The sequence below is a fragment of the Bemisia tabaci genome, chromosome 4 (genome assembly GCF_918797505.1).
Source record: "Bemisia tabaci chromosome 4, PGI_BMITA_v3".
Taxonomy (NCBI): Eukaryota; Metazoa; Arthropoda; class Insecta; order Hemiptera; family Aleyrodidae; genus Bemisia; species Bemisia tabaci.
The window spans coordinates 52,321,431-52,465,609 of record NC_092796.1 but is presented as its reverse complement, the minus strand read 5'-3'; the positions used below and the strand labels follow the sequence as shown (position 1 = coordinate 52,465,609).

General features: G+C 41.0%; 4 protein-coding genes across 4 annotated transcripts in view; all 4 read right to left on the bottom strand.

The window, feature by feature from the left end:
- LOC109042506 (zinc finger FYVE domain-containing protein 21) overlaps positions 1 to 1,529 on the bottom strand; it is a 9,076-nt gene extending 7,547 nt beyond the window's left edge. The window contains exon 1 of the mRNA XM_019059292.2: positions 1,222 to 1,529. Within this exon, the coding sequence (XP_018914837.1) occupies positions 1,222 to 1,350 (129 nt within the window). The 5' untranslated portion in view covers positions 1,351 to 1,529. The remainder of the gene's footprint in view (positions 1 to 1,221) is intronic.
- Positions 1,530 to 4,769: 3,240 nt separating this feature from the next.
- LOC109042540 (uncharacterized) lies at positions 4,770 to 8,912 on the bottom strand. The gene is made up of 3 exons (XM_019059347.2): positions 8,780 to 8,912; positions 6,147 to 6,358; positions 4,770 to 5,036 (listed from the first exon to the last, which is right to left on the bottom strand). Exons 2-3 carry the CDS (start codon positions 6,351 to 6,353, stop codon positions 4,848 to 4,850), a joined length of 396 nt encoding a protein of 131 aa, XP_018914892.2. The 5' UTR covers positions 6,354 to 6,358; positions 8,780 to 8,912; the 3' UTR covers positions 4,770 to 4,847.
- Positions 8,913 to 23,313: 14,401 nt separating this feature from the next.
- On the bottom strand, positions 23,314 to 101,151 carry Reph (Regulator of eph expression). The gene is made up of 5 exons (XM_019059253.2): positions 100,762 to 101,151; positions 82,871 to 82,943; positions 54,545 to 55,002; positions 53,592 to 53,927; positions 23,314 to 29,317 (listed from the first exon to the last, which is right to left on the bottom strand). The coding sequence occupies exons 1-5, from the start codon at positions 100,825 to 100,827 to the stop codon at positions 29,243 to 29,245; spliced, it is 1,008 nt and encodes a 335-aa protein (XP_018914798.2). The 5' UTR covers positions 100,828 to 101,151; the 3' UTR covers positions 23,314 to 29,242.
- A 30,585-nt stretch (positions 101,152 to 131,736) lies between these two features.
- LOC109042407 (uncharacterized) lies at positions 131,737 to 143,809 on the bottom strand. Its single transcript, XM_072300039.1, has 5 exons — positions 142,589 to 143,809; positions 139,243 to 139,438; positions 138,258 to 138,488; positions 137,322 to 137,734; positions 131,737 to 134,945 (listed from the first exon to the last, which is right to left on the bottom strand). Exons 2-5 carry the CDS (start codon positions 139,388 to 139,390, stop codon positions 134,526 to 134,528), a joined length of 1,212 nt encoding a protein of 403 aa, XP_072156140.1. The 5' UTR covers positions 139,391 to 139,438; positions 142,589 to 143,809; the 3' UTR covers positions 131,737 to 134,525.
- Positions 143,810 to 144,179: the final 370 nt, after the last annotated feature.

Genomic DNA, 144,179 nt, shown 5'->3' with positions numbered 1-144,179 from the left:
GTATTCAAAATTGAAAAATCTTGTTCTAAAGAAGCAAATCGACGGTGAAACTACCAGACCACGTATCTCGTTTACGGTGCTTAAAAATCTCCGCTCTCATTTTATTTTTTTTAAGAAGACGATTCAATATTATTACTTGAAATTTTCACAGAATTTTCTTCGCACTGAGAGGAAAAATTACAGAAGTTTTCAAGAATCAACATTGAGAAGTTTCCACTTTAAAAAATAAAGTATGACAGGAAGTTTGTGACGCCGCAAACCGAGATACGTGGTTTGGTAGTTTCACCGTTGAAATGTAATTTTCAGATGGATGTAGACATCAATCAATGCAGTAGCTAATCAGCAACTTTGTTTCAAGAGGTTTTACAACATTAAATCTAATTAAATGGAAAATTGCTGAACTTGCATTAAATACATTGGCAGTTGTTTACTTTTCATTTACAAGCTACTGCTCTGTATTCATCCAAAAGACATCAAGGATTGACCAAAAGCAACAATGCCGCAGTGCTACTATTATGCATAGATATCTGAAATCTATACCTTCCTGTGAGGGGATTTTACTGTAATGTCTGCAGCGCATGACAGTCAAAAGTAAGCAACTGCCACCTACATAATCTTCCGTGAGTTCTATCAAATTTTTAATATTGTCAAGACTTTGCGCAGTGCACCCCGAGAAAAACAACCTGGTATACAGTTGGCAACAAACTGATTTACACTCACGGTCTAATTCACTTGACAGAAAATGAGGAAAAAATAAAAGGTGTATTTGGCGCAATCAAGTGAAAGGTATTCGTGGCTGTGTTATTGGATGGATCAGTGAGATGGAGCAGAGACTGTGTACCAAGTCCCTCAATCTCAAAATCATAGCAAGGCTTACCTATCCTTCTAGAGAGTAGATCATCAATTTTCTATCAACTTAAATGTAGAGAGGGGCCCAAGGAGACTGAGCTTGCAATTCATTCTTGCGCTAACTACCCAGTGGTTCGGGTAAATCATCGACTGATTATATCTAAAGACCAAACGAGGCAATTTACTTGTAGTAACTGTCTGGACTGGCCATTTTGATGTAGCCACAGATAAAAGAACACGATGACAACCGTAAAGCAGCTAATCATCTGACAGAATGCGAGCACGACCTATTTTCCACTCAAGCTGTTCTCGAGCAAGTCTGAACTGCACAGGAATGATAAAAAACATAGATGAATGGCTGTGAATTCTTACCTCGCAATCAGGAATCCATTCTGGCTCCTGCTGCACAAATGGACTCTTATCTTCATCATTAGCAGTGACAATTTTTAGTCCTGATTTTGATCTGATTAATTTCTTGAGAGGTTTCCCAGAAATATTCATTTTGGCACAGATGGACAACTAACAAAACAGCCTACTTGATCATCACAATACTTCGAAATTAATGAAAATAATACTGACGATTTTTTCCGAACTTTTGGTTTGGGCTTGGTAAACTTTGGAACACGAACTTTTTGATGAAGTTGTTGTTATTAGTTCCAAATATGGTGGCTGCTGAGTGGGAGGGGCGGAGGGAGCGTGGGCGGGCTGTTGCCAAGTTGTTGCCAACCTTCACCTACTAAACATGTTGCCAATACCTCCTTAAAAAGTTCCCAAAATGTTTGTATTTTCCTCATGAATACAACTCTTAAAATCGGCTGCCACACAAGCCATCCATGTAAAAACAAATGAAACTGGCAATGAAATAAACTACATTTTCAGTCCTATTAACATTCAGCCGTCATGACCTACAGTTCTGTGTATGTTAGTTTGCGTGCATAAAAATTGAAGGAGAATGTTGCGGCGAGTCCCAGTAGCGTCGCGTCACTGAAACCTGATTCAAACTGCCCGCATCGCCCTCATTTTAACCAGTTCGCCTTCAAAAACCTGACAAAGTGAACGGCTTGGAAGTTGCAATAATTACTTTTAGCTGTTATATGGACACATTTAAATCAGAAAGTACTATCTCCATTGCGATCTGAGCCTTGGATCCATGAGAATATGCGCGTGACAGGGCCTGGGCCCATGATGCGTGATGATCCCGATGGAGATAGCTCTTTTATGATTTGAATGCGTTCAAATATCTATGACTTGAGTCGAAAAATGCGTAACTACGTTCGCAGCGTTGTAAATCTCCGCTGTGTTTCTCTTATTTAAAGAAAACTAACGGAAAGCTTACATCTGTGAATTTTATCAATTCAATCACCTGAAATGTTCACGGACAATTTCAAGAAAGTGTTATTAGGTACCTATTGAAAGTTAGCAAAAAGTGCTGAAAAGAAGAAAAACCTCCAAAAACCCTTAATTGTTTTTTTTTTTTTTCTTTCTTTCTTTTTTTTTTAACAAACTTTCAACATTTATGGTTTAGGAAACCTTCGTGGGATATTTTTTATGGTAAAATTTACAAAGGGTAAAATTTAAAATGAAAGGAGGTTACAAACCTTTTTCACTGTAGTGCACACACTAACACCTGTAATGTTTGAATTAATTTTAAAAAAAGAAAAACTCTTACAAAGGACAGTTTGCCGACAAAACTTTTTTAAGGCGACTTTCACCAGACGAAAATATTTGATTAAAAAATATCTAAAAAGGGTTAATTTCTAAAGCATCATCTTTAACAGTCTCTCTAATAATATTCGATAAATAATTTTTTAACGGTCGCAGTGTGAGGGATGGTTAGTTTTCTATGAAGAATAATAAAATCAAACATACATATTATAAGTCATCGAAGATTTTGAAACGTTGCAATGAAGATCTGCAGTTTTGGAACTAAGCCATCGCTATAGGTACTCTCACGGTTCCGTGCGTTTCATAAAAAAAGAGAAACAAAGGTTTCTGCAGTACTGCCGTACTAAGGAAAAACGCCGTATGGACCTTTAGGCATTGCCAAATTTTCTTTGGTAAAACTTGAATTTCCTGGTAAGACGTTTATTTCTTCTATCAATAGACGTGCGTCCTTCAGGGCGCGTTTTAGCGAAACCTCTAAATATGTTTTTGCTTTTTTCCTCTTCTTTTTTTAAAATGATTATCGATTTGGACACATCAGAGTTTATTTTGAGCTAACTTATCAGTAAATTTTCTCAAATCTCAAAAATATGAGACACAACCAAACACATCAACTCGGGTTAATGACATGAGTCAGGAGGGTTGATAAAAAACGAGGCCCGATTACTTCTCTCCTATTTTCGGCTGTGTTGCTTGCGTAGCCCCTAGAGCACCACTACAAATAAGACAGACAGTGACAATGCAATATATCGACGGTGTAAGTCGGCAATCACATAACTCGGTTTGCGACGTCGCAGACTTCCTGCCATACTTAATTTTTTAAATAAAAAACTACTCAACGGCAATTCTTTAAAACTGTCATAATTTTTCTTCTCAATGCGAAGAAAATTCTGCAAAAACTTCAAGAAATAATGTCAATTTGTTCTTTTTTAATAAAATGACGTAGAGGCGGAGATTTTCAGACACCGCAAACGAGTTATGTGATTGCCGACTTTCACCGTCGATATGGGAAAAGAGCAAAGGAACGGACGCGCGTTGATGACGGCGCAAAGATACAACTATTCGTACTCGATGGATGTCCGTGTTGCGTCTGCAAAATTGAAAGCGCGATGCCTCGAGGCGTGAATTCTCAATACTCCGCTGCATGCCGCCGATTAGGCGTCGCTCTGATACGGGACTGAAGTTAAAAAACGAGGCCGGATTGAGTCTTTCCTATCCTTGGCTGTGCTGCTAGTTGCCTTTGGAACAGCACTACGAATAGGTAAGGCATGCATGAAACGATGACAATATGGGAGTAGAGCTAGGAAAAGGATGCGCATTGATGACGGCGCAAAGATACAACTATTCGTACTCTATGGATGCCCGTGTTGCGTTTGCAAAACTGAAGGCGCCATGGCGTGAGGCGTAAACTCGCAATGCTCCGCTCTATTGCTAATGACGTGTCGGATGTCGCGCTTAGACCTCAGACACGGGAGTAAAGTGAAAAATAATAGAGACCCGAATCCTACTTTTCTATTCGCGGCTGCTTCAAAACTCGGTTTTTTCTTATTTTTATCAATTTGATGTCAGATTCCTGTATAGGATGTATTTGTAAACCTACACTGGAAAAAAAAGACATTGGATCTAGAGTCCAGACTCTTAAAAACATCGACAAGAAAAAACACTCTTGATTCAATCAGATTTAAGCTTAAATCAAAAGCCCAGCCTCTTAAATTGAGCGGATTTCCTTTTGATTTAAGCTTAAATCTGATTGAATCAAGAGTATTTTTTCTTGTCAATGTTTTCAAGAGTCTGGTGGTTCTCATTCAAGTACAAATAAAATGGTGTTGTTCAAATCAAGCCTTATTGTTAAACCTTGTTGATATTGATAAAAGCTCTAATGTATAAGCCCTTCGAGACCGGAATTATGGGATTCCAGGATTCAGAGAAAAAAGCGTGGTTTGTCTTGTACTGCGGCGTTTATTAAAATTATAAGGGAAGTACCAACGTGAACTGGTGTTATCTTCACTCTGGCTTGAAATTTTGACCCATGTTCTAGAAAATATTATAAAACATTTCGTTCGTACAAAAAATTGGAAATATATATCCTGATCCCAGATCGGTTTTGTCGTTGAATTGGAAAAAGTATTTCCGTTTCCTCTTTCAGCGCCTATTCGCCTGACTCCAACACATTTCATCCCCTTGTAATAATTGAACTATAGAATAATTTGGGGGAGGGGGTGGCTAATCTTCGTGGTTAAATAAAGTTGCGCTTGACATCGATTTTCTATTTTTATTTTCATACCCATAGGTAATCCGCTTTGTATTCTTTTAATTTTTACTATTTAAATCGGGTGTTAAAATGAGGCGTTTGGTCCAAGATCGTAGTCGTCGATTTTGTTGGGGAGCTGGGTCACATCCACCTGTTCTTCCTTCTCCAGGTCGCTCATGGTAAAGTTTTCAGTGGCCACGCCATTCGGTTTGACCACCGTCACGTCCATGTTGATATCCGGAATTGCTTCGACAACTCGCTTAGCGTTTGCCATCTGTAAAAAATCAAAGGTTGTTTACAGAGCGGGATTGAGGATGGCGCAAGAGGACTGCACCAGGCGCCATCACGACAAAAAGTGCTAAAACGGAAGGAAAGAGAAAAAAGATCAACACTATGAATCTCGCTCCATAAACTATTTTACCAGATCCAATAGAAAGTGCGTAAACCTATCTGCAGGTATTGTCCACTTGAGGTTCGCCTTCAATTTCCCCGAATAGGCAACAAACATACCAAAAAACGCAAATATCTATTCGAAAAATACACATCTGTTACGCCCTTTGATTAAATCGACGCACGATGTTGTTTACCATTGGTAGTTTCATCTGATGTGCGCTTTCAATTTTGCCGTATAGGCAAAGAACCAACAGGGAAGCGCGAATAGTTATCCATCCGAAAAACTCGAGCTGGATTCTTCCTTGCCCTGAACGATTTGAGTTTCCACTCTAAAGGCCATATAGTGCCTGCCTCTACAACAAGTAGACAGATTTAACTAGAATCAGACCAAATGCATTTCACGATGCCTACATTATCTCTCATATTGCAGTTCCTTACTAGAAAACGAAGCAAAGACGACTCCTCATTGGAACTTGTACTTTCTATAAAATTTCCCTTTTTCTCATTTTCCTTCTCCTCTTCTCTTCTTTCTCCAGTTTGCTCTCATTCTTCTTCTCCCTCCGTTTCTGCTTCGCGTTCCCCTGAAAACGTCTTTATCTGGAATGTCGACGGCAAAACTACAAAAACACGTATAATAAATTTGTGACTCTTTCGGTTGAAAGCGTCACAAAGGAGGTTTCCTATCATAATTTATCTCCTAGATGAAAAAATCCTTAACGTCATGTTTTGGTAATTTTTGGGCCATTTTTTTGTGCTGATGATATTCACAAAAATTTTTTAGCAACAGCATCATCTCGGGTCTCCCTGATACCTGAAATGAAATGCCAGCGGAAATTTTGAAAAGCCGTAAAGGAGTTACGCTTTTTTGTTGTATCACCGGCGATGTGTTAGAGGTCCTACGATCTAGATCTGTTGTTGGAATAATCGTTTTGTGAAGGAAGGACAGTGGGTTTTACTATCAATTAAAATAATAAGTTGTAACGGTACTTACCGAGGCTTCGACGGGAGTTAATTTGGCTGCTGCTTCCTCTTCGGTGAGTTTAGGATTATGGTCGTCAGGTTTTGACTCGGAAACGAAGGTGCGATCGTGAGGGGTAGGTTTACCCGCGAGGGTCGCCGCGTCTCCTTTCTCGGGACAACCCGCAAAAATTCCCCCGGCCACGGCCAGTAATGAGAGTGCCAAGAGTACGTGCTTCATGACTCCTGCGAAAATGTATTGGTCCGCAGCGGGTCGATTATTGAAATTTATAGACAAAGCTATAGACAAAGAAGACATAAGGAGTATAGGCGATCCCATTGGTTGAAATGGGTGGTTCTTATAGACTAAGGGGGTAAATGATGGACTAACTATCGGGTCTCTCGTGGGTTGCCGTTAATTAGTCTGTTACCTACGTCCTTTATCCTTTGCAGCCAACCACCCGCTTCCACCAATAGGATCCCTCCACATCCTTTTTGTCCTCTTTGTTTATTGCTTTGTCTATCAATTTCAATAATCAGCCCGCTGAACGGGCGTCTGTTGCAAGCTTCAGTCAATGCGAAGACAAGGAATGAAGAGAAACTCATTCAGTCATAAATTACATGACACCTTAATCCGGGGAAAGGCTGCTGCAAAATACAGAGGATGAAAGACAAAAAACTAAGGAAAAAAACACACGGGACGTTTCGAAGAACGTAACAATTTTATTTTGAACCGGAAAATTTGGGACAATGAGTTGTCGATCCAATGCTATTGCAAGACCGGGACCTTTTCTCTGTATTTCATATAGGTACCCCTCATATAGGTAGGCCTTTGCCATGAAAAAAACGAAATAAGAGCGGAGTTCCTGAAACACCCTGGTAAAAATTGGCAGTAGAATCTGTGTCCCAAAATACCATAGACCTACGGCCGGCTGTAAGATTTCCAATAGCTTCTATAGCCGGCTACACAATTTCTTATAGCCTTTTATAGCCGATGGCGATCAAGCAACCCACAGCCAGGCGATAAAGTGTATGCTAAACGTCACTAATTACGGATGTTAGGACTTAGTGAGTTTTTGGACCACTGCTCTCTTTTTGGGCCGTAGAATCTTGATTTAATTTGCGAGGAAAGCTCCGTACTTTTGAAGGATGCCTGACATTCCTAATATGTTGGAGCGCCTTCAGTTTCGTATGACACTGTGCAATACCTCTGGTGTGAAATAGTTGCTTCAAGCGCCGTGGTACGCTGCGGCGCGGCGCGGCGCGGCGCAGCGCGGCGGGCGGGCAGCCAGCGCGCCCCAGCGCCAACAGCGCCAGCCCGCGCGTTGCGCAATGCGTGAAGTATCCCTGTTAGGTTTGTAGGCGCCAGTGCGTCGCCGCTCCGCTTTGTGTTAGGCTCTAATATTTAATCTGGCGGAGTCAGCGTTATTCAACTCATGATTTTGAAATGTTTGCACATCCTGTATGGATTATTCTCGTTTTAATTGATGAAAAAAAAAAAAATATGTATTAAAGGAAAATACAACGTGTGTTTTGTAAATATTAAGGTGGTTCCGTATCAAACTTAATGATTTGCAAAGCACACGAATTTCTACACAATATCTTATAGCCTTTTATAATCGATGGCGATAAAGTGTAAAGCCCGGCGATAGGAACTATAGCCCGGCTGCATAATTTTTTATCGCTTCGTATAGTCCGGCCGTATGATTTTCTTCGCATTCTACAGCCAGCTATATGATTTTCTATCGCCCTCTTCAGTCGGTTATAAGAATTACTATGGTATTTTGAAACGCAGCTCTTATCCCCAATTTTTACCAGGGCACCTTATGCACAACTATGATACATACGTCTCTTTGAAGTGTGACCGTCGCGTCGATAGGACTTTCTAGCACATATTTTGAAGTGCGGAGGAACGGCCTTTGCAAAAAAATTATGAGTTAATGATATAAACTTATAAAAATCACGAAAAATGAAGTTTTTCTGTGAAAATTTTCCAGCAAGGCTGATAGAGAGAGGCCCAAACCCTGTGGCGGGCGCAGGCCCTCGCCAGCTACACGTCTGGTGAGGTGAGGACATTTCATACTTTGTCAATGCGTTTCGTCGTATATTTGAGCCATATTTCATGAAAAACAACTCTGGTTTTCGTTCAAACTGCAGTTAACATCAGACCTATCGTAAATCTGCCACAAGACTGGGTTCGGAGAATCACGATAAAAGCGTGGAAAACAAATGGCACATACTTAGTAAAATCGGGGAAATAATATCGGGAGACAGCAAGCGCGAGACATTACCTACATTTCACGAGGTAAGGATGCGTGGAAAGGTGAAGACATTTTAAACGATCGTTGTTAAAACCTATTACTTAATAAGTCCATTTTTTTATGAGCTCCGAACTCCTTAAGAATATCTGTACCCTAAAGTTCTTCAGATAGGGAACGTTCGTAAATACAACGTAAACTCACTTCTTCGGCATTTTTGACCCCCCTCTTCCTTGTAACGTATTAGCAACGTAGGTTCCTATCTTTTAATACGTACAAAAATGGCGTAACGCTCTACTTCCCTATCCCTCCCTCCCTAGAGTATTATACGTATGATGTTATGTTACGTTCACGTGTTAAGTACGTATTATGAACGCTCCCATAAAGAACATGTACGATTGATTTTTACCTGCCACGAGAAGGGTCCACCACTATCACTAAAAATGGGATCAAAACTGAGGTCTGCACTCGGTTTCGAGAAGGGCGCAACAGATATCGCATGATGGAGTCCGCCAAATGTTGGAGTCCTGTCATGAGAACAGCGTGACGCACGGAAAGCTACGCCAAAAGCCGGGTAAAAAAGCGCATTCTCTTCATTTTCCCCGAGTTTTTCGCTGAAATTACGAGAGCCTGCCTGCACATTGACATCGAGATGCGAGCGTCTACTTATTTCGTTCGTCATTTACCTGAAGAGTGGAAGTTCAAAACCTGGGTGGCGCCATCAGGTTTGCTGTCAAGTGGCTTTTTCAACGCGGAGGAACCGCAAAACGCTTAACTCGTTTGTCATTTGTGATATTTCTACAACTCTATTTTCATCCTATTTTATCAAAGGAGTACAAACCAATCCTATTGCTTAAAACACTCACGGCGAGTATTCTTTCTTTATTAGGGCAGAAAAATCAGGGAAGTTGTCGAGAAATGATATTGAATATTTTTCTCATAGAAAAATAAATTACCTAATACAAGAAGTCTTCAGTGTCGCAAACAGATAGGCTTGCGTTTTTTCCAATTTTACGGTCGATGTAAGGAACTCAGCCGCCTATAAGAACAACAATTCTTGTGCTGGAAATAAAGAAAAGCTTTGGAGAAGAAATCCAAAAAAAAATCCCCAAAAAAAAACTTTTAGAGCAAGGGCGTTTAGGTTTTTTTAAAGTGAGGAACACCTTATGGTACCTTCGACGTTTTGAATTTCCGCTCGCCATTTGGGCAGTGCTTTTCGAAATGAAACCAAATGACTTCAGCTGTTTTCAAAATGTATTGAACCATTTTTAAACTGTTCAGGTTCTTTTGAAAATTTCGGAGAATTTTATACACAGGGGATACTCAAAACCCCGCACAGTGGTTTTGAAGTGAAAAAAAAAAATGCGGTAAAATTGTACCCAAAAACAGTTTGCGGGTGGGAGGTGAGTCTATGGTACGCGCGGACTTAAAATCGCGAAAAATCAAAATTTTGGCTGATCCTAATTTCGAGATATCGCAATTTGAAATTTTTATGGAAAATGCAAGTTTTCTACTGATTTTGATACGCTCTCATATTTATTTGTCCATTGAATCGGTGTTGATCGGTTCACGTTTTTATTATTCGTGCGATTCATGTCGATCGAATACATACCCTCACGTTACTTGCAGACTACCGATCATTCTCTTTTTTTTAACTTAACAGTTCGCCTTCTGTTGCGTCTGCAGCAATTGTTGTCACGAATATGTTGTGCGTGCTGATCTCAGCTCATTACATACTTGACTCTCTGAAGGCGTTTAATGTGCGAAAGTAGAGCATCCTGTCGGAAAACAACAGAAGTGAGTGGAATGAATCGCTCAATCCCTACTTCGTTCGTTCTCCGAAAGATTGCACTACTTGCGCACATGAAACGCCTTCAGAGAGTCGAGTATGTAATCAGCTAAAATCAGTACGCACAACATATTCGTAACAACAATTGCTGCAGACACAGTTGAAGGCGAATTGATCTCGCACGTAAGGAACGCGAGAAAATTTCCTGAGACTTTTGGTAAAATCAGCGCTAACCGTTCTCTCTTAAACTGATTAAATGAGCTAATTGTTTGGTAATTTTGAAGCCCTCTATTAATCGAGGAAAAAAGAGAAGTGCACAAAGTCCATAGAATTTCAATAGATTTTTTTTTGGACAATATAACCAACGAAAAACGAGCTCAAATTCGCACACGTATTTTGAGCTTCTATTTCAACGCGCGTCGCCAAGAAAGTCAAAATGGCGTCAAAAAATATTCCTCTCTACCCAGCGGTACCTCTGCCGCGATCCATGGTCCGTTTCGCCGTGCATTGAAAAACGAAGATAAATGGAAGTTCAATTTGTTCACAAACGACTTCATAGCAGTTTTGTCATAAAAATAAATAAAGAAAAAACTCCACTTGAAGAAAGAATATACGAGGACTTATCTGTAACAATAGCGGATGTGAAAAATTACCTTTTCGAAACACATTAAAAAAACTGTTTTGGCATCGAGAAAATTTTGAGAGAATACTTGAAATGTGATCTTCGAGATCTGTGAATCATGCCAGAGCCAAGTATATTAAATTTTTGTGTGAAAAAAAAAAACAGTTTCTTAAGCGTGTTTCGAAACGGTAATTTTTCACATCCGCCATTGTTACATATAAGGCCTCATATGTATATTTCATTCCAAAAAAAACTTTCTTTGCGTAAAATTAATTTGTTTTAAATCTGAACAAATTGTTTTGATCCAAATACATTTGCTTTGAACTGAAGACAAGTTGTTTTAATTTTTTTTTTTTTTTTTTTTTTTTTTTCAAGAAGTTTTTTGACCATTTCCTCCGGTGCGGCCACTGAGGCGCACACTTTTCGCGTGACTCACTGAGTGACTCAGCCGGGTCACGGAATGTTCAGACTTTGAGCTGCTGTCGCGGAAGCCGGTTGGTCGGTGTTTGTGTGTTTTTCCTTCGTGTTCGGCTCCGGAATTATTTATCACCGATCGACCATTTTGCACGGACCTTTGCATGGCTTTCATCTGATAACTCTCCCAAGAAAAGAGGGAACGCTCGCCTTTGAAGAGCGCTTCGATCCTCGTTCAAACGGAATTGAAGAATGAAGACATGTGGTTTTCACCCTTATCGCGATTTCCAGCTCTCCTATTAGCACAAAAATGAAGTGCACCGATCGAACGTATTCTTCAAGACTCTATCGAGAGGTCTCCTGTTGGAAAATCAAAATCCGAATTTTCGACCCAACTCGAGGAATAAAAACAGATGAAAATTTTGGGGATTGAAGGTTCCTTCTCCGGTGACTGATCACAATTGGATTTCTCAATAATTGAATATATGAGGGGCTTCGATGGCAAGGCGCATATAAATGCAGCTTTTGCTATTTCAAGAGATACGTGTTTGAAGTCTCGAAATCGCATGGATCCTTTTGGCAGAAAGAAAGTTCCGACTGACTTTTTGATGCTTAAAAATTGGAATTTGGGAGCGAATTTTTTTACAGATTATGCATCACGACTAGTTTTACTTGGAAAAATTAATAGTTCAATCATTTCAAAACCTGCACTTATGCGCCTTGTCCTCCAAGCCCTTCATACATCCTTGCGTCAAAGCTGTGAGGAGTGGAGCGAATGCAAGAAGTGGGAAAACGACATGAAAGTGCTTAGTCCCTTCTTTCCAGGAAACTATACTTTTTTCGCATTCAGCACATGTAAGCCATTTTAGCTGACTTTATGACCCTCCCCCCTTTACTACTTTTAAGTCAACCGTAAGTCTATCTCTCATCCCTGATCCCCTCTCTTGAATTACGTAGCCTGGCTTGAACCTCTCCTCCCTCGAACTTTTGAAAAATTAACAGAACAAACTTGAAAAATTACCCTGGTAAAAATTGGCGATAGGAGCTGCGTTTCAAAATACCATAGGAGTTCTTATAGCCGACTGAAGAGGGCGATAGAAAATCATACATAAATCTGGCTGTAGAAAGTGGAAAAAATCATACGGTCGGGCTACACGAAGCGATAAAAAATTATACGGCCGGGCTGTAGTTCCTATCGCCGGGCTTTACACTTTATCGTCTGGCTGTTGCTTTTTCGTCATCGGCTATAAAAGGCTATAAGAAATTGAGTAGAAATTCTAGTGCTTTCTAAATCCTTAAGTTTGTACGGAATCACCTTAATATTTACAAAACGCACATTATATTTTCCTTTACTACATATTTTTTTTCATCAATTAAAATGAGAATAATCCATACAGAGTGTGCAAACATTTCAAAGTCATGAGTTGAAAAACGCTGACTCCGCGAGATTAAATATTAGAGCCTAACACAAAGCGGAGCGGCGGGGCACCGGCGCCTACAAACCTAACAGGGATACTTCACGCATTGCGCAATGCGTGAAGTATCTCTGTTTTAGGTTTGCAGGCGCCAATGCGCGTTCAGCGCTGGCTGCCCGCCCGCCGCGCCGCTCCGCAGCGTACCGCGGCGCTTGAAGCAAATATTTTACACCAGAGGTATTGCACAGTATCATACGAAATTGAGGGCGCTCCAACATATTAGGAATGTCAGGCATCCTTCAAAAGAACGGAGCTTTCCTCGCAAATTAAATCAAGATACTACGGCCCAAAAAGAGAGCAGTAGTCCAAAACCTTACTAAGTCCTAGCGTCCGTAATTAGTAACGTTTAGCATACACTTTATCGCCAGGCTGTTGCTCAATCGCCATCGGCTATAAAAGGCTAAAAGAAATTGTGTTGCCGGCTATAGAAGCTATTGGAAATCTTACAGCCGGCTGTAGGTCTATGGTATTTTGGAACACAGATTCTACTGCCAATTTTTACCAGGGTATTGAGTTATACTTTTTTATTTTTTAAGGGGGGAGACTTTCGCAAGCCTTGACCTTCCCTCTTCCCCTCAATATAAGACCCTGTATGTCAAGCTCAAACCTTTCCTCATTCCCAAGTCGCTCAAGTGTACGTCATGCCTGAACGACCGTAATCCGTTAATACCGTATCTGAAACTATAATATCAATTTTTAAGCGGGTTATGAGATTTTGCTTATGGGAAAGTAAACCCACGCAAGTTACCTCTACAACTTATATTTAATTTTGAAAAAATGAGAATCATTTTTAAGACAAGTTTACCTACGACTTGCATTTCCAACAAGAAAAAATTAAAACTCCTACGCTTAATATTATAAAATTTTTGAGACGATCGCGTTTTTTTATGATAAATAAGAGGGGAATTTTATAAGGAGCAGATTTAGCAGACCAAGACCCCTTATTTTCCAATAAAAACCTTGTTCTCCCCCATCTAAACACACTCCAGTTCCTCAACTAAACAACGTCGCCCCTCTCATACAAAGGCGTACCTCCAATTTTATATGAGCCGCGGTGAGCATGGAGTTATATGGACAACAGAGTTCAAGTGAAAATAAAGCTACGCCCTTGTGTCAGAGAAGCAACAAAAACATGGAAAAAATGCAGGATTGTGGCTGAAAAACAAGAATTAATATCGAATACAGGACGATAGTTATAGATTTTCGGTTTTTGATGCAATCGATTGTTTTCATTTCTTTGATATTCTACTGCTACTATTTTTTCGCGCGATTGGGTAGTTATCGTTAGGTACTCGACAAAATTTTTTGTAATCCCTCTTTACTTTTTCAAAGATATTCTCTGAATATCCCGCGCAAAGCTTCACAATGAAGTTCTTTGAAAAAAGTGAAGAAGGAGCGAAAATTTTAAAACACCGCAAAGCTGCCGTGCTAAGGAAGAACGCCGTATGAGCATTTGAAAGTTGCCAAATTTCCTTCGATAAAATGTTTATTCGTACGGAAAGTTATGAATATTCTTCCGCGAAATTTCCAGGAGCGTTAGGTAAAATTGCGAACAAATATTATCTGGAAAATTGAAAGAAAAATATTTACAAAATTTCCCGAAAATTTGTGATTTACCAAAGGAAATTCGTCGTTTCCATCACGAAAAAACGTAGCCACATCTCAATGTTGCCTTTCCCCTCGCAAAAGAAATTTTTACGCGGAGACTATTCGGAATTTCTAACTGAAAATTTCACTGATATCCTGATTTCGCTGACCTCCTACAAAAATCAGAAAAATTTTGGACAATATTTGCACAAGTACACTGTAGTGAATTATTCAATTGTTTGAGTCAATTTTGCAACCTTGGAATGGAGTTACGTTCCTCTGTCCGGGAAACGACGAATTTGGCAACGCCTGAAGGTTCATACGGCGTTGTTCCTTAGCACGGCAGAATGGAAGTCCGTATTTTTGTAGCTTCGCCGTCGATGTGTCTCTGGGATGAATCCACAAGTTATTAGCTTCCATTGTATTGATCCATCCCTTTGTAACCTAACTGAAATCTGTGGGCACCCAGCTCCCAGATCACTTAAAAATGCAAGGAGAGGAGGGGGAGGCTCCTCTTAACTCCTCTCATTTACGACTGCGTTGCCAAACCAGTCGTAAGTCTCGACGCGCCCTTTTTGCCGGCACAATTATTCGTGCGCCAGGAGGCACCTGCGGATCATTTTGTTTATGCTGCCTCAAGCTTTGGCATGCCATTAGCCTGGGCTCATATTAATAAGTAATTCCGTCCTTCCAGACATGCACGCGCATATCGGTGTTGCATGCCGTGCTTTACGTCATCAACGCATCGTGAATAACCAACGTCGTCCGCCGAACAGAAAAGCGCAAACTGGAAAAATCCGAGCTCATGCAGTAATATATCGTCACCTTCCAGGCGAAGTATCACAAGCGCCATGCGACGTTTAAAAATTTCCGCCGCCATTTTATTTTTTTACTCAGAAATTGTTGGTTGAATCTGTTTGGAAATTTCACTAAATTTTATCAGCAGCACAAAGAAAATCCAGTGAAATTTTCGGACAGCTTCGTTGAACAATTTCTCTGTAAAAAAATAAAATGGCGGCGGAAAATTTTTAACGTCGCATGGCGCTTGTGATACTTTGCCTGGAAGGTGACGATATTATGTTTGACTCCCTTTTTTTTAAGCGTTCCGTGCGAAATAACTGGATTGATTCCAGCAAAAGCAAATAAACTCTAAAGCCCGATTCACACTATCAAACTTCTTATCCGACCTGATTGAACGGAAAGTTGGATGGAAAGTTGCACGCAAAAAAATTCGATTCAATTACCGTTGCATAGTGTGATATCGTCATTGGCCTGCGGTTCGCGAAGATACAGCTTCGGCTCAGGTCGATCGGAAGATTTTGTTCCAACTTTTCGTTCAACTTTCCATCCAATTGGCGGCGCCATTTGATGCAAAGTTGAACGAAAAGTTGAATGTGACGTCACATTCAAGTTTCCGTCCAATTTTTCATCAAATTGTCGTTTTCTCTCGTCAGTATCACACTATCCAACTTTACATTCGACAAGTTGCATCCAAGAGTTGGATGAAGTGTTTGATAGTGTGAATTGGGCTTAAAAACAAACGTAAACAACGGCGGTTACGAGGCTTAAAATCCAAAAATTAAAATAGGTATGCAAGGGGCGCGCCGGTTTCCTGAGTAATGCTAACCGTGCGAAATCAGAAAAAAAGACAAAAAACTGAAATAATACCCGGCCCCCGTTGCGATGGAATTTTGTTCGACAAATCCGCGTTTTTCGCTCTCCTAAAGGATTTATCGACACACCGAAGGGTTTTGTCAACATGGGCGCGGTTCGAGGAACTTCGGGCGAACAAGTCCCAGGAACTTGTTACAACTCACCCGTAACTTGTTCCTGGAATCCCAGTTCGCGGAACTAATTCGTCCAAACTGCGCTCGTGTGGAGGAGGCCTTTAAGGGTCCCTAATAGATGTGGGACATTGTGACGTCACTCTGATGGCATAATGACATCTACTATGCTACTATGTGTTTGATATAGCAGCGATGTCACTATGATGTCCGTTGAACACTCTGTCATCATAGTGACATAATATCGGCGTCTGAATATTCAGAAATGATGTCAGAGTGAAGTCAGAGTGATGTCAGAGTGGCAGCACGATAGTTTGTTCTATACATGTGATGTCACAATGACGAGGCCACTAAGTTCCATTTTACCAGGATTTCTCAGGTGCATCACAAATCTCTCTCTTGGGTGCTGTGACGAGAATGTTTAATATTTTTTATGTAACCTGCATAAAATTGTTTCATGAAAAAAATATCCTGCAGCCTGTAGTTATTAAATTATTAATCTGCCCACACAGTGGTTCGTCTCCCAACATGGTTCTCAGTGAATCAAAATCACGTATATCCAGCTGAAATCCACTATGTTCTAGCGATTTAAACCTTGATTCGAGGGGAAATTTTCTTGACGGCAAACTCAAGGTCCCCATCAACATGTACTAAATACTAATATGAATAGTAAAAATGAAAGAAAAGAACAAAAAAAAAAATCTCATAACCTTTAATTTTTCTCTAGCTTCAAGAGCTCAATTTGTCGGTCTAATCGTACAATGCTGTGGTTTTTCCTGAATCCCACATTTTCAGCAAGCGGGCAACGAGCTTTGTATAGAGGCTGAAATCTTGAGAACAGCACTACCAATCATTAATTGGACGATGGACGTATCATGGGGGCGGTGAATTATTTAAAAGACTTCGATCGGGGTCTGGGTGCTTGACTGTTTGCCTCTGAAGATAGCCGGCCGCGAGGGAAACAGCTAGCCTGCTACGAAATTCTGGGAAAGTCAGGTACGAAGTATTCTTAGGACTTGACTTACCATAGACAAGACATTCACGCGGAGGAAAAAAATTCGTTTCAGATTGAAAAGTTTTTGGTTCAGTTACCCGAAGTTCGCAGTCTCAGAAACTGAACTTCGGTTCACCCATCCGAAATTTGGTTCCTATGGCTGAGAATTTCGGGCACCTGAACCAAAAAAAAATTGGTGTTTAATTTGAGTGAAGTTCTCTCCATGTAACCGAAGTTGACCCCTTAGTGCGGGGTGTGATTTCACTTGAGTTTTCAAGGCGCGAAAATAGCTTCAATTCGCGTACTTCGCACTCAGTGACGAATGAGGAGGCGGGGACGTGTGTGAAACGAATGGCTAGACTTTGATAAGATGAAATGCTAGGCATTGATCAGAGGAAATGCGACGTTGCAAAGTTCCTCTCTTGCATTATTTTGAAAGAGAAAAACGACTTATTATTATCTCTTGATTGATTTTTCTTTACTTTGTCACGACTTTTCAAGCCGTAGATTGGTCGGATTTTCATTGAAAATAGACTATGAACGAAGATTTAGCAACTCTGGAATTGAGTTGCGTGTCTTCAGAATTTAGGAATCGAGATGTTTCCTCCTTTTCTAACAAGAGCTCTATCAGCCCAAATTATTTAACCTAAAATTTCCTCTTTCAATGATACAAGACAGCTCAACGCGCCTTGATGACGGCGCAGGGATACAACTATTCGTGCTTGATCGACGTCTGTGATGTATCTGTAAAATTGAAGGCGCGAGGCGTGAACGTTACTCTCAATACTCCGCTCTATGCTGCCAATTATGTTTCGTTCTGATTCGGGAGAAAAGTTTAGAAACGCGGCCGGATGGTGTCTTTCTTATCCTTGGCTGTAGTGTTCACGTAGCCCTGGGAGCACCACTACAAATAAGAGAAACGGAAACAATCACAATACGTAAATCGAGCGAGGAAAAGGACGCGCGTGGTTGACGGCGCAGAGATACAACTATTCGTACTCGATGGATGTCCGTGATGCGTCTGTAAAATTGAAGGCGCGATGGCGTGAGGAGTTAACTCGCTATGCTCCGCTCTGTGCTGTCAATGAAGCGTCGCTCAGATTCGGGAGAGAAGCTTAAAAAAGAGGCCCGAATACGTCTCTTCAATATTCGGCCGTGATGACACTCGATTTTTTCTTTTCAATTTGATGTCTGATTCTTTCCTCATAATCTATTTGTAGACCTACAAATAATAAAGCTCCTATGTACCGGCCCTGTATCACCCGCGGCCGGCTAGTACGTGACAAATACCCCTGCGCGACAGGAGTACCCGACATGTTTTTAGCAAGACTCGTGTCCATTTGACCAGGCTTGGGTAGGTAAGTGAAAAAAAATGAAACATAATCGGAAATTTTTAAACTTTGCAAATGGATTTTACTATAAACATCGTATATTTACCATTGGTATTCTGAGCTTCAAGCAGTTTTCGTGAATTGTAAAATGCATCCCTGGTAAAAATTGGCAGTAGAATCTGTGTGCGAAAATACCATAGATATACAGCCGGCTGTAAAATTTCCAATAGCTTCTATAGCCGGCAACACAATTTCTTATAGCATTTTATAGCCGATGGCGATTAAGCAATAGTCTGGCGATAAAGTGTATGCTAAACGTTACTAATTACGGATGCTAGGACTTAGTGAGTTTTTGGACTACGCGCTCTCTTTTTGGGCCGCATTATCTTGATTTAATTTGCGAGGAAAGCTCCGTTCTTTTGAAGGATGCCTGACATTCCTGATATGCTGGAGCGCCTTCAATTTCGTATGATACGGTGCAATACCTCTGGTGTGAAATAGTTGCTTCAAGCGCCGCGGTACGCTGCGGCGCGGCACGGCGGGCTGGCAGCCAGCGCTGAACGCGCATTGGCGCCTGCAAACCTAACAGGGATACTTCACGCATTGCGCAATGCGTGAAGTATCCCTGTTAGGTTTGTAGGCGCCGGTGCGCCGCCGCTCCGCTTCGTGTCAGGCTCTAATATTTAATCTCGCGGAGTCAGCGTTTTTCAACTCATGACTGTGAAATGTTTGCACACTGTATGGATTATTCTCATCTTAATTGATGAAAAAAAAAATATCTAGTACAGGAAAATATAATGTGCGTTTTGTAAATATTAAGGTGATTCCGTACAAACTTAAGGATTTAGAAAGCACTAGAATTTCTACTCAATTTCTTATAGCCTTTTATAGCCGATGACGAAAAAGCAACAGCCAGACGATAAAGTGTAAAGCCCGGCGATAGGAACTATAGCCCGGCTGTATAATTTTTTATCGCTTCGTGTAGCCCGGCCGTATGATTTTTTCCACTTTCTACAGCCAGCTGTATGATTTTCTATCGCCCTCTTCAGTCGGTTATAAGAACTCCAATGGTATTTTGAAACGCAGCTCCTATCGCCAATTTTTACCAGGGACTGACAAAAAACATTTTGTACCTACTCTCCGCTTCTCTGGTAAAATTGGATTATAAGTAGTCTTTTTACGCTCTGCTTTAGAATATCTCTTTTTTCTCATACCCTGGCAATAGAGGCAATAAGAAATTATACACACAGCCAGCCATATAGGGACAATTTCGAAATCCCATCGTCGCAGCAGTTTTTTCAACGGAAAAATCGCGATATTTTAAAATTAAGTTGCGATTACCTTGCAATTTTTCGGCGGTGAAATCGCTGGGATCATCAACATTTGAGTGATTATCCGCAATCTTGCCGTAATTTCATCTCTATAGAATCGCGCTCTATAAAATCGAAATTTTATCTCAATTTTTCACGAAATATTGTTCGATAATCTTGCGATAGATCGCCGTCGATAAAATCGCGATTTTATTGCAAAATGCGATGAAATCACAATTTTTCATCCGATAATATTGCGATAGATCGACGTCGAAACAATTGCGATACATTCTCCGATCAAATCGCGACTTATCGCGATCAATGCTACTTGAGAGCCGGGCTGTGTTTCACAATGCTATATTTTAACAGCCTTTTGCCAAGGTTCTCTCTTTAACGAAAGATGATTTTTTCTTTTTCTTTACGAACACCTCTGTTGAAAAGGCCTTCCGTTTTTTCGGCTGAAGACTTTTTGACAAGATTTTAGAAGTTATGCGTGCCGATGGCGGAACATGACCGAAAATACCCTCTCACGAACGTCGAGACGTTAACGTTAGACGGAAAAAGGCACGTCTGTCTCCCGGCCGCTCCGGGCCCGGTCACAGTAACCAGGTTAGAGCGAAATTCCACATTTTCTCCTTCATATTGCCTGCGCGAACAAAATTGTCATGTGCGGTCCGGCAACGTGTTGCTCCTTTCAAAACGCCTCCCTGCCTTCATTCCATATTTGTCCCGCCATTATTTTCAATTTTTAACGTTCCTCCATCTTTCCGAGAACCTGTTTAAGCAAAGCGCGTTCGGCGCCACGGTCGTTTTCAATCATTTGAAATGTCCATCACTCAAGTGCATGTATTTTTACCGAAGATCCGTTTTACGTGTATCAGTTTTGAGCCCGTGGCAGAGAAGGAGTCAAAGGAACTCGATTGGAATGCGTGAAATTGTAACTTTTGCCAGGAGTACAATCATTCTCAGAAGTGGGAATACTTAATGCAGTGAATTATTTGATAAAATTTAGGGATCATCTTGGAATTGATAACATTCTTAAAGTACCTTTTTTTTGGGGGGGGGGGGGGGGGGGCCTCCACGAGTGGCTCAAAAATAAGGTAGCTAATGCCATTTCATCTGAAGTTATGAGCTGCTTGAAAAAGATAGATTGAGGGGCTTGGAGGACAAGGCGCGCATTAGTGCAGTTTTTGCTTAGGTATTCGCAAAATACGTGTTTGAAGTTTCGAAATTACATCGATACTTATGGCGGACGGAAAGCAAGTTTAAATTGACTTTTCGATGCTTAGAAAATGGAATTTGGGTGTGAATTTTTCACTGAACAAGCATTTAAACTAGTTTTTCTTGAAATCGTTGATACCTCGATTTTTTCGAACTCTGCATCTTACGCGCGTTATCCTCCAAGCCCCTCAATCATACCTGTGCATTCAGCATCATAGAGAAAAAAAAGGAGGTGTTTGCATTTCGGGCATCTTGGAATTTTTTGATGACTTGATGACGTAGGTGGGTACAGCGTGAAGGGGACGTCGCTGTACCCAGCTGTACCCACCTACGTCATCAAGTCATCAAAAAATTCCAAGATGCCCGAAATGCAAACATTCCTTTTTTTTCTCTATGATTCAGCATATATTGAAGGAACGGAGCAACTGACGCGAGCAACTTTTGCGGCTTTCAAGCCATTCTCTTTGCTTACGCAATTTTATAGCGGGCGAACTGGTTGAGGCAACAGCTAGTAAGATATCTTACCGGATACGTTTCACCGGTATTTTAAGGGTGGTTTGGCAATAGTCGTTGGTGCCAACAAGCGCAATGCTTGAAGTATCCCTGTAGGTTTGTAGGCGCCAATGCGCGTTTCACGTCGGCAGCATGCCGCGCCGCGCCGCGCGCCGCTCTGTGTTATTAGGCTAGTACATTAAGTAAACACCGTGCGTTCCGCTCAGACGTTGCCAATTTTTTTTGGTTAAAGTCGAATTTTCGGACGAACTAGGGAACATTTTCTTTTAAACTCTTCCGTTTCTTCCGCACTTTGATCTATTGTGGATACTGAAAATGTCGGAGGAATAAAAGGCCCATAATTATTCTTTAAGGGAATAAATATTTCATGAGATAATAATTGGAAATATTTGAACGCTCATACGGGGTCCGGCAAAGTAGGTGACTGTTTTGTTCGCGTTGGCTCGCAGTGTTCGGTATGTCAAACAGATTTGACTGAACAACTCGGAGATTTTGCATCCGTCGAGAGGAGACTGGGAGAAAGGGTGGTTACGTAGGTACCTCCATTCAAAAGAAATATGGACTTTTCTCTTTTCTGTTCATTGAGAATGGTCTATAAACATCCGAAAAATAATTAAGGGTAGGATCGTTGAAATGGAAAATTATTCCATTTCGTAGCTCTGTTTGCCGAATATACCAAGATTACTCATTGACTATTAACCTTTTTTAGGGGGAGAATTCCGTCTCTCCCTCTACTCTCAGGTCTGAGTGAAATGATGCCTTTGCCATTTCTTTGATCTAGTTTTTGATATCCCAAATTCGTTGAACAAGAGCGAGTTTAACTTTTATTTCTAAAAAAACTAAGATATCTTTGGCGAACCCAACCAAATTTTGGTGTCCTCTCTTTACTAAAAAAAAAAAAAAAAAAAAAAAAAAAAGGATATGGAATGAATCGTATGGAAATATGAAAATTCTTTGAGAAAAATAGGATTTAGATAAGAAGGTGAGCATGACTCGGGAGTAAAAATTTTTCTAAAATAATTAATAAAGTTTCTCAAACATCCCTAGCATTTTGGTATGCCCGTCCTTTTGATCTATCTCATTTATAGTTTCTTTCTCTCTGATTTTGCACTTTTATTGAAGTCAAGTTCGGTTTCAGGACATTACATCTGTGAGAATTCAAAGTAAGCAACTACATATAAATATTTCTAAAATAGGAGTATAACTGTGGTCTAAAATAGTTACTAGATGAACAGTATTCTCAATCTTTTTTGGCAGCAGACCATCTGCCTGGGTTGCACTGGAGCTGCAAATCACCAATGAAAACTGACAACCTTTTACTACTTTCTGTCTTACTTTTTCTATTTTCTTTGCTACACGTAAAATTTGAGAAAAGTATAAAAATATACAAAAAAATAAAATAAAAAATTTAAATTTTGAGGGTGAAAATAAAATTTTAATCTCATTCATTCATTGAGGGTTAGGTATGATTAATCATTTCTCTGTTCGATAGCAATAATTAAAAAAAAAAACGATGTATTTTCCAATCGAACATAAAATATTGTTGGGATGAAAAATTGGAAAATACAAACCAAGGCAGATAAAGAATGGTGGTCGCATTTCGATTTTGGCTGCCATCTTGAAGCACTGTGACGTCAGGAGGGTACGGCTTTTGCCATGCAATTCGAGGTTGAGCCGACTCCCCCGGCCTCGGCCGGCCCATGTACCCGATGTACCCGATACTGTGTGACGTCCAAAGGGTACGAAATGCGACCACCATTCTTTATCCGCCTTGAATACAAACAATTTTCTTAAAGGGCTTCACAAACTATCATAAAAGAGCTCCTAGACCACCGGTTAAGAGCTACTGCACTACTTCCATGTTGGGAACTTGCCAATTGGCAGAAAGAAAAAGTCTTTGAAATGTACTGTTAGAACATGTATTTCTGACACATTCAGCCTATACAAAAAATAGTATAAACAAAACATCAAATTAGTTCAGTTAAGTGTGTTTAATTTACACAGTTCAATAACAACGATTACTACCATTCGGACAATAAACCAAAAACATTAAGGGTTTACACTGTTTTTTTAAACACGAGCATGAAGGAAATAAAGTGGACAGCTTAATAATCGAAATTGAAAATAGTTTTACTTTTATACAAGTCGGCCCTATACAACTGGAATACTGGAGTCCCAGTACATAATTAGACTCATTCAGATCACTTACGAAACAAACCTTGACTGCAGAGTTCGAAAATAGAATACAGACCTCAAAGTATTTAAGTACCCACATAAGTAGACCTTCAGTAGCTGAAATTCACAGAGGTTCTAGTGCACTTCCTTCTTATTTGGTCCAGCTCGTTATTTATGACCAACTTTGAAACGGGAGGGGGTCGGGGACTACCTATTGCGGCAAGAAACAGAAGTGCACTCAAAGGAAGGGGGAAAATTATAACGCTCAATTAAACCATGAAAATACCTATTAAATATATTCCAGATTACTTTTTAATCCATGTGAAGTGCAGTTGTATACCCAGGCGGAGGGGAGAGAAGGGAGAAAGGGATTGAGCCCATTATTTGCACTGGGTGTAACATTTTAGGTAAAAAGATTTAAAAACCTATTGACGGTTTCATGATGTAATGATTGTTTTGTAAGTGCATTGCAGAGAAAACAAGAAGTGTAGTCAAATGACATGAAGAAAGGTCTTGTGACACAAAGTTTCTAAAGACTCTTAAAGCGGCAAAATGTAATCAATAGATCCAATTACAAAATTTCTTGACACATTAATTGAAATTGTGCTATGATAATAGATGATAAATCACTTGGATTTTTGAAGGGGGGGGGGGGGTTCTAATACTTGGAATAACAACATGCAAGTAGGATCCTGACACATCTCAGCATTTATTTTGGTAATTTTCCATTGGTCAAACCAGGTACTTCACATCAATTATTCCTAGAGAAGGTTTCATTGCCGATCAGTAATTTAAATTAAGAGAATGTACTGTTCCTTATACACAACTGGCAACATGAAAAATAATACGAGCTAGATGGAAATGATGGAATACGTAACAATAGGTTTCAGCAAATAGCAAGGTACAAATAGGTATCACAAAATAGAGAATGTGTGCCCAAATGAAGAGTTTGTATCAATATGAGACCATCACATCACTAATTTTCTTGGACACGATATAGCCCTTAGACAAACCTCAAAAATGTCAAAACATTTGTCGAGAGGAAGAAGGCATTTAATTTATGAGTAAAACACAAAAAAACAATGGCGGAAAGTTGTTTGCTGCTCTTGAATAAGATTTATTCTATTGAAACAGGGTTGGTTTTGAGGTCACTAAATTGACACTTTTGACTCAAGGACTACAGGATTCGAAATCGCTTATTTTTTAAAGAATAATTGTGACGGTTGAAATGATCACTCGAGTAGGACAGAATCAGTCCAACTGCATTAGACTTAGCCTAATTTTCTCTGATGTTTTATTTATAAACCAAAAAAACTAAGCAACACCAGAACTAGAAATTTTGTGAGTATATTTCTCTTAATCTAGAGAAAATTCACAATCAGTTTGAAGGGATTAAGTAGTTAAGTTCTATGTTCAAAAAAGAAAACAAGAGAGAATATTAGGCGAGGTGAAATGCTGTTAGAATCCTTCCAATTAAATTGTCCAATTGGTGTTGTCATCATTTACTTTAAAAACCAAAATGTTATCATTTGTCACATTGTCATTTGGTCACATAGATGTTCAAACATGTGACAATCTAAGAACACCTCAAAGAAAGTTTTGATTGGCCAAAAAGCCGAGATTCAGACCATTTAGAGGACTGAAAAAAGAAGGATTAGATGTAGTCCCTACGACAAAAGAGGAAAACAAAATTCGAAAAATATACCTGATCCTTACAGATACATACATCTGTGGATTCAAACATTTTACTGACCACATTTAATGATTTTTTCTGAACTAATCCATCCATTGCCTGACTGGGATATTTCTTTTTTTGACATTATTCCGACATGATTTCAACTTCTGACCACCAGAATAATTATATAGACACTTCATCCGCCCCAAAGACTGATGTGGATAGATTTTTTAATTTCATTTCTAGAAAACTTAAATGAAAATGTAAGCAAGCGCACTTTCATGGTGAACTGAAAGGGGGGGGGGGGGAGGACCCAACAAAACCGAGATTGCAATGTCTCTGAATCTTTATTCGAGCCTTATTTTGTTACATGAAGGCATCAATCGACATTTTTTCTTGAAAAATTTGGAAATTCTTCATAAGGTGAATGAAGAATTACTCAACACCTCCTCGGGCAAAATTAACGGCTCTCCTTCAAAAAAAGTATAAAATGCAATTGAAAAAGTGAAATATGCTGCAATAGCTTACATGGTTTTCAGCTTCACCATCGAAGTAATGTCAAACAAACTGGTCTTCAGAAAAGCAAGGTCTGAGCTCACAGAATATCTTACACAGTTCCTTGACAAAATTTCCTATGGAATGGAATTCTTAAATCAACTCCTAAGTGAGATACGTACACGTTCCGTATCCTTTAATCTGAAAATTTACTAAGAATGCTCATAAAATCAAACACAATAACTACCTACTTGAGTCAACTTAATGCTGAACAAAAGAATGTTGATGCTCTACATAATCAATAGTTTATTTAGTACGCTAAATGCAAAGAGCAAAACAGCAGATTTTCTGCTTCATCCTAGAGATGTTCAAATTTCAGTAACATGGACTCTTGGAGTTGCTCAATGAAATTGCCATGGCATGAATTAATTTATGGGAAAAAATTTGGTGAGAGAGCATGAGACACAAAAGCTTTGATTCGACTAAGATCTCCAATGATCAATAAAGGTTACTTTCCTAGGAAGCAATGAACTCAGAGCCCTACTTTAAAGAAGAGTGGAAATTCCAGTTGTTAAGAATTGACCTAACCTTGGATCATCTGAGGATAACTCATCATGAACTGATCGAATCTGAACTCTGAAGAACAGGTAGGTAGTATGAAAAGTAAAAGATTAAAGAGAACAAGAGAACTTAAATCAGTCAATTAAAAGAAAAAAAATGAACAAATAAATAAAGTAGAAGATAAATTAGTAAAGAAATAAACAATGCATAAATAAATTAATAAATAAATAGATCCATAGTTACAAAAATCATTGAAATAAATATATCTTGATAAATTTAACGAAAGAGACACTTTTGACCATTGAAGAATAAAGTGAAAAGAAAAAAAACGTTTCTTTGTAAGAATAATTTCTTATGTATAAAATACACCAACTATAATAAGTACATATGACACACATACAAATAAATTTAGAAATTTTATAATAAATAATACATTTTTATCAGAGGAAGAAAATGAAAGTCGTTGAATCAAAATGATTTTGGACAATGATCATTTATGGAAGAATTTATCGAAGAAAATTTGACTAGATTAACGAGGATAATTAAGTAAACAAAAATATCCTCTTACATGTTGGATGCCTTAATTTCTCCCTTTCTTTCCTCAAAAAAATAATTAGATTGTCCATTTCTCTGCTTAAAACTCTTTGTTTTACTACATATTTCGAAAGTTTCTCCATGCATGTTACAAAAGCTTTTATTCTAATAATAACATTATGCTGTTCAATATAACAACACAAGTAAGATAACTTATATACAACTTTTCAAGGCAATGTCCTATTCTTTATCCCATGTTGGCGTCTAAAATTAAGTAACAAAAGACACCTGGGTGTGAGCTCGTAACTATAAAAATTGAAATTAAGAAAACAGAGGAGATGAAAGAACGAAATTAAGGACAACCTTAAAACTTCACTTCCCAGTCCAGACTCGACACTGATCTGGAAGGAAGAGATGCAGTATTCAGAAAACGTTTCAAAGTTGAGAAATCACTTTACTTCTGGAGTTAGAATCTCAACAAGTTTCAAATCTTAACTTTTTGATTCGAAGATTTCAGGGAAAAATTTTACAAACATCATACGACAGCACACTTTTGAAATATCAGTCTTGTTAGTTAAGAGTATCATTCTTCATATCATTCTTCATTCTTTTACCACGGACGCACTTCTATTCGAACCTCAGACACCTCCGAATCAATGTCAACAAATATATATTTGAGAAAAAAAATTATAAATAAAAAAGAAAATAAAACATAATAGATAAATGAAAAAAATCGAGATAAGCGAATCATAGCTGATGATGATTTAAAAGAACACTAAAACATTACTCGATAAATTTGACAGCACCTGATACAAAGGAAAATTTAACTGTGAACAGAAAAATCCACACTTTTTTTTCGATTCTCCTCTAATCTGTTTTAAGTTGCTTTGATAGTTTTAAAAAACAAAAAGTTTCATCTGATATAACCAGCGTTTTCCTATGTTAATTGATATTTAGAAATGAGTTGTTTCCTTCCGCCATAGTGCGTTGACCTCCTTCTTTTGCCTCATCATTTTTCCTCTTCAATTCTTGGTTCAAAATCAGAACCAGAAATGTTCCAATTTTTTGGATGAATTGAAACACTGTTCGCATATTAAAGAAAAAAATTAAATAAAAAAGAACAAGTAAGGAAAGTACATAAAAACTGCATTTGATGGTTGTCTTACTTCATCTGACGCTTTCACACTGACTTACCCCATCATAAGCATACTGTTTGAGGCTCATAAGAAAATATCAGTCAGCTTTAACACTATATTGGGAGTCCTAAAAAAAGAATACCTAGGTACCTGAGAAAAAAGAGCAACTTGAATTTTTATGCAAGCTATATACCATTAAATAACCATGTACCCTTTCCATATTTGCTGGAAAATAGAGCGTTTTGGTCAGAGTGTCTGTGCCCAGGGCGTTGAGAAGAACATCATATTCGGGAAAGTGAAATCCCATTCATTTACTCTCATAATAAGTAAAATTTTTACAGGTGGTTTTGTTTCGCAGAAAACTCCTTCTTTCCACTAATTTCTTGAAAATTTCTATGAGACTTTTTCGGATGAGGTTAAAAATACACGAGAATCACATCATTTATCACTCTTTGATGGCTTGAAGCGATGCGAACCAGCCGAACGGAGGGCTGAGAGATTTGAGAGGAAAAAGGTAAATAAAAATATAATTTGACTAGGTGGTACTTACTCTAGGATTAAAAATTGACGGCTTAAAAAAGTACATTTACAAATAGAAAAGAGGAGGCTATGTAGGAGTGTACGTTAATAGTATGTACAATAAATGGCAAACATTGGTACCGCACTGGATGAGAAGCCAATTGATTTTGTGGAAACTTATCCCTGGTTGGAGTGAGCCAGACTGACCTCGTCACACAGACCGAATCAAAGAACTTGCTTCATATATTCCTAGCAGCGAGTCGCATTGACTTTTTTAAAAAATAAAAGTTACAAGCCTCTTAAATTTTACGCTGGAAAAACTCTTGAATTACTAGAATTAGAGATACTACCGCACACTTAATGAGTATTTCATAACTTCATCGATGTTAATTTTTGAAGAGGTTTCATGCAAATTCATTATTACGCAGATTCTGCATACAGTTTTCATGAGAAAGAATGGAAACATCTTCCAAATCCAATCACCACAACAGTTTTTTCAAATTTCAATTCCACGCAACTAGTCAATGCCAACTGGGTCAGACCAATCAGTCGGACTCACTTTCAAAAGGGATGGGTAAGTTGATGGCAAATGATCATGAGGCGCTTAATCGTCAATGGTAGAAACGAAGCGAATGATTGACAGTAACATCCCTCAAAAAATTAACATATTCACAAAAGAGGCGTCCCTTGGACCTTGGAGCACTCCACACCCAGAGGCGAAATCCTTCCCTCCAATTTCACCAACAGAAAACGGAGAGTTCTCCGCCGTGCTCCGTGCTTGGTCGCCATGTCGTCACAGATCTCGCCTTCAGCTGAAACAGACAAGCACGTTCCTTCAAAAACCGTCCTTCAGAAAGACACTTTCTAGAATCTACACTGGAAAAAAAACACATTGGATCTAGAGTCCAGACTCATAAAAAAATCAACAAGAAAAAGTACTCTTGGTACAATCAGAATCTAGCTTAAATCAAGAACCAAGCCTCTTAATTTAAGCGGATTTCGTTTTGATTCAAGCAAAAATCCGATTGAATCGAGAGTATTTTTTCTTGTCAATGTTTTCAAGAGTCTGGACTCTAGATCCAATGTGTTTTTTTTTCCCAGTGTAGATAGACGATGATTTCATCAGAAAGAGACCAAGTCCCTGAAAACATTTAAATTACATACGATTTCATCCCGAGACTCGTTCAAAAGCGAACTCGTCGGGAAGAGAAATATAAAGAACGATAGGCCCTGATGTGGGCACATTTTTCAATGGAGATATTACAGGTTCAGTTTAAAATAACCGCAATTTAATCTCCTTTTGAAAGAGTACCGCATAAATACCCAGAATATCAACGGTTTCTAAGTTACCGGCCAAAGACCGTGAGAAAATAGTCAACTTCCTGCCGTTTTCCGATTTTGGGGGTAATTTACAGGAAGGCAAATTTGGATTCTCGTTTAGGATCCTTAATTGGTGAGAAATCCGGTAATAAAAAGAAGTTTCGCTCTCAAAACCACTTAAAAATACCAAAAAGTTCCCTCTCAAAACCGCTTAAAAAGACCTAAGGATGGGATTAAGTGTCTGTCACGGTTAGTCATCTTTCGGGAAATCAAAATACGACAGGAAACCTGCAACGTCGCAAAGTGGGTTACGTGGTTGTGCAGTTTTGCCGCAGACATGCTCGGTCGGAGATAGTTCTTTCGTTTTGATGGAGAATGTCAAGACCAAGTGTCTTATTTCGCCTTCAATTTTGATGATACTTCAAGCACTTATCCACAAGGCGCGAATAGTGGTATCAAGGTGGGCTCAATTTGAGAGTCTTGTTTTGTTGTCACTTTGTAATTTTTCACACCTCCGCGGTATCTTTTACGCAATTTTTTCGGTTCAATAGTGTCGCGAAAATGAGAAAAAGTAAGATGAAGTTTGCCCAGATATCGGGGATACTTGATTTGTTTTGATAGAGGTCGTCCCTGATGCCGGCGTTTTTAGAAGCTTCAGAAATGATTCATTTCAAACGTTTTTTTACAAGTGCACATAATGCGAAGTGTAGTTTGGAATTGAGAAGCGGTATTTTGCAAAGTATTAAAGAACGCTCGGCATGAAAGACTAAAAATGTTTCGTTTAGACCTCAAATCGATCTTTCAGCAGCGCTGAACAACTCTAGTCTCTAATTCACCGTAAATTTGACCCGACACTCATAAAATCACGAATATCTTTGGTTAATTCCAAATGCATTGTATGTACGCATCTTATAAATAATGCATTAGCATCAAAACTCACAGAGAAATAGTCACGAAAAAAACAAGTTTATGAAATCACTTCTCTTGGATGACAGTTGCCTTCGGCTTTAGTTTTCGCATTAAAATAAGATTCTTTTTTACAAGAGGAAATCATTCAGTTTTACTAACTTTTCCACATCTATAACAATATTCCTTCACTTGTGTGTAGTTCCTAAGGATAGGTTCTTTTTTCTTGCCTTGCTCTGCTTCATACATTTAATGAATGTTTCAATTGAATATTATTCAAATTTTCTATGCTTATGTCGAGTTTGGAATGGTGGCGGTTGTAAAATGCACTCCGAATTAACTCCGAGAATTTCATGAGTACGTGCAAAACCAGCTACCTATTCTATAAAGGTCGTCACCTTCCGGCCAAAGTATCACAACACAAGCACCATGCGACGTTTAATTTCCGCCGCCATTTTACTTTTGGGCAGCGGAATTGTTCGACGAAGCTGTCCGAAAATTTCACCGAATTTCCATTGTGCTGCCGATAAAATTCAGTGAAATTTTCAAACAGATTCAACCAACAATGGAGATGTTGCATGTGTGAGGAATTTGCGATTTGACTGTTGATTCTTGTGTAAAAGTTCGCGAGAAACACGATGTGGCCACTGGTTTTCTCTTAAATTAACTCCCAAGCTCAAAAAAAAGCTCTCAAGTTGAGGCCAAAATGGAGGGGATATCCCACGCTATTCTGAGAGTCCACCTCTACATCAAGACAAACTCTCCATGCAAAGATCGGGAGTAAACACATTGACAGGGCTGCCACTTTATTTGGGGACTCTAAAACTGCAAACAAGGCATCACTGCTAATGTATTTGCTCCCTATCTTTGCATGGAGAGTTTGTTTTGATGTAGAAGTGGACTCTCAGGATAGCGTGGTACATCCCTTCCATTTTGGCCTCAACTTGCGAGCTGTTTTTAAGCTTGGAAGATGATTTCAGAGAAAACCAGAAACACCATCGTGTTTCTCGCAAACTTTTACATACGAATCAACAGTCAAATTGCAAATTCCTCACACATGCAACATCTCCATTTCTCTGCAAAATATAAAAATGGCAGCGGAAATTTTGAAACGTCGTATGGCGCTCTGGATACTTTGGCCGGAAGGTGACGAGGTACAGTTCGTTGTCGGTTGAGAGTTTCGGCGGCGAGACCGGGGAGCCGAGTCGGTGAGCGCGATGGGAAGGAAAGTTGAAGGACCCGCAGCGCACGCTTGGCCGGCCCTCGAAATCGGGCCGACCGTCCCCGTCCGTGCGACTCCGACTCGGGGCCTTACGGAAAGAGCCTCGTCTTTAATTAAAGGGACGCTTTGATCTGCTGATCGCGGCCGACGCCTGTAATTAATGACACGCGGAGCCCTCCACTTGGACGATTCCTGTAAGGCTCCCGATACCGAGCCGCACTCATTTGAACCTACGCGAGACAATCGAAATATAATCGACGTGAGCTGCCTCATTTAGAATGCATTGGTTACAATATATTTATAAGGAACCAAGTGTACACTAGCGATATTACAGGGCTCTGCTCCTTTATACTTATGTAAACCAATCGACAAATGGACGTATTTATTCTAAATGGAACTATGTGCAAGTGGAAAGATGGGGTGTGCTCCTTAGTTGAGGACCATAAGAATGAATGGGGATTTTAAAGCGCCAGTGACGTCAGCGGTGACGACTGGGCTCGACGAGCTCGTCGCTTGTTTTCGGGACGCTTTAACTCATGAGCCCTGTCTACAACGCTCTTGCCACATGCCCACGGCTCACGAGTTAGCCCTCAGTTCCTTTTGATTTAATTTGGAATCCCGCTTTTCCATTTTCTCAAAAGGAACTATCTTCACTTTTAAATTGTTTCTTAGCCAGCTTCCACGAGCACACCCCATCTTTCCACTTGCACATAGTTCCTTTTAGCATAAATACGTCCGAATGGATTGCATTTTGCAAAAAGGAACCACTAGCATTGCAATGATGCCAAGATTGTGCAACTTCATCTTTTGCAATAAAATTGCGGAAATTGTGAAAAATTATGAAATTTATACGGTAATTTTCGTCTTAAATTTACAGTTTTTAGCGAGTAAAATTGAAACTATTAATGGATAATCGGGTTTTTCCTCCAAGACAAATAAGTTGCACAATCTTAGCAACATTGCAATGCTAGTGGTTCCTTTTTGCAAAATGCAATCCAAATATCGATTCAATTATTTACCATGGATTCCGAGGCGACTAGCAGTTTCCGGAAAGTGGATTTGCAAGGGTGCGGTTTGAGAATCCCCTCCCCCCCTTTCAAAAAATGAAACAATGCTCTAAAATCGACAATTTTTAGAGAAGAAATTCCATGCTTCCTGGAGTCGCACGACGATGATCACGACAGGTCGCAGGGCCGCATTTACCTACTTGCCGCCCATGGGCCGCCTGCATTTTGCCGCCCCCTTCTCATTCGTTTTGAAACATCAATGAAAACCATCAAGTGAACGTGCCGGAGGGGGAGGGGTGCATAAGACGCGTTTCTTTACTCGTGTTGAATACATTTTTTTGCGAAAGCCCTGTCAACACAACTAACAAAAGTTCACGGAACTTTGCGCGGAAGTCAAGTTCCGTAAACATATCTCTGTGTGAACAAGGTCCTCCAATTATAAGAAATCAACCAAAAAATTGAAAGAACTAACATAAATGTGGTTTAATACTTTTAACGTCCGCCGCTACACCGCGCCGCGCCGGGCTGATCGCACTGTGTTTGGCGCAATGGGTGAAGTATTCATGCAGTCTTGTAGGCGCTAATATGTGTTACATGTCGACCGCCGCGCCGTGCTGAGGGCTTGTCCTTTTCATCTCAAGTCCTCAGCTGAATTCCCTAAAGTTTCCCATTTTATCAGGGTTGGGCAGCCTTCCTAGATTATGAGGCGTATACTCAGAAAATTTCAAGTCCGAATTTCGTTTAGAAAATAAAGCATGAGAAGGAATTGGGTCAAACTTTGAGTATTTAGGCTGATTCTGTGCTTATCCATCCACATACATTCAACCAGAATCAGCCTATCTACATAAGATGTCACTCAAGCTCCTCTCCTGTTTTATTTTTTAAACAGAAATCCAAACGAAATTCGGACTTGGAAAGTGAGATCGTTACCTAAAATCTGCTGAAAATTCATAGGAAGTTTCGAGGCGTTTACTAGAGGTGCAGATCCCTGTTAATAGAACAGAACACGAGATTGAATTATGTAAGCAGCGTGAAATGCATTTAAGCTTATTTTAATTAATTTGGAATACATAGAGATAGCCATGTTCCGTTTTCGAAATATACGTTCACTTAAGCGTTGACTCCGGGGGTCCTTCCGGCGCGGCGGAGCGATCGATAGCAGCGGCGTGATTCCTTGAAATCGTGATCGCTTCTCGGCCGGCCACCCTCGAACCTTTTCCCCATTCAGGGAACGACCTTTTTAGTCATTCGGGGAACGAATGGACGTATTTACGCTCAATGGAACGATGTGCCGAAGAATTAAATCAAACGAGATTTGATTTTATTATTTAGGCATCGTTCCTTTTAGCAAAGATACGGTCAATTCGTCACCTTCCAGGCAAAGTATCACAAGCGCCATGCGACATTTAAAAATTTCCGCTGCCATTTTATTTTCTTACAGAGAAATTTTTCAACGAAGCTGTCCGAAAATTTCACTGAATTTTCTTTGTGCTGCCGATAAAATTTAGTGAAATTTCCAAACAGATTCAACCAACAATTTCTCAGTAAAGAAATAAAATGGTGGCGGAAATTTTTAAACGTCGCATGGCGCTTGTGATACTTTGCCTGGAAGGTGACGAATTATTGTTTTATCAATCCTCGCTCTGGATAGAGATTCAAAATGCCTCCAGTTTAAGTCGATATGTAAGGTGGTATTCTAGGTGAGTCGACTTGCACGAATTGTGGTGCAAATCATGGCCCCACAATTCTGCGTATGTATTTTTCGTCAGCGTCTGTACTCTAATCACGACCGTTTCGTTCCCATTCACTGATGGATTCGCTCCGATATATCGAGGTGATTATTGAAATTGATGGAAAAAGCGATAGACAAAGCGAGAACGGAATGATCCTATTGGTTGAAACTCGAGGTTCTTAAAGACAAGGGGGAAAAATAGAGGACATAAGGTCTATCATGGGTTGCCCTTAGTTAGTCTATTACTTAACTCCTTTGTGCACTGCACGCGTCCTCCTCTACCGATAGGATCGCTCCACAGTCTCTTCATACTCTTTGCAGGGTTGCCATAGAATTTGGAAAATGAAATTCCCTGACATTTCCCAGATACATTTTGGTGAAATTTCCTGACAATTGAGGACATGACAGCAGGTCGAGAGGACATAATTGAAAATAGTTTTTAGGCAACATTTGTTGTTTGAAACCTCAAACCCATTCTAGAAAGCAATTAAAGGCGATTTAACAAATTTTCCCTGACATTTTCGTCATTTTTCCTGACATTCCCCGGTTTCTCTGACTCTTTAGAATTCCCTGGCATTTCCCGGTTTTCCCTGACTGTGGCAACCCTGCTATACTAACACTGGAAAAAAAACACATTGGATCTAGAGTCCAGACTCTTAAAAACACCGACAAGAAAAAATACTCTTGATTCAATCAGATTTAAGCTTAAATCAAGAACCAAGCCTCTTAATTTGAGCGGATTTCCTTTTGCTTTCAGCTTAAATCTGATTGAATCAAGAGTATTTTTTCTTGTAATTGTTTTCAAGAGTCTGGAATCTAGATCCAATGTGTTTTTTTTCCAGTGTATGTATTGAACCAATCGATATGGATACAATCTCACCCATTCGATGGATTTCCTTTTGCTTTCAGCTTAAATCTGATTGAATCAAGAGTATTTTTCTTGTACGAGGGTCATCCAAAAAGTAAGGTTCCCTACCTTGTATCTTTCGAACGAAAAGAGATAAATCAAATCGGTAAAAGAGACATTATTAGGCATACTCTAAGCTTTAAAACAAGCTCAAGTTTTTGAAAATCGGTTGAAGGGTTTCCGAGAAAACTTAATTTTACTGAGACAACCTCCTGTCGCCGCGTGCCCACCTCCGGGGTCAGGATGCGCGGAAAGTCGATTATCTCAGACTCGGGTTATCGCCTCTAAACATCAAATCAAAAAGGACTTTGAAAGTTTTCATTGAGTAGACTGTACCTTACTTTTTAATGTAGTCTCCGCATCTTTTTTGACATTTCTGTTATCATTACAGTAGCTTTTTGACGCCTTCCGCGTAGAAGCTCTCGTCTTGGCTACGAAACCAGTCATTGACAGCGAGCTGCACCTCTTAATCAGCTAGAAATCGCTTTCTACCGTGGAAGTTTTTCAGCTCGGGAACAGAGAAGTCACCTGAGGCTAAATTGGAAGAGTTCGGAGGATTGGGGGAAAATTTCCCCACACAAAGCAACTGATTTGTATGTGCGGATCGCTGTCAATAACTGGTTTCGTAGCCAAGACGAGAGCGCTTCTACGCGGAAGGCGTCAAAAAGCTACTGTAATGATAACAGAAATGTCAAAAAAGATGCGGAGACTACATTAAAAAGTAAGGTACAGTCTACTCAATGAAAACTTTCAAAGTCCTTTTTGATTTGATGTTTAGAGGCGATAACCCGAGTCTGAGATAATCGACTTTCCGCGCATCCTGACCCCGGAGGTGGGCACGCGGCGACAGGAGGTTGTCTCAGTAAAATTAAGTTTTCTCGGAAACCCTTCAACCGATTTTCAAAAACTTGAGCTTGTTTTAAAGCTTAGAGTATGCCTAATAATGTCTCTTTTACCGATTTGATTTATCTCTTTTCGTTTGAAAGATACAAGGTAGGGAACCTTACTTTTTGGATGACCCTCGTAATTGTTTTCAAGAGTCTGGAATCTAGATCCAATGTGTTTTTTTTTCCAGTGCATGTATTGAAATTGAACCAATCGATATTGATACAATCTCACCCGTTGAATGTATCGAATGGGATCTATCGGCATGGATGAGCGGGATCCGTCGGTTGGGATGACGCACGAGCGAGAGGCCCTGAATCGGTGCGGTGGGAATCCAGGGCACAGGGGAGCGCGCGTCGGGCGCCACGAGTACGGTCACCAGCGAGGGAAGGAGCCTCCACCAGCGAGCGGAGGCGGACGGCTGGGGGTGCGCGCGCAACTTTCATTCAATAAAATGGGGTTCGGCTCCCAACGTTCTTTCTCCCCCCCTCCCCTCCCCCCGGGGGTGCCCTCGCTGCTCCCGCACGCTCCGTGGTCAACGCGTACGCTGCCGCTGCCGTTCTACTCTCTCAAGGAGCGCGCACTCGATAACGTTTGCCCCGACCTCGACCAGATCCAATACATCGTCACCTTCCGGCCAAAGTATCGCAAGCCCCATGCGAAGTTTCAAAATTTCCGCCGCCATTTTATTTTTTTACAGAGAGAATGTTGGTTGACTTTGTTTGAAATAGAGTACCTTAAGGCCTTGTCTCCACGGGACGTTTCCATGGGATTTGTCCCAAGTTTGAATCGCAGGAATGAAACTTCTGGGATTTTCCCCAGTTACCGTCTCCACGGGACGGGGCTCTTTGCAGTCCTGCGACTAATTTGCGCGGGAAGATAAATTAGTTAAAGTCGAGTATTTGACCGGGATTAAAATAATAATTGCACTCAATTGACAATTAGACACATTATTTTGACTAAACAAACATTAACAATGTAGTAATGAATAAAATATCGCACAGTTCGTTTTCACTTCTTCTTCTTCTTCTTCTCTCAGTGGGTCCTAGGGGTACAAGTACCATACTTGGTACTGGGAAAAATATTGATTAACTCAATATTTTTCCCAACTTCGTAAGTGGGATTTTTCCCTGGGACTAATCTCGTGAAACGGCTCGTGGAGACAAGGCCTAATAGACAGAGTATTGGCATTCGTGTCTTTTTACTGCAGGAAAACTGTGAGGCTTTTTGATTGGTCAACGAGTTTAAAGGCTTCACGATGCTCTTACGGCCGTGAATAAACAAACAAGATGACGACTCACCGTAACATCGATAAGAAGCTACCAAGTTGTTGGCGAAGAGATATTGTGGTGTCAGTCGCCCGATAACTTATGGGAAGATAGACATATGTGGCGTTTGTGTGTCGCAAAACGTCAGAGTGCGCTGTAGGAACGACTTCATGAATATATACCTGTTTGAAAATTTCACTGATTTCATCGGCAGCACGAAGAAACTTCGGTGACATTTGCGGACACCTTCGTTGAACAATTTCTTTTTAAAAAAATGAAATGGCAGCGAAAATTTTTGAACGTCGCAAGGCCGACGGGTGGCCGGAGGGGGACGTAATCGAATTGGGGAAAAGTTGAATTTTGAAGTCGACGTTATTTTTCGCGTAATGATGATTGATGAGCAACCCGTGGAGAAAAAAATCAAGTAAAATTCGCCTGATGATGACAGGTGAATTTCAGGATGAGCAGGGTGGTGAGCGCGAAAGTAGGCAAGTTGGGTTAGAATTGCTAACCTAATTGCTCGTCCTCTTCTTACGCCCTCAACCGAGATCGGTCTCAAATGAACTTCAAGAAATCCGATTCTTAAAATCAGCTCCGGTTTTTGTCATCAGTCGTGGTGAACAAGAGAAACCAAAATTCAAATGCGAATACGGCCCGGGCCTTTTCGGAACTAAACGGTTCGATCTGTGCTGGTCGGGCTGGTTCAAAACAAGAGCGCTTCTCGCCGATTGGCGACATCCATTACAAATAATCGATTCTGAGTGAATAGCCGATTGTATCGATAAAATAGCGATTGTTTTACATGCATTTAAATGAACGAGGCCAAGTAACCAACTTACGAGAATCGCCACTAGTTCGAAAATTAAAGACTCCGTGATTTGATTTTTTCAAGTCGGGTGGAATTCCGCAATTGTCCGCTCTTTGCGGGTGAAGGGTGGACGGTGGAGGAGGGGAGAGAAAGAGGAGTCGACCGCAGGACGTTCGAGAAAACGGCGCGGCAAGTACTTTTAATTTATAATTAATTTTTTCCATCGCTTCGGAGGGAATCCTTTTTTTCCCCCGTTACGAAGGGTTGAATTTAATTTCGCGAATTGCGGATCGCAAATTCTAACGACGGGTGCGATAGGTGGTACCGCCCTCGACGTGAAACGTTGCCATTTTTCGAGTGGAAGTCGCCTACTCTACACCATAGAGAAAAAAAGGAGGTGTTTGCATTTCGGGCATCTTGGAATTTTTCATAGAGTATCTATAGCTTTGATGACGTCATTGGGTACAGCGACGTTTTTATCCTGTCGATTTTCTTGGAAATGGTGTAATTTAAGGGAAAAAGTCATTCTATAAAAACTGCTTGAAATTATATAAAGAGTTGATTTAAGTAAAAAAATCGGACATTATGGTCCGTTTTTACAGCGTCAACATAACCCTCAACGAGCGTCTTGTTTACATTGATGACGTAGGTGGGTACAAATCCTCAAGATGCAAACACCTCCTTTTTTTTCTCTATGACTCTACACGACACTGAAAAAAGGTGGTGTTGTGCGCACGACTGCTAATTCTGAGGCCGCTTTTTAGTGTTGCACTTTAAAGAAATTGGTGTCGTACACACACAACTACAGTCAGTGCTCCCATTCCAAAAGTTCCGGGATTCGGAACTTTTTTGTTCCAACCTCTCCCACTCCATGACCGTCAAAAGTTCCGAGATTCCTTGTAGATTTTTTCATAAGTTCCTAGAAAGTTCCGGAAAATGCAAAAGATCCGGGATATTTCGGGATTATAAAAGTTCCAGGAAAAATTCAGAAAAATCTCAAAAGTTCCGGAAAAATTGTGACCGGATCTTGAAAAGTGGTCGCACTTTCCGGGTAATGTTATTTTTTCGACTTCTTGCAAAAACTTAAACCACGTTTTTCTTCGGCCTAAGAATTTCCGTTTCGGAACTTCAGCGTTCGAGATCTTTGGCAATATCAGAGCTCCCAGGGTCAAAATTGCGGCAAATCTCCAAATTTCCAAGTTTCCTTCCTCACCTCCATGCACTTGCAAAAGGTTAAGGCAAATTTTCTCGAAATCAAGGATAATAAGGTCCCTTTTTACAGATCCAGTCAAAACTCCATTAAGAAATACATTTCAAACTTTCAAGTAAATTTTACCCTTCTCAACAGCCCCTCTCGCCTAAAATGGCAATGTCGCGTTGCAATCGAATAAGAAAGCCGTTAAAGGCGCCGGACTTGCTCATCGCGGGTCACGTCAAGAGGAAGGGGGAGGGGGCCCTGGAGCCGGCGAAGTGCTGGGAGGGGGGGGGGGCGGTTGAAAGGGATGATCTGATTAGGAGATCAAGCGAGAAATAATTGGCGTTTCGATGAGTGGTCTCGCCGAAGCAGAACCAGTATACGTGTAAGAATATAAATCCAATTAATAAATCTCTGAAATGCTTTGACTGGGTGCCCCGTCCCTTGCCCGCGCCCCGGGCCGTAGTTATCTCAACTATTCAAAGGGATAGCACGTAACGCGGAGTGCGGCGCGGTGGTGAATCGTACGCGACTTCTTTTGAGGAGCGGCATTTGAATCCCCCCCGAAGAAACTTTCCGAGGCGGCTACGCTTCTGATTCAGGGCTCACTATCATAATCAATAGAGTGCCGTCCTTCATTCGCGGAATATTATTACCACGTCTGTACTTTAATCATGACCGTTTCGTCTTCTTCTGCTGATGGATTCGCTGTTGTACATCGAGCTGATTATTGATATTGATAGACGAAGCAATAGAATAAGCGAAAGTAGACCGATCCTATCCGTCGACACGCGAGGTTCTTAAACATTACGGGGGGGAATAATATAGGCTATTTGTAAAGGGGTCTCGCGTAGGTTGCACTAGAAAAAAAAAACACATTGGATCTAGAGTCCAGACTCTTAAAAACATCGACAAGAAAAAGTACTCTTGATTCAATCCGATTTTTGCTTAAATCAAAAGGAAATCCACTCAAATTAAGAGGCTTGATTCTTGATTTAAGCAAAAATCCGATTGAATCAAGAGTACTTTTTCTTATCGATGTTTTTAAGAGTCTGGACTATAGATCCAATGTGTGTTTTTTTTCCAGTGAATAAGCGAAAGTAGACCGATCCTATTAGTTGAAATGCGTGGTTCTTAAAAACTACGGGGGGAAATAATAAAGGCTATTTGTAAAGGGACCCCGCGTAGGTTGCCATCAGTTAGTTTATTACTTTTTGTACCTTCTTTGTCCACTGCAACCACCCGCTTCTACACATGCTGCCATGCTAAGAAAAAACACCGTATGAGCCTTTAGACGTTGCCAGATTCCCTTTACTAACAACCGAATTTACTGGAAAAATTTTGAATATTTATTTTCGAATTTTTCAGATAATTTTGTTCGCAATTTGATGTAAAATATTTGAAAATATCACGGAAAAATATGCATATTTTCCCTGAATAATACATGTTTTACCCGGAAAAATTTGGCAACTTTCGAATGTTCATACGGCGGTTTTCCTTAGCACGGCAACATAAAATCGCTTCTATTTTCTCTTTATCTAGTTTTTTTAGAGAATATTATCGAAAGACCAGGGTGTCTACTAAAACAGGCTGGTCAAAAATAAGTACTTTTACAGTACTTTTTCTATACATTCTCGAGAAATTCAGTACTTCTTCCAACAGAAAAATTCCGTACTTTTATAGTACCTCCATTTGACGAAATTGGAAAAAATTGAAAACTTTGAAATTGCGACAAAAATGACAAAAAATTTAAAAAAATTCCGGACCTTTTCGCGGAATTTCCGCACTTTTTCAGTTTTTCCGGACCTCCCTTAAAATATCAGAACTATTTCCGGACTTGTAGGCACCCTGAAGACAGATGAGAAACCAGACGAACTTTTATACAGAAACGATGATCATGTCTCCTTCGAAAAAGTGAAATACATGAGGAAAATTGCAACGTCGCAAGTTGTGATAGTTGGTTTAGTGCTTTTGCCCTGCATGCTCTTTACAGAGACCAAACCCTCTCCGCCGTTCGATAGGGTTACACTCCTTCCCAAAGCCACGCTACGGAGTGTAAAAGCGACACCGCGTGAATGGGGAACAGCTTGAAAAAATGATTCTGTCATATTTGCACTGAGGTGTTTTGTTTACAATGCGCTTAGCGAGCGTGTTTGCGGTGCGTGCTGCTCGCGCCGTAACAATTACCGCAGTGCAAACTTACGCTTCCGCCGAAACCGTCCCAGGTGAGAGAAAGGGGCGAATCTTCTGTGACTTACAGTTTAAAGCTATAAGTCACCGAGGGTATCCCACAACCCCCCCCCCCCCCCTTGCGGGTGGTTCATTTCCGCATCTGCCCCTTACGCCTGTGCATTACTGCCGTGTGCTAAGGAAGAACGCCGTATAAGCCTTTAGACGTTGCCAGATTTCCTTAAATAAAAACAGATTTTACTGAGAAAATTGGGAATATTTTCTTCCAGAATGGAAATGTTGCATGTGTGAGGAATTTGCGATTTGACTGTTGATTCTTATGTAAAAGTTCGCGAGAAACACGATGGTGCCACTGGTTTTCTCTGAAATTAACTCCCAAGCTCAAAAAAAGCTCTCAAGTTGAGGCAAAAATGGGGGGGATATCCCACGCTATCCTGAGAGTCCACGTCCACATCAAGACAAACTCTCCATGCAAAGATAGGGAGCAAATACATTAGTAGGGCTGCCACCTTATTTGGGGACTCATAGACTGAAATCACGGCAACCCTGTCAATGTATTTGCTCCCTATCTTTGTATGGAGAGTTTGTCTTGATGTGGACGTGGACTCTCAGGATAGCGTGAGATATCCCCTCCATTTTTGCCTTAACTTGAGAGCTTTTTTTGAGCTTGGGAGTTAATTTCAGAGAAAACCAGTGGCACCATCGTGTTTCTCGTGAACTTTTACATAAGAATCAATAGTCAAACCGCAAATTCCTTACACATGCAGCATCTCCATTAGATCAACTTAATATATCATTTCAAATACATTATAAGGAAATGACTTTTTCAGTAAACGACGCCATTTCAAAGAAAATCTATGAAGAAACTGCCCGTGCCGACCAATACGTCATCGACAACGGCCAAGATGCCCGAAATGTGACCGCCCTCTTTTCTTCCTCCATACGCCTCACATGCACCAGGTTGACGCTTCACAATGGATCGATTCAATCAGAGAGGTCGGACAAAAAATTTCTGACTGAAACTGCAAATTTTGATGTTTATATCGTCACATTTTATATTTAAGGAGTGCTTCTAGAAGACTATTTCACGAGGAAACTAATGCAACCACTTTTAAAACCTTAAAATTTTTTGAAACGGAGTTATAAGCTTTAAAAGTTTCCAAATTTTGTCCTACCTCTCCCACTGACTCGATCCACTGTGCGCCGCTGCATTCGACTCACAGTTTCATCCCCTAGACTCCGACCCGCATACCGGAACGAAGAGCGATGTATGTGCCACGACTTGGTCGTCCTTGTCGACGGCAACGACTTCATCGCTGAACTTTTTCACGCACGACCCCATTCTAAATTCCCCCGTGGGAGGGGCAGCGAGAGGGAGGTGCAGGCTTGGTTGGCGCGAGTGAATTACTCGAATCGGTCGCTCTTGAAACCTGACGACTCCATTCTACGACGAGACCTGAAGTCCACAAGAACACCCACATATTGGGGTTCACGAAAGAACGGACACGTGAGGTTTTGATCACGAAGACGGGCTCCTGCCTTGTCATTAATTACTACGACCACGAGAGCTGCGTGAAGCCACGGTTCCATTGGGCGCGGGCTACGCCGAGTAAACCGCGCGACTGGGTGCAATGATTTCGACTGTATGTTCAAAAACGAAACTAACATTCCAGGCTCATCCATAAAATTGCCTATCTGTGCGGGAAATCTGATAGCACATATGTTGTTTCTAAAGCGAGCCAGAAAAGTAGTTCCTTATTGCAAATCCGCGGACCTCCTTTTCAGCGACAAAAGACAGGCCAAAAAAGCAATGACGTTCGGTTCTTCTCTCGGGTTTTTCAGGTCCTACGCTGAAAAAAAATTGGTAAAACCGAACAGTTCCGGTGATATGCTATGGAATCTACGCACAACCAAGTTATTCCGGTCTGTAAAACTGAACAATTTCGTTGAGGTGACCGAATTCCTGAAATTCGGTTCGGCAGACGTGGATACGAACAAAATTAGGTTCCTGATCACGTTAACTGTTCGGTTTTACCAAAATGCTTTTTTTTATTATTTATTTTACTTTTTAATTGATTTATTATATTTTTTATTTATTTGTAATTATTTTTTTTATTTTTAGTTATTTTTCACTATTTTTTATTTTTATTTTTTATATTTTATTAATTGTTTTATATTTTATTTTAATTTTATATTTTATTAAGTATTCTACTTTTTATTTTTTTAATTTTTTTTTAGTGTAGACACCATGCATTTAGGCGCTCAGTTGGGTTGTCGCGGCGAACGGCGCGTCGCGTACTGCCCATAGAAGCGTAGCTTAATAATTTCTTTATGAACGACCGATCAGCGGTGGCCGGACTCGCACGAGCCTGGGAACGTGGGCTTGGGGTGCGCGTCGGGGCTCACGAGCTAGCGAGCACGGTTCGCCGGCCCGGCGCATGTTAACATTGTAGAGCCGCGAGTTGAGGGAAATCGCATGATGCGCTTACATTTTATTTGATTACGGCGCTGCTCGACGCCGCGCCACGCCACGCTTTCATTAAAGCTCGGAATTATAGATATCCAGATATCCCGGGCTGTAATTTTAACCGCGCGGGTTTGACAAACCCGAGCGGGAACTCGTGACTCCATGCTCATAGACTTAAGACAATACTACTTTGCTAAGGCAAAACGCCGTATGAGCATTCAAATGTTGCAAAATTTTCTCTCGGAAAATAGCTTTTTTTGAAGAAAGTTGAGAATATTTTTCCTTCAAATTTTCGGAATTTTTAGATGAAATTTCGAAAAAAATCCTCCGAAAAATTGGAGGAGAAATAGTCGCAAATTTTTCTGAAAATGTGTTGTTTTTCGAGGGAAATTTGGCAATGTCTGATGGCTCATATACCTACGGCGTTCTTCCTTAGCATGATAGAATAATAAATAGAATGCTCCAAAGTTAAACGCGAATACTTTCGGAATCGAGTTTTGGGATCTATAAATAATAATTTTTTGATTCTAAAACATTTGACCCCCCCCCCCCCTCCCGCAGTCTCTTCAAAGGTACAGCCCCTGCCCAAAAAACCCTCTCAATGCGTTACAATATTAAATAAAAGACGAAGTTCAACGCCTATACTATTTTCACCTCTGGGAATAACATTCGTAGATTACGTCACGCGTTCGTTCGGCATTTTTCAATTAGGAACAAGAATTTCTGGCTCATTTTAGAAACAACATATTGATTCCCACAGTGAGAAACAAAGTTTCTTGATTGCGATGTTTCTAAATTTCTAATCATATTTCATTTTTTTGAGGAAAGACAAGCCAACTTCATAGTTTGAAATCCATACAGAGTATTCTGCCAACAGAGAAGAAAAATCCAGGAAGTTTTCAAGGAATGATGTTGACTGGTTTTGGACTAGATGGATTAGATGAATATGCGGAGGAGGTAATTACCTAAGAGCAAGTTGCTTACTTTGCTATTAAAAAATTATACAATCTTAGCAGCATCGGGTGGTATGAATGATTTTTTTCTCTTTTCAATTACATAAACCCATATCCTTTATTTAGTATTCAAGGTTAAAGCTATACATATGCTCATTACATTTCCGGGCATGAAATCATTTCAATCATAACCTGATATTTAATCATGAAGAGTTAAAGAAAGATTTGCTTTTGTTATTCTTCACTGGAACTGCACTAATAAAAAATGCAAGTTATTCTCTTCTTTTTATCCAAATGTTTGATTCACTTGAACTTTTAAGAAGCTCGAGGTTATTCATACATTTCTCTAACAATCGGCGTTGGTTTATGATAGTGTTTTATCCTACAAATGAATTTATAATTTAAATTAACGGCAACTGGTGGGACTGAATTCGAAAGGGAGACTACCAAAAGGTTCCTGACCGAGTAGTTGCAGGGGCATGCACAAAATACTGTCATAGACGAGAACACTGCCTCGTAAAATATCATGCCAGGAAAACCCACTTGGACAAAAACTCGGCGAGATAGGACTAGGAGAGAAAACAGTACAATGATTCACTTTTCGATAGCTTGAACCACTAGAATATGTAACCTTGTGGTATTCACACCAGTTGTCGAATGCTCACCGAAGCGTTGGTGAATCACACTCATCTAAAAGTTATCTCTGATAAAAAATGTGAATGAGAGATTGGAGGAAAGTTGTGGAAATTTGCTCTTTAAAGTTTCAGATACATTGGATACTTAAGGCTGCAAAGAGAATTCTCGGAAAAATTGAGCTCGAAATTTTTACAACTTATCCATCAATGTTTTACCTGAAGAACTTGGACAGCATCCAAACGATCATAATCGCATCGGCTCATCGGTGGCTTATTTCATCAGCAAATCGGCACTCTGCCCTACTACGGAAGAACGCCGTATGAAACTTTAGTCGTTGCTACATTTCCTTGTATGTAATACGTATTATCAAGGAAACTAATAAATACTTTTCTTCCGATTTTTTGGAGAATTTCATTCCCAATTTCATTTAAACTATTTGAATATTTCAAGGTACAACATCAGGGTGTCTGCCGAGACAGGCTGGTCAAAAATCAGTACTTTTACAGTACATTCCCAAGAAATTCAGTCCCTCCTCAATAGAAAAATTCAGTACTTTTTCAGTACCTCCATTTGATGAAAATTGAAAAATTTCAGAAATTTTAATTTCATGGTTACAGTGCGACAAAAATGACAAAAAATGGAAAAAGTTCCGGACCTTTGGAGGAAAATCCGCACTTTTTCATTACTTCCGGACCGCCCTTAAAAAATCGGTACCATTTCCGGACTTGTAGACACCCTGAATATTCCCACCTCTTCCAGAAATTAATCTTTTATCGGAAGGAAGTTGCACTGAAAATAAATTCTCGGCGTTTTTACCAAGGTCCGTTGGTACCTTTACCATCTCATTTTTTTACCAAGTATTGGTAGTTTGACCAAGACAGACTAGTAAGCTTACCTAAAAACCGGCATTTTTACTGTTTTTTTTAGGTAAGAATACCACTACTATTGGTAATCAATTCCCGGTAACTTTGCCATTTTATCTCGGTAATTCTACCATAGTCGATAAAAAATATTGGCGTTTTTACCAAGGTCCAGTAAAATTACCGAGAAAGTTCAATAATTTTACTGAGATTTCTCGGTAAAATTACCAACTTCATAAATGGTAATTTTACCAAGAGAAAACTGGGACCAAATACAACCCTGAATTCTTGGTAATTTTACCCTTTTCTTAGTAAATACACAGAGATTTTTTTTCAGTGTGGCAGCGTCCAAAGGCTCATACGGTTTTTATCCTCGGCAGAGCGATATAAGAGTCGGGATTAGACTAACCCGCTCTAATCCTCGGGACAGTGTCGTCTAAATATAGTTCGAGAAGCTATCTTTTCGGATATTCTCTCTCGGAGGGTTGGCTAAGACGCGGAGATTTCGATATCGAAAATGCGTCGAGGCAACGCCCAGTTGTTGCGAAGGACGAGGTGCAAATGCAACACGCCACGGCATTTGCGGCGGGCGTAATAAGCCGCCGACAGCCTTTGCCTTTTGAGGCGAAGTCGGTCTTCTACGGGAGTCGTTTTTGCCCGGTTCTGCATAGCGTGGCCTAAAAGCCGGACCCCGCTGCCGCCGTTAACCGGGCAGCTCGGGATTGGCAAGAAAACAAATAACGGGACTTTCCAGAGTACTCGCGCCCTGAACTAAATGCAACTTCTGCTTCGAAATGTAAGCGTAAGCTTTAAAAAAAAAAATCCCTGAGTGGCTTCCAATCACCGAAAAAGGTTGAACAGCACACTGATGGATACAGAAAATTGGCAACATTGCCTTTTCTCCATTTAATCCTATGGAAATACATCAATGGACCACTACACAAGGTACGAATTAAAGGATTCTGATACATGTTTTTTATCCAAAATTTCACACAGAAAACGATTCGCGCAACGAAAATGACTGAAACCAACTCCTAACGAAGATATTCACGTTTTTACTTCACAATGGTCACGAGGAATTTGAACTGCCTGCTCACAAGAAACTCAAAGCTCTACGTGAGTCGAATCGCGCACTACAACGGTTTCAGCAATCTTCTCAATCGAGCAATGTTCATTTCCCACCATGTGTTGTTCAAACTGTGAGCAATTTGCTATTGCTGAGCCAAAGCGTCAAGATTGAGGTTGCCAGATTTTTATATCGCAGAGACTGTCATGATAAACGTTTAGCGCGCGCTGTGAAACACGTAGGGCATGGAGTTTTCATGAGCGGTTGGTTGGCCTCTACTTGCGCCCGGTAGAAGGAGACAAAAAAAATCTTACATGCAAATTTTAATTGACTCTGGAGGATATGCTGACCATTGATTCCGTGGTTAACCGCGAAAACCGACAATATTTCGGCCATGAGCGATGTTCGGTCAAAGTTGCAAGTTTTACCGTATTTACTCTCACGGCGTGCTCAAATTTCGCAGGAAGGGCGTTCAAGTACGGCATTCTCACCGCACTTCTCCATCCCCCCCCCCCCCTTCTCACTGCGTCTTGTACTTCATTGGCAATGCAAAGCGGAACCTCTCTTACGTAACGCTTTATTGAAAGGTGAAACTGAGTCGGGTATTCTGCCGTCCTAAGAAAAAACGCCGTATGAACCTTCAGGCGTTTGCCAAATTTCCTTTGATAAAACGCGAATTTTCTGGTAAATTTATGAATATTTTCCTCCCAATTTTTCGGATAATTTAGTTCGCAATTTTACCTAAAGACTCTGAAAATTTAAAGGACAAATATTTATAATTTTCCTAAAAAATAGACATTTTATCGAAGGAAATTTGGCAACTCTCGAATGTTCATACGGCGTTCTTCCTTAGCACGGCGGTATTATCCACGTCAGTCAGCGGTTCGGCGGCTGGTGAATCAGCCCTGGATACCGGGCTCATTTGTTTGATGAAGTATTGCAAACTGATCTCAAAATTGGTACAGGGTACACGCAGACTCGGGGAGGAAAATTCCCCGATCAAGATAATCAAAATTTCCTGAATTTCCACGCGTAGAATCGGGTAGAAACATTTCCTGAGATTGCTTTCATTACACACTGGAAAAAAACACATTGGATCTAGAGTCCAGACTCTTGAAAACATTGATAAGAAAAAGGACTCTTGATTCAATCAGCTTTAAGCTTAAATCAAAAGGAAATCCGCTCAAATTAAGAGGCTTGGTTCTTGATTTAAGCAAAATCTGATTGAATCAAGAGTATTTTTTTCTTGTCGATGTTTTTAAGAGTCTAGACTCCAGATCATGTGTTTTTTTTCCAGTGCATACTGGTCTACCATTATGGAGGGATTTAAAACTTAAAAACTCTATACTTCCCGGTTTAATCTGGATGTGAATTTAAGCGAATTTTATTTAGAGGTTCGGTACTACTTTTGTACCCGAACATCCGAGCTGCCATTTCATTTAAGTTCGGAACTTCCGATTCGGTGACTAACGAATCGCAACGTTGGTGCGTGATTTTGGTACCACTTCGCGAGGTGGTTCTAAAAAAGGTTCGACCTATCGAGAACCAACGGATCTGATTGGTCGAATCTGGTAACGACGCGGTGTCCACTGGTGTTGGTGATTGATGAGACAAACCGGGACAGAACTTCCCATAGAGGTTCGGAACTTTAAATAAATTCGCTTCTTGATCCTTCCTATCAAATTCAGTCCTAGTGTCGCGAGGCTTGCTTTCTGACCTTGCGTGGGGGTCCCTTGTTTTATTTCAGTTTGGGAGAACTTATGGAAGACCGTATAACGCACCTCGGAGAGGAGGAAGGAAACTTTTTCTTAAGTGTGCGTTACGACGTAAGAGGGAGGAGGGGGCGGCTACAAGGGAATGGCGTCAGAGCATTACGCAATACCCGAGCGCCCTCTCCCGGTCATAAAACTTAGGTAACTCACCAGTTTCGGTAAAAAACTGCTCGACATACCCATGCTTCCTAACTTAAAAAGAGACGAAAACTCGGCAGGAGAGGGGAGGGGGTTGTCGCAGCTTCCCTAATCCCTTTCACGGCTCCGACTTGTCCTCTGTTCCACCTACTCATTGTTTTGAGATGCAGCGAAAAAAAATCCGCAGACTTCCGCACAGTGGATCGAGTCAATTACAGAGGTCGGACATGAAATTTTTGACCAAAACTGCAATTTTTGGTGTTTACTTCGACACATTTTACATCTCAAGGGCACTTTCAGAAGCAAATTTCACGAGGAAACCAATGGAGCCACTTTTAAGACCTGAAAGTTTTGTAAAAACGGAGTTATAAGCGTTTAAAGTTTCCAAATTTCGTCCGACTACTCCTATTGACTCGATCCACTGTGCTCCGTATGCAGAGAGACTCGACTCGAGGAAAAAAGGTTACCCCCCCCCCCCCCCCGGGGGGGGGGGGACAAGGACCGAGGTAAGTTGTTACAGAGGCGATCTTCACCCTCCGCGAGCATGGAGGGGGAGGGGGGGTTCACCGGTGTGCACCGGTGTAAAGCCAACGCAACGTGGGAGGGGGGGGGGGAGATTACTTAGCGACAGGTATTGATTCTAAGAGCGCATTGCGTTGCATGACACTGTGCCAGCAATACAACCCCCCCCCCCTCCCCCGGTCTCCTTCATCTTCGTAATGCTTATGAGCGGTAACCAGTGGCGTGGCGTGAATTGCGATGTATCGATTGCTATGTCATTTAAACCTATGGTAAAGAATCGATTATTAAGGTGTTCGCTGCGAACTCCTGATTATCGATTCTTCTCCATAGATTTAAATGGCATAGCAATCGATGTATCGCAAAGCACGCCACGCCACTGGCGGTAACGGGATAGGAACCAGGGGAACATCGGGTTCCCTTAATGAAACGGGCTTGCAGCGACGGGCGACATTAATGCGACAGTTACGGACCGCGGTGTCTACGTGGAGTTCGAGGGAGATAAAAATAAAAAAAAAATAAATTAAAAAAAAAAAAAAACCTGTTTTCCGAGTGAATCTCTGGATATTAAAGCCTATTAATGCCCGGTCCAAAAATTTTAGAGGAGAGTTTTTGCGGAAAACTCTCTTGTAGTTGGACTTCCATGGTTTGTGTCGAATTTACGCAAAAACTTCAAAAATTGGATTTTTGAGCATATTTCGAAACAAAGATCACTTTTTCACGCAAGAACCTAGACAATTTGAACACAGCAAGATTGTCATAACTTATTCCAAACTTTTTCACGAGCATTGAGTAACCTTATTCGTTGATATTTTTGTATTTTATTTTACTTTTTGAACCTTTTTTGTTAGCGTCCAAAACTATATTTGCCTATAAATTCAATGCACCCTATGCAGGATCGTCAAAATTGACCATTCCTCACACCAAACACTCTTGGAAACATTGAATGTATGAGACAAGAATAGTTATTTCAGGTATATCGTGGAAAACTCTGAAAGGCAAAATTTAATTTCCACCGAAAAAGTAATGAAAATGAAGCAGATTGTCAACATTGGTTAAAGCTCACTCCACAAACTCATAAGATCATTAAAATCACCTTATCGCCAACGTTCATCTCACTCTCTGTTCATTGAGTGAACGTTTTTTCTCTCCCGTAAAATCTGAGAATATGAGCTTGTTCGGTTGTAATTGTGGCTTTTTACGTAAAAAATCGCTACATAATTCTAGGAAATTCCCGATTTTTCTAGACATAAAAGTGAAAACTTACTGGTTCTGCATCGTATCAATTTTTTTACGAGTAATTTTCTTCTTCACAAGTTCCTCAAAACAACCTTTTCTTGGCAGTCGTCACCACTACAGCTGCTGTTTTATACCAAAATATCCCACCGATACAGATCATGACACTGCGCTTCAATTACTTACACCTTACCTATACAGACGCTATTAGTGGCGACCTCATTACAGGGATTCTCCATTATATCGAATTGGATCCGAACAATAACATTGGCGTAACCTCTTTCAATGCTACCAATGCGAAAAAATCGATATAGATCGCTTTTTTGTGACGTGCCACTAATAGCATCTGTCATCGGCTGAAAATAATCGACTTTCGACATCCTGTGAGAAGCGACGGTTAACCGCTCCTCCTTAGAGTTTAACCTTAAGTTTTAACCTTTTTTAGTGGTAAAGTTTAGAAAAGCTTAACCTTTTTTCAAGGTAGATTTACACAGGTATGGAAAAGTTGAAAATTTCCCATGAGCCTCAGTACGTGTCACATGACTACGTGACGTAGGTTAAGGGGCCCGTTTTTTAATTAAATTACAATCAAATTAACATTCAAACGTTTGTGCCTTTAAACGTTAAAATTAATATCGCATTATCAAAATTGTGCAAAAAATCCCACAAAATTTTGACAAACGATAAACCGAACATAATAAATCAAAATAATCAAAACATTCAAAATGGCTGACGTTAAGGGGCCGCTGGAGAGCCAATCAGCGGCCAGTTGTTAAGTTCTGTCCATACCTGTGTAAATACACCTTGACCTTTTTTAACCTTAAGTTTCGATCAATCGATTCATCGCGAAGGACGAAACGCCAGTTTCGAGGAGAGATCTGGCAGCGCCGGGCCCCGGTTTCAGCGGGCGGCAATAAAAAGGGCGTTCGTCACTTGGGGGCGCGAGCGGCTGTTACCAGGCCGGGCCGAAGCGCCCCCCCCCCCCCACCGGGGAGAGGGGGGAGGGGGGGGGTACGGCACGTCGAGACACTCTGGAAACCCCGATCATTTACGTCGTTTATTTTTTAACCCCTGCGCAGTAATATTTTCATAGCGGTATGATGCGACACCCGCCGCGCGTCTCGTCTCGTTCCCTCGGATCCTGACAAAAAATCCCGGCTCCTCGAATCGCAGTCATCATCGTCGTCGTCGTCGTCAGGTGAAGCGCTTCAGACTCCCTTTTCAGCCGAGTCGTTAAAAACGCTGGCTCACGTTCGGTGTTAATCCAGATTTCAGCGCCGGCTATAAAACGGACGGATTTAACCGGAATCAACTTAACTGCACTTCACGATGCCTAATTCTCGCTCGTGTTTTGGTTTTCTACGACGGAACTAAGCGGCATAATGCCTGGGAGATTCCCGTGGATTTACTTCGGACTGTAGAGAAGTTAATCATAAAATGTCGAGTCGGAATGTTGCCTGGTTTTACAATTAAAACAAAAGAGGAAATCAGGCAACGTTTGATGTAGTTAAGGTGATTCTGTTTGTGCAAGGGTTTCCATCCATAGATCACCATACTGAAATTCGTACTTTGTTTCGTGGTTTATCGTGCAAAATGGCACTCAGAAGCTGTCTGAAGTTGCCGAACAGAGCGCTTCTCGCGAAATTTTCTTTCCGAAGGCTGCAAAATTTCAGGGTGTCTATTTTTTTTTCATTTTGGGAAACCCTGATGAAATCTTGATTTTTCTTGATTTTTGACTGCTAAATCCTGATTTCATAATTTTTCGGAATCCTGAATTTTTGCGGAGAAAAATTAAAATTTCAAAACATAAAAAAATGGCTCGATAAAAAAAAAAATCCGATCGGGCGGCAGAGTTTTCTCAAATTCTGATTTTACGACCGATTTTCCCTCAAATCCTGATAAAATCGGGAAAATCCTGATGCTAGACACCCTGCTTTGTCCTGCAACACAAGGACCCTTTATTTGTGCATAGGAAGACAAACTGAGTGAGAGTGCTTACCTGCTGCATTTTTTCGAAGTCTAGGCACGGACGATGAGTGTAGTTGGGGTTGGAGGATTTCTGCGGGAACTTGTGTTTATGCCTCTTGCGGGGCGAGGCGTTGGGGACGGTCGGGACGGGGGAGGTGGCCCCCTCTGGGCCGGAGGGGCTCCCCGCCCCCGCTGCCGCCCGCTCGGGCCCGGCCCCGCACCCGGGCCGGGCGCACGCCCCGGTCACCGACGCCGATCCGTAGTGGAACAGCTTCACCGGCGGCGAAAGAGATCTCTGTCCGGGTTTATGCACGTCCACCGGCGGCGACGTCCTGAATTTCACCGGCGTCGTGCACGCCGTCAGTGCCTGTAAATATAAACGATCAAATCAGAGACAAAAGAAGTGACACGAGTGATGGCCCAACCCCGGGCAAAAAGTTCCTCGACATGGAAAATATAAAACGAGATATCTTCATCATAGGTTAGAAGAGTTAATTCAGCATTCGTGTTTGGGTTGAGCGTGGTTGGGGCCCAAGAAAGAGTGTCCTACCATATTATAAATTGTAATTTTCCTTAGCGTCGTACACTTTTCTGACCCACCTCATTCAGGGTTGACACAGGCTTTGGAAAATTAAATTCCCTGACATTTCCCTGATTTTTTTGACAGATTTTGGTGACATTCCGTGACAATTGGACAAATAGTGCTGGATTTTTAAAAAGACATAGTTAAAAGTAGTTTTCAGGCAAAATTTGTTGTTCGAAACGTTAAATCCACTCGGAAAAGCAAATGAAGATGATTTTTCCCTGAAATTTCCGTCATTTTCCCTGACATTTCCAGGTTTTCCCTGACTTTTTAAAATTCCCTGTCATCTCCCGGGTTTCCCGGCATTCCCTGACTGTGGCAACCCTGCTCATTCTCTGAGTGTTTCTCCTTGAATTTTCCAGATCTGCGAACCCTCTCGGGAGCGATGATAGGATTCTTACCTCGTCATCGGAGCTGCTACTGCTGTGTTCTCTGTGTAGAAAGACGCTGGGGGCTTGGTGGAGGCGGCTGAGGGGCCGCCTTGGGTGCGGGTTGTGTGGGGTGTGGCTGTGGGTCTCCGGGGCCTCGGGCTGGGGGCGGCTCACCTGGGACCACTTGCGCTTCTCCGGGAGGGCCGAGGTGCTCCGCGAGCGGGAGGGGGAGGCGCAGGAGAGGGCGCGGGCCCGGGCGGCGAGGGCGGCCAGCTCCCCCGGGCACGGCTCCTCTTTCTGGCTGTTGATCACCTCCAGCTCCTCCTCGCTCGAGTGGTGCTCGTAGGTCAGGTCGCAGTCCGAGGGGAGGCCCGAGTCCAGGAAGTACGGCGAGGGGGTCGCCGCCCCCGTCGTCGCCCCCGAGCAGGAGGACCGCGAGCCCAAGCTCCCCTCCGCTCCTTCGCCTTCGCCCTGACCTTCGTCCATCACTGAAACAAAAACAAAAACATTCATATTAATCCCCGAAGGTATAACGTTGCATGGTGTCAAAGACAATCCCCTTGAAATATCCAGTCCGTCATAATTAGAAACATCAAGTTCCAAGTCCCGGACGACCGGCCTAGAGATAGGCACAGAGCTGCCTTTCATCCCCAAAGAATTAACCCTTTCTCATCGCCATCATATGTTATTTGTCATAATTATTTACTAATTTAAAGGCTAGACAAACAGGGTCACGGCCCTAGTTAGAAGGTAGAAGAAGAAGAAGAAGTTCCAAGTGTTCCAAGTGGAGCTGTTCCATCGGCGATCGATTAATTAATCGATTATCGAATGTCTTTCGATTCGATTAATTAATCGATTGTAAAAAATTCGATTAACTGTTTAATCGATTATTTACCATCGATCAATCGGAAATTAAAGGCTTCAGATGACACGAGTATATAAGTTTTACGATATGTAAATGACTAAAAAAATACATGTCCTGATCCATGTTATCCACACCGAACTTTATTTTTAATAAACCAGTGTCTTGTTAAGACTATTGTTCCTATACATATAAGGGTATCTAGTTTTTTTTTTTTTTTTTTTCAATTTTGGGAAATCCTGATTTTTCCTGATTTTTAACTGATAATCCTGATTTCATAATTTTACCAAATCCTGATCAAATCTTGATTTTTTGCAAATTAATTAAAAATTAGAAATTCTGCATAAGCGTATGCGAAAGCATAAAAAAATCCGATAGACAGCCGACTTATCTCAAATCCTGATTTTACGACCCATTTTTCCTCAAATCCTGATGAAATCGAGATTAAATCCCGATTGACCTCAAATCCTGATAGAGTCGGGAAAATCCTGATGCTAGACACCCTCTATAACAAAGAGGTCTTGTATGGTTCAAATATGACAAGGATCTGGATCCTTGTAGTTGTAACAAAGTAATTTCTCAGTAAAAAAATGCAAACAAGCAATTACCGCAACATAACGTGAAACTACTCCGAGGAAGCTGTAATAAGCTTGTGATAAAAAATATGATTTTCCGCCTTCCCAAGGGTGACTCGACGTCCTCAATTTCTGGGAGCGTTCCTCCGAAGCCGTCGTTACACAATTACCTCATCGATTAAGATATTGAAATTGAGATTGATCGTGAGACAACGGCTACATAGTATTTCCAGTTTTCGTCCAAACAGCCGGAAGGGGCTGGACGAGGCGATTAAAATTCAAACGCCGGCGCACAGCGGATCGAGTCAATAGGAGAGGTCGGACAAAATTTGAAAACTTTGAACGCTTATAACTCTGTTTATACGAAATTCTGAGGTTCTGAGAGTGGTTTCATTGGTTTCCTCGTGAAATTTTCTTGTAAGAGCACCCCTTAGAGTTTAAAATGTGACGAAATAAACACCAAAATTTGCAGTTTTAGTCAAAAATTTCATGTCCGACCTCTCTAATTGACTCGATCCACTGTGCGGCGGTGGCCGCTTGAGCCACAGCACGGGCTGAGAAAATAATGATAGGCTCGGAGAGCGATTAAAAGCTCAACTTTGTAAGCTAATGCCAGAGAAACCGCCTTTTTTGCTAATTGTAAGCTTCGCGATGAGTAGCCACTAATTACCGAGGCACTACCTGGACTCCGTTTCGCAATAAGGAGTTACTATTTCTGACTCTTCCATTAAGGAACCTGTCAGCACGGGTGAACTGATGGCACGTATGTTGATCCTAAAAGAAGGCAGATCTACTGCCATACTAAGGAAAAACACCGTATGAACCGTCAGGCGTTGCCTAATTTCCTTTGATAAAACAAGAATCCCCTTGTAAATAAAGAATATTTTTCTCCCAATTTTTCAGATAATTTTGTTCGTAATTTCGCCTGTAGTTCCTGAAAATTTCAAGGAAAAATATTTGTGACTCCTCAAATATAAACATTTTATCGAAGGAAATTTGGCAACTCTCGAATGCTCATACGGCGTTCTTCCTTGGCACGGCAGTATAGTGGTACCATAATCTATATTACAAAATATGGTCCATTCACGAGTCTGCTTCGACTACGCATTTTGCACCAATTACACCGAAAAAAGAAAAATAGTTTTACCTCGCGACTAAATTTTCCGTGAAGATTTTCAACCGGTCATACGAAGTATGGTTCAGTTAACCGGTATTCAGAATAGCAGAATAAACGTGGAATTTGAATTATCTGACTTTTACGAAAATACATTATGAAAGATAAAAAAATGTAAGATTTTCCGATCTAACTATAGGAGAAAATTTCAGACGATTACCGGAGGAGAGGGCAGTCCTTATCGATAAAAACAAAAATTGCATACATTTATAGAAATATCAGAAAAGTGACTGGGCGGAATGGTCACCGACATTCAAAACCATGGGATGCAGATACCAGGGCTCATAGTATTTTCAAAGTTCCCAACAGTTCCCTGCGTTTTCCCTCAGTTTTTTTCTGGGTTCGCGAGGGAAAAGAAAAGGCAGAACCCAGCAAAAACAGTATTTAGGCGGTGAACATTTTTAATTTTTTTTGAAAAACGTAAAGAGTCGTTTAGTTTTTTCCCTGAATTCAATCATGTGTTTCCCGGGGGGGTTTCCCAACCAAATTTAATTCCTTTTGTTTTCCTCATTTCCTCACTGGACGGAGCTCTGGATACGCTCCTGAGCGCTGCAGGCGACGATATGCTCTCACTTTCCGCGCTCATTCAAAACGTTCAAGGACTTAAAAGGAAGGGATTCCTCGCATCGCCTCCCTGATTACGATCTGCCCTTGACGTCAGTGAACGGGTAGCGGTGGCGGCTGAGTCAGAGGAAAAGCGCTCAAGATTCGGCGAAAATCGATACGATGGCCGTCTGTTTATTGTTTGAGTTCAACATCCATCGTCTCGGCTAGAAACTCAAGACCGTGATCGCTTGTCAACGAAAGCGCTTCCCTGAAACCTCTTGCCGAGTCGTTCGCACGCCACGCCAACCGCACTATTACTGAACCCTCAAAAAACGAAGTTATAGCCCCGGGCGCCGCTATGCCTCGGTTAGAGTGCTCTGAAATCGGGGTGCCGAGCTTCAAAGAGTTCGGAAAAGCTCTTTTGACTGGAAAAAAGACGAAATCAAGCGAGGAACCGAAATTCGGATCCTGGTAAGCAGCACCTGCTCTGCCGTGCTAGGGAAAAACACCGTATGAACCATCAGGCGTTGCGAAATTTCCCTTGATAAAACACGAATTTTCTGGAAAATTTATGAACATTTTTCTTCCAATTTTTCAGATAATTTTGTTCGCAATGTCACCTAAAGCTTCTGAAACTTTCGAAGCAAAATTTTCATAACTTTCCTACGGATTGAACATTTTATCGAAGGAAATTCGGCAACTCTCGAATGTTTACACGGCAGTGCTGTTCCCAAGCTTCGTCGTTTCCTCGACGAAGGAACATAGCTCCAATTCAAGGTTGCAACATTGACGCAACAATTTTGTTCTTTTGCAAGGATACGCCTGTACAATTTTCCCCCAAAATTTTTCAGATATTTGCATGAGATCGGAAAAAAATTAGAGAAAATCTCGATTGGAAATAGTCAAAATTCTCCTGGTAGAAATGCAATAAGCGAGAGGAAATTGAGCAACATTGGAATGTTGTTACGTTCTTTCGTGTGGAGAACGACGAACTGTGCAATGTGTACGGTGTGATTCACCGTAAAAGATACATCCACTTCATGGACTGTTTGTTGGGAAATTTTCTCTGAACTTCAGCCTCGCACTTTCATACAGAGTTTTTGTTTTTAGGGGCCGGCATTCCTGCTGAAATAAAGAATAATTGTGCAATCTTCGTAACGCCTGATGCTTCTTTATGGAATGGTCCGTATAGAAATCGGACTTGCATGTTCGATCTAACTTTTCGCGAGGGACACGTGTCCATCCAAGTGTATTGGCGGAAAAGCGTTATACAATTCCGATTTCTGGGAAGTACGAGGACTCGACGTGCCGTAATCTTCGGAGTAAAATGTCACGGGTTGCGTCACGAGTGTTTCGCAGGGGAAAAATGAAGGGACCAAAAAACAGGAAAATACTCTCTCCATGATTGAGATGGGATGGGATGCGTTCCTCTATTTGTCCATCATTAAAATCAAAGGATCTTACGATTTTACGTAATTCATTCTTCACGAATGATGATAGTAACGCTTGTTTTTCCCCTGTTTTAGGTTAAAAATAATCGGATATTCACAATCTCGAGAAGGTCGAGATAAAGTAGGAATTATAGGAATGTGGTCTCTTCTACCACTTCATCGACGATGCTCTTGAAAATGGCTCCGAAAAAAGTTTTCCAAGAGCTTATTTTAGATTATCCTTTATTTAAAACGAAATTTCGGGCTTATGCCTCTCTACAGGCCTATCGTTACTCAGTTTTTGGGTAAAGAAAAAGGAAGACACATTAGAGGACACTTTCAGACGTATCCAAAATGCAGAGCAGCTGATGGTTATTGTACTTTTCAGCACACGGTATAGCATCAAATGAAGCTCTCTTACGCGGACTGATTTAGTGACTACATCATTAGATATAATATCAAATCTTGGTTCAAACCAAAAAAACTATCATAACCTCATGTGCGAATTCTTCACGAATTAATTGTTTTACTTCATTATAGGTAATTTAATCGTTGGCCGGTCCTAAATCAATTGAAGACTCATTAAACACGAGACCTTTCTGGGGCCGGATTAAGAGGGTGGCCACATGGGCCGCGGCCCATGGTCATGGGGGCGGCAAATTTTGCCATTTTTTTAAATGTAGGTATAAAAAAATCGGATTTAGAAAAAAAATTACAAACGAGAAAAGGCGACAAAATCTCTCATTTCCTGAGAGTGTAGTAATTTCGTCTTTCAGTGATACAAGAGACAGCACCTTTGATTAGTCGAGTTAAGAAGAGAAACCAAACAAGCCATTTGGCCTAGAACGGCGCGACTTAGAGAGAAACAATGACCAAGACTTGAGATTAAAAGTAGAAGCCCTCGGCGCGGCGATCGGCATGTAACACATATTAGCGCCTACAAGACTGCACGAATACTTCACGCATTGTATCAAACACAGTGCGGTCATTGCGGTCAGCACGAAACGGATAGCGCCTACAAGAATTCATGAATACTTCACGCATTGCGGCAAACACAGTGCGATCAGCGTGAAACGCATAGCGCCTACAAGACTGCGCGAATACTTCACGCATTGCGTCAAACACAGTGCGTTCAGCAGGGGCGCGGCGGCGGAAGTTAAAATCATTAATCCACATTCATGTATGTTCTTTCATAATTTTTTCGTTCATTTCTTATGAATGGAAGGCCTTGTCCTCACACAGATAGGTTTACGAAACTTAACATTCGCGCAAAGTTCCGTGAACTTTTGCTAGTAGTGTTGACTGGGCTTTCCCAAAAAATGTATTCAACACGAGTAAACTCGTCTTATGCGCCCCTCCCCGCTGGTACGTTCATTTGATGGTTTTTATTGAAGTTTCAAAACGAATGAGAAGGGCACGGCAAAATACAGGCGGCTTGTGGGCGGCAAGTGGGTAAATCCGGCCCTGGACCTTTCGATTGTAAGAAACACTTAGACGCACTTCACCATGGCGCAAAGGGCGCGAATATGGTTACTTTTTTGACGTCGTAAGTTCGAGTACACAGGATGAATTTGTTTCAGTCGACTCTTTCACATGATTTAAATTACATTCGCGGAATTCGGAAGAAAACTATACCGCAGAAATTTGATCATTACCACCCTCTTCGAAAACTTTGCAGCAATTCCCACTCTCTCCTTGTACAGGTACTCTTAAAAGGGTTTCATCTGATTACACCAGTGCTGTTTTGTACGTACAGCACTTAAATATTACTAACTATGTTACTTTATGTATATATTACTCTACCTCTCCTTCTCTACTGCTAATGACACCAGTGCTACTGGTAGCGTGGCGTACGTTGCGATAAATCGATTGATCTGCCATTGAAACCTACGGAAAAGGATCGATAAACAGGGGGTTCGCGACGAACACCTAAATGATCGATTCTTCGCCATAGCTTCGAATGGAGGTATCTGTACATCGAAAATAGAATTATCGATCGTCGCCACTGGATTGCACTCCAGCGTAACATCGTTTCTTATGTGAGTTTCGATGTTTCGCACGTGAACCTGGATTTCTGCACTGGTTCGGGTTTCGCGAATACGATTAGCACCCGTACTCATCAGCCGGGTCTTAACGCTTGCTGACTCCGAATGGAAGGACTGCACAGTAACGAAGCATCAGATGACAGCGTAAACTCTAAAAAAAATTGAGGGGGGGGGGAGGAAGGTTAAAAATCGATACCCAACTGACTGAAAAATACGACGTGAAAAGGACGACTATATTAATTAAAAAGGAAACGTGGGGCGAAAAGGAGGGGAAGACGGGGTGGGGGGGGGGGGGGTCGGAACCCCACGACCTCTTCGCTACATTCGCCGTTGCCAAACGTGCGATTTGTGACACTTTCCCTCGGTGAAAGCGAAGCGGATCGATTGTATCGTTATCGAAATAACTTGATCGATGAATCAACGGACGATTCCAGCAATATGGCAACACTGTTAATACTCAATTTGACTTCATTGAATAAATCGATTCTAGCTGAGATAGGCTACCTCAAGAAGTATCGATCGTTTAACATACATTTAAATGAAGAAAAAGCAGTGTTGTCAAATTGCACGAATCGCTACTGGATAAATCCCCGTCTAAGCATGCTATGTAATCGATAGTGGCCATTTGATAACGATTTAACAATCCAGGCACAGCTCCTACTTAATGCTGATGTGAGAAGATATCGAATATTAGGACTGTAAATAAAGTTCTACTTTACCTAGCGCACTCATAAAAGCACCCGCTTGCGTGTAGTAACTATGGCACAGACGGTTAAAAAAAAGATGAGCCACAAGTGCACTGGAAAAAAAAACACATTGGATCTAGAGTCCAGACTCTTGAAAACATTGACAAGATAAAATACTCTTAATTCAATCGGATTTTTGCTTGAATCAAAACGAAATCCGCTTAAATTAAGAGGCTTGGTTCTTGATTTAATCTAGATTCTGATTGAATCAAGAGTACGTTTTCTTGACGATGTTTTTAAGAGTCTGGACTCTAGATCCAATGTGTTTTTTCCTAGTGTATCGAATTTATCAGCCTTCTTGTAAAATTTGCCATAAATTTTTTTCACTATGGTTTACAGTTAATTAGTCGCTTACTCATGCTTCCTTTGTCCATTGCAACCACCTGCTTTCACCAATAGAATCGCTTCGTTTTCCATTCGCCTTCTTTGTCTATACCGCTTTGTCTATCAATATCAAGAATGAACCCTCTGCATCTCTAAAGCCGAGGCTAACCCCGCGACTCTTAAAACACGTGTCATGCATGTCACGGGCGGAACTGAAGAGAGGAGTTGATGTGAATCATCAAATTTGACTTGCAACGGTACCGTTCTGCCGTGCTATGGAAGAACGCCGTATGAACATTCGAGAGTTGCCGAATTTCCTTCGATAAAATGTTCATTTTTTAGAAAAGTTGTGAATACTTTTCCTTGAAATGTTCAAAATCTTTAGATGAAATTGTGAACTAAATTATCTGAAAAATTAGGAGGAAAATGTTCATAAATTGACCAGAAAATTTGCGTTTTATCCAAGGAAATTTGGCAACGCCTGAAGGTTCATACGGCGTTCTTCCTTAGCATGGCAGCGTTTTCCCGGGTGTCTTAGCGATCAGATCGGATCGGAGCCAGTTCCCCGAAAATCCGTCGGCTGCGAAGACAGCTTCTCCATTGATGACTGAGATCCGCATCCGCGTCTTAAGTTCGATAGGGGAGCCTGTGCACGCTGCTGAACAAGTTTGGATTGTTCTTGGAAGCTCGCTCTATTTCAGTCTCGAGTCACTTAGAACTTATTTTCCAAGCGTCATTACACCGGGCTTTTCCCTGAGATCGAAGAGTTGGGAAAACGAATTACTACGACGATGACGACGCACACTGGAAGCGAGTCAGTTGGGAAGGGTCGGACAAAATATGGAAACTTTAAACGCTTTTAACTCCGTTCCGACAAAACTTTGAGGTTCTGAAAGTGGATCCATTGGTTTCCTCGTGGAATTTTCTTCTGAAAGCACCCCTTGAAATGCAAAATGTGACGAAATAAACATCAAAATTTGCAGTTATAGTAAAAAATTTCATGTCCGACCTCTCTAATTGACTCGATCCACCGTGCGACGCACACTGAAGGGAGTCGATGGGAGAAGTCGGACAAAATGTAAAAAAATTTGAAAGCTCATATCGTCGGTCTCTTCACGAAAGGACGTAACACCATTTCAATGTTGCCAAATTTCCGGGATCAGAAACTTATTGTTCCCGATTTCTCCCACTTCAAGACCGTCAAAAGTTCCGGGACTCTCTTTAGATTTTTCCAAAAGTTCCGGAAAATGCAAAAGATCCGGAGCATTTTGGGATTACATAAGTTCCGAGAAAAAAAAACTTCCCTACTTCATTTATTCTCATTCCTCTTCGTAACCACACCTGTCCACAGACGCCTGTCGATTCCTCGACTATCATTAAAGGAACAGAAGCCAAAAAAATCACACAAAAAAAAAATTCCGAGAAAAATTCAGGAAAATCTCAAAAGTTCCGGAATTCGGAACTAGTTCCAGAAAATGGGAACATTTCGGAAAATTTTCTGACTGCGAATGTCTCTTAAGTACGGGGTGGAAGAAATTTAGACAGCAAGGGAGTCTCGCCTGTTTCCAAGAGGATGATGCCGCGAGAGAAGGGGATCGCGGGGGGGGGGGGGGAGGAGGGAGGAGGGGGCACTTGAGCATACTCAAAGGGTGTGCGAATAATCGGCGACTTTTAAGGTGCGAACGCGAGTTTCCGCTCCCTTCCGTCCGTCGACGCGGTGCCGCGCCGCGGGTCTTTGTCCCTGTCCCTGTGGGTGTGTCCCTGGTCCTCTGGTTTCCTACGAGTCCTTTTGTTGCCAACCGGGACGCGACGACGACGTCAACGAGAGTTCGTCTGATGTTTCGCCGCGCTCTTGCGTTTGTCACGTCGCGTCGCACCTTGGACCGAGTCCGTAGGAGAAGTCGGACAACAACTGCACGGAGAAAAAAACCTCGTGCGTGGGACCCGAAGTTTAGGTCATGTAGATCTCTGAAGTTCTCATTTTCTGAAGCATCTGAACACTTCAGGTCTAGCTGTCAAGGTTCGAATCACACATCTGAAACTTCGGTTCTCACATCTGAAGTACTTCAGATGTGAGACCTGAACTTCGGCAGCTAGACCTTAGGTGTTCAGATGCTCAATCCGAAAACTTCAGAGATCCATTGACCTAAACTTCGGGTTCCACGCACGAAGTTTCTTTCTCCGTGTGGAAACTTAGAAAGCTTATATTTTTGAAAGCATGGAACAAAACAGTTTAAAAGTGGTTTCATCGGTTTTTTGGGGAAATTATCTTTCAGAAGCACCCCTTGAAATAGAATTTGTGACGATATTAACATCAAAATTTGAAATTTTAGACAAAAATTTCATGTCCGACCTCTGTGGTAAGCTCGTTCCTCTGTGCGCCGTCGCGCCGGTACGAGTGCAGGTGACGGGATGGCCAGACGCTCAGACGCCAGGGGGTGTTACAAGTACCAACACGGCGCACAGTGGATCGAGTCCATCAGAGAGGTCGGACATGAAATTACTGCAAATTTTCATGTTTATTTCGTCACATTTTAAATTTTAAGGGGTGCTTCTGGAAGAAAATTTCACGAGAAAACCGATGGAACCTCTTTTAGAACCTCATAATTTAGTGTAAACCGAGTTATAAGCTCTCAAAGTTTCCAAATTTTGTCCGACCTCTCCCATTGATTCGATCCGCTGTGGTCGCTGATCCGGCTTTTTTCATCACGACCAAATTTCCGATTCGCCTCCGCAGAAAGTAAAAATTTGCGGCAAAATGTGCAACCAGCCCGAATTTGCAAAGCGTTGAGCGAAAATAATAATTGAGGAGTAAACTCATCATATTTAAAAATTTACTCGCGTTTACCGCGATTCATGGATCGTGAAATGATATATTTTGGACTCTCTTCCCAAGAAGAACCTCTTACCAATGAGTGAAATTTTGACCGATTCAAGGTAGAAGAAATGGTGAAAGAGCCTCGCCAAGTTTAGCCCCTTTTTTTTTTATACCCGAGTTAGTCAACGGGACAAGGCTCAAATGAAAGCCTATGGTAAGGCAAACTTCCATGCAAAGTTTCAACTTGAAGTGACCCCTCGTTTAGGCTGTACAGCGTTGCCAATTTTCCAGTTTCATGTGCTAAAATCAAGGATTTTGGACTATTAGTCCGGTGCATAAGTAGACTAGTACACCCGAGTTGGTCAACGGGACAAGGCTTAAAAGAAACCTTATGGTAAGGCAAACTTCCATGCAAAGTTTCAACTTGAAGTGAAACCTCGTTTAAGCTGTACAGCGTCGCCAATTTTTCATTTTTATGCGCTATACTCAAGGAATACTGAATTCATCATGGTTGAACAGACTAGTATACCCGAGTTGGTCAACGGGACAAGGCTCAAACGAAAGCTTATGGCAAGGCAAACTTCCAGGAAAAGTTTCAACTTGAAGTGAAACCTCGTTTAGGCTGTGCAGCGTTGCCAATTTTTCATTTTTACGCGCTATACTCACGAAATACTGAATCATCATGGTTCAACAGGCTAGTACACCCGAGTTGGTCAACGGGACACGGCTCAAACGAAAGCTTATGGTAAGGCAAACTTCCAGGAAAAGTTTCATTTTGAAGTGAAACCTCGTTTATGCTGTACAGCGTTGCCAATTTTCCATTTTTATGCGCTTTACTCAAGGAATACTGGATTCATCATGGTTGAACAGACTAGTATACCCAAGTTGGTCAACGGGACAAGGCTCAAACGAAAGCTTATGGTAAGGAAAACTTCCAGGAAAAGTTTCAACTTGAAGTGAAACCTCGTTTAGGCTGTACAGCGTTGCCAATTTTTCATTTTTATGCGCTATACTCAAGGAATTCGGGACTAATAGTCCAGTGCATCATAATTAAACAGACTAGTGCATCGGTCTACGAGCTGAATACTACCCTGAGATCGAATAGAAGCGCAAGCCTTGACCCGTTGACCAACTCGGGTGTACTAGCCTGTTGAACCATGATGATTCAGTATTTCGTGAGTATAGCGCGTAAAAATGAAAAATTGGCAACGCTGTACAGCCTAAACGAGGTTTCACTTCAAGTTGAAACTTTTCCTGGATGTTTGCCTTACCATAAGCTTTCGTTTGAGCCTTGTCCCGTTGACCAACTCGGGTATACTAGTCTGTTCAACCATGATGAATTCAGTATTCCTTGAGTATAGCGTATAAAAATGAAAAATTGGCAACGCTGTACAGCTTAAACGAGGTTTCACTTCAAGTTGAAACTTTTCCTGGAAGTTTGCCTTGCCATAAGCTTTCGTTTGAGCCTTGTCCCGTTGACTAACTCGGGTGTACTAGTCTACTTATGCACCGGATTAATAGTCCAATACCCTTGATTTTAGCACATGAAACTGGAGAATTGGCAACGCTGTACAGCCTAAACGAGGGGTCACTTCAAGTTGAAACTTTGCATGGAAATTTGCCTTACCATAGGCTTTCATTTGAGCACCGTCCGGTTGACCAACTCGAGTATAAAAAAAGGGGCTAAAAAACACCACTTTTTGGCGAGGCTCTTTTAGTTTTTCTGCCTCAAAACATTATTGAAATAAAAAAAAATTGAGGCTTGAAGTGAAATACAAAAATGTTATGTGACCGTGAATCTATTGGGTAAAAAAAAAACAATTTGCAAAAATAACCTGTGTTTTGTAGCCGTTATGCATGCTATTAAAGACCTTTTTCAACACATTAGTGACTTACTAATTAAGGGATAAGGAATGAGCTTGTCCGGTTGCTCTAATAATCAGTTGGTGCTTTGCTGGTAAATGTTATATCCAAGCTTTTCAGGCTGCTAGTACTTAAAGGCAGGGCCGGTTTTAGGGGGTGGCCACATGGGCCGCGGCCCATGGCGGCAAAAGGGGGCGGCAAATTTTGCAATCTTCTTGAATGTAGGTATCAAGAAAAATATCTGATTCAGAAAAAAAATTACAAACGAGAAAAGGCGAAAAAATCTCTCATTTCCTGAGAGTTAAAGTACAGTAATTTCTAATTTGTTCGTCTTTCGGTGATACAAGAGACAGCACCTTTCATTAGTCTAGTTGAGCGAGAAATCAAACACGCAATTTGGCTTGGAGCGGCGCGGCGCAGAGAGCAATGATGACGAGGACTTGAGATGGCAAGGAGAAGCCCTCGGCGCGCCGGTCAGCATGAAACACATATTAGCGCCTGCAAGACTGCATGGATACTTCGCGCATTGCGTCAAAAACATTGCGGTCAACAGCGGTCGGCGTGAGACGCATAGCGCCTACAAGACTGTAGGAATACTTCACGCATTGCGTCAAAAACATTGCGGTCGGCGTGAGACGCATAGCGCCTACACGACTGAAGGAATACTTCACGCATTGCGCCAAACACAGTGCGGTTGGCGCGGTGGCGGAAATTAAAATCATTAAACCACATTCATAATTGTTCACCATTCTTTCATTATTTTTTCGTTCTTTCCTTAAAAATGAAAGGCCTCCTCCACACAGAGATATTTTTACGGAACTTAATTTTCGCGCAAAGTTCTGTGAACCTTTGCTAGTGTTGACAGGGCTTTCACAAAAAATGTGCCCAACACGAGTAAACGCGTCTTATGCACCCCTCCTCCTCCGGCACGTTCACTTGATGGTTTGTAGCGATGTTTCAAAATGAATGCGAAGGGGCGGCAAAATACAGGCGGCCTATGGGAGGTAAGTATGAAAATCCGGTCCTGCTTAAAGATAAAAATATATTCATAAATATTTAATACTTTCAGGCCTCAGACAGCTTTGCTTTAATACTCTAAACCTTACGTTAGGGTTGACTTGACCTTTTCATCTCCCTCATCAAGTATTCGAGCCCTATTTCCCTCGATTCCGTCCACTAGAACCTTAACGTCATTTATAGACAGCCCCAGAGGGATTATCCGTTACATTAGATTGGATCCAAACATTGAAAAATATCCTCTTATAAAGATTGAACATAGATCGATACCTATCGAATGTTCGATACCCACCGCCCACGACGTAGAATACGTAGATTCGAGACGGTATTCAAACTTCGACGACGACGCGGGTATCGAACGGAGAGTGGTCGCGCCCGCATCGGACTTCACCGTCGCACAGTGGATCGAGTTTATAAGAGAAGTCGGACATGGAATATTTTAATAAAACTGCAAATGGAGATGTTGCATGTGTGAGGAATTTGCAATTTGACTGTTGATTCTTATGTAAAAGTTCCCGAGAAACACGATGGAGCCACTGGTTTTCTCTGAAATCATCTCCCAAGCTCAAAAAAAGCGCTCAACTTGAGACCAAAATGGAGGGGATATTCCACGCTATCCTGAGAGTCCACGTCTACATCAAGACAAACTCTCCATGCAAAAATAGAGAGCAAATACATTGACAGGGCTGCCACTTTTTAGGGACTCTAAAACTGAAAACACGGAATCACTGCTGATGCATTTGCTCCCTATCTTTGCATGGAGAGTTTGTCTTCATGTATAGGTGGACTCTATAGCGTGGGATATCCCCTCCATTTTGGCCTCAACTTGAGAGCTTTTTTTGAGCTTGGGAGTTGATTCCAGAAAAAAACCAGTGGTACCGTCGTGTTTCTCCCGAACTATTACATCAGAATCAACAGTCAAATCACAAATTCCTCACACATGCAACATCTCCATTTTTATGTATATTTCGTCACATTTTACGTTTTAAGGGGTGCCCTTTAAAGAAAATTTCACGAGGAAACCAATGAAACCGCTTTCAGAACCTAAAAATTGTGTATAAACAGAGTTATAAGCGTTTGAAGTTTCCACATTTGGTCCGACCTCTTCCGATGACTGGATCCATTGTGCGTCGCCGGCCGCGCGGCACGCATCTAAAATTATCCCCCATTTAATTATATTTATTTTCCACCGAGAATTTTCGCCAACATCCCCCATTTTTCGCCTGACGAGTCACGTTCCCGGCTCCTTCTCCTTCTCTGACTTTCGCCCCGGCCCAGACAGGAGGGATGGGACCGGGGGAGGAGGGGGTGTCTTGACTCCCCCGACTCATCGTTAGAAGTTTCCGTTATGTTTACTTGAGTTTAACCTGGGCATTATCCCGTTAATCACCCTCCCCGAAACTGCGAACGTGTTTTAATATACATTCTGCCGTGCTAAGGGTAAAAAGTCTTATCAACGTGGAGCCGTTGCCAAATTTCCTCTGGTAGATCACGATTTCTGGAAAACTTATTCAGGGTGTCTAGTTTTCTTTCATTTTTGGGAAATCCTGATGAAATCCTGCTTTTTGACTGCTAAATCCTGATTTCATAATTTTTCCAAGTCCTGATTTTTGGCGGAGAAAAATTAAAATGTCTGCATACGCATATGCGAAACCATAAAAAAATCCGATCGGACGGCCGACTTATCTCAAATCCTAATTTTACGATCGATTTTTCCTGAAATCCCGATGAGATCGGGATGAAATTCTGATTGACCTTAAATCCTGATTTTACGACCGATTTTTCCTGAAATCCTGATAAAATCGGGAAAATCGAAAAAATCCTGATACACCCTGTTCTTGTGGACATTTCTCTGGCGTGCATGCACGGACTACGGGCGAACGTCTATCGTTTTTGTTTGGCAAACTATGTTAGACAATCAAAAATGAGTGTACAGAAAATCGATACGTCGTCGCAGGCAATAAGCAATCGTCGTCACTGGTGAACAAATAAAAATGCATCAAATTTAGAGATACATGCGGGCAGTATTAGAGTGCTGATTATTTTGCCTCCAATAGGAATAGACACTTTCTCCTCATAGTGAGAAACACATAGTAACGCAAACACACTCGTGTGTGAAACCTGAGAACCTTTAATTGAGTTTGGATCGGATAGGCAACTTAACTAACTCTGTGACAAAGCGTAGCGTATCACAAATAATGAAGGCGCTCCATGCCGAGATTATTTTGAAAGTCATTGCCATCAACCATCATTACGACGAAAAAAACATGCGGACAGCTCTCGCAAATTTCCATTTTTTTTAAAAAAAAAAATATTTATTTATTTTTTTCCCGAGAATAGGATCATCAATGACTACAAGTTGCGTACAGCTGTCCTATTAAGAGGCTGGAAAAAGCGCCGATGCCTCCATTTCTAGCTCTCATTCGCAAAGTGGGAACTCGGCCGAGTTTCACAAAAACGCGCAAAGTACAAAAGGTTTAAAGTTGATTAAAGGTTTGAAGTTCAGGTAACGATTATTTCCGCGATAATTTTTTTTGGTAGCTTTGTAACTATCGACGGGATAAAACTTATGACTCGTAGAATTCAAAACTACTTCCAAACATTTCTTATCGAAAATGCGACTTGGGGCGTTTCGATTAAACTCGGTCCAATTCGAGAGTAGGAATATCGAAGGTGCTTAAAGTGCAGGATTCAGAACTTGGAAAATGCTATGAGCCCCCTTCACTGGAAAAAAAAATCGCTTGGATCTAGAGTCCAGACTGTTGAAAACATTGACAAGAAAAAATACTCTTAATTTAATCGGATTTTATCTTGAATCGAAGAGCTGAGCCTCTTGATTTACGCGGATTTCGTTTTGATTCAAGCAAAAATCCGATTGAATCAAGAGTATTTTTTCTTGTCATTGATTTCAAGAGTCTGGACTCTAGATCCAAGCGACTTTTTTTCCAGTGTTTGACAACAATGGGGTGTTGAAATGGCGTTTCCCTACAGTACGGCAGCACGGCCGTTTAATTGAACCAAGAAGTTTCCTCAGTTTTTCCGGGACATAGCATCGAGCGACTTTCCGCGGGCATTCCTTGTTATAGCCGGCCCGCCGCCGCCCCGCCGTCGAAAAAGGCCGAAATTCCGCGCTACTCCTGCTAACCACCATTTATCAACCCCTCTCGCCTGTGCAGTTTAAATAATGCACTTCGCCATTGCAGATAAACGCGCTTGTAATGCCAGGCTACTCGGTAATATTTTACAGGGAAAGGAGTCAGCTGAGAAGATCTAATTCGAGGTGAATCGCGTCGTTTCGCAGACGGAAGTAGTTCCTTATGGTAAAATGTAGCTCATTTCATACCAAAATTTTTCACTGGTAAAAAAAACCTCTTGGTTCAAGATAGCAGTTTCTTGTCGCCGGATTTAAGAGTCTGGACTCTTGTTTCAAGCGGATTTTGAATTGAATCAATGCAAAATCCGCTTGAAACAGGAGTTCAAGACTCTTAAATCCGGCGCCAAGAAACTGCTCTCTTAAGTCAATGCACCGCGGCATTGGTCCAAGAGTTTTTTTTTTTTTACCAGTGATCGTTTTATTTTAACGAGGAGCCATGATGCGCATTTTTTTGAAGTTTTCATGGAGAGTTTTCCGGGTAAAATCATTTTCCACGAGTCGATCTTTCGTCTCGCAGTCGGGAGTGGATCGGTCACTGCTGGTAGAGGTGGAGTAACGTACTAGAGACAAGACCTATGTTGCCAAATTTCTCCCGATTAAAAATTCATTCCTGAGATAAGTCATGAATATATACACATCGGCATATGTACAGTCATTAATTAATGGCCCTCTGATGTGTGTTGAAGCGCTCCCGAATCCCGAAAAGTAAAAGTTACCGACAATACTAAGATTCCAAGAGACAGTCACGATTTGGAGCTGGGTCCGAGCCAAGGGGGTTTGATCACTTTGCAGCCTTGCAAAGTTTCACTGGAAGATTCATTAATCATCCGTGGACGAAGTTTTACATAATAAAACTGGCAATGTCGTAATTAAAAATTGTTTTAACGAGTCTTTTCTAATCAAAAACTTGGAGATTGCACATTTTTTTTTAAATTTGCAAGAAATCTCACCCCAAAACGTTCATTTTATCATAAAATTTAGGTAATACTTCGGTCCACAACTTGGTAACACTACCACGGAGGCAAAACAAACACGGGCATGAGAATTTTAGAAAAGTTGCATCACAACACCAGGAAACAACATACTAAAAATGCATTTCAGTTAAAGCAGGGACATGAGTAGGGGATTGATTCGTCACCCCTAGGCCCATTTTGCTGTTTTACCCCTAGGAATCCACAAAAATGGACCGTATTCGATAGTGGTTCGATGAATCGTTTGGTTCAAAACAATAGAACATTAAGTACCTCTAACAAAAATTTTAGGATTTGAGTTGGAAAAGCTGAAAATGAGAAAATTCTTGACAATTTCACTTTTCATTGGCATTGGGTATATTCAAAAGAATAAAACATCTATCAATAAAGACCCGTTCCCTCAGATTTTTAAATTGACTTTTGAGGCTATGATGTTTACATGTTGAACCAATTGATATCGATACAATCTCGCCTGTTTGACATATCAAATACGATCTAATGGATTATTTTTTGAGGAGCTCCGATGACCTATTTCCAAATTGACGAAAAACCCATCAGAAAGTACTCTACTAAAACTTCCAACTTGAATTTTTCATGTACAATCCAACTTCATGGTGAGTCACTTGGGACGCACCGTGTATGCCCAGTCTTCCCTGTTTTTCTTATCGCAAAATTTCCTGACTTTTCCATGTCCAAGGTTGTCTACTAAAACCGGCTGGCCAAAAATCAGTACTTCTGAGGTACTTTTTCAGTACATTCCCAGAAAATTCAGAACCTCCTCAACAGAAAATTTCAGCACTTTTTCAGTACCTTCTTTTGACGAAATTCGAATAATTTCAAAAATTTGAACACCTCGCTCAAATTGAGACAAAAATGACCTAACATTAAAAAAAATTCCGGACCTCTTGCAGAATTTCCGCACTTTTTCAATACTTCCGGACCCCCCTTAAAAAATCAGTGCTAATTCCGGACTCTCCGGAAATTCCGAACTTGTAGACACCCTGATGTCACTGTAAATTCCATGACTTGCTTACCAGTTTTTTCCAGACTGCCGAAAACCCAGCTCGAAACACCGTAATCCGATCTGACAACACCGACGTTGGAGCGTCGAATCTAACGCCGAGGGCTTGAAGGAACGACCACAAATAGGAATGCATTCCACTTGCACTGCCGCGTTACAGACAAGAGTAACGAGTGCATTTCGGGATGAACCTCGAACCGCATAAGCGCACGTGCTAACCGCGGCTCATACAGAAATACACTTACGGCTCTCTTCCGTGACACGATAGTGCAGGTCGACGCGGAACGAAATTGAGCGGAAGCCAATCTTGATAGCGAGACAGAAAGGGCCGAGAGGGACCATCGGACGGGACGAGGAAGGGACGAAGGGACCCAGGGAGCGCGCGCGAGGGGGGGGGGGATGTACTACCGCGCGATCGGGCGCTGCTAAATACTCGGCCGTGGTTGAAGAATGAATCGGATGAATGAAAGTCATTGATAGCGGAGAGACACATGATGATGTTCTGCGTAAAATGTTGACAAGGAAATATATCCCAAGTGGTTCCTACCCTGTCCAGTGGTGATCTACTTACTCGGAGGAAAACGAATTGAGAGCTGCGGGAGAAAAAAGCCTGGAGCGATAGTTTTGTCTCAAGTCGAAACTCGACTTTCGTCAGGGGCTGAGCATCAGGGTTCCACACCCGAGAAAACGCTTTTGAACGGAGACTAATTATAAACGAGCTAAAAACGAGAGCAGAGGGTTTGAGGCATGGCGTAAGTAAGGGATTCTTTATTATTATTTTTGTTTTTACACATATCATGGTAAGTATTTCGTACGCACGGGAAGCATCCTCAAATCCAAAGGTTTCCACACTGTTGTGGATGAGTGAGCCTTGATGAGAAACGTGCGGACTTTCAAGTGTTCGAATTTTAAAAGTCCGCCGCAAAATTCCCTGACTGAGCGGGGTTGGGCAAAATTCCCTTTCCTAGACTTTTTCTCTCTTTAAAAGAATTTTTCGTCCTGTGGAAAAGGAAACGGAGGCAATGCTACAAATAATCTCATCTAATTCCTACGAATTGATATTGGTAAAATAAAGGTCAATTTTAAATGAGATGGGGGGGGGGGGAGGGTCCTACTCCTGTCAAAATGACACCCCTCTCTAATTTCAATCAAAACAAACCCTTCCTCTTCGCCAGCTGCGTTAAGCGCGAAAATCGGCGAGAAGCGAGTTTGGCACCGTAGAAGAACGCAACAACCAGCGAGCCGGCTGTGATTGAAAGTTAAAAGTTTGCAGGATTTAGTGACAGCCGAACAAAAGCTCGAATGCCGAGGGGAGGGGGACAGACGGCGGTTGGTGGGAGCGTTAATTGAATTTTCGCCTTACGCTCTTTGTTAAAGCCGTCCGAATTTAGCCGAAAACTTTCAAGTTTTCGGTTCAGTAACGTTTTCACCTGATTCGCCCGCCTCCAAGGAGAGGGGAGGAACCTCATGTCTTTGGGATGATTTCGGATGAATCGGAGGGCCCCGTTCCGGCTCTGGCGGCGAAAGTGATTCAAAACGGATGGTGGCAACCAAAGACATGGAGACGGAGCGCTGGATGAGGAAAATGAAGCCACCTCTGACAAGTTTGCGTAGCCTCTATGAGCAGCAGAAAAACTGACTTTATCTGAGATTCCTGTAAGATTCTTCCTTATTACCAAACCAAAAGAGGTTTATTATAAAAACTCACCATCCCAACTTTATTTATTTGTTCGTTGTAGGCAAATGAAACGAGATTAGAGGAGGAAATGTGGAAAAATCAAGAAAACAAGTTCAAATCAAATTCCGTTTCCCGCGCATGGATTCACAGCAACTATATCCGAGATTCCTGTAAGATTCCTGCTTGTTACCAAGCCAAAATAGGTTTTTTTTAATAAAAATTTACCATCCCAACTTTATTTATCTGTTCGTTTTAGGCATTTAAAATGAGATTCGAAGAAGAAATATGGAAAAATGAAGAGAACAAGTTCAAATCAAATCGTTTTCCCCGCATGGATTCACATCGCCAGAATGGCCTCACTTCTTCCCCGTGCTTTTAGATACGAGCACTCCATCTTTACGTCGTCAAGGCGATTAATCGCTTCGAGTGAAAGACGAAAGCCAATGGAGAGCCTTGATTTCGATAAATCGACGTCAATGGATCGAAATCAAGGCTCTCCATTGGCTTTTGTCTTTCACTCGTGGCGATTAATCGCCGTGTGTATCTAGTGCCGCAATCAGACGCTGAATTTAGCACCTGAATGTGGAAGTCAACAGTCATCGCCCAACGGCTGAAATTTAGCAAATTCGAGTTATTTTCATCCAGATGTGTATCAAATCTACTCGAATAGTTCAGACAAATTCAAAATTGGTCCGATGGTTGCTGAGAATCGTTGCTGAGACGCGCAAAATTCAGGCATCGGGCCGATGACTTCCACATTCAAGCCACATTCAGCTCCCACATTCAGCGTGTGATTGCGGTGTAGGCCTTTAGGTTGAAACGACCCATGGGCGGGAGTGAGTGTGGACGCGGACGCAATAACAAGGGAAGGTGCGACGCCGGCGCCGCGACGCGCGGTCAGCGTGACAAAGCGAGGGAAGGTATAAAGGCCCCAAAGGACGCTGAGGCCACGGCCGCGGCTCGCCCGGCGATGAAAGCTGTTACCGGGTCATAAATAGATTAACACCGCCATGCTAAAATAAAAGTTCCGCCTCTCCGGGACGCCATTCATGACTCGGTCTGAATTTTAGGCTCGATTCTGTTAAGTGAATTAATAACGCTGCAGATTGGCGAGGGGCGCTGCGCAGGTCCTTTGACGCCGCGACGCTTTTGACCAGTTACGTCGCCACCAGCTCAGCACTTACGCATCGTGATGCGATGAGGGGACCGTCCCCCTTTGCGGAGACAGATCTTGAGCGCCGTTTGGACCTGAAAGCGATGCTGTCAAACATCAAAAATTTTACAGGGTGACAAGTTTCGATCGGAATTCAAAATTCCCTGAATTCTCCATGACATTCGCGTTTTGAGAATGAAATTCTCTGACTTTTGGTTTATTTTCTTCTTCTCTTAACATTATTCTTCATAAGAATGGTTAGACAAAACTCTTTTGGCGCTAATTGGGAATCTCTTGAAAATTAAAACAATCGAAGCTAAAGATTTCGCAGCGAAATTCTCTGACTTTTCAGGACTGGGAAAAAAATCTTGAATATACCGGATTTTCAGTGACTTATCAAGAACTTCTATAGTTTCATTACTTAAAAATAATGGTGTTCGACCGCAATTTTGTCGATTAAAGCTGTGCTGCCGTTCAAAATCCCCGAAATGGTTCACAGAGATAGCACAAAACGACCCGCAGAAAATTTTAAAAACTCCGTGTTGTGAGTAAATCCAATAAAAGATAAGCTGAAAATCCGAGTTTTTTCCAAAAATCCGTGCATAGTCAACGTTTAAACAGGTTCTGCGATACACACAAGAAAAACGCCTCTTGGATTCAGAGTCTAGACTCTGAAAAATTTCACAAGAAAAAGCACTCTTGATTCAATCAGAGTTTTCCTTGAATCGAGAGCCAAGCATCTTACTTTAATCGGATTATCTTTGGATTCAAACAAAAATCCGATTGAATTAAAAGTGGTTTATCTTGTCGAATGGCTTAACAGTCTTGACTCTAGATCTAAGAGACTTGGTTTTCCAGTGCAGTTCCAAAATTCCGAATTCCTTACAAACATTTAAACGCGCGAGCTCTTGCGAATAGAAAATATACACAATGAGAATGCACCAAAAAATGCATTTTTCTAAACTCTCCGCAAAAAATACACATTTTCCCTGAATATCCGCAATTAATTCGCATTATGACAAAATCCGCATCAGATCATCCCTTTTTATTTGGTATTTGTGACTTTCCCTTATCTTCAGAGACAATTTTCGGTTAAAGTATTTTTTCATGGCGTCCCTCGAGTTCTCTCGTTTTCCATCCTCACACATCTCCTTAGGAGGTTCTTCCACTAAATTTCGTATTTGTTTGGAACAGTTCTGCCGTGCTACGTAAAAACGCCGTACGGGCATTCAAATGTTGCCGAATTTCCTCTCAGAAAATATTCATTTTTCAAGAAGTTATAGTTATTTCCCCTTAATATTTTCAGACTTTTACGACCAAATTACGAGCGAAATCCTCTAAGAAGTTGAAAGAGAAATATTCACATATTTTCCTGAAAATTCGTGATTCGTCGAAGGAAATTTGGCAACGCCTGACGGCTCATACGGCGTTTTCCCTTAGCACGTGAAAATTGTTTCTTCATTTTTCACAGTTGTCGAAATCATTCGGTAGGTACACTGTGGTAACAACGCATTGACGGTTCCATTTCATTACTGAAGCCCTGATTAAAAGAACAGAAGCATCTTTGCGTTGCGTTGCGTCAACTTTCCGACAGCATCGAAACGGAGGAGATTAGAGATAATTTTGCAATGGAACGTCAGAAAATCACCGTCGTATTTCATTGTTTGACCTCGCCCGGTGACCGGGGCGACGAAAAAGAATTCGTTAATCGAAATGCAACACGACGTCAGGGCATCAAAAAACGAACCTTCACCTATAAATCTCACCGGATTTCAAGACGGAAGACCTTTCTTTCTAAATATATTCGCCGCTCTAAATTTCTCAGCCGAAGGCTCTTCAGGGCTTATCGGATAAAAGGGGATGAACCTCCGACAGCTACACGGCCCAACCCCCAGAGAGCGTTCGCAACCTCAAAGTGCTGCGTCTTGGGTCGTTTTCCAAAATTTTCAAGAGAGCGGAGATAAAGTGGACCGCGTTAAGCAGAGAGGAACCAAGAACCACATCAGCTATCACCAAATTAAATCGGGCACTTTTATTTTTTCCATGAAAACGGTTGTGCGGATTTTTACTTTCTCGCTCCCATAGGGTAGAGAGGAAGTATTGTCATCCTCCAAAAAAAAAAAAAAAAAAAAAAGTTGAAATTTCATAATTTCTAGACGTTTTAAGGTCCCAGGAGTAAAAATAACCATACTTGAAAAAATGTGTGTCCGTCCGTGTGGCGTCCCCCAAATCTGTCTACAGCGATATCTCAGAATCTATCTGTTCGATTTCATTCAAAATTCTCACAGAACACCATATTTATGGTCTCCTTATGCACGTCCAACGATTTTGGGGTACGCTAAAATTTGGGGGGGCTAGGGTCAAATTGGGTTAAAGGTCCATTTTCAACAAAATCACACGGAAAGCTCATTTTGAGGGACCGTAAATTTTGAAAAATGCCTTTAATTCTTTAAAAGTGGGCATCAAGCACATCACCTGGGTCATTAATTTAAGTTCCTAAAAGATCTTTGGACTAAACTCAAAATTCAAGGGATTACAAGGCCCAAAAGTAGGGCACTTTGCTCCGCGACATCACACAAACAACTCATTTTCAAAGACTGTAAATTTGAAAAAAAATGCCTTTCATTTCTTCGAAAGTTGGCATAAGAGCACCACCTGGTTCAATAATGTAAGTTCCTATGAGGTCTTTGGACTAAACTAAAAATTGAAGGGTTACGCGTCATATAGCGAGGAGAGCACTTCGGTCACACGGAGAGCTCATGGACTGTAGATTTTGAAAAAATGCCTTTAATTCTTTGAAAGTTGGCTCAAAAGCACCATCTGAGTCATTAATTTAAGTTCCTAAAGGATTCTTGGACTAATCTCATAATTGCAGAGGGGCCGATAGGAAACGCTCAATTCTCTGATAAATGAGTCGGAACGCTTCTAGATAATAGCAGCAAACGCTTTGAGTCAGGTGAAACCTAGGAATTCAAATGCATTATATAATGCATCATATACTATTTCCAAAATTACTCCGTAGGTATACACCAAGCAAAATTAGACAACTAATTAGGTAGGTACTTACAATATATAGTTACTATGAGTCATCAAGCTGACAGCAAGAACTGACACTTACATCTTTATTAAATACTAATAGGTTTGTTGTTAATGAATTTAGAATCCCGGCAGATTCCATCTTTCGCGGTTCCTTTTTACGAGGTACTAAGTACAAATATAATATAATAATAATACGGCACAAATATGACTGATTTAATGCTTGTTACTTAATAAAGGAGGTTATAAATTGTTAGAACGACGTGTTGACGTTTGTCAACAGCAGCGAGGAGATGGCGCTCTCAGCGCTCTCTATTGTTTTCGCTTTGAATTACAGGGATACGCGGTAAGGAGATGGCGCTCCTGGCGGGCGTGTGGTGAACCTTCCAGCAGGTAGATTCGCCCGCCAAATTTAAAATTTGGGAGATGCTAAGCGAAAACCGTTTAGTTTTAAGACTATTTGAACATCGAATAGTCATTCTACCCATTCAAGTAGATATTTGATGGCTTTTGACCGTGCTTAGGGAGAGATTATAATATAAAATCGTATCTGAAGTATGATGTCAATGAATCTAATGGATCCTAATGAATCGTAGAAAAGCTAAGATTTTTACGGATCGCCATCTTTGACAGGAGACTTTGTTAATCAATTACATATTTAATTGAAGATGCCTCATAAAATCAACAAGTCGAGTCCGAATATTTGAATTCATCACATATCGCGAAGACATTTACAATAAAGTTCAGTGGTTTGAATAAAAATTTCATAACTATTATCCTGTGATCAAAATCCCAATCAAACTTTATGATTTTGTAAAATTGGCAGTATTTTTCTAAATATTCCAGTAAAAGTGTCAATGCCGGCGCGAAGCGCCGGCTCGTTTTTTTCTTTTTGCAAGTTTCAGTAAATTTTCGGTGTAGTACCAAGCAAATTCCCTAAAATTTTCAAAAAAAACTCGCACACACATTCTCTTGTAAAAAATTTAATTGTTCAGTTAAATTTGCCAATATCAAATACGGCTTGGTTCCTATCTACTAAACGCTGTCCAAATGAGAGATGTATGATAACGTTGATTTTTCATTATCATACTGGAGAGGGTCACCAAAAATATATGTCGGGGCAACAACGCCTGAATAGAACTATCTCCTTAAAATGAACATTTCTCCTCTTTTTCCCGAGTCTTAATACAATTTTGGCAATACACTCTAAATAGGAAAACATTTCTGGAGTAGACAATATAAAAGGTGACAATGCAACCTCACAAACGGACTTCCGTACAGTTGTCATTTTTACCAAGGCGTACTTGCAGAAGACTAGATTAGAATTAAAAATGGCTTTTTCTCGTAATTATTTTGAATGGACCATGAAATTGAAACCGCCATCAGCCTGGTTTGGTTTGATATGTTATATTGTTTACTGACATCTGAAAATGTTTGTAAAGCCCTTTCCACACGTTGCAAGTTTTGCTGCAAGTGAGCCGAAAGTGGGAGTCATCGGTGCATCACTCATCGATGATGCTGAAATTTGCGTCCCGTCCGCAAATTTCGCGATCATCGATGAGGTCGTGGCTCTACAACCAACATTCTTCTAAATGTGACCGGGTACCGGGTAGTGTTTTTGTGTAAATTGTGTATATTTTGTAATTTTGTACAGTTGTACATATTTAAGATGGATAAGAATTCCTTAAAATATGTACTTATTAATGGCAAGCCAGTTTTGGTAAGATTTACACCAAGTACACAAGCACCTCTGATTAAAAATCAGAATATTACTCTTCGACCAGCAACAGGTCCTGAGAAGAATGACCCTCTGCCTCCGAGCCAAAAAAAACAGAATAAAGAACTGTATTAAAAAGTTTTCCTTGCATTATGATCACTAGGATAACAAAATACATAACCTCAAACTTTTCTCAAAAGTCATGTGCCGGTGAATATTGTCAACAAAACAAAGGACGCTCATTGGTCGAAAGGAAAGTGCGCGCGCCGCTTTCACTTGCAACGTGTGAACGCTATTAGGCCTTTATAGACGATCAAATTCCGAACCAATTCCGATCAAAGTAGACATGCTGATGACTGGTGGTCACCATCTACCATCAAATTTTGACGGGCCGCACTTTTTTGATCAAAGTGAGATCAGACAGGAGTGCCATCATTCATCATTTCCTGCCACAGGAAACGTTTCTGTCAAGTTTTCATTTTAAAATTAAGCAAATTTATGAATTTCAGACTGATGACTCCCGACACTTTGATGCTACTTTGATCGGAATTGGTTCGGGAATTTGATCGTCTATAGAGGCCTCTTGAAAGTAAAGGCCTTTATAGACGATCAAATTCCGAACCAATTCCGATCAAAGTAGACATGCTGATGACTGGTGGTCACCATCTACCATCAAATTTTGACGGGCCGCACTTTTTTGATCAAAGTGAGATCAGACAGGAGTGCCATCATTCATCATTTCCTGCCACAGGAAACGTTTCTGTCAAGTTTTCATTTTAAAATTAAGCAAATTTATGAATTTCAGACTGATGACTCCCGACACTTTGATGCTACTTTGATCGGAATTGGTTCGGGAATTTGATCGTCTATAGAGGCCTTAAAATCAGGCGTCAGCGCTCAGCAAAACTTGCGACGTGTGGAAAGGGCTTAAAGCATGTCTTTATTCTCTGATATCAATAACTTAACTCCGAGTTTTAGTACATCATGAGAACCCTTTCACCGCGGACGCGGTCAACAAGTATACTTATAGGGGAAGACGGGTAATAAGAGAGTGGGACAATAAGGTAGATTGGATTTTGCCGCTCTCTGGTGAGTGATAACAGAACTACCGCCGTGGGGAACGAATCTTGGTCCATTGCCGCGTTTCGTATTTAATTCCGGGCCGAATCGGAAAAGTGGCTGGGACAGGACCAGCGTGTAAACTTAACCTCTTTTTGAACTGGGTTTCGAAGTTCGGGTACCTCGGCGCTTTAATCAACATAAAGTCAAGTAAACATTTTCATAAAAAATCGAACTATATATCATTTTGAAGCTTAGGATATGGGGCTTCTTCCTGATACTTGGTTTTTTAGATTAGTTTTTTTTTTACTGATTTATAATGTTCTACTCTTATTGGCCCCAAGCGGTGACCCCTGTGGCTAATAAGAGAGTGAGGTTATGTCAGGGAGGGGTACAATAGTAGAATGAACACTAAAACTGTTGGTGATTTTTTTTTTTCACATTAAATGACTCGAAACCGAAAAAAGAAGGGCCTGAGGGTGCCTTACACTAAAGAGAATTGGCAGGCACACAGGGGCAGGGGGATTGGGGGTTTTTTTTGGGTATGGTTTTGATACAATTTCTAAAACTTGCATTTTGAATTCATTTCTTAAACTTAGCGATTTTCAAGTGTCAAAAGTTCATAACTCAAGAACTATTAGTCCGATCTCACTCAAATTTTGCAGGGCTATTAAGAGTAATGTAATGCTTGATCTTATATACTTTTCCGTGCTTACAATTAAAATTTCATACAAGATACAGACCTGCTCTACTATTACCCCAGGGGGTACAATAAGAGAAAATTTTTTTTAAAAATATTTACATTTTTTTTTCCGCTAAAATAAAGCACGAAAAACATTGAAACTTTGAGGAAGTGTTACTTACTGATAGGTGCATATGCCCTATTTTTTTCAAATTTGTAACTCAATTACAACTCTTCAAATAAGGGTGTCACTCTCTTATTACCCCATGGTCTCTCTTATTACCCCGTCTTCCCCTACCTAAAACATTCAGCGTGTAACAGCTAATAATAGAGCTAAAATTAAGTATTCCATGCCTCCTTGAGCCTTCTCATCGGATAGAAGTGTTATCGTAGGTCATCAATGATCCTTCAAAGGTAAAGGTAGAGGGGATGAGAAAGTTTATTCCTACAAGATTATGCTGAATAGAGACAAAAAGTTGACTTACTGAATTCGGAGGAATCTCTGCTATTTTCGTTTTCGTCTGATTCGGTTCCAGAATCGTGATCTTCGTTATCGACCTGGGAAACAAAAAAAGAAAATTATAGATGCTATTAAAGCTGGGACTATATCTGGCGATAAGTTTCACGCATGGTCATTTGGTTTCATAAAGTTTATTGGAGCGAAACATGTGTGTGCTCCGAATGGATAAGTATTCGTATGGTATGTTTGTATGTTCGTATGGTATGTTTGTATTCTCCGGTATGTTTGTAGCGTGTAGCCTATGGAACAAAACTAAAGGCAAAACTTCAGGTGTACGATACCTACTATTCGGCGACAACACCGATTATGATCGGTTCTACCGAAGCTTGTGGAGCGACAAAAAGTGGTTTTTATCGAATAGATAACTTTTCGCGGCTTTGGTATGTTTCTTGCCTACATGCGGCGAAATCGAAGACTAATCTAAAGTGGGATATGTCTGTCATTAGGTTTACACATCTATTCTATTGGGTTGGCAAAGTTAATGGAGCGAGATAAATTCTTGTTCGTCGAATAGATAACTAAAATGATCTTCGGTATATTTTTTGCCTATGCAACAAAACTGAACGCGAACTTCAGTTCGATACTAACTAAATACAGACCAATGGGTTAACAGGGTTGTCCATCCGCTCAATCGAAGCTCATAAAGCGATAGAAAAATGTATTCTACGAATAGGGGAGCGTTCATAAGTTACGTAACGCTCTAGGGGGAGGGAGGGGGTATGAACGTGCGTTACTAGGGGGCTGGGGGTAATTTCTAGCGTTACGTCACCCTCTCTATTGGTAAAAAAATACGCAACACCCAAAATGTATCATCCTCATTTCTTCGACGTTATTTGTGACACGACTTATAATTACCATTAAAAATATTTCAAATTTTATCAAGCCATATATTCAACAGTTTCTCACGATTTTTGGGATCGTACTGGGAATGCGGATGGGTCCTCCAAACGTTACGTAATTATCACGGGGGTTCGGAGTGACGGTAAGAAGCGTTTCAAGGGGGGAAGGTATCCGAAACGGCGAAAAAAGGCGTTACGTATTTTATGAACACTCCCTAGCTAACTATTCGCGCAATCGCACATTGTCCGGTGGTCAAGACGTCGCATGCAGCAGGATAAATGTTTTCGAAAAAATTGCCATTCGTGCTTCCCAGAAAATTCGATATACTTATCTCTCCGATTCTTTTGATTATTGCGCTCCTTTTTTTGTCTCATCTTTTTCTTTCCTCTCATTTTCAGTGATGGCGCGGGCGTCTAGTGCATAGCCTCTTTCTAATTTTCCGTACACCACCCTTAATCTTGAGAGGCAGTATTCTTTTTTTCTCCCTAGAGTAACCCGGTGCGTCGGTGGAAGAAATTTTCACCTCTGGTTAATTATGAACTTTAATTTGTATGAAGTCAAATTTTCGCTAGTGAATGAGGTTTTTAACTATAATTTGGGGGGTGTAAAAGTTGGAGAGTTCAATCGACGACCCGAGTTGCGTTGCGTTGAGTAAGTTCTGTCGCAAGTAAGCTTCGGAAAACTTGATGGGATACATTATCCTTCAAATTAACAATTTGCAGTCAACGGGCAAATACGATGGTGCCTTGGCCCATGAAAAAATTGCAAATTCCCAAAAGTTGTCACCTCTGCTAATGTGGAAGGGAGCGACTTTATGGAGCTTTTGGGGGGGGAGGGGGGTAAAAAAGTGGCGGACAAGAATGCGAATGAAGATGTTGCATGTGTGAGGGATTTGCGATTTGACCATTGATTCTTATGTAAAAGTTCGCGAGAAACACGATGGTGCCACTGGTTTCTTCTGAAATCAACTCCCAAGCTCAAGAAAAGCTCTCAAGTTGAGGCCAAAATGGAGGGGATATCCCACCCTACCCTTAGAGTCCACCTCTACATCAAAACAAACTCTCCATACATAGATAGGGAGCAAATACATTAGCAGGGTTGCCACTTTATTTGGAGACTCCAAAACTGAAAACACGGCAACCCTGCTAATGTATTTGCTCCCTATCTTTGCATCGAGAGTTTGTTTTGATGTAAAGGTGGACTCTCAGGGTAAGGTGGGATATCCCCTCCATTTCGGCCTCACTTAAAGAGCTTTTTTTTGAGCTTTGGAGATGATTTCAGAGAAAACCAGAGGCACCATCGCGAACTTTTACATAAGAATCAATGGTCAAATCGCAAATCCCTCACACATGCAACACCTCCAATATTGGATAAGGCAAAAAATAGGCTTACTTTTGATTTTATCCCTGTGAACTTAGTCATTCAAACTATATTTTAGGCATAATAACTCTGTTTTGAAACGATTTTTTAGCATTGCATTTGAAAACATTATTTTCAACTTAGATCTCTCGGTACTCGGTAAGGAGAAACGCCGTATGAACCTTCAGATGTTGCTGAATTTCCTTTGATAGAACGCGAAACTCCAAGTAAAGATATGAGTATTTCCCTTCTAATTTTTCATATACCTAATTTTGTCCGCAATTTCACCTAAAGTTCCTAAATATTTCAAGGAAAACTATACATGACATGCCTCAAAAATAAACATTTTATCAAAGGAAATTTGGCAACTCTCGAATGTTCATACGGCGTTCTTCCTCAGCACGGCAGTATCGACATCAAGTTCGGCGAAACAACCAGTAAAGCGAATGAAAACCGTCAGAAATTGGCAACAAAGCTAGGGCTGTCCCCGAACCGATGAAATCGCTCGTTGGTTCGTACGAAACGATCGAGCGATCATTTCGTAATCGTTCACTTCGAAAAAATCGTTTTGAAAGCCTGTTTCGATCGGAATCTGTTTCGATCGAGCCTGCTCGATCGAAATCTGCTCGATCGAAATCCGTTTTGAATTTTTTTTTTTTTTTTTTTTTATTTATTTATTTATTTTTTTATTAAGTAAAAATGTACTACTGGCCCTTACGGGGCATTAATTACGGGGAGTTAATGTTCGAATAAAGCTTATCTTAAAAACTAATGTTATAAAATTTTGTTTTTAATTTTTTTTTTTTTTTATTTTGAACCAATTACATTTTTTCGATTCGAGCAATCTCATTAGGATTCCCGTGGGAGTTTCATGCACCGCTGATGAAAGCTCTAAAACGTCTCCCGAAGAAAGTTCACGGGATAAGGGATCCCTGGCTAAAGTCTTCCCGGTAAAAATTTTTTGGAAGGAACAAGAACAGGTTCCACATATTTTTACGCGGTGATTAGGTACCTACTTGTATATTAAAAAAGCCAAAACGGGTAATGCTCGAAAAAAAAACAGGAACCCTTCTACCCGTTTTGTAACTTTCTCGGGAATCTTTGATCCCTTATCGGTTGAAAGTACTTTCGATGGATGTAAGATGCTTTTGATTGCATATCAATGCCATACTCCGTTGCGTATCGCTGCGCTGCGCTGCTTCGCGCCGGCCGTCGACCGCGTTTTTTATCTCCCTCTGGCTTCCCTTCCCGGAGGCTGCCTCACATTCAGCCCGCGCACATTTTAGACCTTTTTGACCGTTTGCTTTCAATCGGTCGTGTTATGACTATGAGTAACAGCAGCCTCCTCGCGTCAACTGAACGCCTCATTCACATCTTATCTTTCGGGCAAGGCATTTTGTGACCCATTCTCCGTTCTCGCTCGTTCCCTCGCACCTGATCCTCCGCTCTGCTCCCGGTCCACGCATCCACGTTCGCCGGCATCTCTTTACTCACTTTTCCCCCTCATATTGCTCTTGTTTTTCCTCGATCTCGGATACCTTTTCGATCGAATGTCCCTGTTTCTTAGCCGTCGCCTTTGCGTGTCGATCGCCACCACTGCGTTACGTGCAACGTGCCTCTCTGCTTCGCTTGGCGTGGCGCTGCGCCGCCGGTCGCCGCCCGTCGGCCGAGTTTCTTCTCTCTTATCTCTCTCTGACTTCCCTCCTCGGGGTTCACCTCACATTCGGTCCAGCGTACATTTTGACTATTATTTGCTTGAAACTGGTTATCGCGTCAACCTAAACCTAATTGGCAAATATCACACATCTTTTTCGGGCAAGGAATTCTACGGCGCGCTCAGCCCCCCTCCCCCGCTCATCGGTCTCTCTTCATTTACCTAGTTTTCCTTGTTGTCGATTGTCTATCTAGGACTTCACTGTCGCCTTTGTCTTGGTCCGCCGATCGCCAATTTGCCATCGCCACAGTACTCACCGGTCTCCACTCAGATTTTTATTCACTATCACTTTTTTCCATTCCTTCCGTCTCTCTCATACAAATGAACTCGTCGCGTTGGCTGCTCCAGCATGTTTTGATTACCTTACCCGCTTTTGCTATCTCGTCCAATGATGCCGAAGCTTTGCTAATAATATTTTTCAGCACTTTAGTTTTCATTTTTTTAATATTACAATCTCTACAGCAAGAGGGATATCCTTCATTGGCGTATCATGTCTGGAATCCCGTAGCCCCCTCCCCCCTCCGTATGGTATCATTGAAATTGGTATCATTGAAAAGTCGTCTTGCAGAAAGGACTCCAACAATCAGATCAATCTCCAACTCACCTTATGGACGGGTTTTCAATACACGCAGCAACGCACTTTCTTCTAGAGACTAAAATGTATTTTTGGTAAAGAAATATGGACTCAAAAAATTCATTTATATCAGAAGTGAGACAGAATAATGCTAGAGAACGAAAAATCTATAAATATTGAGTTCAAAAAACAAACAAACAAACGAAAAACCTAATTTCGTTCTGCCGCGACAACACCTCTCCGCTCTAAACTTATTGTTTTAGAGATTAGCCCCCCTCCCCCCGAAAAAAATTATGAATCTACGTGCATTAAATGTGTCTGCCAAGAATTCATGCGAAATCACGTACAAGAGTTTTCAGATATTTATATATTTTCATTTCTAAATTTTAAAGAATTTTAAAGTTTCAACATTGGAACTTTTTCTGCATATCAGCATTTAAAATGAAAAAGGTTTTCAACAGTGAGCCAACATACTGAATTAGGAAACGCAAACGCCTACATTTGCTGTTGTCCTGGATCCAAGGGAGCACGCATAGGGGTTCGTCTTGCACTCTAGGTTGTACATATGAAGGCTGATAAGGTTCAGCTCTCCCATAAATGAGAACTAACGTGAAATCAAAGTAATGGTATTAACAAATAAAAATAATTAACTAATTGAGGGGATTAATCAAAGGAAAGGAAGAAATTAGTAAGTAAGTAAATATAAAAAATCCAAAATTGTATTTTTTGACTTTGTCCGTTAAATAACATACCTATGCGTCTCTTGCAGTCATCGTCCCGTCATGTAAATTGACCGGCTACGGATTCACTCTTGAGAACTCATGCTTTTCGATCCCAAGTAGCTTAAAATCTGCTCTTTGTCGCCCCACCCCCAAGAGTTGTATCTTCTGCAAAAAGAAGGAAGGAATCCCTTGCAGAAGATAAGCAATTTGTTGACCACCTGACTTTTCTACTTACACTGTTGAAAATTCTGGAGCAAAATTCTATGCCTGAGTCTATATATATAGCGCCGAGAACTCCCGAATAATTTGAACGCGGAGCGGAATTTACATTTTTTTGCGGAGTGTCATACGCTTTCATGGTGCAACTGTCACTTCGCATTCATTTCATTCGGGGTTTTTGGGCGCTATGTAGACGCCAACACCGAATTTCACTCCTCAATTTTTAACAGTGTGTACCGGCCTTTTCCCCGAAACACGTAATTTGATCACGTGTTTGATTTCGTGAAAATATCTTTTATTTTACTCAATCTGGCGGTCTGGCTTTTACATCTACATCGTGGATGAAGCTATAAGTCGATGAAGGAGGGGGAGGGATGATGGGATTCTCATATGGGACTCCGTCTGGCGCAATGGACAGAGGACGCGCAGCGCAGCGCGGCGACGCACACTGTGGTATTTGACCGAAAAACCTGGCCAAAACCTCAATTTTAAATTTTTTTTTATTGGTAAACCAATGTGATATTCGAAATCTATACTATTTTTTACCCTGGTAGACATGTATGTACCATTTCTCGAGTGGCTCAATTTCCCGCGAAGAGACCACGAAGTTACCTAATTCTCAGCGATTATTTTGAAATGTTTTGGCGCGCTACTCGTCGATCAGTTTACTTCAACTGTGCGGCCATAAAAGGGAACTTCGGCGATATGCAACACATTCTTAGGGGCATATTCTACACAACTAACCACAGTATTTTCGAAATTTCCTTTTTTAGTGATTTTCACAGGAGGTTGAAAAGTGATGTAAAAGTAAACGTTTTTTTCGAAATTCAGAGTCCGATTTCTTTTTGCGCTCAACTGCGCTCAAGCGGCTTAAGGCGGAATGTTATAGTCCAAAGTGGGTATTTTCAGGATTCAAGGGTGACAGACTGAGGAAAACTGAGGAAACTGAAATTTTTGACCTTAAAGATGGACTTTTGAGCGATTTTCACAAACATGAATGGGAAAAATTATGTCGATACTAACAACTGAAATTGTATTTTTCCAACAGCTCTGACCCATTTAGTACCAAATTGGGTGATATTTGGTCACGCAACCTGTTTCTCTGGCCCCTACGCCCTCGAAGGAGGGATGAAAAAAATAATTTGAAAGCGGATGGGAGGGTCACTTTAAAGTCTTGCAAAAGTGTTTAATCCGTTATCTAACAATCTCTTCGTACATTATCCTTGAGTATAGACATATTTATGCCATGTTTTACTTTTACAGACAAATTTGAGTCCATGCGGCCGCGGGGTGGGGCTTTAAAAGTGGCCCTCTGGCACCATGAAATTACGCTGAGAGGCAAATTTGAGGCACAATTTCTAACCCAGCTGAAATGCGGCATCTATTTCAGCCTATGCTCCCTTTTTTAACACCTAACCTATTTCGACATGTGACACGTGCGTAGTTCAGCCATCGTCTGAAGCGCTGATTTTGAGCACTTTCTTGTACTTAAGAAACGTCCTCCCTAATTTATTAAAAAAAAATTATAAAATGAAAATTGGTAAATTTTACGAGTACGCAAGATGCTCGTAGAAGATCCCGTAAAAAATCAGAGTCGGAGAGCTCAACGTAAAAAAATTTTGATTAAAGATGTAAAAAAAAAACCTGAGGGATTAAATTGAAATCTTGACGTCAAAAATTCGCGACTTTTTGCGCAAAAAAATCCGAAAAAAATTTGGAGGAACAAAGTTTTTACGTGAAAAATCTTACTTTCCGTACATTAAAAGGAGGTCAGAAAGGAATGCAAAGAAGACAGATTGAACTACGATTTTTTACGTAAAAAATTGACGTCTCTGAATTTTTTCTCTGACTTTTTCACGTAAAAAATCACGATTTTTCTTTTTTACCTCTTCGAACATCTATTTTTTAAGAAAAATGTTTGATTGCGAAAACCAAAAAATTTAGGAAGAATATCTGTGCTGAAAATTCGCTTAATTGGCTAAATAGGAAATACCTTTGGAGTATTTATTACTAGAATGATACGCTAAAAATTCGAATGTCCCCTAAATTTTTTTTTGTAAAAAGAGTAAGCCCGAAAACTGGATACAAAATTGTTTCGAAACCAGAGTTTTTAAAAATCTGAGAAGATTTGAAGAACTTATCTTTATTAGATTGGTTTTAAACATTCTTAAAAAAATCTGAGAAGATTTGAAGAACTTATCTTTATTAGATTGGTTTTAAACATTCTTAAAAAATTGATGCATTTTATAATAAAATTTAAGAAAAGGAAAATGTCATTTCACTTTTGGTTTATTTTACATCTTGTTTTACGATTTTTTTTTCTTTTTTTGTACATTTTAAGTCTTTGTGCTAGTAGGAGAAGAATGATTATAATTTCTCTTTGGTGTCCAAAAGATTAAGGTCAACCAACATCCGTGGAAAGTTCTGAAATAACTAATTCCTTGGGAACAATTTAGTATACTTTCTTTTCACTTGAAATTATGGACTTGCATAATTTTCCAAGTACTAAGTGAATAAACGTACAGCCGATATGCTTGTGCCAGCCTCTGATTACAATTTACACCTGCTGGGGATCAAAAATCGCGCATAAGCTCCTTCTTGTGATGTGTAAATAAATTGTATAAGAGGGACGCAAGACCAGCAGCTAAACAGTGGTGTCACACACCCCCCCCCCCCCCCCACCCCAGGTACTTGACGAGGTTCCCCTATTTCATTAATTGGGTGTGTGCGGACTCCTCCTAGGAGATGTGAGAGGGAAGGGGGCCGGGGGCCTCCCCCGAACTATTTTGACACTTTGATGTTCTATAGAGGCAATTTGAGGCTATAATCAGCAGTTGTGTCTCCTTTGTCACTGCAGAAACTTGCTCAGGTTTTATGGGTAAATATATCATTTTTTTTTTTTTTTTTTTTTTTTTTTTTTTTTTTTTTTAAATAAACGAAACTTTTTTACAGAAAAACGGAGGGGGGAGAAGAAATATGTGGGAGGGGGGAGAATGAAGGATTGGAGAGAAAAGAAAAAGGGGGGAGAATAGAAGAAACGGGGGTGGAGGAGAATATAGCCGAGCGAGAACAGATGACACTTTGGCGGATTTACGCAAACTGCCCATAAAAAAAGAGAAAAAAAAGAAAAAAAAACTTCACACCCTCCTCCACCCATTTCAAACTTGATGAGTTGCTTGTCTGTAAACATGGCTACTGACATCACTGCAGCTAAATGATGGAGTAGGTGAGCAAAAGTCCGAATAAATTGTAAGTCGTCCCAGGCAAGAAGCGAGGGCTGAAGGATAGCAGACAGGACGGAGAGTCGCATTAGGTTACTAGTTACTTCCTAAAAGTTCGATCCATTCGATTTATAAAGAGAAGTTGATGAAGAGCTTCAGTTGAACGGTGGCGTAGATTTATAAAGATAGTGAAAGAGGAAGGAGACGCGGATCACGCGGACGACAAAGGTGAGGAAGGGAAGAGAGTGGGCAGTAGCGGCACCGATAAGAGCTTCAGTCAAACGGGAGCTAGGATCGAGATCTTGAAAGAGTCACAGTCACAGTCATGGGCGGCAAGGGGAAACAGAGATACCTAGTCAGCGGTGCCGTCACCGAAAGGAGAGGTGCATGAAACAAAAGCTATGCGAGGTGTGAGGAGCACTGTAGCAGGTCAGGCGCCAGGGGTCAAACCAAATACCGAAACGAAAAACCGAAGAAGAGTGTAATTGTGTGATATGAGGAAAACGAACGGGGACGAGATAAGGACGATTCGATGTAGGATGATGAGGGCGTGTGAGTGTGTGTGTGTGCGTGCAGTACGGGCCGACATATGTATACTGAGCGGATGCAAAATTCGAACGAAATGGTCAAAACTGTCTAAATGCAGCTAGTATCATTATCATTGTCGCGGCACGCACAGCGCTGGCGAGCGCCGAGCCATACTACCAAGGTTCATTGGATCATTATTGTTATTGGTAATGGGCATTTGGGCTAGGAGCTAAAGGAGCATTGAGATCGGGAGGTAGGGTAGCGTAGCGGACCTCTGATACTTTACAAATAAATGGTTAGTAAAAATTGAAGTGAATGCGGTAAGCGCATATATTTTGAATAAAAATTGATGTGATAAAGTAACTTTAGTAAATAGACGAGAATAGAGACCTGGTATTTTCATGGTTTGTGTGGTTAAATTAATTTGTTTTGTTGCGGGAGGGGGAGGGGGAGGGGGAGGGGAGAAGATTAAGCAAATGGAATGCTTTTCGGTAATTCTATGTATACAGAACACATGGACAGCTTTATGCAATAAGGAACTAGGGTCAAATTTTCGATTTTTTTTTTATGATGAATTCCGTATCAGGAGGGTATTTACTTACTATTGAGAAAAAGAAAATCCTCAAAAACAATTTTTATCCCGCTTCAGCGACCCCGCAAAAATTTGCCGTCGCAGGATCACGCGAAGTTCATTTTGCAATTGGGACCTATACTATGGTTCCCTATTGCGTAATGCGAAACTCGGATTTCCCATTTTGCAATTCGGAACTATAGACAGGACGGCATAATGCTTTCTCGGCATTCTCGGCTCCTGTTCGACCGATCTTGCTGATTTTTGGTATCCGGGGGTATTTTTCGACGGGAAACTCGAATTTCTGGTCAAATTTTGAAAATTCAAAAATCCAAGATGGCGGATGTGGCCTAAAATGCTATCTCGGCTCCTGTTCGATGGATCTTGCTGATTTTTGGTATCCGGGGGTATTTTTCGACGGGAAACTCGAATTTCTGGTCAAATTTTGAAAATTCAAAAATCCAAGATGGCGGATGTGGCCTAAAATGCTATCTCGGCTCCTGTTCGATGGATCTTGCTGATTTTTGGTATCCGGGGGTATTTTTCGACGGGAAACTCGAATTTCTGGTCAAATTTTGAAAATTCAAAAATCCAAGATGGCGGATGTGGCCTAAAATGCTATCTCGGCTCCTGTTCGATGGATCTTGCTGATTTTTGGTAACCGAGGGTATTTTTCGACGGGAAACTCGAATTTCTGGTCAAATTTTGAAAATTCAAAAATCCAAGATGGCGGATGTGGCCTAAAATGCTATCCCGGCTCTTGTTTGATCGATCTTGCTGATTTTTGGTACCAGGAGGTACCGTAATAGCACACCTAGTCTTAGAGATGTTTTTAAAACGTGTCAATGACACCAAGCCTCATTTCTGAAATGTTTCACGTGATACTTTAAAAACCCGAATGAAGTGTCAAACACGAAGCCACTCTGTGTTCAACACATTCCCATGTCACCACATTTTATGTGTCTGTGAAACATTTGCAGATTGTGTCACCGAAATGTTTCGAATTCATTTTTTACATATTTCAATGACACAATGGGCAAAGGTCTCCGTTGGCAGTGCATTTTTGACACATTTCTGACACATTTGTAAAACAATGAGCCTTTAACTCAGATTTTCCTCTGATTTTCTAAATGTTTATGACACATTTTCGGTATAATCACTACAGTCCATGTAGTGTTAAACACGAGCCCACTCTGTGTTGAATACATCCGCATGTCACACTTCTTAACCGTAAAAAAATTTTCAGACATCTGTTTTAGCAAATGTCGTGGAGGCATTATAGCTATCAAATCAAGTACCTGGGCGGCCTGATTACAGACTATACCTAAGGAGAGTATGGAACTATGGGTTCACGCCATCAGTATTAAACTATCAGAGGGATTAGGAAATCCTCTCTTTAGAAAAGTATAGTACGCAAAGCATGATGTACGGTTTCAATATTTTAGATAATCCATAACTTATAAGCTCTTATGGAGATAAATGCGATGCATACCAAGAATTTAAAACTATTTTTAACTCAGCATAATTAAATAGCCAAAAAGTAAACCTTGAGACAAAAAAATAAACCAAAATTTGGTAAAATTGGAAAATGAAACGTCAACGCTCTCTGGTAGGTTCAGTTTGATCTAGGAAAATTTTTAGAAGGTCTGAGAAATGTTTTCAACTTGTGTTCACCAGGTTTAAATGAAAATCAAGGCATTGTTTTGTTTAACTGATATATTCCTGACACATTTCTGAAATAAATTTCCTTACCCTTATGCGTTTAAATTAATTTTATAAATGGTTATGACGTACGATCGCCGCGGATCAATTAAATGAGAGTGATACGAGTATTTCAACTAGAGAGCAATGAGGGAAATTCTTACACGGAAATCTGAAGGCGTTTCAAATACCATTCCGTCACGTTTCATACATAGATTCAACATATAGCTGTACCTTATCAGATTAAAAATACGAAATATCTGCCAGTTGTTTCTGAAACATGTTTTTGAAGGATCTTGGAAACGTTGCTAAATTGTGTCAGAAATATGTCAGGTTTATTTCTCACAAACTTCGAACTTCCAAGAATTTCTGCAGCAAACGTTTTAAATATGTTTTAGAAATGTTTCCAAAATATTTAGTTGATCTCCTTTCCCAACATATCGTACACAAATCTAATATAAATCTGTGCCTGGGTCTTTAAAAAAAAAATTGACACAATTACAAATTTTTTCCGATGGATGTCAATAAAGGTTCATTGATTTTCACATAAATTGTGGCAGAAATGTTCCGTAAATATGTTTCAATCATAGGCTTAGCTGTGACAATGGTTTTGAAATGTTTTAGAAACCTTTCTGCTATAGTTTATTGAACGGACTGCAATATATTGACAACTCATAGCTGACACGTTTCTTACACATTTTTTGGGTGGGTTATTTATGCCTTGTGTTCCGGTTGTTCGGGGTCGGGCACCGCAGATACCGGGAACTATACCGTTCTCTATGGGCTCTGCGATGCTCGTCCCAGGGCATCCAAGTTAGGAAAAAGTCTGTATAATTGTATATATTTTCAGTCGATAACCGTTATTTATTTTTAAGTTACATCTAAATATCTTATTTCTGTACAGAAGTTGATATGTTTAATAAATAAAAAAAAAAAAAAAAAAAAAAATTTATGCCTTTTTGAAATAAGTTTGAAACGTTTCCAACTTATTTTTAAAAAAGTTTGAATGACCGCAATTAGAAACATTTTCGATTTGTTTTCAATACGTTTCAAAGACACGGCCAACTTGCCCATTTCATGTATTCGTTTTGAAAATTTGTTGGAAACATATGTCAATGACTAATCCGAGATTGACATGATTTGAAACATTTTAAAAACATTCCATTGTGTAACTGTGCTATTAGGGATTTTGGACGGGAAACTTGAATTTCTGGTCAAATTTTGAAAATTTGAAAATCCGAGATGGCGGATGTGGCCTAAAATGCTATCTCGGGCTGCTCGACCTATCGTGGTGAATCTTGGTTGTATAGGGGGTATTTCTGGCCGGGAAACTCAAATTCCTAGCCGAGTTTCGAAAAATTGAATTTTTTCAAATTTTGACATTGAGCTTGTTCAGTGATTTTTGATTTTTGCGTTTTTTGAAGTATTTACTACGCATAAGCCACAAATAATTTCTCCGATATTTTTCGCATTTCAATCCACGAAAAACAAGTTTGAGGTTGCGTCTTCTGAGCTCCCCTTTAAATGTGTGTCCGAGGAATGAAATATCCCCCAGGGGATACTTACTCAAGTAAGGTCATTTTCGGCCACATCCACCATCTTGGATTTTCGAATTTTCAAAATTCGATCAGAAATTCGAGTTTCCCATCCAAAAATACTACCTGGTACCAAGATTCACCGCGATAGATGGAGCACTAGCCGGGATAGCATTTTAGGCCACATCCGCCATCTTGGATTTTTGAATTTTCAAAATTTGACCAGAAATTCGAGTTTCCCGTCCAAAAATATCCCCGGATTATAAAAATCAGCAAGATCGATCGAACAGGAGCCGAGATAGCATTTTAGGCCACATCCGCCATCTTTGATTTTCGAATTTTCAAAATTTGACCAGAAATTCGAGTTTCCCGTCCAAAAATACCCCCTGACCCCGAAAATCAGCATGATCGATCGAACAGGAGCCGAGATAGCATTATAGGCCACATCCTTAATCTTGGATTTTCGAATTTTCAAAATTTCACGATTCACGGGTTTGTTGACCTATTCAAGGGTTTATCTATCAATTCACGGATTTTTCGAACGAATCACGGGGTTGTCAATCGATTCACGGATTTGCGGATCGATTCGCTGGTTTTTGATCGATTCACGGTCGTCAATCGAATCAGTGCCGATCAAATCACGTCAATCGGTTCATGTTCTAACTTTTCGATCGATTCATGTCGGTCATGTCGGAATCATGACACTGGTTTTTCAATAATTTGTCGATCGAGTCGGTGTTGATCGATTCATGCTTTCATTTTTTGATCGATTCATGTCAATCAAATCTATAAACCCTCCCGTCCAAATTGCATGTTAATATTTGCCACCATTCTCGAAATATTAGCAAGTCGGTAGGTATCCATATTTTTGGCACACCCTGTTTTTTGTAGAATATCTTTCCGCAGGGACAATGCACCTCCCCCCTTCCTCGTATGATGGAAGGAAGGGGTGTTTTCTCTGTTGGGGTAAACCCTCCAGTTTGTAATAGTGACACCAGGGTCGTCTCCCCTATGCAGTCAGTGCTAAAACAATCTATAGTTCCTAATTGCAAAATGAGCTTCCCCGGATTCTTCATTTTGCAATAAGGAACTATAGCCTTTTTTTGTAATTATTGGCAACAGTGTGATGTTTTTGACAAATCTGTCAACACAGGGTGTTAAAGGAACTCCATAGCTATAAAATGAACTATCAAACCGCAACATTGATCGTTTTGATGAAAAACGCCAATGGTTTTTGCAAAAGTTGCTCTCCTGAAAACCTACCGTTCTGCCTATAGTTCCGAATTGCAAAATGCTATCCACATGGTAATAATATAATTTGCGGACAGAACTGCTACGGTACTTAACGCTGATGCTGTTATTTCAATCGAATTCGAAACGAAGAAAAAAATTAGAGGAAGAGGAATTCTTGACAACAATATGAAAATTCTGCAATTATTTGCTAAACATGGTAAAAATCTGTTTTCAACATTAAAAAATAACATTTCGATCGAAACGGCTTTCAAAACAAACGTTTCGATCGGGCATTCCGATCGAGCACTTCGATCGAGCAGTTCGATCGAGCAGTTTCGATCGAAACAGGTCTTCGAACGATCATCGAAATAATCGATCGATCGATCGATCGGTTCGGGGACAGGCCTAAACAAAGCCCAACCACTTCCCACCCTGAGTGGTCTCCATCTTTTCTGTTCTTAAAGGTCTTCATGAGACACGGAATCAGAGCTCTTTCTAGAAAGACTTTAATTTAAGGAAGGTCTAAAATCGTTGAGACGAACACCAATAAATTGCCTGCGCCCTATAATGGCCTATAATGCGCCCGATATTACATGAAGATAAAGGGCAAAAAATGGTGATTTTTCCAGCACTATTTGTTGACAATGAGCAGTACTCATAGGCTCCGAATGCAGTTCGAAATTTTTAAAGTTTTTTGTGCACGGGACAAGGGGGCCGGGGACAGTGGCGTAACGGACTTCCGCTGGGCCCCCCTGCAAAATTTTTTCTAGGGCCCCTCATGTCGATAAAATTCCAAAATCATCCCCCCTCCCGCCCCTCTACTTCCCTCACCCCTTCTCGTTTTTTGGCCCGAGACATTTCAAATCACGGACTTGGACTTGGAATGCCTCACCCCTCACCGTCCCGGATCCCGTACCCGATTAAATGGGGCCCCTAAAGGATCAAGGATCTAAAGGGTGGCGGGAGCCCAGCCCAGGCCCAAGAATCAAAGGGCCCCCAAGGGCCTTCTGGGCCCTTCAGATTCATGGGCCACCCAAAGCCCGAAATACCTACGAAAAGTGACAAAAAAGAGAAAATTTTTAGTAATCACTGAGTGGACATTGGAAGGCAGGGGCCCTCCAGCAAAACAAAAGTTAGGAACATTCCAAAAGAAGTATGAAAAACCCTAAGCTAACAATAAAAATCAGAGGAAGAAGCCCCATCTCGGTAAGTAAAGGCCCAAAGTTTGATACCAAAGCTAAGCATCAAAGAGAGAGAGAAAAAAAAAATTCCGGCGGCCGAGGGCCCCCTAGGCACTTGGGCCCCCCTGCATAGCAGGGTCTGCGGGGGCGCCCGTTACGCCACTGGCCGGGGAGCAGATCGTGCCCTGCAAAGGCCTTGATAAAAAGTCAGCCCCTTCCTTCCGTACTTGATTTGGAATATGACTACAATAAAGGTCTCTATAAAATCACAGGAATAATGTAACTTCGAACCCACACCCTATTAAAAATTATTGACTTAAGATAGTATTATCACCACTTAGCATTTTGAAAACTAAATAGATACCATTTTTTGCTTTCATGGAGAGAAGACAGAGGTAGTCTACCCTTGTCATTTTGTCCAATAGAGTTCATTAAAAAAAAAAAAAAAAAAGTATGGATTTCTGTGCAGGGATTATTGGACAGAGCTCATCGACAGAAAATAATATTTCTGGCATAACTCACTGCTGCTGACTTCCTTGTACACAAATCAGATATTTTGTGAATGTGTGCATGTGCTTTCAGCCTTTTTGTTTAAATCTAGCTACTTAAAAAGCATTATCACAGGGATGAAGATAGGACAAAGGAATTAAGATGGCTTCATTTGATGCGAAAGAATGTACCTAAAACAAGATTCTATCACTCTGTGAATTCACTTGATATCTTCAGCATGGAAACCTTGAGCGAAGGTATTCGAATATTACTTGGGAGGGGGGGATGTCTTCTTGGGTAAATATTTAGATGTGTGGTGATATACTACTGCAATTTCTCTGTGGAGGGGCACGAGCATTACATTCTGAAAGGCAGGCCCCACAAGAGCCTCTCCTAGCTGAGGAGCCTGGGCGGCAATAGGGGGGCCACGGGAGGGAGTGCTGCCCTCCCCCCAGAAATCTTAACCCCTAGCAAGGGAAGAGGGCGATTTCTCTTAGTAAGTGCCAGACATATCTTTCATCGAGGAATTTGAAATTGGTTACATTTTTTGAGTGTAAATAGCTTAAAATTGCTCCGGGGACGACTCAGTTTAGAAACATACCAGGGGAGGCCCCCTGAGCTCCTTAGTAAAGCTAGGAAAATTCCTCGAACGCTCCTATGAAGTTATGAGAGTCCCGCAGACGCAGGCAGACATCCCCCCCAGCGGTGTTCTTTTACCCCCTTATGTGAGGTACCCATCTGCCCACCTCCCATGAAAAGTTCCTAATCCCGCCCATGCTAAGGAGTTGAAGACTGTCGCTGAACAATAGTCCATTTGGAGCGGATAGACTATTGTTGATATAGGCATTATGCCTGTCTTTTCCAGAAGCACAAGCATCATGGAGGGCAGGTCCTTACTTAGAGGCTCTCCTATAACATCAACGACCATCAAAATTAGGTTGGGTCTTTACGCTTCTTTCATTTAAGCACTTAATCCCTCTGGATTTTTGATCAGTGCCTTAGAATTTAATCTGATATTCAGTCTTCTTCTGAAATCAGATCAATTAACCAAGGAAGGAAATCATCTTAGCAGGCGGAGGAAAATTGCGGAGAAATTCACCACTAATCAACATATTTAAGCTAAGAGGAATTGATGCACCAATCAATTTACTGAGAAGAAACTGTGTGCACAGGCTTTGCAGTCATCATAGTTCCTTTGGATTTAATATGTCTGTACATAACACCTGTTAACATAAGTGCGTCGAAATGCAAAATACAATGTTTCCGTGGGTTGCAGTAAATAAACAACATTACAATTTCGACGAATGTTCACAGGGACAGGGGTAGGGGTCTCCCAGCCCTCTACACAGGGGCAAAGCCACGATTGCCTCCCCCCCCTCTTATTTCAGCTAATAGATACACTTGGCCAAAATAGTGCCTAATCCCGTTCCTTGGAATCATTTCAAAGTTGCGAAGATCAAACGGATTTTTAGATGTGAGAAATCTGCCTCAATCAACCATTGTCTATAATGAGGCTTATTGATGGCAGACTCGTCCTTTCACAACCAATTTATTGTTATGATACTAAAAACAAATTAAAACAACAACTGCTAAAGGAGGAAACCGAAAAAATTATCACTAAATGACTGAGTGAATGTGGGGGGTCATTTCAGTTTCATATCATGGGCACCAAAGGTGAGGTCATCTCGAAAACCTGCAACAATTGCAATACTGCAAGCGAAAACTTCATAATAAACAACTAATTGTACTAAAGAGTATGCAATGCATCAATGAAAGGCTGGAACTGCCTTCGAAAACACGGGGTTTATGCATTTTTCTCCCTTAGTTCCAATTTTCTTCTTCCAACTTTCATAGTCAGCCATCTTAGGTCCGCTAAAATTGGAGGATTCAAAAAAGCCCGATTGACCTTGGACGAAGGTGAAAGACACATTTTGGGGGCAAGATGAACTGGCAGAAACTGGGATCTCACCTTATCACTTGGGTGTTCTTCATTAAGGGAATGTGTTCTTAGTTTATGAGTTAAGAACTTGAGCATTATCTCAACACCAGAACCTACGGCCGATAACTGAGCGTCATAAATAAACTATTTTCGGAGAGAGAGAGAGTAAAGAGTAGAGATAAACGCGTTTAATTATCAGGGAGTTCACGGGGATACACCGAGAAGCGAACGCACAGAACGGAGGCACAGCGGTAGGAGAGCACTGATAAGGCCTGCCATTTTCAAGCTAACCACAAAGCCACTAGGTCACATGCGGGGCCGGGCAGGCGGCACAACCACCTAGCGAGCGAAGCTGAGCGATGACTGTTCAGCCTGGGTCTCGTTTCTCCGTAACTCTCTTTACTACGGCCGAGTACGCCAGTCAGCTGAAGTAGAGTGGTCTCGACGAGTCCATTTCGGCGTCGACCCGAGGGGCGCACCGTTCCCGCACGCTCGCCACTCCACACAATGAAATCCCCATCATTTCCGTCGCCTACCCCCTAATATCCCCCCAAAACCCTACAAACCCCAACTTTCGAACACACTCGCTTGTCACGGACGGGCGGAGCCCCGAACGTACCCCCAAAATCGGAATTGGTTCAATGTGAAGTTGGTATAGGGCCTTCCCTGTACTCCATTCATAAGTTTGGACTCGGCTTCCGTAGTCAGCGTAAAAGGATCGCCGCGCTGTGATTGGTCGACCTCGGAGCCGTGCACGGCCCCGTGGTGGGGGACCTCGGCGCAGCTCGTTGTGAATGAATCCGATTTTACCCCCGAATTCTACACGTAACACACCGGCGGCTACGTCGCCCGCCCCTCCCCCCACCACGCGCGGCGTCGCGCTCCGCTGCAAGCGCCATTCCTGCGCTATTCCGAATCCGATAATGTCCGAAACTTACCTACTCGTCCGAGCCTTCAGTTTCGCTCTCCGGGAGCTTTTTTGTTGAATGAAATTTGCCATGCTTCACTACACCTCTTTCCTCCATTCTGCGAACTCACTCGCAGCCAACGCATCTCTCTGCGCCTCAATAGTTACCTTTTTTCTGTGTATAATGAATAATTAGCATTCCGGTTTTATAAATTGGCCTTTCTTAATTTTTTTTTTATTTGTGCCGAAATTACTTAAAACTACGTCGATATTTTGGCTCGTACGAATGTTCAAACATACATGGCTAGTAAGAACATGGAATGACACCCTTATTATTCCTCCACCAGAGTTGCCAAACTTCGAACGTGACGCTCTCCGTAGCCGTAGAAGAGTGGAGCAGGTCTGTGCCTCCCACCAAGGGCATAGGGCTCCATGCGCTGGCCGCTCGGCGATTCGTCTGATGCTCTTTGGAACTCAAATTAGGGTTCGTGCGACCTTGAAAGGTCCTTGAAAACCCTTGCTTTTTTTCTCTTTCGATTTGCAATTCCTCGGAAGTAGGGAGCGCTCATAAATGACGTAACGCCATCGGAGGAGGGAGGGGACATGAACCTGCGTCACGCTGATTTAACCCTTATTTCTGTTGCTAAGAAGTTAAAAACTCGCACAATATAAAAAAAATGTACAGTCCTCATTTCTTCGACGTTACTTGGACTGAGTTAAGCAGAAAGGAACCAACCCACATTTTGGAAAAAATTGAGTCATGAGTGGTTTTGAACTCACTGCTCTACTATCTATCGCCAAAAATTCAAAGTTTTGGTTGGAGCTTTTACAGAAATTGAACTTGAAGTTTATCTTTTACATCGAGTCTTATGCAGGAGCCAAACTTTAGACCTCTTTTTCTCGGTTCGATCCCGATGTGGCTTGGTTCCTTTCTGTGTAACTCCGTCCATTTGTGAAACTATAATGGAAAATACTTCAAATTTTATCCAGTCACATATTCAACGCAGTTTCTCACAATTTTGAGGGTCTGTATATTGGGAGAGGGGGAGGGCCGTTCAACGTTATGTAATTATCAACGGGGCCTCCGGAGTCCGGTTCCATCACATGGGAAGAGGGGGTGAAAAATGCCGAAAAAGTGCGTAGGGTGCATAATGCATGATGCTCCCTACTTAATTTACATGGTAGAAGTCATAGCAAAAAATTATGAAAAATGTTTTCATAGAGATAAATAATTGAACCCTACGCTATGCAAGTTACTTCAGCGGCGAATTTGAAGCGAAATTAAACTTTCTCCTCAATTTTGCTCTCCTTTTTTTCCTCGTTTTTAGTGTATTTTCCGAAGGAAATACACTATTGCATTCTCCCCTGATGTCAGACCTGGACCAAAGACCATGTAATGAGCATCGATCATGGGTCGTAGATTACGAATATGCATGCCGTTTGAATTCATGTTTATATATATATATATATATATCTGTTTATTTATGTATGTATTTCCGACTCATCGTGGTTTTTCCGATTTTTGCTTGGTTATATTTCCCTCATTTTAAAAAATTTCCGGGTGAAACTTTTTGCGATGTAAAGTAGAGGAACAGGACTACCATTCTGCGAAAAAAAAACGGAGATCGAAGTATTACATTTCGAATGGTGGGGGCGAGAAGTGGGGGGAGGTTCAATTTTGTGGGCGCGATAACTCGCGCAAATTAAAAGCTTTCCCCCCGAAATTTTTACAGAAGGAAGATCTTACATAGTTCTAGGCTGGTATTGAATTTGAGCGAAATCGGTCGAGCCGTTTAAAAATGGCGAGCTTTGAAAGTTTTAGGCGGGGGGTGTGCGGCAAAAGAGGAGGGAAGCCGCACAGTGGGTCACGACCTGAACATTGGTGGACAAGACGGCAATGTTGTCGCACAGTGGGTCACGAACTGAAAGTTGGTGGTCAAGACGGCAATGTTGTCGCACAGTGGGTCACGAACTGAAAATTGGTGGACAAGACGGCAATGTTGTCGCACAGTGGGTCAAGAACTGAAAATTGGTGGATAAGACGGCAATGTTGTCGTACAATGGGTCACGAACTGATGAACTGATAATTGGTGGACACGATGGCTATATTGTCGCACAGTGGGTTACAGACTGATAATAGGTGGACAAGACGGCAATGTTGTCGCACAGTGGGTTATGGAGATTCATCCATCGTCATTCAAGCTTGCCACAGCGTTTGTTGACATTTTTTCATATTAGACATTACATGAGGATTGTTGTTGCAATCTGGCGACATGAAGTCCTTATTCGAATAATCAATGCCTTCAACAGTGTAAACGTAAATCCAACCTCCAAACATTGATAACTTCCCGCCCCCGCCCCTCCCTTCGGAAAATACACTCTTCCCGCGGTGGACGCGCGGGTCACTTAAAAGACAGAACAACTGAGGCCGGACACTCAAACTTAAAAACGCGCGCGAAGCGCGCGTCCTGGGGGGGCTTGGGGGGGCGAAGCCCCCCCAAAAACCGGCGCGGAGCGAAGCGAAGCGCCGGTTTTTTTCTTTCCTTTCATTTTGGTGCCCTATTGTAATGGCGCATGGTGCAGCCGCTCTTTACGCGTAACCAGTGGCATGGCGTGCTCTGCGATATATCGATAGATGTGCCATTTAAATCTATGGAAAAGGATCGATTATCAAGGTGATCGCAACGAACACCTTGATAATCGATTCTTTACTACAGCTTCAAATGGAGAAATATCGATAATCGATCCTTTACGCCACGCCACTGCACGTAACCCTTAACCCAGTTCTGTTTAGACTGGTTTTTCACGCGGCTTAAAAAAAAAAAAAAAAAAAAAAAAAAAAAAAAAAAAAAAAAAAAAGGACGGTCCAAGCACTACTGATGTACCAGTAATCCCGGTTATTTTTTGGGTCCTAGTCCGCCCCTGAAAGTCGCAAAAGTTGAAGATCGAAGGTAAGCTGTATATAAGTTATGCGCATTCTCATTTCGCCTTCAATTTCTGAGGTAGGCCAATGAGCATCCTCCGCGTGGTAGCAGCTGTCTATTCGAGAATTCGTGTCTCGTCTCACTAATGGAGATGCTGCAGATGTGAGGTATTTGCGATTTGACCATTGATCCTCATCTAAAAGTTCGCGAAAAACACGATGGTGCCACTGGTTTTTTTCTGAAATCAACTTCCAAGCTCAAAAAAAAAAACTCTCAAGTTGAGGCCAAAATGGAGGGGGTATCCCAAGCTATCCTGAGAGTTCACTTACACCAAGACAAACTCTCCATGCAAAGATAGGGATCAAATACATTGACAGGGCTGCCACTTTATTTGGGGACTCTGAAACTGAAAACACGGCAACCCTGCTAATGTATTTGCTCCCTACAACTCCTACAAGAGCATTCCAATGTCGCTAACCTTGCAAACATAAACGATCATCTAAACTAGTTTCACCTCCTTTCCCAATAAACTATAAATTCAAGACGAAAATTACCGTCGTAAAGTTTACTTTTTGCAAAGAATGTACCTAAGTTGCACAATCCTGGCAACATTGAAATGCTCTTAGTTCCTTTTTGCAAAATGCGATCCAATTGGTTGTTGCTGCAGAATAATGGTTTCCCGCAACCTGCTATACAATTCTCCAGTGACCATGTAAGTTGGCCCGAGCAACTTTTCGGGAAGAAAGCCTTTCCCCTACCTGGTTTCTGTCTTAATATCCGCCCGAGTTTCGCGGTGCGGTGGCGTTTGCGGACGTGGCGTTTGCGGATTCTAAGAATCGGGTGGCGTTTGCGGATTCTCATATTTTGACGGTGGCGATTGCGGACATGCGGAACAGGGCCGGTGGACTTTGCGGACCGGAGAATTTCGGCGGTGGCGATTGCGGACGGAGGGGTAGGCACCTACATATGCTGCCCCCCACCCCTGCGCTGTATCTTAAAGAGAAAAATTACCGGAGAGGCTCTGGATTCCTTGCCGTGGATGTAGAATGAAAACAATATTAGTATTAAACATTAGTATTATTATTATATTAGTATAAAAACATATGAGCTGTGAACATACAGTAAATTTTTAAAAACAGGCATATCAGAAATCAAGAAACTGAAAAATCGTCAGTTTCAGTTCATTTTTAGGATGAAAAACATGTCGTAAATTCTAGTCCAAAATTACTGAAAGTCAAAAAATTAAAATGTGTTTTAATTTTTCGTTGTAATTTTTTGACTTTCAGTAATTTTGGACTAGAATTTACGACATGTTTTTCATCCTAAAAATGAACTGAAACTGACGATTTTTCAGTTTCTTGATTTCTGATATGCCTGTTTTTAAAAATTTACTGTATGTTCACAGCTCATATGTTTTTATACTAATATAATATAATACTAATGTTTAATACTAATATTGTTTTCATTCTACATCCACGGCAAGGAATCCAGAGCCTCTCCGGTAATTTTTCTCTTTAATATACAGCGCAGGGGTGGGGGGCAGCATATGTAGGTGCCTACCCCTCCGTCCGCAATCGCCACCGCCGAAATTCTCCGGTCCGCAAAGTCCACCGGCCCTGTTCCGCATGTCCGCAATCGCCACCGTCAAAATATGAGAATCCGCAAACGCCACCCGATTCTTAGAATCCGCAAACGCCACGTCCGCAAACGCCACCGCACCGAGTTTCGCATATCTTCCGTTTCTCCTCATCGCAGCTTCCATCAAACCGCAATTGCCCGGAAACTAGGACCGCACATCTTATCTGATAAAATCGTTCGCCCTTTAGACCGATTCTGGGGGGTTAGGCTAGACTAGTCGATGAGTCAACTGTTGATCTAATTTCATTACATGAACGAAGAAGAAAAACGGGGTAAAAAATCAGTAATGTGTGATCAATTTTCAAGGACAATTCTGTAATTTCTCCTACGATTTTAAATAGATTAAAACGCGTAATATCCGAAATCTAAGCTCAGATTCGGATTCCTAGTGAAAAACTGATGCGATTTCATGCATCAAATTTTGGAATAGCGTGAAGGAAAGAGGTTTAATGACGTAAAAAAACACTAATGTGTGATCAATTTTCAAGGACAATTCTGTAATTTCTCCTACGATTTTAAATAGATTAAAACGCGTAATATCGAAAATCTAAGCTCAGATTCGGATTCCTCGTGAAAAATTGATGAGATTTCATGTATCATATGTTAAAAAAGCGTGAAGGAAAAAGGTTTAACGACGCGTATACTACCCTTTTGAACTACGCCGCCGCGCCGCGCCGGCCGCCCGAGATGCAACGGAACGGGGAGGCGCCGGCCGGCGCTTTATAGCGTTCGGTTTCGTCGCGAGGAATTCCTCAAGATAAATTCTTATTCTTCCTCCTCCGCTGACCCACTGAGCACTACCCACGTTGCCACGTTGGATTCATATGCTCGAATCAGTATGTCTACGTTACGTCTCTTTCCTTCACGCTATGCTCGGGTATGATACATGAAATTGTATCAATTTTTAACGAGGAATCCGAATCTGAACTTCGATTTTGGGTATCACGCGTTTTAAGTAAAATTTTCCAAATTCGAAAATCTGAAATGACTGACGTGGCTTAAAATGTCATCTCGGCTCCTGTTCGATGGATTTTCCTAAAATTCGGTGTCAGGGTATGATACATGAAATCGCATCGATTTTTTACGAGGAATCCGAATCTGAACTCCGATTTTGGGTATCACGCGTTTTAAGTAAAATTTTTCAACTTCAAAAATCCGAAATGACTGAAGTGGCTTAAAATGCCATCTCGGCTCCTGTTCGATAGATTTTCCTGAAATTCGGTGTCAGGGTATGATACATGAAATCGCATCGATTTTTTACGAGGAATCCGAATCTGAGCTTCGATTTTGAGGATCACGCGTTTTAAATCAAAATCTGTCAAAATTCAAAAAATTCAAAATTCGAAAATCCGAAATGGCTTAAAATGCTATTTCGGTCCCTGTTCGATGGATTTTTCTGAAATTCGGTGTCAGGAGCAGGAGGTATTTTTCGACAGGAAACTCGAATTTTTAGTCGATTTTTGAAAATTCTCAAATTCAAGATGGCGGACGTGGGCGAAAATGCTATCTCGGTTTCTCTTTGTTCGAGTCTTGTGATACGCGGTCACACGGTATTTTTCAACGGAAAACTCGAATTTTTAGTCAACCTTTTAAAATTCTCAACTCCAAAATGTTGGATGTGGCCTAAAATGAGCCCCGGTTCTGCCCCCTGTTTCTGTTCGTTAGAGCTTTGTGAACCGCGGGATCAGGGGTACTTTTCGATAGGAAACTCGAATTTTTAGTCGATTTTTGAAAATTTTCAAATCCAAGATGGTGGACGTGGCCTAAAATGCTATGTCGGCTCCTGTTTGATGGATTTATGGCGCCCCCTTACTACATGACTACTCTTGTATTTCTGTACAGCCGCAAATTTAGGGTCAAGGGGCGCCTGACCGTCAATGGACCAGGTGGATTTTTTGTCCTGCAAATTTACCTTTAGACGGCAATTCTCTTTATATTTTGTCTATGGTTTTTATGCCCCCCCCCCTTTCTCGCGGACTCTCTTTTCACTTTTCTTGCCTCCTTTTTCCTTCCATTTCCCCCCTTCTTCCTTGCTTTCACAGCCCATCCTTGTTTCCTCTTCCTTTTTTCCCTTTGTCTTTTCTTTCCTTTTTTTCCTTTTCCTTTTCCCCCTTTTTTTCCCTCTCTTCTTCTTTCGTGGCGCCCCCCAAAGGCTGGCGCCCGTGTGCGCCGGACGCCCTGCACAGTGCACACGCCCTAAGTCCGGGTCTGCTCCCTACCTTCGCATGGAGAGTTTGTTTTGACGTGGACGTAGTCGTGGACTCTCAGGATAGCGTGGGATATCCCCTCCATTTTGGCCTCAACCTGAGAGCTTTTTTTTGAGCTTGGGAGTTGATTTCAGGAAAAACCCAGTGGCACCATCGTGTTTCTCGCGAACTTTTACATAAGATCAATGGTCAACTCGCAAATTCCTCACACATACAACATCCCCATTATGCATCGTATAGTAAATTGAATCTTTCGTTTCGAAAAAGATCCAGCCTAGAAAAAGTTAATTTTGCTAGGAAAGGATAAAATCTGTGTAGTAACCAGAAAAGTAGTGTTTCAATGCAAATAAAAATGAACATCGTGAAAATCGCGAGTTGGGTCGTTCTCGAACTGAGAAATTCAGTTATGTTAAACTCCGCCCGATGATCTTAATGCTCAAGCAATGTTATTTTACGTTGCTCTCAAGGATTGATAGTAAATGCAAACATACCAATTCAAAAATTATTCGGGGAAATAATGATTTCATGGCCTGCTAATGAAAGAGCGCGATTGAGATATTTAGAAAACAATTTTCGCTTCCTTAAAATGTTTTGCCTGCATAATCTTTGAAAGTCTGACAATAGACACTCTGTAACATGCGGGAACTCCTATTATTTCATCTGCATGCAATGTCGGCCTTTTTTCTTTCTTTCTTTCTTTTTTTTTGCTATTCACAATTGGACTACATATTTTTCTACTCCTGGAGGAGCGGTGGTGACTTCGAATTTTTGAAGCACGGATGATGGATAACAGCAATTAAATTGATAAATGCCGTTGACGGCGTCATCTGAAGGTTTCATTGATGACTTTATGCATATAGGTAAATCTAAACTTGGACAGATTTACCGTTAATCCAAATTTTGACATGGCGCACTGAAAAAAACTCCGGCCGTGGAAGCCGTACTCGTACTTACAGGCTATATAGACATACCGTCTGCGTCCCGGGCTCAGAGGCCGGAAGTTCCGGGCGTAGTACTGCCGTGCTAAGGAAGAACACCATATAAGCCTTCAGACGTTGCCAAGTTTCCTTCGATAAAAACCGAATTTACTGGGAAAATTGTGAATATTTTTTTCAAAAATTTTCAGACTTTTTTGTACGCAATTTAATCTAAAATATCAGAAGATTTCAAAGAAAAATGCGCGTGAATGTCAAAAATTCATATTCTATCAAGGGAAATTTTGCAACTCTCGAATGTTCATACGACGTTCTTCCTTAGCACGACAGAGCATTCGGAGCAATCGAAGCTACGGCTCCAGCACCCGTAACTTTTGGCATCTGAGCCCGAAATGGACTGTACGTCTATTATCCGTGACTTTTTTTTCAATGTGGTTTTCGGCCCGTTTTTTAGCATGAGAACCCCATAGCCTAAAATGGTTGAGCGAATCAGAGGACATTCTGTCCATACTCTCCCTTGAAAAAAACGAAGGACGATCCGTAGAATCCAAGCAAAGACCGTGGAGTGGTGGTATGTACCTTCGATTTTCTCAGCTTTGAGCCGCGACTACGGGGCGGCTCGCCTCGGCGGGCGCCCTCCGCTCCACCTCTTTAATTATTGAGTGTGAAAGTGTCACTCTGAATAAGCGTTGCCCGTCCGTCATTGTCTGCCCGGCGTTTCTGGTCGTGGGTGTGATGCGTGCAGCGCTGCTAACTCGCCCAGGATCCGCGGCGCCGATGAATGATTTACAAGTGTGCTATCGCCCTTCGTCCTTTCCCAGACGAAGGAACCTAACTCCATTACAACGTTGCAAAATTGACTCCAACTAGAGGCTCCCTTAAAGTACACTGAAAAAGAAAGTTATACGGGCTATATGCACACTGAAAAAAAAGTAGCTTGGATCAAGCATGATGATTCTTGAATTTGCCGCCAAGAATTTTTTTTTCTTGCTTTAAGTTGAATTTTTCTTGATACAAGCAAAATAATGCTTGGGTTAAGCCAAAAAGTAGCTTATATTAACCAGAAAAATTCTTGATTTAAGAAGAAATAGTTCTTGGCGGCAAAAAGTTTCTTTTTTTCCAGTGCATACCGCCCGTTTCGGGCTCAGAGGCGAAAAGTTACGGGTGCTGGAGCCATTGCTTCGATTGCTCCGGGTGCCACGCCCGGAACTTCCGGCCTCTGAGCCCGGAACGCGGACGGTATGTCTAGAGTACCTGCACAGCGAGAGTATAGACAGACTAGTCGTGATTAGCTCGCTTTGCGAGCTGACACGTCTAGCCGGGGAGTGCCCCTGGACCCCAGTTCTACGCTTCGCGACGAACTTGCGACTCGCTCCGCAAGCCGCCACCGCGCCGCACAGTTTTTAACATCGATGAGGAGACAACACCTATGTCTTAATCTTCTTTTTCACCAAGTTTTACAGAAATTGATGTTCTAGGAGTCCGGACCGCGTTTTCGTGCGGGGCCGCCATCTTGGATTTGGAGATGTTGAAAATCTGACCAAAAATGCGAGTTTTCCGTCAAAATACACCTCCTAATACCGAATTTCACAAAAATCGATGGATCGGAAGCCGATATAACAATTTCGACTACGTTCGCCATTTTTGATTTTTGAATTTTGAAAATCGGACCTAAAATTCTAATTTCCCGTCGAAATATACCCCCTAATACCGAATTTCACAAAAATCGATCGATATCAGTAAGCGATATAGCATTTTAGGCCACGGCCGCCATCTTGGATTTGGATATTTTGAAAATCTGACCAAAAATTCGAGTTTCTCGTCGAAAAATACCCGTTGATACCGAGTTTCACGAAAATCAATTTAGCAGGAGCCGACTTAGCATTTTAGGCCACGGCCGCCATCTTGGATTTGGATATTTTGAAAATCTGACCGAAAATTCGAGTTTCTCGTCGAAAAATACCCCTGGATGTACCGAGTTTCACGAAAATCGATCAAACAGGAGCCGACTTAGCATTTTAGGCCACGGCCGCCATCTTGGATTTGGATATTTTGAAAATCTGACCAAAAATTCGAGTTTCTCGTCGAAAAATACCCCTGGATACCGAGTTTCACGAAAATCGATCGAACAGGAGCCGACTCAGCATTTTAGGCCACGGCCGCCATCTTGGATTTTGAAATTTTGAAAATCTAACCAAAAATTCGAGTTTCCCGTCGAAAAGTACCCCCGGATACCGAGTTTCACGAAAATCGATCGAACAGGAGCCGACTTAGCATTTTAGGCCACGGCCGCCATCTTGGATTTTGAAATTTTGAAAATCTGACCAAAAATTCGAGTTTCCCGTCGAAAAGTACCTCCGGATACCGAGTTTCACGAAAATCGATCGAACAGGAGCCGACTTAGCATTTTAGGCCACGGCCGCCATCTTGGATTTTGAGATTTTGAAAATCCGACGAAAAATTCGAGATCCCCGTTGAAAAATACCCCCGCTAACCAATTTCCACAAAAATCCGTTGAAAAATACCGCCTAAAACCTTATATTTCGTCTATAAGGCAGTGACGTCACGCAACAGGATTGAACCTGTTCGGCGCGATGCGCGTAAACAACCGCGTATCTCCAATGTAATGCTATATGGAGAAACAACTTTTCGCTCTTGCGGGCGTCCTAAGCAGCGGATTTGAACGGGAATAATTTTAATCAACTCCTCGTTACAATAGCTGAGCGTGTACCAATTTTAAAGGAAATCGCTTCGGCCAATTTTTATCTAGGGGGGGCAGAGTGAGTGGGAACAGCAGCTTTATATAGAGTAACTAGTCGTGAATAGCTCGCTTTGCGAGCTGACACGTCTAGCCGGGGAGTGCCCCTGGACCCCAGTTCTACGCTTCGCGACGAACTTGCGACTCGCTCCGCGAGCCGCCACCGCCCCGCACAGTTTTTAACATTGATGAGGAGACAACATCTATGTCTTAATCTTCTTTTTCACCAAGTTTTACAGAAATTGATGTTCTGGGAGTCCGGACCGCGTTTTCGTGCGGGGCCGCCATCTTGGATTTGGAAATGTTGAAAATCGGACCTAAAATTCTAATTTCCCTTCGAAATACACCTCCTAAAACCGAATTTCACAAAAATTGATGGATCGGAAGCCAAGATAGCAATTTAGACAACGTTCGTCATCTTGAATTTTTGAATTTTGAAAACCGGACCTAAAATTCTAATTTCCCGTCGAAATATACCCCCTAATACCGAATTTCACAAAAATCGATCGATATCCGGAAGCGATAAAGCATTTTAGGCCACGGCCGCCATCTTGTATTTTGAAATTTTGAAAATCTAACCAAAAATTCGAGTTTCTCGTCGAAAAATACCCCTGGATACCGAGTTTCACGAAAATCGATATAACAGGAGCCGACTGAGCATTTTAGGCCACGGCCGCTATCTTGGATTTTGAAATTTTGAAAATCTGACCAAAAATTCGAGTTTCTCGTCGAAAAGTACCCTTGATCTCCGAGTTTCACAAAAATCGATCAAACAGGAGCCGACTTAGCATTTTAGGCCATGGCCGCCATCTTGGATTTGGAAATTTTGAAAATCTGACCAAAAATTCGAGTTTCTCGTCGAAAAATACCCGAGGATACCGAGTTTCACGAAAATCGATAGAACAGGAGCCGACGTAGCATTTTAGGCCACGGCCGCCATCTTTTGGATTTGGAAATTTTGAAAATCTGACCAAAAATTCGAGTCTCTTGTCGAAAAATACCCCTGGATACCGAGTTACACGAAAATCGATAGAACAGGAGCCGACGTTGCATTTTAGGCCACGGCCGCCATCTTTTGGATTTTGAAATTTTGAAAATCTGACCGAAAATTCGAGTTTCTCGTCGAAAAATACCCCTGGATACCGAGTTTCACGAAAATCGATATAACAGGAGCCGACTGAGCATTTTAGGCCACGGCCGCCATCTTGGATTTTGAAATTTTGAAAATCTGACCAAAAATTCGAGTTTCTCGTCGAAAAATACCCCTGGATACCGAGTTTCACGAAAATCAATCAAACAGGAGCCGACTTAGCATTTTAGGCCACGGCCGCCATCTTGGATTTTGAGATTTTGAAAATCCGACCAAAAATTCGAGATCCCCGAGAAAAATACCCCCGCTTACCAATTTCCACAAACATTCGTCGAAAAATACCTCCTAAAACCTTAAATTTCGTCTATAAGGCAGTGACGTCACGCAACAGGATTGAACCTGTTCGGTGCGATGCGCGTAAACAACCGCGTATCTCCAATGTAATACTATATGGAGAAATAACTTTTCGCTCTTGCGGGCATCCGAGGCAGCGGATTTGAATGGGAATAATTTTAATCAACTCCTCATTACAATAGCTAAGCGTGTACCAATTTTAAAGGAAATCGCTTCGGCCAATTTTTATCTAGGGGGGGCAGAGTGAGTGGGAACAGCAGCTTTATATAGAGTAACTAGTCGTGATTAGCTCGCTTTGCGAGCTGACACGTCTAGCCGGGGAGTGCCCCTGGACCCCAGTTCTACGCTTCGCGACGAACTTGCGACTCGCTCCGCGAGCCGCCACCGCCCCGCACAGTTTTTAACATTGATGAGGAGACAACATCTATGTCTTAATCTTCTTTTTCACCAAGTTGTACAGAAATTGATGTTCTAGGAGTCCGGACCGCGTTTTCGTGCGGGGCCGCCATCTTGGATTTGGAAATGTTGAAAATCGGACCTAAAATTCTAATTTCCCTTCGAAATACACCTCCTAATACCGAATTTCACAAAAATCGATGGATCGGAAGCCGAGATAACAATTTAGACCATGTTCGCCATTTTTGATTTTTGAATTTTGAAAATCGGACCTAAAATTCTAATTTCCCGTCGAAATACACCTCCTAATACCGAATTTCACAAAAATTGATGGATCGGAAGCCAAGATAGCAATTTAGACAACGTTCGTCATCTTGGATTTTTGAATTTTGAAAACCGGACCTTAAATTCTAATTTCCCGTCGAAATATACCCCCTAATACCGAATTTCACAAAAATCGATCGATATCCGGAAGCAATATAGCATTTTAGGCCACGGCCGCCATCTTGGATTTTGAAATTTTGAAAATCTAACCAAAAATTCGAGTTCCCCGTCGAAAAGTACCCTAGATCTCCGAGTTTCACAAAAATCGATCAAACAGGAGCCGACTTAGCATTTTAGGCCATGGCCGCCATCTTGGATTTGGAAATTTTGAAAATCTGACCAAAAATTCGAGTTTCTCGTCGAAAAATACCCGAGGATACCGAGTTTCACGAAAATCGATAGAACAGGAGCCGACGTAGCATTTTAGGCCATGGCCGCCATCTTTTGGATTTGAAAATTTTGAAAATCTGACCGAAAATTCGAGTTTCTCGTCGAAAAATACCCCTGGATACCGAGTTTCACGAAAATCGATATAACAGGAGCCGACTGAGCATTTTAGGCCACGGCCGCCATCTTGGATTTTGAAATTTTGAAAATCTGACCAAAAATTCGAGTTTCTCGTCGAAAAATACCCCTGGATACCGAGTTTCACGAAAATCAATCAAACAGGAGCCGACTTAGCATTTTAGGCCACGGCCGCCATCTTGGATTTTGAGATTTTGAAAATCCGACCAAAAATTCGAGATCCCCCGAGAAAAATACCCCCGCTTACCAATTTCCACAAACATTCGTCGAAAAATACCTCCTAAAACCTTAAATTTCGTCTATAAGGCAGTGACGTCACGCAACAGGATTGAACCTGTTCGGCGCGATGCGCGTAAACAACCGCGTATCTCCAATGTAATACTATATGGAGAAATAACTTTTCGCTCTTGCGGGCATCCGAGGCAGCGGATTTGAATGGGAATAATTTTAATCAACTCCTCATTACAATAGCTAAGCGTGTACCAATTTTAAAGGAAATCGCTTCGGCCAATTTTTCTCTAGGGGGGGGCAGAGTGAGTGGGAACAGCAGCTTTATATAGAGTAACTAGTCGTGATAAGCTCGCTTTGCGAGCTGACACGTCTAGCCGGGGAGTGCCCCTGGACCCCAGTTCTACGCTTCGCGACGAACTTGCGACTCGCTCCGCGAGCCGCCACCGCCCCGCACAGTTTTTAACATTGATGAGGAGACAACATCTATGTCTTAATCTTCTTTTTCACCAAGTTTTACAGAAATTGATGTTCTAGGAGTCCGGACCGCGTTTTCGTGCGGGGCCGCCATTTTGGATTTGGAAATGTTGAAAATCTGACCAAAAATGCGAGTTTTCCGTCAAAATACACCTCTTAATGCCGAATTTCACAAAAATCGATGGATCGGAAGCCAAGATAACAACTTAGACCACGATCGCCATTTTTGATTTTTGAATTTTGAAAATCGGACCTAAAATTCTAATTTCCCGTCGAAATACACCTCCTAATACCGAGTTTCACAAAAATCGATCGATATCAGGAAGCTATGTAGCATTTTAGACCACGATCGCCATTTTTGATTATTGAATTTTGAAAATCGGACCTAAAATTCTAATTTCCCGTCGAAATACACCTCCTAATACCGAGTTTCACAAAAATCGATGGATCGGAAGCCAAGATAGCAATTTAGACAACGTTCGTCATCTTGGATTTTTGAATTTTGAAAACCGGACCTTAAATTCTAATTTCCCGTCGAAATATACCCCCTAATACCGAATTTCACAAAAATCGATCGATATCCGGAAGCGATATAGCATTTTAGGCCACGGCCGCCATCTTGGATTTTGAAATTTTGAAAATCTAACCCAAAATTCGAGTTCCCCGTCGAAGAGTACCCTAGATCTCCGAGTTTCACAAAAATCGATCAAACAGGAGCCGACTTAGCATTTTAGGCCACGACCGCCATCTTGGATTTTGAGATTTTGAAAATCCGACCAAAAATTCGAGTTTCCCGTCGAAAAGTACTCCCGGATGCCAGAGTTTCACGAAAATCGATCGAACAGGAGCCGACTTAGCATTTTAGGCCACGGCCGCCATCTTGGATTTTGAAATTTTGAAAATCTGACCAAAAATTCGAGTTTCCCGTCGAAAAGTACCCCGGATACCGAGTTTCACGAGAATCGAGCGAGCAGGAGCCAACTTAGCATTTTAGGCCACGACCGCCATCTTGGATTTTGAGATTTTGAAAATCTGACCAAAAATTCGAGTTTTCCGTCGAAAAATACCCGTGGATACCGAGTTTCACGAGAATCGAGCGAACAGGAGCCGACTTAGCATTTTAGGCCACGGCCGCCATCTTGGATTTTAATATTTTGAAAATCCGACCAAAAATTCGAGATCCCCGTTGAAAAATACCCCCGCTGACCAATTTCCACAAACATTCGTCGAAAAATACCTCTTAAAACCTTACATTTCGTCTATAAGGCAGTGACGTCACTCAACAGGATTGAACCTGTTCGGCGCGATGCGCGTAAACAACCGCGTATCTCCAATGTAATACTATACGGAGAAATAACTTTTCGCTCTTGCGGGCGTCCTAGGCAGCGGATTTGAACGGGAATAATTTTAATCAACTCCTCATTACAATAGCTAAGCGTGTACCAATTTTAAAGGAAATCGCTTCGGCCAATTTTTATCTAGGGGGGGCAGAGTGAGTGGTAACGGCAGCTTTATATAGAGTAATGTGAAACTCCGAAACTCCATCAGGCCTTCGCCGATGCCTCCGCGAATAAAGTTAGGGCCCAGAAATGCAGCCAACCTATGAATTTATTGAATTATCCAGAGCGATTTACTAATACAATTATTACGAACCATCGTTTATAAAGCACGTATTTGACTTAGTTTTTGCATATATTTACTCATTTTTGCGGAAGAGTGCTCATTTATGTACATTCTTGGCCATCTTGGTTAAAATTGAAATCTGCAGACTCTGCAAACTAGCAGTGAAATTTTGTGTGTTAGAAGTTGGTTAGAAGAATGGCTGCACTTTTGGGCCTTAAGCCCTCCATGAGGCGATCTGTTCATACTCTCGCTCTATAGGTACTCTACCCTAAAGTACACTGAAAAAGAAAGTTACGGGCTATGTAGGCATACCGTCCGTTTCGGACTCAGAGGCCAAAAGCTACGGGTGCTGGAGCCGTAGCTTTGATTGCTCCGGGTGCCACGCCCGGAACTTCCAGCCTCTGAGCCCGGAACGCGGACGGTATGTCTATATAGCCTATAAGCACGGTCTTCACGGTTGGAGTTTTTTTTTTTTTTCAGTGACGGGACGCGACTCTTTCGATTTTTTGACACCCACCTTGTGCACAGTAGAGCCTCGATTATCCGCGGTGATGCGACTACTGCAAATAACTGGAAATCGCGGATAATCCGAAACTGTATGCAAGCTATATTTCGGGAAAAGTGGTCAATTAAAGCTTAAATTAGCTCTATTTGACTACTTTAAGTAGTATTTCATACTGAAAAAAAACCTTAAAACTAATTGAGATAAAAACTTTTACCACAAGAAATCCACCAGAAAAACCGTTAATGATTCAAATCGCGGAAAATCGAAGCGCGGATAACCGAGACTCTACCATAATTGTTATCTTCAATTTTGCTGATTGTTGCATGTCATCACACCAAAGGAGTCGTTAAAATTGTCTATCAGAAATCGACGGATTTAAGGGGAATCCGACTACCTATTGCAGACGTTGCCTAATTTCTACCGACAATGTTTTATTTTTGAAACAGATAATCAAAGACCGCTGTATGACGTTTTTAAGTTTATTATTTTTAATCGATGGAGAATTTACAGAGACCGTATAGATGTCAAGTAATTTACTTCTGCGTTAAAAAATATAACACGAGAGAAAATTATGCAACGTAAAATGTAGTTAGACAGATTTCGGTTGAATCCGTCCAACTGTACCCGATAAAAAATGCACTTTTCAGTGGCAATTTTGCAACATTGTAATGTACTTACGTTCTTTTGTTCGAGAAACGAGGCGATTTTGCGAGAGCGTCTTGATCATCTGTCTCGTTGAGAGTGCCCTCGTGAAATATGGAGTTCCGCGCGAGCGAGGGATTTGCGAATTGCGATTTACCAAACTTTTCCCGCGTTCAATTTCGAGAGCAGCACGACGATGCCACTGGTTTTATCTGAAACCAAATCTGGGGCACATTATTGATATTGAATGCCTTCATAGGAATCGTGTAGACAGTTAATTAAGGACCCTTTTCGGATGGGCTAAACCCAGAGACAAGAGACCCTCCACCAGTGTCTTGGCAATAATGGTGGAAGCTTTTACTTTCGGGACCTCAACATTCAACTGTTGACCTACCCACTTGGTTGATAATCAACGTGTTGGCAGTTTCGTTTTGCAAACAATCTAAAGTTTGGGAAACTTGTTTGCCTCATGACGTCACCCGCCATCATCCACCATGTAGGTGGGTCAACAGCCGAAAAAAGGGTGATGGCTGTTGCTCCCTTATAATTGTCCATAGGCACCTAAGGGAGTGTTGAATCAACACCAACTGGTGCTGGTTGAATCCTTGAAAGTAAAACCTTCCACCTGTCGTCAAGAGGCCAGTGGAGGGTATTTTCGCTCTCTGGCTAAACCATCTTACGCTGAAAAAAAGAAGAAAAAAAAGAAGAAAATGGCGGATGTTACATGCAGCCGATTCAAAATGAAAGGAATAAATAATGAGATTTCATTCATATGTGTCAACGAGGAATTCACTCTCGTTATTGCATAGTTAGGTCAGTTTTGGACCCAATTTTGTGCATCATAATGGGTACATTCAAAAGAACATTTCCAGCCCAAGGGCAAGGTTACAATGGCAAGGTTAGCAAAAATTGCAGCAGGTAATGATCGCCAGGAGATTGATGAATAACCCTCCCAATCCTCCCAATCCTCCCAATCCCTCCAATCCTCCCATTAAGAGTTTTCGCCATTTTTTCGGGCTCCAAGCATCTCCCTAGGACCCAATATCTCCATATTTTCTCCATGGAGGTACTTTATGTTAAACCTTGGTCACATTATCGCTATACCTGTCAAGATTATTAAACTTTCGAAATAACACAACTCAATTTAGAGTTGACAAACTTTTATTGAGAGAAAAAGTAATCTTATAAAGGCGAACATGACTTACATTAACATAGCAATGGCGACGACTCAACAACGACAAGAGCACATTCTAGAAAGAAAAGTAGTTCGGTAAAGCACCGCTAGGTAGCGCCATAGGATTGTGTTGGGATTGACTGCAGTGCTGCGTTTCCCGGAACTAATTCCGAATTTCGGAACTTTTGGAGTTTCTCGGAATTTTTCCCGGAATCTTTGTAATTCTCGGAATATCCCGGAATTTTTGCGTTTTTTCGGATTTTACCCGGAATTTTTGCCTTTTTTCGGATTTTTCCCGAAATTTTTGCCTTTTTTCGGATTTTTCCCGGAATTTAGGCCATTTTTGTAGGAATTTTTTATATTTTCATCGGAGGTATTGAGATTAAACTGGACATTTTCTCGCAATGATCATTCTGGAAATGGGGATTCTGTTTTCTAGAATTTTCTCGAGTGTCGTATCCATCTTCCCGCGGTTTTCTACCAAACCTATAACCTCAAGAAAGAAAATCAAAATATGAAAATAATGAAATGAACTGAACAACTGTTCACATCATGTTTTGGTGCTTGTTACTAAGTAGTTTTTTTAAGTAAATAGTTAACTATCAGTGATTTCGTGTCTATTTTTGTCCAAGCCGTACTTATTTTTCTCCTTGTCCTTTTTCTATATTTGTTTGTTATTTTCAAGTAAGAAAATAAATTATTAGAAAATTAAAGCCAATTTATGCATTAAAACCAAAAAATTCCTTTCCTAAACGGAAGTGTCAGTCGAGCTTCTATACAACACACTACACATCCAGTGCAGTGACTCTGAAGAAAACAAGTTCAAAGCTAAAAATTTCAAAAGTTGATGTAGCATAAATGAAAAAAAAAAAGTGCTCTGAAAATTTATTAAGCAGCAAATATTTTTCTGCTGGGAAAACCTATGTTCCTAAAAAAGAAAAGCTTCAAGTAAATGGGCTGATCCATTTAAATGTGTTATTTTTACATCTCTAATGTTTAATCTTCAACTTATATAAAAATAAAATAATTTGCAGAGTTTTCATTCCGGGGAGATGGTCAATTATATGTCAATTAATTAATTATTAATTACAATTAATTCCCATTCCTTAATGCGGGCTTTTCAAACGATTTAACTGTTTTATAGGACAGCCGCCCCTTAAAATCACTGTCAGGGCGTCATAATTACGTCCAAACCAGTTGAGAACTGTTCATTTAATATTCATGACGCCCTGACAATGATTTTAAGGGGTGGCCGTCTTATAAAACGGGTAAACCATTTGAAAAGCCCGCGTCAGGAATCGGAATTAATTCCTGGCCGATCTCGGAACTTTTTCCCGGAATATTTGAAAATAATCGGAATAAAATAGTTCCGAATCACGGAATCTTGGGCTGAGCGAGAACGGCAGCACTGATTGACTGAGAAACTTTAACACACCCCCCCAATCGCAACACACAAAATAGACTTATTAACTACAAAACAAAATTTGGTAATAATCGACAAAATACATATGGACCAAAATTTAATTGACGCGCTTGCCAAAAGGAAAATTTACTTAACATGACTATCAAAATTTAATTAATGCGCTTGTCAAAATAATAATTTACTTACATTTAGAAATCGTCCAAAAGGAACTGAATTAAGTGATGCACATTCCAAGAGCGTTTCGAAAATATTCAAATTTGACTCTAGGTAAAGCCTTGGTCATCATATCTGCAATTTGTTCTGAAGTACTGATATGAGTGATTTGAATTAAGTTGTTAGCAACAAGATCTTTAATAAAATGATGGCGAACATCTATATGTTTGGAGCGATTTGTCTCCAAAGTACTAGCCATAGTGATGGCTGGCTCATTATCTTCACGAACTTTAATCTTATCAGTCTTTAAATCAACAGTATTAAGTAATTGTTTTAGAAATAAACATTCAACAAGACAAAGGGACATGGCTACATATTCGGCTTCTGCTGTGGACAGAGCAACAACTGACTGTTTTTTAGTTTTCCATGTAATTAGACAATTATTAATTTTAATGAAAAAACCTGTGACACTTTTACGATCAGTCTTATCCGGGGCGTAACTGGCATCAACATAAGTTGTTAAAATATAAGGAACTGTTTGGCCAGTTTTAGTAAATTTCAAACATAGATCTCTGGTTTTCAAAAGATACCTTAAAACATTTTTTAACTCTTTCCAATGCTGGTCAGTAAAATTACTTTGGAATTGGCTAAAGAAGGACACTGCGTAACACAAATCAGGTCTAGAACCTGTCATTAAATACATTAAGCTGCCAATGAGCTCTCGATAAGGAATATTAGAATTATGCGAATTCTCTACATTATCAAAAGATATGCCCTCAGAAATTGGAATGTGACGAGGATTACAATTCTCCATTTTGAATCTCTTCAAAATTTTGTCAATTAGACGTTTCTGAGAAAGGAAAATACAATCATTAGAGCGAACAATTTCCAAACCGAGAAAATGGATTTCTGTTTCATCGGACAAATCTTTAATCTCAAATTCCTGTTTTAACAAATTTTTGACTTTCAAAATTTCAGAACGATTATTGGAAACTAGAAGAATGTCGTCAACCCAAATAAGCAAATACATATTATCTTTAAAGTACAAACAAGGGTCTTTCTTACTTCTTTTAAAACCTATTTTTAGCAAGTACAAATTGAGACGCTCATTCCATTGTTTTGATGCACATCTTAGTCCATAGAGGGACTTTTCAAGTTCACAAACAAGATTTTTATCTTTACAATGAAGACCGTCTGGGATTTTCATGAAAACAGGCTTGGATAATTTTCCATTAAGGAACGCAGACTTAATGTCTAACTGGTGAATTTCATAATTGTTTTCAACGGCTATAGCTAATAAAACCCTAACTGTTACCATTCTCGCAACTGGAGCATAATTGTTTTCGTCTTCAGTAGACGTTTGCTGAAAACCCCTAGCAACTAAACGAGCTTTCTTAACTTCTTCACCATTAATAACTTTTCTAGCAAAAACCCATCTAGAGTCTATGACTTCCTGATTATTGTAAGGAACAAGCTTCCACGTACCATTTTTATCATGAGCTGCTAGTTCAGTTTTGATTGCGGTGGTCCAGTCTTCATCTGAGCTAATTGCTTCTTGGTAAGAATGGGGCACTTCGGAGGGTAGACAACCTGCAGTTAACGCTGCTATAAGATTCAACTCGTAGTCTTCCAGTTTCTTTGGTAGCTTTAGAACACGACTGGGTCTTTGGAGGTTAGGTGCATTGTTTATGTTTTCTTCAATGTTTACGTTTTCAGCGATGTTGGGTGGTTCACCGTTTTCATCGATTACATTTTGCGGAGGATCATCAACGTTGATTGCTGCTGCACGGACTTCTGAATTGGTTGATGCACGGATTTCTGTACTTTCATCTTCATCAATATTAATGTAAATTGGGCTTTCACATGCACTGTCTGTCAAAACATAGTTATCTGGCACTAAAATAAAGTCTCTAACAAGACTCACCTCGTTTCTGGATTCATAATAGATTCGATAACCTTTGGTTGTTTCACCATAACCGAGAAATAGACCTTTCTGACTTTTTACATCTAATTTACGGCGCTTTTGTTTTGGAACATGAGTCCAGACTTCGGAACCAAAAGGTGCAATGAGTTTGTTGACGTCAAAAGGTTTGTCGTACCAGACTTCATACGGAGTTTTCCCAGGGAGTGAGCTGGTTCCCGTTCGGTTAATCACAAAAACCGCTGTATTAGCTGCTTCAGCCCAAAATTTCTTTCCGAGTTTCTTATCAGCCATCATAGTTCTTGCTGCTTCTACTATCGTCCTCATCTCTCGCTCTACTTTACCATTTTGTTCTGGCATGTAAGCGACTGTTGACTGATATACAACTCCATTTTCTTCAAGAAATTTCTGCATGCGGTTATTGTCAAACTCTCCACCATTATCTGCCCTAACTACTTTCACTGTCTTGTTGAACTGAGTCTGACAGAGCTTAAAAAATTTAATAAAATGATCGAATACCTCATCTTTGTGCTTCAAGAAGTAGACGTAACGAAAATGAGAGTAATCATCCTTCAATACAAGCATATATCTTGATCCCGCTATTGAATGGGTTTCCATGGGACCACACAAATCGGCATGAATAAGTTCACAAATTGCATGAGTTTGGGTCTTACTTGAATAAAACGGCTGACGATGGTGCTTTCCTTCGATACAGGCTTCACAGAAATTTGTTTCTTGACTGTCTTTCCAACTAATTCCATTTAACCGCAAAATTTTCTTCACGTGTTCAAAATTTTGATGACTTAATTTCTTATGCCACCAGACTAACGTGCGTTGAGAACTTGTAGTAGCAGATAGACAACTGATCTCTACTTTACTGTAATTTATCCGAAAATTCATTTTGAAGAGTGTATCTTGACGAGTCGCAATCGCACAAACTTTTTGGGTTTTCTCTTCAATAAACCTTGCTTCATGGGCGTTTGAAATAAGGCTGAATCCTTTATCTAGTGATTTACCCTGTGAAAGTAGGTTCACTTTTAAATGTGGGATGTGGAGTACGTTGTTGATATCCATATCAACGTATCTTGTACCGTTGAAAGACTGCACTGAAACGGTACCTATTCCAATGGCTAAAATTTCAGAGCCATCACCTATCTTGATTCTTCTTTCTTCGGTAAGAGGAGTATAAGAGCTAAAATACTCACGATTTTTACACATATGTTCGGTCGCTCCACTGTCCAAGTAAAAGTTAGAGTCGGATTCCCATTCAGCCGCACATAAAAACGCTAGACTGCTTCCACCATTATCATTATCGTTGCCGGAATTTTCTGTTTTAGCACCATTTTCTTTACTTTTGCGAAATCTACAATGTTTCCACAGATGTCCATAACGATGACAGAAATTACATTGGATACCTCCTCGCTGAGGTTTCTGATCACCCGCGTCACCATTCGAACGACTGTCATTCATAGGATTTCCACTCTTTCCCGTATGGTTATCATTCCGACCGCCACGAGCTTGATTAAAACGACCACGACCACGATTATTATACGATTGTCGAGTATGACACTGATCCTTTTTGTGACCACGATTACCGCATCGAAAGCATGTCAAGTTTGAAAAACTTTGTGCTACCAACGCCACAGCTTCTTCACCAGATTTCTGACGTTCTTCTTCCACAAGTAAACGCGAAGTGAGGTTATCTATTGTTTGCTCTGCTACAGGTACTGACTCCCAGGCCGAGACAAAATGTTTGAATCGATCGGGAAGCGACATCAATACTTTCGTTATCACCATTTTATCAGGAATGGCTTCTTTCCGCTGTTTTAATTCAGTGGAAAGGTTTTGAATCTTTGTTACGAATTCCATTACACTTCCGTCGAACTTAGCATTAAAAAATTGCTGCTGTAGTAGATGAACACTTACATTCGATTGGCGCTCATAAATGTTGACCAACTTGGCCCACATTTCACTCGCAGAATTGCACGATAAGATATGAGACAAAGGACCTTTCTCCATTCTAGTGACTAAAATTTCTTGGGCTCGAGCATCTTTCAACTTAAACATTTTAGCATCTTTCAATGCTTGAGTGACAGCTTCTCTAGAGGCTGCTATATCTTCCGCCGTTCCAGTTAGTACCTCTTCCGGCACTACCGGCATTTTACTTTCTCCCGTCGTAATTTCAAATAGATCTTTCGCAGTTAACACAACCCGAGTCTGGAATTTCCAGAGGTTCCAGTTCGTCTCGTCCAGCTTAAGGAACGACTGTACTAAAACTTTTGGCTGGCTTTCACTTTCCATGATCACGTTCTTTTATCACTTCTCGAACACGCGACACGGCTTCTTACAAAGAACAACTGAGACGAACGGCTTCGTAAAAACTACGCGATTTCCGTTTTCATTACGCGAGATTTTCGCAACTGAGGCCCATGACCTATTAAACTTTCGAAATAACACAACTCGATTTAGAGTTGACAAACTTTTATTGAGAGAAAAAGTAATCTTATAAAGGCGAACATGACTTACATTAACATAGCAATGGCGACGACTCAACAACGACAAGAGCACATTCTAGAAAGAAAAGTAGTTCGGTAAAGCACCGCTAGGTAGCGCCATAGGATTGTGTTGGGATTGACTGAGAAACTTTAACAAAGATACCATGAAATATTTCAATTTTCCAACCTTAATTCCCTGAAGAAACCCCCAGACGCTCTTCTATGCAGCTGCGAGATAAACCTTTGGGCACCCTTGGTGAAGCGCCTTTTTCGTGCCCATCCGACCTCCTTGATAACGTGTCTAGTACTTCCTAAAAAGAAAGTTACAGCTCCCCATTTGAGGAGACTGACCATCCGATTTCAGGAATCGTAACTTTTCACTTTCTCGCTCCCCTCTCGAGTGAGCGAGGAATTTTCGTAAAAGAATGAAAAAAAAAAATCGGAATTTTAACAGTTTCAGGCTTTTTGTGATTTTGCGATCCTCCGCTGCTCCTCCTGCCTCTTAATAGGACAACGCAGTTACCAGCGGGCTGATTGTTGAAATTGATAGACAAAACAATAGATAAGGAAGACATGAGGAGTACAAAGCAATTCTGTTGGTTGAAATGGGTGGCTCTTAAATAAACTGAGGGAGAAAATGATGGACTAATACTAAAAGATCTCTCCTAGGTTGATGTTAGTTAGTCAAGTACCTAGCTCCTTCGTCTATTTCAATCACCCGCTTCCACCAATAGGATCCTTTTATGTCCTTTTTGTCTTTTTTGTCCATCCCTTTGTCTACCAATTTCAACAATCAGCAAGCTGCTCAGGATTTTGTTCTTGCATGGAGGGGGTAAGGCTGGGTGCACTTCCTTGTTATCCCTCTCTCTTTACCTTTTTTCGTTTCCATCAGAGGGGAGGGGGACGCTTGACGCCCCCTCCGCCTCCCGCAGGGCTATATCCCTGCGACAACGGTGTTACCAACTTTCAAGAACCGTTACTGCTCATCGCCCACGAGAACGTGCAACTACGCCCGGGGAAATCCTGAGATGTGATACGAAGGAAAAGCTCCGTCTGGTTAATATTTGAACAGGGAGCGTATCTTTTTCCGCGGAGCGGGATGTCGGGAACGTAGGGATACCCGCGGGGCAAAGCGTTATCTACGTACCCGACGGGTCTGAAGGAAAACGCGAATTAACGAAGAGCAAACAATTTATTAGACTGATGCGCCGCGCTGCGCCGGCCAAGCGCATATCGACGGTGAAACTACCAAACCACGTATCTCGTTTACGGTGTTTAAAAATCTACGCTCGCATTTTATTTTTTTGAAGTCGACCAAATCAATATCATTCTTTGAAATTTTCACAGAATTTTCTCCGCACATAGAGGAAAAATCACAGAAATTTTCAAGACTAGACGTTAAGTAGTTTTTCATTTAAAAAATGAAGTATGACAGGAAGTCTGCGACGTCGCAAACCGAGATACGTGGTTTGGTAGTTTCACCGTCGATATGCGATTCCGGAAGGGATGGTGAGAGGGGGATGCTGGGGGCGAGGTTAGCGATCGCCTCCCCTTTTTCGTGGTCGACCCCCCCCCTCCCCGGACCCCAAGAAGAGACGGAAAAGAGAGAAATAAGAAGAGACCTCCTCGGCTATAGAGAGTTGATGTGGGTGTAAAGCAGTAAAGCCAATAGGTTGTGAAGTTTAAACCGTAGAATGAGGAGTGGAAATTCCAAACCGGGTAAGCACCATCAGGTGCTGTTAAGACGGTACTTACAACTGTTTCTTTCGATGGACGGCAGTCCGATAAAAATTACAACAAAAATTCTTGTAAGAACGATAAAATCAAAGTTTAGAGAACGCGTATCAATAAAAGTCAAAGAGGGAGGGCATTTAAGTGGCCATACAGTGAGAAACACCAGTCACAATCTCAACTTCTATATCTCGTCACAATCAGTCACAATCTTATAGCGCTTACCACGTTCTGAATTTCCACACTTCGTTTTTTTGTCCAGTTATGGGGAGAAGGAACCTAAGTGTCAAATTAAAATCGAGGTGTCGGCACCTCTACGTTTAGAGGAGCGTTTACCAAGCATGTGCATAATAAGCTCTTGAATGTCGAATCACACAGGAGTTGAGACGGTTCAAAGCTTGTAGTGATAAGGTTGTAATAACCATCGGGCTCTATAACTACTATCGGACTAACTCTCTATTTCCAAGTCACAGACCTCATTTGACAGCACGGATCCAATACAACTATTTCGAACCTGAGTGGTTAATAGTTCCAGTCCAGTTTAATGAAGTAGATATTCTGCGGTTGTAGGGAGTCGTTTGTAGGTACATTCATCCGTACCGTTCTACTACTTCTAAGTACTCTATGAATTTAATACACCGTTGACGTGAGAAAGTTCGAAAATATAAGTACGCCATGAATCGTGATAACTGAAGTAAGTGGAGTTCCTATGTTCCTTTTTTGAGTATTGCCATGTTTGAGCCGCTCACCGATTGGTTCTTCAGCTTTAGACCTTTCCTGAGGACACAAGATCTAATTTAAATGGATCCGACCTGAAGGAATTAGTATTTAAGGTGATTCGATGGACGCCATAATTTGTGTCAGAACGGCATGCGATATATCGCATCAATTGGTTCCATTTTTTCAGCTACTCGTCATTTTTCTCCAATTTTGAGATCGCAATTCTGTTGTCAGGAGACTACAGCAATCACTTACCAATTTTAACAAAGAAATTCAACGTAATAAAGGCGTGGTTTTTTCAGAGAGAAAACATCGCATTCGATACCGATATCGAAACTGCACTCGAATGCGATATTTTCTCTCTAAAAAAACCACGCCTTTATTACGTTGAATTTCTTTGTTAAAATTGGTAAGCGAGTGCTTTAGTCTCCTGACAACAGAATTGCGATCTCAAAATTGGAGAAAATTGACGAGTAGCTGAAAAAATGGAACCAATTGATGCGATATATCGCATGCCGTTCTGACACAAAATATGGCGTCCATCGAATCACCTTAAAAGAAGAAGTGCATGATAACTTCAAAAATAGCATTCAATCAAAGTTTGTTTGGAACTTTGAGCTTGGAAGTAATATTATTCTATCACGTTGCTAAAAGAATTAGATGTTATAGTACTTTTCTTATACTCGTACTATAGTGCCATCTTCACAGGGTGAAAATGGTTTTTCTTTTCGTATCTCCCAGAAGGACTGAGAGAAAAGTGTAAGATTTTTTAGCACATCTTGTGCTATTCATCAATTTTAGTGTGTTTACTTCAAACTCGAGCGCGTAAAGCCCAGTTGCATTTACATCCTACTGTAAAATCTGCTTGCATGTATGATTGCGGCATGTCGGATTGAAGGCACTTTATCTCACCAGACCAGATGCTGTATGCTGTATCACTGCATTGTGTGTGTCTTTCATGAGCGGTGGCAAGGCGTTCATGTAAGCAAGTGAAGCACTATTTGCCCCATCCTTTTTCAATGTAGATACCTATAATGGAAATTTGATGTTCCCTGCGAGTGCTAATAATTTAAAAGATAGCTCAGAAGAAAGAGCTGAGTCAAATGTTTAAATAAAAAATCTAAATTTGTGTTATTTCCTCTAAACTATTCTTCGAGAATATGATGTAAGATAATGAGCTCTGGAACGCACTTTTTCTTTCCAATGTGTGAACTTCATAAGAACTGTGCTTGTTTCATAAGATGTACACAAACGTTCAAAATTGCAAAAAATGCAAACCTATGAGAAATACACAGCCCAATAGCGCGAAAGGAGAGCGTCTTTGAAAATTTCGCATTTAAACGCTAAAAGTATTTTTCCAAATGGGGGCAAATCCGATCAGATACTCGTAAAAGGAAGCTGTTAAAGGAAACTCTACAAATTTTGCTCGGATACCAACATTTTTTGCGATTTCGAAGACCGGCAAAGTTGTAGATATTTGAGCAATCAATACATTTTTCGGGGAATTGGCATTGACGATATAAAAACCGGTAAAAGTTTACCTCTTAGGCACAGTAAGCGACACTGAAATTAAGTGAAGGTGTTAGAAAAACAAGAAAGCGCCCTCGGTAAATTAGTTTCACACGGGACGGACACTGAACGAATTTTATGACAACGCCTGGATGCAACTATTCGGGCTCCACGGATGTCCGAATTGCCTACGCACGGAATTGAAGGCGTTTTGGCTCTCCAGACACTCACTCTCCCGGCGCAGCGGCGGGCTGTATTGCTAGGATCCATAATGGCAGAGCGCTTTCAATTCTTCGTTTATACTACGGAGATATCTCTCAGGCTCGAATAGTTACTCCAAAAATCATGCTTAACACACACCCATGTCAAAACCAAAGCACAAAAGATACTCACATGCTACGCATGTGTGCAACTATTCATAGTAGATGTCTATGTAGTAGAAACGAAGAATTCAAAAAGCCTTGCCGTTTTGGATTCTCACGGTCAGCTTTCCACTTCCTGACGTAAAAACGACGAATGCGGGAGAGTCGTTTCAAGGATACAGGATATCTCAGGGGAAAAAATTCGAACGCGTATCCCAACATATTTGTTTTTGAGGAAGAGTTAAAATGAGGTCCGGTCAGAAATACACACCACCTACAGAGTCAGCTCAGTTTCCGTTGAAGCAGGACCCAAACAGGGCCGGATTAAGGGGGTGGCGGTGGCCACATGGGCCGCGGCCCATGGCGGCAAAATGTAGGGGGCGGCAAATTTTGCAATCTTTTTGAATGTAGGTATCAAAAAAAGAGAGAAAAAAAATCGGATTCAGAAAATAAATTACAAACAAGAAAAGACGACAAAATCTCTAATTCCCTCAGAGTAAAAGTATAGTAATTTTTAAATTTATCGTCTCTCGGTGATACAAGAGACAGCATCTTCAATTAGTCGAGTTAACAGAGAAACCAAACACGCAATTTGACCTGGAATGGAGCGGCGCGGCGGTCAGCATGAAACGCATAGCGCCTACAAGACTGCATGAGTACTTCACGCATCGCGTCAAACACAATGCGGTCAGCAGCAGTCGGCTGGAAACGCGCAGCGCCTGCAAGACTGCATGAATACTTCACGCATTGCGCCAAACACACTGCGGTCAGCAGCAGTCGGCTGGAAACGCATATAGCGCCTGCAAGACTGCATGAATACTTCACACATTGCGCCAAACAGTGCGGTCGGCGCGGCGCGGCGGTGGAAGTGAAAATTTGTAGTTGAAAGATTGCGCGAACTTCCTTATAATTTTGCGTGTTTTTTTACCAATAATAGCGAGGGTTCAGTAACGCTGGCACTGACCTCCTTTCCTCTTGTAATATTGACTCATAAACCCTCGAGCGCGTTACGTAATTATGAACGTTCCTTAATGACATGTTAAATATTTGGTTCATAACGTGCCCGCGGCGGTGACGGTACAACAAATTAACAAAAGTTTAGCCTAGTTTCGTTTTTCATTTCTTATTTTCACTCATATGTCGTTTATGTATAAAACTTGTACATACGAATAGTTTCGAGCGTATATATCGCGAATAATAAACAGTGGCCTGAAGAAGGATAAGCGAAAAATCCGGAATACGTTCCTCCTAAAGTAATCAATTATTACCAGCACAGCGAATCTGCTTACTTCGCTGTACCTCTGGAGTGCAGGTGCAAGTTGCAACAGACATGGGGCTAGGGCCAAATTTTTTCGGTCCTTCCAGCGCTTCTGATTGGCTGGCAGTGCGGTTTGAACTCATCGATGGATGTTGTATCTCCGTGTGTAAGAGCCGACAAAATTTGGCCCCTGGCTGTTAGCCAACGGACTATGGAATCGTTCTCATCAAGACTGTGCACAGTGGCTCTAGCTTTAGTGGGCTTAAAATAGTGATCCCAAACATCGCGGCCCTGTAGCACAATGGTAATGCAATCAGATAAATAATTTGACCATCCAGGTTCGAACCCTGGCAGGACCAAGTTTCATTTTACTCGAAATTGAACTTGAAATTTTATTGAACCCTCGCTGTGGGTGCCACAGTATGAGGCTGTTGCAAAACTAAAATTAAAAAAATGAAGAGATCAATTCATAATTCATTTCCTGAAAAAATTTAATATGCGAATAAAGACACGTGTGTTCACCGTTTTTTACCTGTTCTAATTAGAGCTGAGAAAACGATATCCAAAGCAAATTCTTCTTAAAAGGAAAAATGTGGAACTAACGGAGTTTGTGACGGAATAAAAAAATAATTGGGAAGACAAAAAATCGAGTGAGTAAATGTATTATTTAAATGTAAGCAATAAGATTTCTTGAGTTTCTTTTTTTACAATATCTAATACAACCGCAATTACAATAGAACAAAATTTATCACGTAGAAATTAGCAAAAAATTAACTCTACAATCAAACCTACATTATCTCTTAATTCAGTAATTCATCTCAGGTTGTCGATCCAGTTTATCGTGTCAAGTACTGCCGTCCTGAGGAAGAACGCCGTATGAGCCGTCAGGCGTTGCCAAATTTCCTTTGATAAAATACAAATTTATAGGAAAACTTGTGAATATTTTTCTCCTAATTTTTCAGAGTTTCACGCGCAATTTAAGCTAAGATTTCTAAAAATTTCAAGTCAAGATACTCGTAAATTTCCTCATAAATTAATGTTTTACAGGGGAAAATTTGACAACAACCGGATGTTCATACGCCATTTTTCCTCAGCACGGCAGAGTACACAAGTGTATATTAAGTGTCTTTTTGTATCCTAAATTGGATCATAAACTTATTTCCTCTTATTTCTGTTACAGTTGAAATTTGAACAATAATTGATTCACCTTACCTCACCTTACCTTAGGTATTAACCTACGAGTCATTGCACAATTTGGTGTGCCTTTCATTCTTGTAAACTTTTATAATCTGGTCTTAAAAATATAAATTTATCCTGCTTTTATATTCAGGTACCACCATTGCATCTGTATCATTACCTACATTAGGTATTGTAACACGGAAAGGATTTCTGATTTTGATAAAAATACTTATGGGGCTTTCTCTTGCTTTTCCTACATAATTCTAAGCAAACCTACTTTACGTATCCGTAGGAAAACTTTTGAATTATGTAATGATTTCCTCTCGGCGTTTTTAATTTATTAATAATTATCATCATTTATTATGAAAAACAAAGTGTCAAGGTGCCTAAATTATTTCTTTGCTTAGCAATAACGATCTAATAAAAAATCATCAATTTATAGAGGTCCTGAAATTGTGTACTTCATCATTTTGAAATTCTAGATCTCATTGTAATTTAAACTGAAGAAGAGACTCCTTCAGCAGCTTATATAACTATCGCACTTCTATAACTTTGAGGATTAATGTGTTAACTTAGAACAGGTATAAATTTATTTTCAAGGAACACACTAAAATAAACATACGCAGTCATGAAGGCTAGCCGATTAATGGACAACTCTTAATAGAACTGCGTTCACACCCACCGAATTACCCAAGGTAATAATTTGTCCACTTTCTTTTATCATGGGTAAACCACGGAAGGAAGCATCGATCAGTCAAGAGTGACTAGCTCTGTAGGTGACACATCGCCCAAAAAATAATTAGGTATCATTATTTTTTATGTAATTTTGCCGGATATTAGAGGTTCGTGGAGGTAAAACTGGATAATAATCAATGTTTGAGCAAGGGAACGCGGAAAATTAACAATTATTTGCAATTTAAGTTAACCACAATCTGAAAAACTCTAATATAACATTTTTTGAAGTACGATTGGGTAACTATTTCTACCGTCGTTCGTCGAGTTTTATGAACCGGATGACATTTGAAGTTATTCCCTTAAAAATAGATAATTCTAAAACGTAAAGTACCAAAGCCTTAAATAAATTTAAAAACTAAAAGTAATTCATACCTGAAGATTTTTGGCGATGGAAAAACAGCAGAACGATATGCTTTAAAGGACATTTTTTAGATGCCAAGAGGATCTCGAGGAAATGCTTAAAAACTGTCAAAAAGTAACACTCCGCAAGACCTTTGCGGAATCGATTATTAGCCTCAAACCCCTTTGGGTCACAGGACTCCATGCTCAGTTCCCGGTTTAAGTGAAAGTACCTTATCACTGTATTTAGAGCAATGAAAAGTGACAAGGCATTTTCACAACAGCTCGGTGATAGTTCAGTTTGAATGGTCAATTGGTTCTTGTGACAGTCGCGTCACCAAAGAAAAGGGCGACGGTTAGCACAAAGAGATCGTGCCTAAGGAGGGAAAACAAAAGGACTGGCCACAAAAGAATCGTTTAGGAACGATGACTCCATTGCAAAAGCGGAAGGGACAATGACGCAAAAAAAGGGACCTTTTTGTATCTTCGACCCAGTGTTCGATGTATCAAGATCAAATCCTTTTAGAAAAACTATCACCTGCCGAGATAGAGCAGTGCCCGTTTTTTTTATTTTTTTTTTGGAGCGAACAAACAGTAGCGTGCCTATTGTTGATCGAAATCAAACGTTTCGAGGATAGTACCAACTTTAGATTGAGAAAAAAGAAGGAGGTAATAGACTATAGACTTACGCTTTTTTGAGGATGAAAAATCTATCGCGATAGGTCTAATTTAACCGCCTCCTAGATGTGGACTAGGTAAGTGTGTTAAAATCGTGTTCAGATAGTCGTAGCTTATGAATAAAAAAGAATTGTGATTCTTCCGAATGCAAAGTTACTACGTCCAATTTTAATATTGAAGGAGTTATAAAGTATGACGTCGTCCAAGTTTAATGGTTTTATCAGACCTAAGTTCTGCAGGTCTGTTTTAAGTCTTTTCGTCCATCGACATGTAACGTCCTTAAGTTTTATCTTACAGCTCCATGAAGCCTACGATGGCTGAGCAACTCGTCGCCCCTCTGACGTAAGGTCGTATCTTAATTTCGACGTGAGCCCTGTTTTACATATAAAGCCATGCTTTCTGAAGCTCATACAGACATCAAGATGCGTCCTTACGCCAGAGGAGCGACGAAATTAGGTATGAATCCTCTAGTATAATCATATACCCCTATATGAAGGTACTCCTCATAGATTCCTAATCAGTACTTAATTCTCTAGATAAATAAACGTATCAAACGTCATTGATGACGTCACTTCAAACAAAATTCAAGATGGGTCTGAGCCTTTTGGGTTCAGCTCAGCGCGGAGTTCACGAGCTACCGCATCCGTCTCGAGTGTAGAGGACCTCAGAAGCGAATCCTCAGCAGCGGTGACAGCCTTGACAAAGGTCTTCGTGTACGACATCCGACGTCGGCTTAACTTGAGCGTCATGTTGGTGAAGTCGACGTCCGAGAGGTTCAGCGCCAGGTTCTCGGCGAGCATGCTCAGCAGGAACTGTGACGAAGCTCGGAGCTGCTCCGACTGCTGCAAGTGCAACTGCTCCGTTTGGAGCACGTGGAATTGCTCCGTCAGAAGCTCCTCGGTTCGAACCTGCTCCAGGCTCCCTCTGAAGTACGATCGTGCACGTGGCTCTGAAGAATCAATCACGGATTTGCTAGTGTTGAAGCGATCACAGGATTCGTGCATCTGTTATAACACACACAATCATTCAAAAAATGTTAATTCGATTACATTTTGAAATTGAGGGGTTTGAAGGACAAGGTGCACAAGTGCAGTTTTTGAAAAAAATTAAGATATTCATGATTTCAAATGAAACTAATATTAATGCATATGCTGTGAAAAATTCGCTCCCAAATTGCAATTTTTAAGCATCCAGAAGTCAGTTTGAACTTTCTTTCCGCCATGAGGATCCGTGTAATTTCGAAACTTCAAACATGCATTTCTCGAAATAGCAAAAACTGCACTTATGCGCGCTTTGTCTTCCAACCCTCTCAATTATGAACTAAAAGTCTTGACTCACCCATCGAAAGATTTCCCTCAAAAAGTTAATAACATCGTTTATCCGTTCAATCGAAGTTTATTCAGAGAATGAAAAGTGTGTTCGTTTCAAGCTTCCTGGTATGTTTGTTGCCTACGCGGCGAAATTGAAGGCGTTTTGAAGTGGACGCAAGGCTTCAATCAAAAGGTTTTTGCGTGGCCTCTTGGATTAGCGAAGTTAAAATTAGTTTTCCTCATATTTTTTCTTTTTCTTATTTTAGTGCCCTTGTTGTAATGACGCATTGTGCAGCCACTGCTCAGGCACCACCTTTAATCGGACTGAGTTTATCAGAAAGGAGCCAACCCATATTTTTGAAAAAATTGAGTTAAGAATTTAATTGAATTTTACTAGCCGTATATTTTCTCCTGCCGAAAACTGAAAGTCTAAAAACTAAAAACTTTTTGTGAAAAGAGGGGTTTAAGTTTATATTTTACCATTGAGCTTCATGCAGGAATAAAACTTCAAATCTCTATCTCTCAGTTTCAACTTAATGCGGGTTGGTTCCTTCCTGATAAACTCGGTTCAATCCAGCCTTGACTATTTTAAGTGACTCTCTTGAAACTGCAGGTTTGGAACTATAAACTTCAAAACGACAAAGCACCGCTTTGGTACTACATTTCCTGACGTTTTGTAGAACACAAAATGTTTATTAGACACTCAATATCAGCGGTAGTAATGAATCTGATTTGATTTTTGTAGACTATGGTCCCTTTTCCTGTAGACGATTGCGATTATCAAAAAAAATGTTCGGACTCCAAACATTATGTGCAGTCCGCTCGTGATATCTGAGAATGTACCATTTCATCGCTCCCTTGACGTATCCCTAGTTTCATATGAGCCCCAGAAAGTATAGAACCATACGCAACACGGCCGGATTAAGGGGGTGGGGTGGCCACATGGGCCGCGGCCCATGGCGGTAAAATTTAGTGGGCGGCAAATTTTGCAATCTTTTTGAATGTAGGTATCAAAAAATTAGAGAAAACAATCGAATTCAGATAATAAATTACAAACGAGAAAAGGCGACAAAATCTCTCATTTCCTGAGAGTGAAAGTGTAGTAATTTCTAATTTTGTCGTCTTTCGGTGATACAAGAGACAACACCTTTAATTAGTCGAGTTAAGAGAGAAACCAAACACGCAATTTGACCTGGAACAGAGCGGCGGTCGGCATGAAACACATAGCGCCTACAAGACTGCATGAATACTTCACGCATTGCGTCAAACACACTGCGGTCAGCAGCAGTCGGCTTGAAACGCATAGCGCCTACAAGACTATATGAATACTTCACGCATTGCGCCAAACAGTGTGGTCAGCAGCGGTCGGCGTGAAATGCATAGCGCCTACAAGACTGCATGAATACCTCACGCATTGCGGCAACACAGTGCGGTCGGCGCGGCGGTGGAAGTTAAAATTTTTAAGCACATTTATGTTTGTTCTTTCTTAACTTTTATAAATGGAAGGACTTGTCCAAACAGGGATGGGTTTACGGAACTGAACTTTTGTTAGTGTTGACAGGGCTTTTACAAAAAATGTGCCCAACGCGAGTAAATGCGTCTCATACACCCCTCCCTCAGCGTCTCGTTCACTTGATGGTTTTTATAGATCGTATTTGACAGATCACACAGGTAACATTATATTGATATCGATTGATTCAATATATAACCACAGCCTCAGAGGTCAATTTAGAAATCTGAGGTAACGGGTCTTATGTGATCGAATTTTTATTCTCTCGAGTACCAAATGGCAATGAAAAGTGAAATTGTTAGGAATTTTTTCATTTTCAGCTTCTCCATATCAAATCCTAAAATTTTTATTCGAGGTTATGTTCTATTCTTTTGAATCAAACGATACATCGAACCACTGTCGAATACGATCTATTGATGTTTCAAAACAAATGAGAAGGGGGCGGAAAAATACAGGCGGCCCATGGGCGGCATGTAGGTAAATTCGGCTCTGATACGCAACACAGGGTTCGCGTAGAGATCGTCAGAGGAGCGAGGATTTGAAGTAAACAAGACGTGTACCTGTCTCAAATGAGCCTGATTCGAGCTATGTTTGGGCTTCTGGTCGAAGGAGGCCGTGCTGAGAAGCATCGGAGTGAGGAAGTCTTCTTCCTCTTTCGCGATTCCCTTCGTCGGCGGGAGCTGAACTTTGAGCTTGGAGTTCTCCCGAGGGTCGCAGGAGAGGATCCTGCGGAGGAGCTGTTGGAGTCGCTGCTCACGGCTGTTGGTAGCGGCCCGTTTCTCCGCTCTGAAGAAAAGCTGACAGTAGCTGCAGTCGACCGCGTTGTGGCCGCACAAGGATCTCCTCCCATCGCCGATCGTCCAGTTCCAGCTTTGCAACTTCCGCTCGGAATTCTCGAAAGATTCGGGTGTTTTGAAGTTCGCGCTCTCCTGGAAGCTGGACTCGAACCTCCCGATGTTTGCTGGATGTAGGCCTAAAAAAAGAAGACACGAAAATCTTACAATAAAGAGGTGGAAGACGGATTTAAAAGAACAGAAGTATGATATCCCTGGTTCGAATCCCGATGGTGACGTCAATGTTTTACGAAACTACTCGGCCTTAATCCCTGAAAATTTGAAAGGACTGGAGTATGGATGTCCACAGGCAAAATTAGGGGAGACCTTCCCCCCCCCCCTCCCACAATGCTGCTCGGCCCTCCCCAAAAAATGTGAGGGACCCAATCTTGTGATTAGTTTTGAGATAAATTTCATAGGAACTCTTGTTCCTACTCGACTGTCGACTGTTCCCACTTCCAGGGAAATTTTAAAAACTTTCTAGTATGTATGATATATAGATTCTCTTTAATTTACGCTGAAAACCACGAATATGGCCTCAAAAATTCAGAAAATTTGGAAAAACACACTGTAGGTATGCTACAGTATGCTACCCTGCCCCCTCCCGCCACTGATATACTGTGCTCTTTTTTGATGAATTTGATTCGGGACATCAGTGCTTACCGAAAGGAGTTTCTGTGTCCTTCTTATCGAAGCGATAGTATCCTCTCTTCGGGGTCGGTTCATAGTCTGGACTCGACGAATTGACGTCGAAGTCGCTTTCGATTTCGAATTGGTGCGTCGTTTGCAGCTCTGCGCGAGGGTGGCGCTCGAGATCTGGGCTCGGGAATCGAATCTCGTTGATTTCGAAATCTCTTTGCTGCACCCGAGCGCCGAATCTGGGAATCAAGTTGCCTGTTGAGGAAACAAGATGACACGCTAGAGTTCTTGGCGGTTATAATGATGATTTGAGACATACAGGCTCAAAATCGGCACAAGTTTACTTTTTGACGAAACTAAGATAACAGCACTAGCAGTTTGTTCTTTCTAGTTATGGTTCTAGATATCAAACGAGAAGAAAACGGATTTTCCTAAAATGAAAAGGGAACCATTTTAGGTGAATGCTTGCAGATTTTAGAGAATCCATAAGTTGTAAAATTGGACAAATTATCAAAGCAAGGCATCTATGCATTGAAATAACGCCTGTTATACTGACACTTGCGAGCAGTAGTTGTCGAAAATCGGGTTACTCCCCGGTTTCGAAAAAAAAAAAAAAATTAAGTAGCGAGAAAAATTATAAAATTAAAAGAGACGAAGTCACAGAATGTGAGGGGGAGGAAGAGACGTTCAGTCCAAATTGCGATTTTATGCCTTCACTAGGAGAGCCACGCCCCCTAACCGCTTCGTGTTCCGCAGCCTCCCGAAGCGCTTCGCGCGCATCAGGTATTACGTTACTTAGTTACGTTACTTACGTTACTACAGGCATACGTTACGCGTTACTTTTAGTTTATAGAAGTTTTTGGACATAACCCTAGAATTTTGCAGCTTTTGCCTTTCCAATGTTGCTTTACCGCGACTTTTTGATCCATAACACTTCACTTTTTCTGCATATTCGAAAAAAATGAAGAGAAAGAAAAAGGATCACAAAACAATATTTAATTTAAAATACCATTTCGGTTGCGAGGCTTGTGCACTTGTTTCAACTTTTTCGCGTCAAGCACCATTGAATCAGGGCTCTGCGATGTTGTGTTGGTCATGTCGTGCCAAAGCATACGATTTTTTCCAATTTTCCTTCTGAACCGTGGCGGAAAATTCATGGAGAAACCCGGCTGAGATTGGTGATGCTCTCGCTGGTCCTCGAAGGGCTAGAAAAAGACATTGAAGGACATAATGATCAGCTCAGCGGGCCGATTATTAAAACTTATAGACAAAGCTATAGACAAACACGACAAAAGGGATTTGGAGGGATCCTATTGGTGGAAGCAGGTGGTGGTAATGGACATAGGAAGTAGGTAATAGACTAACTAACGGCAACCCATTAAATACCCGACAGTTAGTCCATCATTTTCTTCCTTAGTCTATAAGAACCAACCATGTCAACCAATAGGATCGCTCCATACTCTCTATGTCTTCTTTGTCTTTCGCTTTGTCTGTAAGTTTCAATAATCGGCCCGCAGTGCATGATTTAAATAACAAGGTTAAAATGTTAGAATTGACGCGATTTAATCACTGTTTCCAAAATTGAAGAGGACGTAGTCTATAAAAATCTGTCGATGTGATGATTTTAGTAAATATGGACAAGTATTGTTTATTTCGTATGCAAGTTAACTCGAATGTAAAAAGATAGAATCGCTGGGATAAGAGCAACCTTACCTGGTTGGCTAAAAAATTACGCTTCTTCAAAATAAAAATCAAAGTATCATACTCATCAGTTTGCAATCTGTCAAGGGAACACTTTGAGTTTTGTTCGTTTTATTATCAAGTGAGTGGGAACGTTCAAATATGATCTTTAAAAAAGACACATGACAAAAAGACAAAGACCTAAAGTTCAGACGGGATGTCTTTGACGCAATGTAGGCATCTCTAAACAAAATTGCTGTGGCTCTTTTGTCAAAATTAAATGGATGACCTACAAAAAAATGTACACGTGTCTCTAATCGTGCTCTATAGCTTAACATTATGAACTGACCTCGTCCGATAAAATGTAAAATGTATCCTTGAAAATATAACACTGTTGGAGAAAAACCCAACGAAAGCATTGACCGTAAACAGTAATACCTATATACTAAGCACTTTCGTATGCCAGAGTTATATTTATAAATATTAAAAGTGTTGATTTCATACAAGAGGCACACAAACACTTTCAATTGACCTCGTTTTATTTTGAAAGTAGGTTTTCCTGATATGCTCAATTGCTCAACCTTTTTTCAACTTTCCATTGGCATATAAATCTGTTTCACTACCAAATTCACCTCATTTTCTCTGGTTAGGTTTGCGTGGCTGCCCAGTGCAACGGTCACTTAAATCTTCGATTTTTCTTTTAATTTTCTGGAAAACTAAGTGAAGTCATCGATGGACCAACAAGCAAAGAGAAACTAGTAAAGAAAACGATGGTCCCGTGGCCCGCCCTCTCCCTGAATCTACGATTACGCACTGAAAAATAGACAGCTTGACAGTCAGTGTTGTAAAATTTCTGCTCATATTTTATGATGATGATGATGATGATGATGATGATGATGATGATAATGCTTAGATAATGCTGTACCTAATGATAATTTCCATTGAAAACTCTAAAACCTAAGGGTCGATACACTTTTATGAAAGTGCAAGGCATCATCAGGTATAACTTCCCAGCTTGATACTTGCATACGTTTACCTACATTTTTTACGGAAATGCCCATACATCATACATTCGGAACACACATTGAGTGGATTTCATATATCAATAAAAATTGAAATATTTTGAATGAACTGATGCGTTCAAGCTCTAGACATACGGTTGAAACTCCTGGAAAGCAGTCTGTGCAAAAAACTGGTGACTCATAGCATCGCTCCCAACTCCCAGTGATCGATAAAAGCGAAGATGGGGAAACCCCGTCTGATGCAATTCTCAAAATTACTGCCTCAGACATGAGTCATCATCCTGAATGAGGTCGCGGTGCTATGGATTTATGCTTTTGTATTTTTTCTCACTCTAGCAGTAGTTAATAATCTACTTATGAGAAGGAGAAAAAACATGAAATTGTGGCTCGAACTGAATAGTGTGGCCCCATCAGCTCTATTCTACTATCCTGTTGTCTAACCATGAGTATAACATCTAAACTTAATTTCTAAGTTTCAAATACTCAAATCCGCACCTTGTTCTAAAGTAGGACTCCATGTAATGTTTGTGCAAATTGCATAACATGCCTAAAGAGTGCATGTACCCTAAAAACTTGGATATTACATCACACTTTTTAGCTGAGATATTTTAAAGATCACGTCATGAAAAAAATTTGGAAATTTTCAGCATTCAATTTTACGCAAGTGTGAAAATGGACCAATATACATTTAGCTAGAAAATAAAACGTGGAGTTAGTGCAAAAACTCGCACTTTCTAGCGTCGCGTCATGTCAGAGGCGAATCCTCAGAGACTTCGACTTCATCCGGTAAACTGGGGAAGGCTCGCGGTTAAGGCGCTGCAAGCAACTATTTTAACCTTACGGAGCGCGCGTTGCCTATTCGATTGATTGAAGGCGCTTTGAATACCTTGCCAAATTCGATTCCTCCCAGTTGCGCATCGCACGTTGGTCGTTGGTTGTGCGTTGTTGGCAACGGCTCAGAATGTACAAAAAAAAAAGGCATTCCCAGTTTTGTTTCACATTTTGCATTCTAAGAAAAGTACGTTATTGACACCGATTGATATTATTTTTGCGTTATCGAATGTTTTAACCATTAAACCGATGGAAACCAATAGAAACCGAGTGCGTGAAAACTTACGTGTCAAATTTGCGTTTTCTTAAAGACGAATATAGTCACGTCATTTTCTTTCATTGCTTGACCTACCAATAATCCTGATTGATGGTAAATCTATAATTACTACCTCGATTGCAATTGCAATGTTCGAAAATTTCCGCTCAAATTTTATTTTTTCAAGGAAGCACCTACTACTCGACAACTTATATTTTCAGAAAATATTCATGAAAGGACGAGGAAAAATCAAACGAGATTTTGCGCGAGAATGATTATTAGCCTTCTTTAAAATAGAAAAATACGAAGGAAGATGCGCAACGTCGCAGTTTGAAATACGTTCAGGCGCTTCCCTATCAAAATGTCATGAACTTCCGTCCAGGCTTTTATCTTCAACATTTTTTTTTTCGATCCATGCATCATTCGCTGAGTGAAATTTTAAAGAATTCTGCGGTACACGGTGTCAATTCAAAAATCATAGACAAAAAGTTCTACCCTACCTAACCTGAAGGAGCAAATAAAATTACGTAAAGCTATGAACGCAAAGGAAATCGTGCTTCATTTACCTCAGTCTGACGCTGCTCCTTTTAGTCTTCATCATGGCATTCTGGTATCGTGTGTGTCCTCTTCTTAGTTTGGAGGAAATTAGCCTAGAATCAGTAATTTTCTTACAGCGAATAACACGCTCAAAAATTTACACATCCTTCTTTTCCCATTTTTTACTCACTAATGATCATAACAAAGGAAGCTGAATTCGGAATACGAATACTAAAGAGAAACGAACCATTCCAGTGAACTTCCATTAAGCATCAGCTGTTGTCCTGCGGTCGTTGTGGACCTAGCACAATGCCATGCACCTAAATATACTTTAGCTGAAACGACGTTTGACAATGGATAATATTGATTTTTTAGCCGGTTTTTCAGGACTTTTTCAAGTCTTTTACCATTATTTTAACAAAGTCATGCTTTACTAAATAATGTTATTTTCAAAGAACGGAATTTTTGCAAGTCGTAGGGTGGATCTAACCGATATCAGCCTTCACGCTGCCTATTATCCTCTCAAGTTTTATTATTTTTTTGTTACTGAGGACCTAAATAATTTAGGTACTCTTGAAAGTACAAGTTAATGTTTTGATCAATTTACTGTTCAAAAAATAAAACATGAGAAGAAATTAGTCAACGTTTGATGTAGTTAGGTTAGTTCCGGTTCAATTCGTCCAATTCCTGTTAGTCAAAAATACTGTCCATAAAATAGACTACCTATATTTTGCAATTTGGAACTATAAATTCTGGCTCATATGAAAAAACACTTATGTGCATAGGGGAACTAATGGTGCATACGTTGTTTTTAAACCGGGCCAGAATTTATAGTTCCAAATTGCAAGATGCAGTCCAAATTAACATTTGGGCCGGAACGTGAATGCAGTAATGCACACCCTAAAACTCTTCAACTTGAAATTCTCTTGAACAAGGAGGCTTAGAGAGTTGAGTGTACGTAAGAGGGACTTGAGAACAATTTCAAAAAACAGAATTTTTAAGAAGCATTTTAAAATACGGGCTTTAGTATTTCTTTCTTTCGATATGGATGGTGAAACTGCAAAATCGCGCTTTTCGGTTTGTGATGTTTCAAGATTTCTGTTATAATTTATTTTTTCAATGTGATCATACTCAAAGTCATTTCTTGAAAATTTCCCTGAATTTTCTTCTCTGTGTGAAGAATACTATGAAAATTCCAAGCACCAGAGATGGTTCGTTCCTCTTTAATAATAATAAAAAAATGAGAGCGGAGATTTTGAAACACCGCTAACGAGAAACGCGGTTTTGCAGTTTCACCTTCGATATCCTTCCCCCCTCCCCTCTGTACTTACGAATGTAGGCGAGCAATGTAAATATAAGTACGTCCCCCCCCCTCCCCCTCGGGATCGGAGTGTGAAAACTAAGATGTAAGAAAAAACCTCTTTTTATCCAAAACTTAACCAAAAAAAAAAAAAAAAAAAAAAAAATGCAAATTTGTATTGCAAGCATTGAGCATAGCAAGGAAGCTAACATTTGATCCCACTCCCCTTGGCTCCCTTCCATCTAATAGACGATTACACAATAAATGAGAAGTGTGAAATAATTGCCTTCCGTTTATCAGGGCCGGATTAAGGGGGTGGC

Bases quoted from the DNA above. Each gene is read 5' to 3' on its own strand.
- LOC109042540 (XM_019059347.2), bottom strand. From the start codon at position 6,353: ATGAAGCACGTACTCTTGGCACTCTCATTACTGGCCGTGGCCGGGGGA. The intron at 5,037-6,146 runs GTAAGTACCGTT...GATTTTTTACAG, and splicing joins TAACTCCCGTCGAAGCCTCG to ATGGCAAACGCTAAGCGAGT.
- Reph (XM_019059253.2), bottom strand. From the start codon at position 100,827: ATGCTCAAGTTCTTAACTCATAAACTAAGAACACATTCCCTTAATGAA. The intron at 55,003-82,870 runs GTAAGTCAACTT...TTTTTGTTTCAG, and splicing joins CAGAGATTCCTCCGAATTCA to TGATGGACGAAGGTCAGGGC. The intron at 29,318-53,591 runs GTAAGCACTCTC...TGTCTGTTTCAG, and splicing joins ACTTCGAAAAAATGCAGCAG to CTGAAGGCGAGATCTGTGAC.
- LOC109042407 (XM_072300039.1), bottom strand. From the start codon at position 139,390: ATGAATTTTCCGCCACGGTTCAGAAGGAAAATTGGAAAAAATCGTATG. The intron at 138,489-139,242 runs GTATTTTAAATT...TTTCCTCAACAG, and splicing joins CAAGCCTCGCAACCGAAATG to GCAACTTGATTCCCAGATTC. The intron at 137,735-138,257 runs GTAAGCACTGAT...TTCTTTTTTTAG, and splicing joins GGACACAGAAACTCCTTTCG to GCCTACATCCAGCAAACATC.